The sequence below is a fragment of the Molossus molossus genome, unplaced genomic scaffold (genome assembly GCF_014108415.1).
Source record: "Molossus molossus isolate mMolMol1 unplaced genomic scaffold, mMolMol1.p scaffold_m16_p_1, whole genome shotgun sequence".
NCBI classification, from domain to species: domain Eukaryota; kingdom Metazoa; phylum Chordata; class Mammalia; order Chiroptera; family Molossidae; genus Molossus; species Molossus molossus.
Genome location: NW_023425344.1, coordinates 7,904,495 through 8,047,738, shown reverse-complemented (window position 1 = coordinate 8,047,738; position 143,244 = coordinate 7,904,495). Strand labels below are relative to the sequence as shown.

At 47.9% G+C, this 143,244-nt stretch overlaps 2 protein-coding genes across 3 annotated transcripts; both read left to right on the top strand.

The window, feature by feature from the left end:
* The first annotated feature begins 66,622 nt into the window (after positions 1 to 66,622).
* Positions 66,623 to 118,937, top strand: BOD1L1 (biorientation of chromosomes in cell division 1 like 1). 2 transcript variants are annotated; one of them, XM_036259482.1, is made up of 26 exons: positions 66,623 to 66,859; positions 72,571 to 72,695; positions 77,016 to 77,206; positions 77,652 to 78,266; positions 78,923 to 79,072; positions 80,976 to 81,142; positions 82,200 to 82,311; positions 83,020 to 83,158; positions 84,115 to 84,187; positions 86,205 to 92,181; positions 93,956 to 94,020; positions 95,129 to 95,213; positions 100,653 to 100,696; positions 101,882 to 101,942; positions 103,582 to 103,640; positions 104,461 to 104,533; positions 106,125 to 106,204; positions 107,848 to 107,932; positions 108,221 to 108,291; positions 109,158 to 109,233; positions 109,318 to 109,352; positions 110,201 to 110,246; positions 112,293 to 112,342; positions 112,443 to 112,527; positions 112,936 to 113,089; positions 117,769 to 118,937. In XM_036259482.1, the coding sequence occupies exons 1-26, from the start codon at positions 66,623 to 66,625 to the stop codon at positions 117,884 to 117,886; spliced, it is 8,973 nt and encodes a 2,990-aa protein (XP_036115375.1). In that variant the 3' UTR covers positions 117,887 to 118,937. The 2 variants fall into 2 exon arrangements, 1 of the variants encoding a protein (XP_036115375.1); XR_004959305.1 differs by lacking the exons at positions 104,461 to 104,533; positions 110,201 to 110,246; positions 112,293 to 112,342; ... (1 more) ...; positions 112,936 to 113,089; positions 117,769 to 118,937 and having other exon boundaries at positions 109,318 to 109,351.
* Positions 118,938 to 133,804: 14,867 nt separating this feature from the next.
* Positions 133,805 to 136,413, top strand: NKX3-2 (NK3 homeobox 2). Its single transcript, XM_036247387.1, has 2 exons — positions 133,805 to 134,339; positions 135,857 to 136,413. Exons 1-2 carry the CDS (start codon positions 133,874 to 133,876, stop codon positions 136,390 to 136,392), a joined length of 1,002 nt encoding a protein of 333 aa, XP_036103280.1. The 5' UTR covers positions 133,805 to 133,873; the 3' UTR covers positions 136,393 to 136,413.
* The last annotated feature ends 6,831 nt before the right edge of the window (positions 136,414 to 143,244 follow it).

Below are 143,244 nucleotides of genomic sequence, written 5' to 3'. Positions count from 1 at the left end.
ATTTTTCTGCATTTGTTTATGTCAAAGGCAGCGACCCATAGTTTCACATTCAGCTTGCTGTTAACCTCTAAACTGCCATTAACGTATAGTTCCCGACCCTGAAAATTGGACTTCCAAATAAATAGCTCTGCAATCATCTTTTATTTAAAATGTGACTGCACCCCATCACTCTGTGTCAAGGCCCGGCTTGTTTATGGACGTGCTTGATTACATAATTACATATTAGAAATCATTTGTAAGGAAAATTGAGTGGGGAACTTTACAGAAGGATTTCCTCAGAAATCACCCTGTCTCTGGCTGTAGGAGTGAAGCACCCCGTTAGAAATGACACAACAACTTTGGGAACCTGGCACCCTCTTGTTGATTTCTCATCACAGGAAGGAGCAATACTTACCCAAGGAGCAATGAGGGGCAGAACTGCTGGCTTTGAGTGACTGAGATCCACACACCGAATTGGAGGCAGTGGTAGGCAGTGCTGAAAAGAGGGTTCAATGGGGATGCGTGAGGCTCAGGTTCTAGTTGCAACCCCGCTGGTGACTTCCGCCACGCTGCTCAGCCTCCTCAAACCTCCACTCCCTCATCGGTGAGATGGGACTGCGACGGTGGCTTGCTCTATGAAGAGGTGGGCAGTGTCCACACAGATGCATGGGATGGAGCGGAATCTCGGGGCTCAGATCAGTGTCCCTCCAGACTGGAAGCTTGGTGGATGATGGGTGGCGGACTTGATGACCCTTCATGGATGGCAACAGGGACACTAAGACAGCACCCACTGAGCTTCCGTGTCCCCGCGGGGTTCCCAGAGTGAGGTTCTCCATTCCTCTCTCTCACGCCTTCCTGTCTGTAGAGTCCCATCTCCAGCCCGGGATCATTTTTTTTTTCATGATCCTTGCCCATAAGAAAATTGGTTCTGAAAAAAATGCATCCAAATGTTTGCAGCCTTTGTTCCTAGGTTTGCAAAAGATTTTTTTGTGTCTTGTTGTCTAATCTGGGGATGAGGAAAGCACACCAGTTCAAACCTCCAAATATGAGCAGTCCATGAAAATAAACGTAACAACAGCAATAGGAGTAATGATATCAGCCCTTCCAACAGGATTGGATTCTCCTGAGCAACAGTGGTCATAAAATGAGGATTGTCATAAGTATAGAAATGTTTTTCTGGTTTAAAGGCTTTTTTAAATTAACTTTCTCTTTGCCCTATTTTTCATTCCTGCAGTGACTCAGATTCACTGGGCGGAAAGCAGAGGACCAAAGCAGAAGGGGAGGTGAAGAATAAGAATACAGTCCAACCTCAGTTCTCACACCTCTCCCAGCTCAAACAATTCGGTTCTCAACCAAGTTGTTCATGAAAAAAATGTATCTGTTGTGGAACCACACTTTGGTTCTCCACCTGACAACCCTGTCATGCTGGTATATCAGCATGACCAAAACTGTCTCTCAGGCCACAAACAAAGGAGAGAATGCACTAGTATGAGTCACTGTACTGCCAAACCCATTAACATCTCAGGAAATTGTACTGTGAATATTTTTGTGGGTTTTTGTTTGTTTGTTCGCATTTGTTGCTGGCGAAATGGACAATTAGCACAATTTTAAACCATAGAGAGATGCCATCAAGACTGCTGATGTTGCTAAGGGTGTGAAGGAAACAATGATCACAGGCAGTTGAAGAGGGAGAAAAACTGGTGTTGATTTGGATAAAGAAAGAGCAGGTAGCTGATGACTGCATTTCAAAGGCAGGGATATGAGAATATGCAAAGCTGCTGCACGCTGACCTCCTGAAAAACACCCGTGGAATGAGTGCTGAAAGTGGTTCATTTAAGGCTAGTAGGAGGTGGCTCGATAAATTTAAGAAAAGAGGTATTTATAGATTAAAGAGTACGTTAGACATGTACTGTATATAAGAACATTTTAAACAAGGAATCATTTGGGGATCTGGAATAAATTCATTTCATTTATATTGCTCAGCAGGTGTGGCTCAGTGTTTGAGTGTTGACCTATGCACCAAGAGGTCACTGGTTCGATTCCCAGTCAGGACACATGCCCAGGGTGTGGGCCAAATCCCCAGTGTAGGGCGTGCCGGAGGCAGCCAATCAATGTTCTCTCTCATCGATGCTTCTATCTATCTCTCCCTCTCCCTTCCTCTCCCTCTAAAATCAATAAAGAAAAAAATATGTTTTAATTTTATTTATATTATTTTTAGTGGGAAAAAATAGTTTGGTTTTCGAACAAATCACTTCTCAAACAGCCTTTCGAAATAAATTAAGTTTGAGAACCAAGTTCCTACTGTATACGAAGGAGGGAAGGAGAAGAAGAACGGGAAAGAGTGAGGGAGAGGAAGAGAATACAGGAGGGGGTGGATGGGGAGGGGAGAAGCACTCGCAATTCCTTCATCCGAAGAGAACTTCTATTAACATTTTATGGCATCTTTTTAAATTTTTTGTGAATGTACAGTAGAAACTTACAAGAGTGGAATCACATTGTACACAGTATATTGTTACCTGCATTTTGTTTTTTGTTTGTTTTTAATTTTTTTTCTTTAAACTCATCTTTATTATTGAATGTATCACAGGTGTATCTCCCTTTATTCCCCATTGACCCCTCCTCCCCAATCCTGCCCCCTCCTGCCTTCCCCACACTATTGTCGGTGTCCATTGGTTATGCAAATATGCACAGGAGTTCTGTGGTTTATCCCATCCCACTCTCCCTCCCCCTGCCCTTTGAGGTTCATCAGTCTAACAACAAATTTGTACTTCTTAATTCCTTTGTCTTTTTCACCCATCCCCCCAGCCCCCACCCATCTGGCAAGCAACAATGTATCTATGAGTCTGTTTCTGTTCTGCTTGCTCATTTTGTTTGTGGATTCCATTGTTGATAGATATGTATTAATTGCCAATTTATTGTTCATATTTTTATTCTTCTTCTCCTTCAACATTTCATATAATACTGGTTTGGTGGTGATGAATTCCTTTAGCTTTTTTTTTTGTCTGGAAAACTCTTGATATGGCCATCGATTCCAAATGATAGTTTTGCAGGATACAGTAATCTTGGTTGTAGGTCATTGCTTTTCATGACCTTGAATATCTCTTGCCACTCCCTTCTGGCCTGCAAAGTTTCTTTTGAGAAATCAGCTGACAGCCTTATGGCAGCTCCTTTGTAGGTAATGGACTGCTTTTCTCTCACTGCTTTTAAGATTCTCTCTTTGTATTTAATATTTGGTATTTTGATGATGATGTATCTTGGTGTGGACCTCTTTGGGTTCAACTTGTTTGGGACTCTCTGTGCTTCCTGGACTTGTATGTCTGTTAGGAAAGTTTTCTGTCATTATTGTTTCAAACAGTTTTTCAATTTCCTGCTCTCTCTCTCCTCCTTCAGGCACCCCTATGATGCAAATATTGGCACGCTTGAAGTTGTTCCAGAGGCTCCTTACACTATCCTCATTTTTTTTGGATTCTTTTTTCTTTTTGCTGTTCTAGTTGGGTCTTTTCTGCTTCCTTATATTCCAAATCGATGGTTTGCTTCTTGGCTTTACCTACTCTACTATTGATTGCCTGTAAATTATTCTTTATTTCAGTTAGTGCCTCCTTAATTTCTGACCGGCCCTTTTTTATGTTGTTGATGTTCTTACTAAGTTCCTCAGAGGTCTCCTTAAGTTCCTTGAAGGTCTCACCGAGTTCCCTGGGCAACCTTATAACCTGTGTTCTGAACTCCGCATCTGTTAGATTGCTTATCTCCATTTTGTTTAGTTCTTTTCCTGGAGTTTTGTTCTTTTCTTTCATTTGGGACATGTTTATTTGTCTCCTTATTTTGGCTGCTTCCCTGTGATTATTTATATGTATTAGGCAGAGTTGCTATGTCTCCTAGGCTTCGTAGGGTGGGCTACTGTTGTAGGTGTCCTGTAGGATCCAGGTGCACAGTCTCCCTGATCACCCCAGCTGGGCCCTCATGGTGCACCACTAGATGAACTGTACACCCTTCCCTTGTAATTGAGTTTTGATTACTGTTGGCACATCAGTGGGAGGGGTTTACTCAGGCTGGTCAGCTACAGGACTGGCTATGCCCACTAGCCACTACCTTGGAGGATCAACTGTGTAGGGGCCACCACACAGAGCAAGACTTACTTCAGCAGGGCTCTGGTACCCACTGAGTCCACTCACTGATTGTGTCACTTGTGGAGGTGGTTGGGTGGTGGTGTTTTGATGTAGTCTGAAGCTGTCTACCAGGTGTGCTGGCTTTGGGGCAAGGTCAGCCACTGCATGTGTTCTACCCAGGGTCACGAGGCATAAGCTACCAAGTGATCTGCAGATGGCTGCTTCTTGTGCTGGGCTTGGAGGTGTCCAGGAAAAGCCAAGTTGTGAACCAAGGCTGGCTGCTTCTAGTGCCAGGCCACTTAACGAGAGGTATGGGCTCGCTGAGACTCGTTTCTCTCGAGACCCGACTCCGTACCGCTCTTGCAGGCTGCTGGGTCGCACAAGGCCCTATAGAGCCCTCGGTCCCACCACTGGTGGCTGGGGAGTGCTGCTGCCCATTGGGGCTCAGCTCCTGCTCAGCCTTTGCTGTAGGTTTTTTTTGGGGGGTGGAGATAGTTCTCTGATGCTGTTCTGTTGCCTGGGGATGGATGTCTGCTCCCCAGCCTCTGTTGCTGGGGGTATATCTCTACTCTGATCAGGCTGCTACTGCGGGGAATGGTGCTGAGCTCCGGTCATTTGCAGTCTCTGCAACCGGCACCTTGACAGCTCTACTACGGTGCACTGGTCTGTGTTGACCCAGGGTGTCCACTGGCCCCATGGTGCCAGGTGCACTGGTGGGCTCAGGTACCAGATGCTGCTTGTTTGAGAGATTTTAGGAAACTCTGAAGCAGAATCCAAGACAGGTCAATCCTATGGTAAAGCCTTTGGAAACAGCTTGGGTGGGCCCGAAAGTTGGGTGGGGCGGGGCCTCAGGGAATCACCAGGGCAGGGCAACCAGTGTGAGTCAGGTTGCTGGAGTCCCAGATACAGCTGTTGTCTGCCTGACCTGTAGGGGAAGGACTCACCAAAGGAAAAACAGCCTCCACCAGCACATCTGTCCAGAAGAAAGCTTCCCCTCCAGCCCTAGTCCGGAGGCCAAACAGCTCAGTTCTTCCCTGTTCTCTGATGCCCCTCAAGCTGCCTCCCCTTGGAGCTCAGAGGAGCAGGTCTGAGTAAATCCGTGTGTGGGCCCTTTAAGAGGAACTGCTGGGTCTTCCGCAACCACAGCCTCCCTCCGCCTCAGTTCCCGCTGGTTTTACAGCCAGGAGTTATGGGGACTTGTCTCCCTGGCACTGGGACCCTGAGCTGGGGGCCTGGTGTGGGACAGGGACCCCTCAGTCCTCAGGGAGGACCTTCCCAGCCGAGGTGTCCTCCTGATTTTTATCTGCCACACGTGGGTGTGGGACCAGTCCGTCCTCCTCCAGCCTCCTACCAGTCTCCATGTGGCTGCTGCTTTAATTCCGTAGTTGTAGGACTGCCATTCAGCTCGGTGTCAGGCAGTTCTGAAGGATGGTTGTGTTGTAGTTCTGTTGTAATTTTGATGTGGTTTTGGGAGGACATGATGTCGCGTTTACCTACCCAACATCCAGAACTCTCATTACCTGCAGTTTTCACTCAACTGTACACCACAAATAACTTTCCAGGTTCTATTTGCACCATCTTGAACAGTTATGCTGTGTCCCATTACATACATGCACCGTGATGCAAATACCTGCTGCAGACTCCTCTGACACCAGGTACTTGCTCATGTCCTTACTCATGACCACTCCCCCGGCATTGGTCAGGGAGTGTTGCTGCCATAATGAGGGCGAAACATGACAGCGTAACCAGGCCAAAGCCTGTCCTAGAAGCAGATACGTTGAACAAAGTTGCAAACGAGACCTTTCCTTGTCAACTCTCTTGTCTTTTCTACCAGGTTACAACCTGTTTCAAAGTGTTGCCTGCACTTGCTGTATCACACTGGGGAGCTTCCTGAGGGCAGCTGTGATGTTCCGCTCCCCTCCTTGACACCAGTGCCTGGGGTCCAGTGCGCGGTACACCTCAATAAACAACTGCTGAAATGAACTAAACGAATCCCTTCTGCGCTCATTCCTACTCATCCTGGAAGTTCCAACTCAAAAATCACCTTCTTTTTCTATGAATACATAGTTTATGTTTCCTTCCAAAGTAATTCGACTATATCTTATCCATATATTTCAGTATTTATCACCATATATAAGGTGTCCCCCCAAAAAATGTATACTTACTTTGAATAATTATAAATTCCAATGGGTTAAATCTGAAAAGAAAGAAACACCAATTGAGCTATCAGCTGTTAAGTGGGTATACATTTTGGGGGGACACCCTGTATTTTCTGTCTGTATACTCTTCTTCCTCCTCTATGTGTTCCTTTCCAGCACCCAGCAAAGTCTGGCATGAAATAAACTTAGTGAACAGTCTGAGATGGGGTTTTTTGCAGCTAACACAGAGCCGTGCACAGTGATGGAACTTAATGAATGTAATGAATTGAACTGAATTGGATTGAATTGAACTGAACTGAATTGGTGTTAAGGTTTTCACCAGCAGAAAAGAATAAAGAGCTACCTCCTCATCTCCAGTCTGAACGTTAATGATCTTCCCGAAGCCCAGTGATGGATGAGCAGTGCGTCAACGCTTCCCCTTTCTCACCTCTCAAAACTAAAAGTGCTGACACGTCTCGGGCCCTGTTGGTTCTTTTCTTGCAAAGGATAAGGTCAGACGTGGCTTACTTGCAGTGATTGTATCGATCTTAATTCTTGAGATGCAATTGGATCTTCCCCCTGGCAAGTGAATTGTCATTGACTTTTACTTGGAAGGCCGAGAGCGCTGATGGGAAATTCAGGCCTCAGCATTCCAATGTCACCAGCGGGGAGAGCTGAGCTCTCTGCCCCCGCAGAGCCAACCCTCGTCGCTCATTGGATGAGCTCTTCCAGATCACTTCCAAAAGACTTTTCTCCCAACATGGGTTTGAACGGTAAGCAAAGGAATGGTCAAGAAACCCATTTATCCCCAGTTCACAGAAAAGAAAACCAAGGCTCAGAAAAAAGAAATGAACTAAAAATGACAGAGCTGGTAAGAGACTGATGTCAAACCCTTGCTCTTTCTACTCTCTCTGGCTACTGTGTGATCTGCTTTTGTGAAATGAAGCTGTTCATAAACACTGTCCTCTGCAGAATCTCATCGGATGCTCGCGGTTCCCCAGCTGCTGGTGCAGTGGCCGCTGATGGTTCACAGGCAAGTTTTTCCCCATGACCTGCAGCACAAGTGAGCTGCCTCGCCCTGGGTGACACTCCTTTCTCAGGGACAGCCACATGCAAAGACTGGGAGGTGTGGGACACACACGCCAGCTGCCTTCTAAGTTTGGGAGAAAACTCCCCATGAAATCATCTGAGACCTCTATTGCAAAAGCACTAACATTTCCCTCTGACTTCACTAGTTATTGTTGATCCCCAAAATACTCCTCAATAAACCCGTTATCTATAAATCTTTATCTCAGAGTATTTCCCGGGGAAAACAACCTGAGATAATTAGTGCTAGGAGTGGTCTGAAGAACAGATTCTGAAATGGGGTTTTGAAGCTGGCTCCCTGGCCAGCTGGTTCTCAACGAAGACTCCATCACAAGTGCAGATGAAGTACAACAGCCATAGGCATGTTGTAGCTGCAGGTGTTACAGTTTTCACTGGGGGAGAACTAAGATGTAATATCGGTGGATGGGAATGAACGAGCAGGGGCAATATCTTGAGTGTTGCAGATGTTCAGGAAAAGCAATAATTACAAGGATTGTGGACAGGGTGGCTTCTGACAGGAGATGCGTAACAGAGATGCGTAAAAAGCTGAAGATGCTCAGTCACAGATTTAAGGCAAAGTGCAAACCGCAGAGGCCTCCTTGGCAGCACATAGGACAGAACACAGAGAAAAACTAAGAGTCAGACCCAGAATTTAAGTATAGAGACAGTGGGGACATAGGGATAAAAATTCGGAGAAGGCTGAATTCTCAATTCTGCCAAGTCTGCTCTGCCTTGATCAGAGTCCTGGTCTGATACGGGATGGTGTCGAAGTCTTCAGAAATCTTAAATATGTACATTCTTCCGAACTCTGTGGACCTGGAGAAGTGACCCATTCCCCCAGGAAAGTCTTGTTCCCCTCCACTTGCTTAAAAATGATGCAAAGGTCTCTGTCTTGCAAGACAGCATGAGCCCATGCCCCACCCCAGCTGTCTCCATCTCCCTGCCTGGCCAATGGACCAATTACTAGGGTCAAATCACAATATCAGCCAGCAGGGAAGTGCTTGGGCTGCTAGGGAAAAAAGTGACTATGCCCCAAAGGAGCTGCAAGACATGGTCAGCATGGACCAGCAGTTTTGGGGAGCATATGTACAGTATTGGGTCCCAAGGCTACTGGATCAAGGTGAGTGTGGGTGAAACATGTTGGATAAAGGAGATTTTGTTGATATAGAAACCTACTCTGTAACACAGGGTTTTTCCATTAGGACAAATCCCAGAGCCCAGGGTAAATTCTCAACTTCCTCGATGAGCATATGAGATGCCATATATCACTGGCGGGGGGGGGATGAAAGTGATTGCAGCTTTTCAAAGTGTTGATTTTATAGCAGAGATTTGGACTATAAAACAATGCTCTATGTGTCTACATACTAAGAGGGAGTCCAAACGACTATATGGTAGTAAGACCAAGGATAGACCAAGAAATCAACCAAGAGAAGACTTCACTCATTCCATGGACCAAGAGACATCAGAAATTTTAAAGAAGCAATCTGATCCTTACATTCTTATCAGTCAAGTTCAAGTTGGAGCAGATAATATCAATTCAGAAGCAGTAAAAATTCCAGGAGGAGTTTTAAAGATAAAAGAAAATTGTATTTACTGGGCATTTAAAATAAGTCCATTTAATGACCAGGAAACTTTAACTGTTTTGTTTTTTTTTAAACCTTCAACCAAATGTATATGCTTATCAATAAGTTAAGTAGTTAAAAAGCAATTAGTTAACTAGTTGATTAATTAACTATGCTATTGGACAGATATAGAAATAAAGTTTGCAAAATGAAGCAAGTTGAACAGATACTTTGACCCAGCGATTCCACTTCTGAAAATGTAACCTACAAATATTTTACAGCTGTCCATGCCCGTGTGTGCAAACACGCGTGCACAAGCATGTTCGCTGTAGCACTGTGTGCATTGGCTGGCGGGGGTAAAACAACATTCATCTATGGGGTTAATTAAATAAACTATGCCACAGTGATATGATAAAATATTAGTCAATCATCCCATTTAAAAGACTGAACTATTGAGTTATATCACTGATTGGACTAAAGGGCCAAGATATAGTTTTAACTGAAAAACGAAAGTGCGAAACCATGGAGCTTTCTGTTTCAGTTTTGTTTCAAGCCATATGTACGTGCATTTGCTTAAATTTACACAGAAAGTTTCCGGAATACAAAATACACTGATGCAGATGTTAATGGTGACCTCCTCTCCAGTGAAATGCAAACTGCACTTCTTGAATGAGAAGAAGGTTCATATTCTAACTTTTAGAATTTTGTACCATTAGCACTGTTTAAATGTTTTATCTTATTCCTTTATTAGGTTATTTTTAAGTAATGAAAAAAGAGTGTGTGCCCGGCTGGTGTGGCTCAGTGGTTGAGCATCAACCTATACACCATGAAGTCACCAGTTCAATTCCAGGTCAGGGAACATGCCCAGGTTGTGGGCCAGATTCCCAGTGGGAGGCATGCAGGAGGCGGCCAGTTGATGTTCTCTCTCATCGATGTTTCTCTCTCTCTCTCCCTCTCCCTTCCTCTCTCTAAAATCAATAAAGGAAAAAAAATTAAAGAGTATGTTTTAGAGGGGGAAAGGAGAACAAAGAAATCCCAACTCGTTGGAGATGGTGGAACACAATTCTGAAGAGCACGGGGAAGTAAAACTCGTAGTCAGGCAAGGAGAGCAAGGCCTAGCAAGAGGGCCCTGAAATGCAAACTCGTAACAAGGAAACAAGGAACCAAGTAACCGGCGGTCACTGACCTTCACAGGGAAGCATCGGTCCTGAACCTGATCACTGGGAACCACAGAATGAAACAAGAGAACTTCCGGGGCATGTCCCCATGACACGCAAGTGTCTCATGAAAACAAAAGCCCCCTGGGAGTGACCTAGTCACTCTCTGAACTCAGGACACACTGTCTCAGTCTCGAGGTGCACTATGATGTATCGAATTATTTTTTTAATTTCCATGTGGGCATCTAGAATGGGAAAATATAGTCTTTATCTTCAAAGAGAGAGATGGACATCGGCAAGTGATAAGAACGCCAGTAGGTGACAGTTAGGGGAGAATGACATCTTCAAATTCTCATTATAACAAAAAAGGAATTTGAAAAGGCTTACTATTCGCACAGCCAACTTGATTGACCCGTGCCCTGTTTAATGTTTAAGTCCCTACACAGGATCAGCGTAATGTAGCAGAAATGCCCACAAATTTGGGGTCAGAAGAGCTAGGTTCAAGCCTCCAGAATAATAATGTTTAGTTGAGTCACTTAAATTTTAGTCCTTGATTAGTTTTATCTACTAAAATAAAAGTGAAAGATGACCATAAAATTTCACAGGTAATTTAGGTGTTAATTAGAAAGCAAAGGAGCCCAATATTCATGCCCACATATATAGAAGGAGACAGGTCACAAACAGATATTCACAGGCACACGTGTGCGTGCACCTTTACACAAACACACACACACACACACTTTCAACTAAATGTTCAATGTTCTGCCCTGGCCAGTTTGGCTCAGTGGTTACAGCATTGGCCCATAGACCAGAGAGTCCCGGGTTTGGTTCCTGCTAGAGGCACATACCTCGGTTGCAGTTTGTCCCTGGCCCCAGTTGGGGTTGTGTGGGTGGCAACCAGTCAATGTGTCTCTTTCACATCAATGTTTCTCTCTCTCTCTCTTCCTCCCTCTCTCCCTCCCACTCTATCTCAAGATAAATGCAAAAAAAAAAAAAAAATGTCCTCGGGTGAGGATAAAAATACATAAATACATACATACATACATACATACATACATAAATGTTAAATGTTCTTAAACTCCATAAAACCTAGTCACACACTCTGGATGAGAATATTTAACATTATATTGTCTGTTCCTATATTGTCTGTTCCTTCTTGCAAAAGATATGGTATCAGTGTTGATTAGAACATATTCATCTCCAACCCCCTTATGTAGCAGAGACATATTTTATAAACTCACACTTCTTTCCACCAACGAGTCAAAAATCACCTCATTTTACATACCCACATAATAACTAGTGATAATGGCAACTTCTTTTTTAGGGCTACCCATACCTTTTCACAAATTGCCTTCCTTATACACATGGCTAATAAAGATAGAGCCGGGACTTGAACCCAGTATGTGCAGCTAAAAAGCCCATTTCTTTCCACTGCTTCACTTGGAGAGGTAGATGTCTGAAGGCTGATCAATTTCCCAGCACCTCCGAAATGTTTGCACACAGACTGCAAGACTCCTAACCACACGGTTGATAACATTTTAATATGTTGCTACTCTTCTGAATCAAATTGCTAAAGAGAGAAGATCCTAATGAAGCTGACTCGGGAATAAAAAAGAATGAGTGGTCTTGCCCTGGCCAGTTTGGCTCAGCAGTTAGAGTGTCAGCCTGTGGTCCAGAGAGACCCATTAAGGGTCTGGTTCGGTTCCCATTAAGAGCATGTACCTCGGTTGCAGTTTGTCCCCAGCCCTGGTTGGGTCATGTGAGTGGCAGCCACTCCATGTGTCCCTTTCACGTCGATTCTCTCTCTCTCTCTCTCTCTCTCTCTCTCTCTCTCTCTCTCTTTCTTCCTCTCTCTCCCTGCTGCTCTATCTGAACAAAAAATAGAAGAATGTCCTTGGGTGAAGATATTAAAAAAAAAAAAACGAATGAGTGCTCTTTTTCCATTCGGGGACTTCACTTAAATGTCTGTCTTATGGGACATTTATTCCTCTACCCATCTTTTACTCAGTATTCCTATCAGCCTCAGGGCAATTACTCATGAAGACATTCCTTTTTATTTTCTCTTGCATTTCTTTCTGATGAAATTAAATTTCACAGACGAATATCTCTTATGACATTCATATTGCCTTTTCACATGTCAAACATGATTTTTCCCCCTGAGTTTTACTAAGTGATATTTAGGACTAATTTCTATTTCAAAGAGAAAAATCATGATGCCTCTTCCAATCTTTAACATATCGTAGTGCCACACTTTTCTTCTTCCAGGTCTTTAGTGCCCTCTCTTCATGTCACCCCGCATATACTCTGCTGACTGTCAGGCTCCTGTCCAATTAAATGAGCCTCACTGAAAAATCCCATCAGGGCCTCTTTTTGGACCCCTCTATCTAAAACAAAAAATAGCTTCCCCTTTTTGTCATTGAGTGGAGAAAATTATTTTGACTCATTTTAAATGATCCTCTTGGGCAGGAAGAAGGAAACTATGGCACGTGAGCTCTTATCACAGTCCCCGGGCTACTGGTCTACCCAGGAATGTCAAGGATGAACTCCTGTTCTTTGGTCACAGAGGGCCATCCAGCCCTGGTATCCCCACCTTCACTACTCCTTCCATGAAGAAGGGGATGAAAGCTGTTCCACACACCCCATCTCTGTTTATTCTATCTATCAACAATAAGAGACTAAGGAGCAGTTTCTCTGGGAACCACATTTCCACACTTTAGCTCACCAGGAGAGACTCATACTTCTCTCATCTGTCTCTCCACCAGGAGGACAGCTGCTGCCTGAGCCCTGTTCCTCCCAGTTTGCCTTCTGCACGTGACAAAGGGGCAAGGTGCCTGCAAGGCTGATGGTCTGTCCAGGAGATCACCACATCGAAAAGCGATGAAGGAATACTCAACACGCAAAGCTTGGAAAGAGACTCACAGATACAGAGGACAGACTGACGGTTACCGAAGGGGAGGGGGGCTGGGAGACAGAGTGAAAAAGGTGAAGGGATTGAGAAGCACAGACTGGTAGTTACAGGACAGTCATGGAGATGTAAAAGTACAACATGGAAAACATAGTCACTAATATTGTAATAACTATGTATGGTGCCAGTTGGGTACTGAAAATACCAGGGGAAATACTTTGTGGAGTATATGATTGTCTAACCACTATACACCAGAAACTAATACAATATTTTGAATGTTTAAGAAAAAGTAAAAATAAAAAGCCCTCACAGCAAGGGACATTCACTTTTGGTTCGTTGCTGCTCACCCTGACGAAGCTGCACGTGGCCAGATAGGTCCATGTGGCCCCAGCTGCATACGATCACCTGGCCCTCACAGAGCCACACTTCCCGCCCAGCCTTAAAACTTGGCTGCAGAATCCCCTCTGCTCAGCAACCTTTCCTCAGACTCCCCACCCCCAGCTGGGTTTGGTGCGTTTTCAGGAACTGGCCCTTTAAGCTCCTTTTGTGTCCTCCTCACCCCATAATTACAATCACTGTCACATACATTGCAATCATCTCTGTTTCCCCCCCATGACTTAGCCTTGATCTGAATCCCAGGTAAGAGAAGGGACCCATTTCACTGGATCCTCACCGTGGGCCAGGCACCTGCAAAGCACTTTGTGTAGATCAGCTCATTGATTTCTCCCACCAAGCACACCACTGCCCCTCATTTTACAGATAAGAAAACCTAAGTTAAGAAAATTCCATAATTTGCGTAAGGACACAAAACTAGAGTAAGGGTCTGCGCCTAAGCAGCCTGATGCCCAACCTCTATCTTTAACGTCTGTGCTGTGTCCCCTCCCTTCAAGATGCACTTCTGAGAGACGAAGAGCAGAACCTGGGTGAGCAATGGAAGGTGGGCATTCTGGGCTTAATCACCTCCAGATACAAAGGCTCAGACGTACAAAATAAGATGGTGTCTAGGATAAGGAAGAGAACCGGGTGTGAACACAACCTTGAAAGACTAGTTTTGTCAAAACAAAGAGTTTAGAACTTGGACTTTATCTTGTGGCTAATGGGAGTCATTGCAGGGTTGAGGCAGAAACGGGACAAGCTTGTATTGATATTTTAGAGATTTCCAGTGATAGTGTGAATGACTTAAGGAACAGAATGAAAAAAGTTGAACTGGGCAATAAGACTGAATGACTGGTGTGTGTCAGGCATTGAACCACGTTCTGGAGTCGGAGGCACAAGGCAGGACAACGCAAGCATGAAGAATAGGGACCTGTAACCTCAAGGCATCTACAGAGTGGCTGTGGAAAGGCATATACAACATAGACAAACCCTGGCTCTGCGTTAAGTAAGAGCGCTAGTTAAAATATAAACAAGATCCCACGCACACACAGAGGGGAATGGTTCATCTATGTCACCCTTCCCTGAATTTCCTTCCAGTGTTCTGCCAATATCTCATAAGGGAGATGGTAAAGAGAGGCCTCTGCACCGTGACAGAAAGCTGAAGGATGGATAAGATAAGGGAAACATGTGGTCCCATTCCTCTACCCCTGCTCACAGAAGACAGCATAAATTAATCATGGCTAAACACCAATCAGAAAGAGTATCTATATACTCCTATGTTCATAGCAGCACTATTTACAGTTGCTAAGATGTTAAAGCAGCCCAAGTGTCCATCAATAGACAAGTGGATAAAAAGCTGTGGTACATGTACACAATAGAATACTATGCAGCTGTAAAAAAGAAAGATCTCTTATCCTTTGAGGAGACCTGGAGGGACCTGGAGAGTATTGTGCTAAGCAAAACAAGCCACTCAGTGAAAGAGAAATGTCACATGATCTCACTTATTTGTGGAATATAATGAACAAAGCAAACTGATGAACAAAATAGACCCAAAGACATGGAAGTAGGGTACAGACTGATAAACTTCAGAAGAGGGGGTCAGGGAGGGGAGGGAAGAGATAAACCACAGAACTTATATGCATGTGTGCATAACCCTGGACACAGACAACAATACTGAGGGGTGGGGGGTGGGACTGGGAGGAGGGTGTCTATGGGGGGGAAAGGAGAAACATCTGTAACAAAAATAAATTATTTTTAAAGTTTTTTAAATTAATTAATTGTGGCTCTCTCTGCAGAGTGCAGATGTGAGCTCAGTTACCTTCTCAATGAAGCACCACACGTGCCCACTACCAGCTGACCAGGCTGGTTTCTAAGTTAAAACATGCGCCTCCCCAGAGGCAGGAACGTCCAGCATGGGGTGAACGGGGGCTGCATTGAAGGGTGGCTGCACCAGAAGGAGAAAGAAGACGCGTTCCCCCTCTTCAGTGTATCCTGGTATTATTAGAGGTGACCATAAACTTGAAAGTGGCTGAGAAATACCCTTTCAATCAGGGGTTACAAAATGAACATCCTTTCCCTGTGCCAGGCAAGACAGCCAGGAAGATGCCTGTATACATCCTAGGACCACCGGAGTGGCCGGCCACTGTGAGCGGGGCCCGAGGCCTAGCAGTGGGGAAGGCTCAGCAGTCACGTGGGGATGAGTGTGCCTGAGGACAGACCGAGAGATGAGCTTGTGATGGAAGGGTGTTCAAGCTAAGCCACTTTCAAAGTCCTTTTTGCCCTCGTGTGACTTTGATGCAAGTAACACACAGCGAGCAGTGGGAACAGACTTCCCCCAGCTACGGCCTCCTTTGGGGACCCCCAGGAGAGTCCCTCCATCGCAACTGGCCAGAGAAGAGGAAGAAGCTCAAGTTCAGCACTTCCAGGGTGTACATGTGTAACTCGCAGTAACCTCGTGAAGTTGGCAGGAACGTCCCCATTTAACAGATGAGAGGAAGCAAGGGGTAGATTATTTGAGTGACTTCCCCAGAGATGTCCAGCTCTCTGGTAGACCAGGATGCGAACTTGGGTTTGTCCACCCTGAAACATGCTCCAACCACTGCACCTGGTTCCCCTTCACTGTCTACAGCCGAACTGTGCCGGGCTCAGTCAAGGACTCCTGTCTGGAACACTGCGCCCACTGACCTGTCACAGCCAGTGAAAATGAGGACAACAGAAAAACTTCCCACAGTTGATCACTTGGTGAAGAAAAACAGAGGGAAAATCCAGACCAAACATTTGGAGGCAAGCAGTTGGCAGCACCCCCGAGCAGAGAAGGCCAGGGTGTCTTTTATCAATTGCCCAGTTACCCTCCCCTCAAAAGACCTATGTTCTGGCCTGTTGTGTTTCAGGCCAGTTGAGTCTAATGTGGTTGTTTTACACTGTGGGCCTAAATGCACTTTGTGCCAGAACTAATGCTTCAGCCATTATTACCCTCCTTGGCTAATGCCCTTGTTTAGGTGGCCTGGCCAGGAAGGGCTGATGAGAAGCCTGCCAATGCAAGAGGCCGTCACAGCCTTTCATTCAGCAGAAATGAGATGAAATGTTTAAATGAGACATTTCCTTATGCACCTTGTCACCCCACCCCTGTCACAAAAACACACTTTGGTCCAGACAAAAAATGGCCTCAGTTGGGAAAACAAGAGAAAAAGCACTTCGTTCTGTGGTTTAGAGTTTCATGGGTCCGCGTCAAATAAAGCATAATTTAAGGAGTTTCTTCCCCATATTTTTCTCCCAGGAGTAACTTTATCATCTTCACCTTACATGTCAATTCTAGAATCTTTGCTTCCTCCCACTCTCCCCACTCCCACTGGGATGAGACTCCACCGTACCTAAGGAAAGGGGTGTAGAGCGGAGCAAGGACTGGAGAGCTCGGCAGAGGTAGATTCTGGACTTGTGATTGATGAGATGTTGGAGGGAAGGAGGAAGAATCTAGGCTGACGCCCAGATTTCTCCACTGAGTCCCTCATCCTCTCATCGCTCTGCTGAGCGAGAACAAACAGTAGATTCTGCACAGGACTCAGCCTCAAACATGTCATTTCCCCTTGCTGGTGCAGACAGTGAAACTGCAGGTGCTTCCACGTAATTCACTAGAAGAAGAGAAACATGACTAGGAACATAGGTTTGTAGCAGAAAATATATAGACACCGAGCCCTGATGGGCAGCAGGAGGTCTCCACAAAAGGCACAGGCCACTTAAACCCCAAGTCTTTCTTCATTAGAGAGGTTTGTGTAGATAAAGGTGAAGGTGTGGATCAGCACTTGGTTTAATGTCTTCTTGCCCTAATGTGCCCAATGTGTTTGCTCATTTAAGAATCATCAAGCATTCCTTACTCTGCAGCCTCCCCACCCCTCCTAAAAATACCCTCTTTCTATAAAAACAGGGGCCAAGGCACAGTCCAGAATTTGTGCAAGAAATGCATCACTGTTTTCTAAGTTTGGTTATCAGAGCAACATGGTTGATGTGCCTGCTATATAAAGGCATAGGCATGGTGTGTTTTATTTATATGTGTTTTATTTATATGTTTTATTATGAGATTATTGACCAGTCCTTCCTGGGCCTTTTCCGTCAATGCTTCTCAAACTTCCCAGCTGCAGAGGTACCTGAAACGGTATACTTCTGGGAAGCTCTAAAAATAGCCTAGAGCGAATACCACGAAAGGAAATCTTTAGAAATCTCATCTTTTAGATTATGCACTTTGTAAACTTTGCATTCTACTCCTGAACATATGTTCGCTTGGATACTTACAGTGGTAGATGTAGATGCACGACGCTTGTGCTGTGGTTTTGTGTAACGTTCCACGTGTCCAGATGTAGCCATATCTCGATGGAAGGAACGCTGACCTCAAGTTCATGTCCTAAAGACCAGAGCCCTGCCACACGCGTGGTCAGCACAGACCAGGGCTCTGCCCCTCTCACCTTGATGATAGCCTGTCCCCAGTTCTCCATTCTGACCCGCCTTCCCTCTGCTTGCCAACCGGGCCAAAATGTAATCAGTTTTTGGTCTATTTCCTTTCACCTTATACCAATCCTTGGCACTATTTTTCTGGCTTTGACCTTTCACTTGCCCCTTCATCCTCATTTTGGAAACTCTCTCTGGCTACATTGTTTTGATACAATGGTCTCTCCCAGAACTAGTCTCTACCTTTGCAGAGACCCTCAGTGTGATACATCCCCAGAAGATTCTCCCTGGACCCAGAGGTAAGTCCCACCAAAAATGTTAATATTTGTCTCACGATGTGGTAAGAAGACCCAGCCTGGCTCAACGTATTAGTTTCCTAGAGCGGTCATAACAAATAACCACAAATTCAGTGGCTTGTAACCACAGAAATGTATTCTCTCACAGCTCAGGAGATCAGAAATGTGAAATCGAGGTGTGGGCACATTCCCTCCAAAGACCCTAGCTGAGAATCCTGCCCTCCCTCCTCCTGCTTCTGGTGGTTGCCGGGCATCTGTGCAGTCCTTGGTCTACAGCAGGATGACTCTAGTCTCTGCCTCCATCTTCACACCTGTTCTCCCATGTGTGTGTCTGTGTCTCTGCTTTCTCTTCTTCCAAGGGTGCCGATCACTGGGTTCCAGCCCACTCTAATCCAATATGACCTCACGTTAATTTACTGCATCTTCCAAGACCCTATTTCAAAATAAGGCCATATTCCAAGTTTCCAGGTGGACTTCAGCTTTGAGGGGACACTATTAGTACCACTACCCTCACCGATTCCTTTCTTTTGTAATCTCAGGAAAGGGAGGGATGATGGGCTACATAGTTTCATGGTTTCAGAATCAGGTTTCTTTTAGTAGCTCAACAGTCTACAAAGTTCTTTAACCTTTTTGTCCTCTCTGAGACACCTTCTTCTCACTAGACAGTGGATATGCTTTGGGACACCAGAGGCAATCATCACAATTTGGGGTGTCCCAGGGGTGATTCTGCATCTCATCTTGGATTGGTTGTGAAAACATGGACTATGTCAGGCACACCCCAGAGTTCTGGATGAATCAATTTCCGCATACCCCTGATTACTTGGTTTGTCTTAACTAAATTCTAAGCACTCCATCTGATCAATGATCGATGTTTATATCCTCATAGCAACTGCTCACTAACTGCTTTTGAATCAAATGCATAAAATAATACCAATAACATTATTACACTTAGCATCCTCTGAGAGTTACTATGTTCTAGGCCAACACTGTCAATAGAAATACAATGTAAGTTACAAGTTACTTTTTAAGAAGTATTTTTAATTGATTTTTAGACAGAGCAAGGGGGACAGAGAGAGAGAGAAACATCGATCAGTTGCCTCCTGCACATGCCCCAACCAGAGATAAAACCTGCAACCAGGGTATGTTTCCTGACCAGGAATTGAACCCACCAACTTTTGGTGTATAGGACAATATTCCAACCACCTGAGCTACATCATCGAGGGCCATAAATATTATTTTTAAATGTTTCAGTAGCTACATTACAAAACATAAAAAGAAACAGGTAAAACCAATTTCAATAAGGTATTTAACCCAATATATGTAAAATAGTATCATTTCAACCAATATATACAATGCATTCTAATGTCAATATTTTAAAATTCTTCATGAGACATTTTATATTCTTTTTTTTTTTATTCTGAGCCTTCAAAATTTAGTGTGCATGTTCTATCTACAGCAGCTCTCGGTTCAGACTAGCCACATAGAAGTGGTCGGTAGCCAAATGTGGCTAGTGACCACCATATTCCACAGTGTAGTTCCAGGCACACTGCAAAATACTTTACAAATATAATTTATTTAAATGTCATGACAACCTGAAATGTGTCCCCGTTTTTCAGATGAAGAAACTGAGGCCAAGCCCAGCCCACATAGCTCAGTGGTCACTAGTTCAGTTCCTGGTCAGGGACATGCCCAGGTTTCGGGCTTGATCCCCAGCAGGGGGCATGCAAGAGGTGACCAATTGATGCTCTCTCTCATTGATGTTTCTCTCTCTCTCCCTCTACTTTCCTCTCCTCTGAAATCAATAAAAAACATATTTTTTTAAAAAAAGAAACTGAGGCCAAGAGAGTGTACATAATTTGCCCAAGAAAACAGATCTAATGAGTGGCACAGCTAACATTCAGATGTGTTTCTGATAGGGTTCCCTGCTCCTAGCTGTTGCACTTGCACAGTTACCAACCTGGATGGATGGATGGATGGATGGATGGATGGATGGATGGATGGATGGATGAATATACAGTTCTTTGAGATTATGCCTTGGATCTGGGTTATTTCCTTTTTCCCTGGTCTCTCCCCTACAACAAGAAAGTACACACACACATGCACACACACACACACACACACACACACTCATGTGCTACACCAATATTTTTCTACCATCCTCAAATTAGTTACCACCTGCTTCAGAATCACCTGGACTCCCCAGATTCCCAGGACCCACCCCTACATGTTTCATTTAGTAGGTTAAGGAGAGCTCATGAATCTATGCTAATAATTTCCCAGATTAGTGTTTGGGGCTCCCATTAAAGCAGTGTTCACAGCCTTGGCTAATAGTAGATTCACCGAGAGCCTTAACAACACCATGCTCGAGCTCCATCCACAGACATTCTGAAATAACCAGTCTGGGATAGGACCTGAGCGTCGGTCCGTTTAAAAGGATGGACAGCTGGAGCTGAAAATTCCACACTGAAGTTTGAGATCCCCTCTCATCATGCCTCTCAGCTCCTGGCCAGTCTGGGTAATTACGCAGGATCGTGTTCAGAGGAATCCGGAGAAATGAGTGGAATGCTTGGCGCTTCCAGGTGTCCAGGTGGTTAATTAGCACAACAAGCCAAACTGAAGTAGCATTCAAGCCTTTATTGATTCACTGCGACGAGGCAGGCAAGAGGCAGAAGAAGAGGGGCTGGCTCCATTTTTCTCTACAGAATGTCACCAGGCAAGGTCAGGCAGATGCAGCGCAGATGGGAGAGGCCCGGATGCAAGGCTCCTACCTCTGTACAAAGGTATGGGCCCGGGAATAGAGGGGAAGGCCGCAGGCAAACAAGTGCTCAGTCAGAGTGGAGAAAAGTGTCTCTGAATGGAGGTGCCTGCCTAGGAACTAATGCATGCACGGACGAGTACGCCTTGGCCCGGAGGGTCCTGGTCCTTGACTGAACCTCCAGCAAACAGCAATGCAAGTCTGGTGGAAGGAGAGCGGCTTTCCCCCATGAGGCCTGCCAGGTAAAGCCTCGTAATCGCCTGTGGTCTAGCTTGGAAGAGCTCACATGGGAATCTGGCCTGGGGCCGTGCTGCTCAAACATGGCTATTATTCCTATAGCTGTGCTGGAGATCATGAGTCAATCTGTGCACCCAGAATTCTCTGTGTAAGTTCGTTCTGAAAAGCCAGCCAGCTCCTGGACCATGTGAACTAGGCAAAGCGGGCCATCGGTGATCCGCCTTAACACCTTGACCACCTTCCACGGGGACCCCTTAGTGCCTCCTTAGAAACTCAGGACACATGGCTCCCCCAGCCACTCTAAGCACTCATCTGCATTTCTGTCCATGGAAAATGACGGGAAGCCAATGTGAACTAGCTTAAGCCTGCTTTGAGAAAGGTTCTAAGCAGGCAGACTGGAGGCAGGCTGACCTGAAGCATGCTGAGATATCGAGCTTCTGGTGTGCCGTGAGGAACTTTCTTTCTGGTGTTCCTTTGTGCTGGTTTCCGTCACGGGGGCGTCGTCCTCGGAAGGCTCTTTGTACGAAGCACTAAAGAAGCCACCAGCAGCTCCAGGCTCACCTGCTCACAGCCAGGGTCCTCAGGGAAGCACGCTGCTCCTTCTCCACCAGCCACCACAGTGAACTCAAGCAGAGACTATCATTGGCTCTTCTGAGGTCACGTGTCCATCCCTGGACCAATCATTGTGGCAAGGAAGTTAGAGCCACACAATTGTCAGCCCCACCAGAAACATAAGGAGAGAGGGAGGAGAGTTCCCAGAAGCAAGAAACACTCTCTGGCAGAGAATATAAAAAAGAAACAACTAAGCTACATGGTATCATAAAGCTGATGTGAGGAAATAACTTTGAAGACTTGTTCTAAAAAATGTTATGTTTGCGGATCCTGTTTTCTTATGGAACATAAACCACTTCAAAAAAAAATGTTTCTTATTCCAGAATATTTTAACAGGAATCAAGTCACTAACCCAGAAGAGACATAAGAGAAGCTTCTTGCCAGGGGCTGTCTGAAGAAGAGTCCCGGGCGCTGGACCTGACATTCGAGAGAGATCATCTTACTGAAGCCTCAGAGCCTCCATCAGGCCAGATGAGAAAACTGGGGTCCGACAATATAAGGCACTTGCCCAAGAACCCAGAATCATTGACAGAACAGCTCCTACACCCCAAGTTCATTGTGTTGTGAACTACGTTGTTTCCTTACTGTTTCCCGCTGGCTATATTTCCACAACACAATTACATACATCCTCTCATTTGATTGTCACAACCGCCAATGAGCAAAACAGGCAGGCATGTGTTGCCGCCATGTGAAATTCTTCTTTGAGGTCAGTCCCTAGAGGTGTACTTGTGGGCCCAGCCATTGGAAGAGGAGGACTTAAAGGCGTCCACAAGGAATTTCTGTACCTCTGAACAGCACAGCGACCATTCGGGAAAGGTACAGTGACATTCCTTGGTCCTCACATGTTCTAGTGGAATCTTCTGGGGACAAACAGCATGTCCTCTGGGACACCAGGAGACTGAACCCACCTGGGGGCTATTTTCATCACGGAGCACACTAGCCCATCACAGCTGAGAGTGCTCAAGCTGCCTATAAAGCCAAACTAATGGAGCTACTTTGGGTAATGGCACTTGGCATTTAAGTTCTGTTTCCGGTCACCAAGAGAGAAACATTTGGTAATGGAAAGAGTTTAGTCTTTGGAATCAAATAGATGGTAGTTTGAATCCTTTCTAATACAGTTTTCAGCACATAGTAGGTATAGATGCTAAGTTTTTTCCCTTCCCCATCTGGACAGTTCAATTCAAACGTGTTGAAAGAAAACTTGAACGAGAAGCCAGAGTATTTGTATTCCAGCCCTCCCTCTGCCTTTAACTTCCTTTGCGACCTTGTTAAGGTGATGGAGGTTCCACGTCCCCTGTCTTCCTCATTCTTCAAAAGAGAATAACGCCAGCCTTGCTCACTTCCTGACGGCAGCGGGGATTCATGAAATGAATGCTCATGCATTTATTGTGCAAAGTACGAAGAGCTACCCAAATATTAGGGATCACAGTGGGCCACGGCCCTCATCAATAATTCCTGGGACAGCGTGAGGGAGCAAAATTACAGGCTGAAAGAATGCAGAGTGGCTGTTTCCTTGGCAAGGTGGCTGTCGGGCTGGCGTCACCGACAAGCCCAAAGAACATGGAGGTCAGATACCAGGGAAAGCCTTCATGGAGCAGATCTTTGTCAGCAGGGCTGAGCAGGACGCCAGGTCCCAGACGGTACCCTGAAAGTATGGCTAACTTCCTGACCAACATCCTGAAGCCATTTAGAGAAGTGATCACTAACCCTAGACTCCTGGAAACCCAGACAGGGTGGATACTCTCCTAAGTCCTCAATGCAAATACTTCACTTTTCAGTCAAGGAAACTGAGGCCTGGAGCCTCAGCTAGTTCCAAATCCACATTTCTTTCTACTCCGCCAAATAGATTAGGAGTGAGAAAGTCCCCAAATCCCCAAACACCTCAATTTAGCTATAGTCCTTACTGCACAGAACCCTTCCACCTGGACCCCACCTCGGGTGGAACCTGCACAGAATTTGGAATTTGAGAAAAAAAACAGGGCAGCATATGGAAGCCCTGCAGACGAGATAATTTATAAAATTAGCAGGGCACTGAGACATTTCAGATGACAGTCACCACAGAAATGCCCAACTTTTCAACTCAAAGGGATAAAACACTCCACGTTTCATTACGTTCTGCAAGGTTTTCATTCAGTTTCGAAGTTGCCCTGTTTATGCAAGAGTTCGGCTTTTCTGAAATGAGTAATTCTCAAGTTTTAACATTTCTGTAGTAACTTCAATATGACTGCAAATTTTTCCTCCAGGCTGGAAACAAAGTTTTGTCACAGAAGAGGTGCTCGGGGAACGAGGGAGCCTCTGGCTTACGGATCTTGTGACTCGGTAAGGAGGGGGGGAACCCTCTTTTTCTTTCTTTGTTGGAATACTGGGATCTTGTTAGAATATTGAGAGTTGTGTTCACCCACACGAACCAATGGAGCTCACAGGGCGCATGCTCATAAGCACAAGTGTGCACACAGCTGGGTACGCTTGGCGCTCAGCCCTCCTCCCACCTGCAAAGCAAACACAACGCAGCTCTAACCAGTCTCAGAGCTGGTGCATAGCTAGAAATGATGCCCCAAACTTTTATAAATGAGGTACCCTAAGAGAGCTTCTGTTACAACTGTGTCCCTAAAAGGATTGGCTGAAATCCTAAACCCTAGTACCTTAGAATGTGACCTGATTTGGAAATGGGGCCTTTGAGGAAGACATTCATTAAGATGAGATTAAACTGCAGTAGCGCACGCCCGGCTCGTGTGGCTCAGTGGTTGAGCATCGACCCATGTGCCGAGAGGTTCCTGGTTTCATTCCCGGTCAGGGCACAGGTTGTGGGCTCGATCCCCAGTAGGGGGCGTGCAGGAGGCAGCTGATCAGTGTTCCTCATCGATATTTCTATCTTCCTCTCCCTTCTCTGTCTCTAAAATCAATAAAAACATATTTTAAAAATAATAAGTTAAAGTGCAGTCGGGTAGGTCCTTAGATATAAGAAGAAAAGAAAGACACAGACACAGAGACTCACACAGGAAACAGCCTGTGACAACAGTCAGAGACCGGAATGACACCACAGCAAACAAAGAATATCAAGCCTGGGAGCCACACCAGAAGCCAAGACGAAGGCGGGGAGACACTCTCCCCTCCCCCAGCCTTCAGAGGCAGCACCGCCTGCAGACACCTTGATCTTGGACCCCAGCCTGCCGAACAGAGAGGGAACAATGTCCACAGTTTTAAGCCACTCCGTGCGCGGCTCTTTGGTGTGGCAGCCCTAGAAAATGAATGCACCTTCAGACGCCAAGGACCAAAAGCCAGGACTGGGCAAGGACACGCAAAGAAAAGGGGGTACAGAGTAACACAGCCTGCATTCCGGGCCGCCCTCCCGGCAGGCTGGCACTCAGACTCAGCTTTGAAAACCAGTCCCCTGTCCCGGGGCGTGGAGGAAGAATGAAGCGGGAAGGCCACCTTTACTGCTGACCTAGTATCATAAAAATAGTCAGCAAATTGCCGCAAGGTGCTTCTGGAAGGTGACTCGGCGTCTGCCGTTCAGCCTGAGGGAACACCGCGGACTGGCCAGCACGGAGAGCCGGTCACCTTCGCCGAGAGGCTGTGACCGAGCAGACACCCCTCCGCACGGGCCTCCAGAGCACAGAGCATCCTCTCTGCAGCAGCTACGTGCAGGCCTGGCTCAGAGACAGCACCCCCGGGTGTGGAACGAAGGTCACGTCGGTCCAGTGTGACAGCCCCAGTCCTTTTCCAGAGCCATGGGGCAGCTGGAGGGCACAGCCTGGGACCGGGAAGCAGCTTCCCAGAAAGGGCCGCTGTCCCGGGAGTTTAGTGAGTGGGACGCAGGCCTGTGAGCATCTGCAGGAGGAAAGGTTAAGTGTCTTCCTTTTAATATGTGCAGTAACGCCCTGGCCAGTCTGGCTCAGCGGTTAGAGTGACGGTCTGTGGTGCGGAGAGACCCGGTTCGGTTCCCGCTAAGGGCACGTGCCTCGGTTGCAGTTTGTCCCCGGCCCTGGTTGAGTCATGTGGGTGGTGACCACTCGATGTGTCCCTTTCATATCGATGTTTCTCTCTTCCACTTTATCTGAACAAAAAAATGGAAAAATGTCCTCAGGTGAGGATAAAAAATAAAAATAAATATGTGCAGTAACATGCTTCATCGGGCTCCAATCATGGAAGGTTCTCATTCCTTAATTTAAAAATCCGAGTGTGCTTCATGTTACATGCATGTGAAAATAACTGTCTCAAAGGTATCATTTTAACGTTTGCCTTCTGTTATTCACTGAAGAGGTGAATGCCGACCTTGAATGTGGCACGACAGGCGGGCCGGGTAAATGACGCCCCGCCACCGATGCCCACTCCGGACTCCGCGCTGCGCCCTGCAGCTGCACTGTCTCCTGCCAGGGCCCACGCTCAGTCCTGAGTTACGGATCAGGAAACGGAGCCCCAGATGATTTACATGAATTATTTACCCGAAACCCCACAACAAGTTAGAGCAAAGGGAAAATTCCAGCAGAGGTCTGTTTGCCGTCAAGGGAAAGGAAAGAACACTTCGCAGTGAGGGAATGCGGGCAAAGCAGACGGGAACGCGGAAGGTTTTTGAGATGAATGATGGTTCAGGTCCCCACCTACCGTTCACCAGGCCCTGCGTTTAAAAGTCAGAACCGTGTGGAACGTGCATGATTCACAGATCTTCATCTGCTTCAATTATTAAACGTCTAAACATCCTGCCTAATGAGTTCACCACACCAGCCCACCGGGATGGACATTAACCTCCGCGCCGAAGCAGGGTGCCCGGAGGGATGCGATGACCCCAGACTGAGACCTGGAGCCAGCCCTGGGCTGGAAGTGAGTCACCCTTGAAATGAAGCAATTCTCGCCCACTTCACCTTTAACCTCGGGTTTATGTGGAAAACAAGTCCGTTAAAGACGGTACTGATTAACTCCACTCCACCAAAAAAGTCACAGGTCCTTTCTCTCCAGACCCCTGAGCACCCAGAGGGGGTGTTCTCTCCCAGGCTCCCTGGGGATCCTGCCATCCGCTCCTCTGTCCTTTCCTCTCTTCTGACCACTGGACTCCAGGCCCTGCACCACCTCTGTCTTCAAGGAAGGGAGAGGAGGTGGAGGGAGCCAGACTTTAGCAATCCATAGTTGGTATTCATGACTCAAACCCCACGGTAGCACACCGCCCACAAAACTCCTGGGCCACACCCCCAGCCAGACCACCCCCAGAACTGGCCCACATGCACTTGCTCTGTTCCCATTCTCTCCGGCTTCAGTCCCCTTTCCATGGGCCTGGTCTCCACTTCTGTCCACCTCCTTCAGACTAGCACTTTAGTCACACTCTCTATTTGGCTCTTTCAAGCTAGCGTCACCTCTGGAAACTTCTAGAAGAAACAGAGCTAGATTTCTAGATCCAATGTGCCTGAGCATCGCCTCCCCCCCACACACACACTGACACTGCTTTCCTGGTGGCCCTGAGAACCCAGCCCCCAGCCTCCTTCCTCCTTCTAAGAAGTAGAGCAAGAGTGGTTAGTAAGTACTTGGCGTGCGTACCTCCAATCCACCCTGCCACACCCCCCGCAGACACCCCAATCGGTGCTGATTCTCCTCTTCGGGCACAGGTAAGGTCTGGGATCCTCATTAGCCCAGGGCTCCATGAGTGATTCATGGACAAATAAGATGGAACCTGTTTGTTCTCTACACACTGGGCTCCAAGTGCACAGAGGCTGGTTTCACACAGTCTGTCTGCTGCTCACAGATGGCCCGGCCTCCCCCTGCATTCGGTGAGTGGGGCCCCCACCTCCAAGCGAGCGGTCTGGTTTGTGATGCTGAGGTCCCGACTGCCTGGGGTTCACTCTGCCCCACTGACCAGTTCATGGTAATTTGCCACCAGGACAGTGTCAGAATATTTTTTCTTTTTCTTTTCCAAAAGTATTTATCTTGTTTTTACTGATGTCCTGATCTCTCAGTAGAGCGCGCCCATCTTAAGTGTTCAGCGTGATGAGTTTTGCCAGGTGTACACCCCAATGTAACCGCCGCCCAAAACAAGGCACACACACTTTTCATCCCCTCTGAAGTTACCTTTCTGACGAAATATTGCTCATCATGGTGAAAAGCCAGCAAAGCCCTGGCCGGTTGCTCAGTGGTTAGTGCGTCGGCCATAAACCAGAGAGTTCCGGGTTCAGTTCCCGCTAGGGGCACGTACCTCGGTTGCAGTTTGTCCCCCTGCCCCAGTTGGGGTCGTGTGGGTGTCTCTCTCACATCGATGTCTCTCACTCTCTCTGTTCCCCTCTCTCTCCCTCCCACTCTATCTGAAGATAAATGCAAAAATGTCCTTGAGTGAGGATAAAAAATAAAAAAAAAGAAAAGCCAGCAAAAGTGTATCTGATCCCTTGTTGCAGATGGGGTCAGGTACCTCGCTGGCTTGTTAAAGCACACCCTTGCAAGAAACTATTTCAATTCCAGCTATAACCTCAAGCAGCACCTTGTAACTTTCTGTCTCAAACAAAGAAAACTCCATTTCGTTTCTTGTCCCTGAACGATTGACTTTTATCTCCCCAGGCTTCACTGACCTTCTGAGGTTTTTTATATGTTTCCTATATCCTGGTTCCTCCTCTTATTTATTGAAGTACCACTTTTTCAGAATAGACTGTATAATGCCTTTTATAGCACTGGGCAGCCATCTTCTACGCGAGAAATCTGGAGGGAGGGCTGCGAACCCTGGAGACGGCGGTAGGTACAGTGCGTGGGACCTGCTATGTTTTCTGTGTCCCTTATAATATCACACATTATTAGTCTACGACTGAAAACCCATCTGCTTCTCAGCCCGTGAGATACGACAGGCTCCCCATCAGCTTTCCATCCTATTCCAAATGTTCATCAAGTTCATCAGCCCCAGAGAAAGGAGAAATGTTTGTCAGAAACGCGACAAAGACTGAGTTCTCAGTCCCACTATTAATAAGGCAGAGGCATTTTGCCAAATGACGAAGGACACGCCAGGTTCTGTTGTTCTCGATATGTGTCCATCTGTGTGCCCAAGCGAATTGAAAAGAAAACATTCTTAGGTATTTTCATGTATTCGCCAGCAGGGACTGCGACAGCATGCACGTGAAAGACACCCCACCCGAGTCCTCTGGAGACAGGCTTCGCCATCACGCTGCGGTGGGTTTTTCAGGCCCTCATGATTCTTGCCTGGTCCCGTCACTGGTCTCAGCCATCTTTGTCCTGTCTGCCATTGGCAAGGTGCTCTATGGCCATCATTCTGTGATCAAAGGGCTTCCGGTGTAATTCTGCCATGGCTTCCCACAGCCCATGATGTCCACGCTCCAACGTGCTGGTCCCCATCTCCAGGTAGGTCACCTCTGCCCGCCCCTCTGTACACCCCTCCCTACACATCCAGTGTTCCCTCTGCCATCTGCAGGCCATGCCCAGGACGCCTCATGGTCACCATTCACCCAGACCCCCTCACCTTTGCAGCTGCTGCTTCCTCCTCTCTGGTTCACTCTGCATCATCATGAATTCGCTTAGATGTCATTTCCTCTGAAACTCTTCCCAAACGCTTCTGAATAGTTCACGCCTCCTCCTCTGCACCCTGTAACCCCTGTCATAGCCTCTTCAGTTCCTGCGTCCCCCAACTCCAGGGCACCATTCACACTGAACACAATAAGACGGGGACTCGAACATCATCCCATGAACTGAGAGGTCCCGGTTCGATTCCCAGTCAGGGCACTTGCTTAGGTTGCAGGCTCGATCCCCAGTAGGGGGCATGCGGGAGGCAGCTGATCGATATTTCTCTCTCACATTGATGTTTCTATCTCTCCCTTCCTCTCTCTCTCTAATAAAAACAAAAACAATAAAAACATTTAAAAAAACAACAACAACAGGGCGGGACTCGCTGGAGCTGTGCAACATGGTGACACTGAGCCTTTGCACCTTAGTCCTCCCTGACCTGTCTCCCACCCGAAGCCCCAAGCCCCCCACAGCAAGCCATGACCACAGTTCTTCTTCTCTTTTCTTTGGTATATTCCCCTCGCGGGAACCGAACCGGAACTCTCTGATCCGCAGGCCGACGCTCCAGCCGCTGAGCCAAACCGGCCAGGGCATGACCACAGTTCTTCATCACAACCTGCCTGTGAGTCCCCAGATTCTCTGCTGGATTCCCCCCATCCTTTTGAATCTATTCACTCCATCACACTAACCCCTCTGCAGACCCTGTGCTTGGGGAGTAGAAAGTGGTTGTTTTTCCAGCAGTTCTCAAGCTATGCTTTGCCTGGGTCCGTGTGGCTGATTTCCACTGGGGCCATATGTGACAAGGACAGGCAGCCCCAGTTCCCCACACTCCACTCAAGCCAGAGTCCCAGGCCTCGGTTCACTGACCAGAAGACTTGAGCCACATAATAGAAAGAGCTGAAGACCCCTTGGCGCTTTGTCTCAGCATCAGCTCCTTGCAGACAAGGCTCACACCTTCCGTTTCTTTCAAACCTTTCTGTCTCCACAAAATGGCTAAATCACACGGTGCACAAAGTAAAGAACTCATTTCATGTCTTCAGGGGAATGTATTTATAAATTAATGAAGAATTTGGAGCTAAGAAACATTATATACCTTTAGTTCAAAGGCATGCATTCTTAAAATAATAAACAAAAGTTAAACCCTAACCCTTTTGAAATAAAGAATCTGTGAGCTATTTTGTTGATTTTATTATTATACCTCTTTTGTAAACCTGAGAAGCCTTGTTAACAAAACACCTGCAACAATGAATTACATAAATGCCCGTGTGGGTACCTATAACCAGTAGACAGTCTTTCTAACACAGTGTCTCCTCCCCAGTGGGTCAGACTGTCATTTTTCTTAGGTTGAGTGTTGTAGGTTCTCAGTTTATTCCCCGAGACACAGAGAGAGTAAAGCCTCCCAGAATCATATGTGAAAAGCAGATGGACCCTGGGAGAGGGGACGATGGGAATGGTGGATAGAAGGAGGCTTAGGTCATATTTTCTGAATGTAGAAGAATGCCATTCTCTGCTCTTGACCTTGGTCCTGCAGCGACCTTGAGTCTGCAGCTTTCTGGGACAGCCCCTAACCCAAGAGCATTAATCTGCCTGATGGAGTTTTTCTTCACTTAAAAAAAAAAAAAGAAAAAATCAACTTTCTCTTTGGAAACCTCCGATAGCCGAGGGCAATAATCTGTCTCTCTCTCCTGGCCAGGTAATTCTAGGTGGCCGAGATGTCTGCCGTGCACCTTTGTTTGGTCGAGTTTCAGATCATATTCCGTTCTCAATCTTTCATCATAAATCAGTTCTTCTAGCCTTTTAATCACTCTTGTTGCATGTTCCAAGTGGGTTCCCGGGCCATAAATCAATTAGGAAATGTCTGTAAAGTGCTTCAAAAAATAAAAAGTGTGGGTAAGGGCAGCCCATTACGGAAACCGGGCGGGGCATCTGACAGCAAAGCTGCTGTTCTAGGTGTGACCTCTGCATGCATGGGAGCCGCTTCTAATAAATTCCCCAGGAGTCTCATTGAGGCGGGTTGATTTATTTGCCCCTTTGATATTTCTCTTATTTCTTTGAAGCAAAACCAAATCATATTTCTTTGAGGTATTTGTTTGGGTTGAAGGATAAGGACACCCTTGTTTTTCCAGCAGGGGATTCTATTTGGATACGAGAACTTTCTGAAGGCCAACGAAGAAAACAAAGAAATGATCCACAGGAGAAGACTGGGCTGATTTCGTCGATAGAGACCTGCAGGAAAACAAGCCAAGTGAAAGGAGAATACACTTGAATTTAGACCAAGGACAGCAAACAGGCTTCAAGGTAAATTAAATTCGGATCAATTCTGAACCATTGAAAGCAGCTGTCTGTAAAGATGGTTTTAAAAGAAAGTAGAGGTCGTCCAGCCGGTGTGGCTCAATGGTAAAGCGTCAACCCATGCACCAAGGGGTTGCCGGTTCAATTCCAGGTCGGGGCACATGCCCAGGTTGTGGGCCAAATCCCCAGTGGGGGGCATGCAGGAGGCGGCCAATCAAGATTCTCTCTCATGGATGTTTCTCTCTCTCTCTCCCTCTCCCTTTCTCTCTCTCTAAAACCAATAAAGAAAGGAAATTTTAATAAAGGAAAGTGGAGGTCATGTCCAATGGGGAAGCATCATGACCAATAAGCTATGTCTTCCCTGAGTGTGGAGGAGGCGGATTGAGGCACGCAGCCTACCTGTCTGCCGTTAGGCATTAGACGACCTGAAGGCAAGACTCACGGGTGATGATCTGACACAAGAGAGGCGCTCTTCTCTAAAAGATTCCAGATTTTGATTTAAATGCCCTCACAGTGTGAGCCACATTCCACAGGGGACATGTGGCTTACCTAGACATGAACTGCATGACTACAATATATAGCAATCTGTGATAAGCTCTTGGAGACGGTTATAAAATACATCACATTTGTCTCATGCCTTACATTTATAAACATTTACATCTATGCTTCCTTATTTTACACACATTTTCTTTTCAACAAGTATGTATTGTGCCTACTGGGGGCCAGGTAATATACTCTGAGCTAGATATACTTGGTAAATTAAAAATAATATATAGCCCCTGCCTCTTTAGAGTTTACATTCCCATGGAGAATAGGAAGGAAGAAGAGGTACGTATGAGCCCCAACTGGAAGATGAGAAGACTGATGCTCAAGCAGCATATATAATTTGTCCATGAAAAACAACAACAAAATGACATATGGAGGAAACAGGACATGAGCCAAATGTTGCTGGTATAACTTCTCTCTCTGTTTTGTCCTGGCCTCCTATTCCATCTCCATGTAAGCCCTGATCCCGGAGCTGGCTGCCTCTTGGTTTCACTGCTCCAAGGACGCTGAGGACCACTTGTCTCCTGGACAATGACGAGCTTCTGGAGTTCCATCTGATGCCATGAGGACTTCCCAGGTGATATCCTCAACCCCACAGGCCCCGATGGCTCCTTCCGAAGATGGTACCATGGGTCTGGCATGGAGAAGAGGGCTTCATAGTCAATGTGGAGTTCAGCCAGACTTCAGACAGAAGACACGGTCCAAGGTGGAGAGGACTTGGAAAGGCTTTGCAAGTGCAGTGGGTGAAAGAGTAAGAAGAAACAATGTCGTGAGCTACATGTGAAGCAAGAGAATCATAAAACAAATAAATGACTTCAGAGAACAATGAATAGATAGGTCTGGTTCAACCAAAGGAAAAAAACAAAAACAAAATAAGTATTTAGTGTCTGTGTGCCACAGGCACTGAAAAAGTATTCCATTTAATTCTCACAACAGCTACACAAGAAAGGAAGGCAGACTTCTTCCCTCACTATAGGTAGAACAAGTGATATTCATTGCTGTTAAGCAACTTGCCCAAGGTCATGGACTAGTAAGTAGCAGAGTCAGGATTCATACCAGGTAGTTTCATCTCCATATCCAGAGTTCCCTCTGTCCAAAGCATTCATGGTAAAGTCTGCAAGGTACTCAGTGCACTAGGGAGGGAGACTTGTGGGAACAATGAAAGCAGATACCAAAATTGGGCTGAAGAGGAAAAAGACATTGTCAGATTGACAATGTTGTTACCTCTTCTTGCCTGATATGTGATGCATTTGGAGAAAGATAGAAGACAACAAATGTCAACAAATTCAAGGATGTTGTCTTCCACAAAAGGAATCCCTGACTATTGTTACTTTGAGGAATACTAAAAACCTAGAAATGGATTCTTCATAAGTCGTCTGTTTTCTCCTGCTGGCTTTTCTCTATGACCATTTCTCTTCCTGCCCCTTAGCTTCTTGTTGATGATACAGCTAGTTGGCTTCTCAATATTGACCCCACTTCCTCATCCTTCCTACAGAACTTAACTTGACTCATTCACTTCCACCCTCCTTTATAAGACCACATGCATCAGAGGATGCAAGATGACCCCCAAACTCAGCAGGTGACTACTGCTTAATCTAAGCCAGTCAGGGTAGTTCCATTTCCCAGTTGGACTTAGGCATGAGCATGTGATACAACTGACCAATATGATGTGAGGATGAGTCCACTAGGAAGTTTCTGGAAGAGGGTGCTTCACTTTTAAGATGATACAAAGAAGAAATGGCCTCTACTTCCTCTGGATAACTTTCTATCTGTGATGCCTGGAACTGTGGCAGCCATGTTGCCAACATGAGGAGACCCGGCTAAGGACAGATCACCTTTACCAATTCAACTGTGTTGCTCTCATCTACTCTTGCCTGACAGGTGACGTGTTGAGAAGAAGATGGTTCACTGTGCCTGACAGAGGGTTTAACAAATAAGTGGTTCTGAAAATAAAGTATGGGCCATGGGCCATGGGGGAATAGGACAGAGGATCACTTTAGTCATTAAATGAATGCCATATAATATCCGTTGAGAGGGAAGAAAAAATAACAGAATTTAAAGTATTTTTTGATTGTTGAACTATGCTTTTTGAATACAACACCACTCAGAAACTAGACCACAATGGTCATAGCTTCATTGGCATGGAAACGAGCCTAGAGGAAATGACTCATGCTATGGCAGCAGCTGTTGTTTACATATTTGTTGATTTTGCCCAGAATCTTCACTGTTCAACAGGGGTCTGCACGCCACAGCCCCAGGGCAAAATCCAACCTGCTGCCTGGTTTGGTAAATAAAGTTTTGTTGGAACACAGCCAACCCCACTTGTTTACATATTGTCCGTGGCTGCCTTTTTGCTAAAATGTCAGAGCTGAGTAATTGCAGCAGAGACTTCACGGCTCACCAAGCTGAAATCTTTTCTGCCTGGCCCTTTGCAGAAAGCTGGCTGCACGGATTTAGAAGAAAGAGAGCCCAGCTGACAGACCGAGTACACAAATGAACACTGGCCGCTCCTTGGAGAGAAAGGCCTCACCGGAGCCCATTTGAATCCTGACCCACAATCTATAGCCACGGGCCTGTGTAACCAACCAATTCACTACCTGTAGACACCGCTCAGAAGCCAACCTGCTCCCTGTATGTCAGGCTTGTAAGAAGTGAGATCACTATCTAACAACAGGTCCAAGAACCCCGATGTTAACTCCGATAACAATCAGCCCAAGATAGGCAGGACTTGATTAATAACTGTGAGCTTCCCTAATTTTTTTTATTGATTTTAGAGAGAGGGGAAGAGAAAGAAAGAGAAAGACAAACATCGATTTGTTGTTCCACTTATGCATACATTCACTGGGTAGGTCTTGTATGTGCCATGACCAGGGATCAAACCCACCACCTTGGCGTATCAGGACAACACTCTAGCCAACTGAGCTACCAGGCCAGGGCTAGCTTTCCTAATTTGTGTCCCCATTTCCAAATCAGGACCACCAGAGTCAAACTGTCCTGCCCGTAGCTCCCGCATGCCAACAGCCTCCAATCAGGGCTCACCCGAAGCCGCCTCCTTTTCCACGGGGAAGCTTTCCACTCCTCTGCCTGTCGACGAGTCTCTGTCCAAACACAAGCAGCAGTGACTGACTCCTTTGCTACAGGAAGTTCAGAAAAAATAGCCTCTGCTTTTCTTGTTTGATTGATCTCCATTTATGTCCACAGAATTTGGAATCAAAGGATCTGAGTCTTAATCCTGAATCTGCCACTCAGTCCATAAGTGACATTAAATAACTCAACACACCTGTTTAAAAGAAAATTAAAGAGGCAGGGTTTCTACCCCTAGGAGCCCACCGGCAGCACCCACTTCAAGGCTAAGCACATGGTCCTACTAGAAGTATGTGCAAGGCACAGAGGCCACTCTGAGCAAGGAGCAACAGCTAGTACTCGCCTGGCATTGATTAATTGACCATCACTATTACCTTTGACCACTATTGGTATAGTCACGAGGAAAATACATTTCCCCTAAATTCACAAATCTCTTCTTTTCCCATCAAAACCGTAAGCCACTCATTTCAAAATACGGAGGAGTCCTTTGTTTGAAAATCCAATTTCACAAATGGCTCATTTGTTAATGTAATATTTTAATGGGTCTTGATTCAAACTTTCTTTCCTACAGTGTCCTTTAGAGGCATCATTTCAGTTTGTCCAAAGCACTGTCTAGTTTGCTTCATGGATGTTTAGCAATTTCCACAAATGATAGAGTTTTGAATGCTTTGAATCACTTTCACCTTTTGCGGTACACTTGCTTGATTTATGGTGTGCAAAACAAAACAGTAAGTGTGCAGAATTCTCACTGAGATCTCACCGAGCGCCTTAAGTAGTATCATCATAGCTTTATTGCCCATGAGCATTCTACAGATGTCTTTATGTAAGTCCTAAGCATGTTCTTTGTTAAAATGGCCTTTTAAAGTACAGTTCCCATGAATGAAAAAAGCAACACATGAATATTTGTTTGGATTATTTTAGCTTTAATCCAAATGTTATGGCACATATAAGCAAAGCCTGTATTGTAAAATCCGTGATGTTCCAGATTCTCCTGCTAAATGCCAGTTGAAAGGTACACTGGACAGTGTCAGGAGTCCTGGGTCCAGTCTGGCATCTGCCCCTCACTGTCTGAGTAAGCTCCAGGAAATAACCTCATGCCTTTGGATCCCTATTTTCCCTCTTATAGGCTCTCACTGAGGTCCATTTCAAGACTAAAAAGCTATCATCAGTGAGCTCCATGAATTTTAAGAAGTACTAGTGGAAAATGACATAGTCCAGATGCTCACCTGGATGGCTTCCATCCTGGAGGGAGCTTGAACTCGTGACACTTTGACAAGTTGCCCTGGAGGAGCACTGGAGTCCACGTGGAATCCAGGAAGACCCCATGCAGGCGGTGTGCTTCGCTAGCATTGTTTCACAGCCTGTGTGAGCAGCCTCAGCAAAGACTAGGGTGATTAAAAAGGTCTTGATTCAGCCACTCATAGAGCAAGGGCTGAGCTAAATTCTGTGGGCCTGGGGTAAGTAAGACACAGCCCTTCCAGATGTCCACAGCACATGAGGAGATAAACAGTTTGCAAGTGAGTACAGACCATGCACTTGACCTTGATCTCACTGCACGGCCCATTTGGAAAAGAAATGGTGTGTTCTTGTTATCAAAAGTAGCAAGGCAGTCACCAGCAATAAGTCTAGAACCACACCTTCTGGGTGCGAATCCCCACTCTACCACATACTAATTCTGTGATCTTCAACATTACCCCACTGCCCTGCGCCCCAAGGTTTTTCTTGTCTGCAAAGCAGGGATAATAGTAATACCTACCTCCTGGAGTTTTCTGCGGCTTCCTACGGTGCCTAGCAAATTTTAACAACTCTTTAACCATTGGCAGTTACTAGTGTCCATTTTATTGAGATTGTCTAGATCATATACATGCATGATGTCACTTAATCCTCACTGAAGTGGGTCCTATTATTCCCAATTTATAAAGAAAGTGAAGTTTAAACAGCTTTGATGAGATCATGATTCAAACTAGTCAGTCTGACCCCAGTGTTAGCTCTAAAACGTGTTCTGTTGAGGATGATGAAGATGATGTTTACCCCTATTTTAACCATAACAGGTTGCCATTTCACATTTGAATCCACAGTAACACACATCTTAAAATACAGTTATTAGAGAGCTCTAGTTTCAAAATACAACTGATGCAAATATTTTCATTTCCCACAAGAGGGCCAACAAAACATTGTAAGGTTCATCTAACAGGATACAACAATCTAAATTAATAATGATCAAACCAGACAAGCTGCCGTCTATGTTTGACAAGTATGAATAACAACATGTGACAAGCACAGCCCCGATGATACCAGCAGGCAGCCCCAATGATACCTAACAACTAATCATCCTGCCTGAATATGCTGGGAGCGCCGGCCGCGGGTCCCTCCGAAACACCAAATCCAGCCTTCTGCACGTCCCAGTCCTGGCTAATTTCAAATTCTAAAAGCTACAATTTAATATCCCTGAATCACTCCCCTCAAAGGTGAAAATACTGGCATTCAGTTGTGAAGAGGAAAAGAGGAAAGAAGGGAGAAAGGGAGGGAGGGAGGGAGGGTGGGAGGATGAGGAAACAGAAAAGAGGGAGGAAAAGCCTTTGAAAATTGCATTATCCACCAATAAGAAATAAAGAGAGAATATTCTCCAATTTTTTTAGTCTTTCCTCTCAGGGTCTAGGGTACAATGCTGACTATGTTTGTCTTATCTTCTCTCTGGAGCTTATAAATTCTCTGAGGCCATGGTCACCCCAAAAGGAGAAATCCCATCTGGCTTCATCTTAAGATTCCATCACTTCTGCTACACCAACCAATTAGTAATTTATCATTAAGTCCCCAGTGGAAATTCCTTAGTCACCGCCCGCTGTGACATGAAATTATCCACAAAGCAAGGCAGGAGCAGTCCAGCTGGCCCCCGTCAGCTAGACGAAGCTGGCAGCAAGTACCTGGAGAGGTGACATGAGCTCTCTGCAGCACCCTACCTCCGAGCTCACTTGTGACCTGGGCAAGAAGGACATTGGGCACTTTCTTCCGGGATTCACGTGGCTCTTCTTCCACCCTTCGGGACAGCACTGCCATGTGTGTGCATTTATGTCCTCGTCCTAGGCTCTGCCGACCTGTTTTCCCCTCTCAGACCCTCCGGTTTCCATAAGGAGCATGTCTGTCTTTTTCTCTAATGCAGTTTACTTCCACGTGAAACAGGTGTATCCCCCTCGTGTTAACATGTGCCATATTGAATTCCACCCCAAGGGTCGGTGATTCTAAAATATCCCGCCTACACCTTTGTCCTGAGGGGTTTTTTTTTTTATTTCTCATAATGTGCTCATTTGTATGGAGATTCTGAGACCATAATTCCCATCATTCTCTGCATGGTTCTTGCCTGTAAGTCCCCAGACACATTCCGCATCTCCATTCTTCCCGCTGAGTCACACTTATTATCTGTCATGCAGAGCAGCTATTTTCCTGAGTGTTTTGTCCTTCTTCCCTAGATTGTTTCCTGGGGCTGCCTTAACACGGTTCCACAGACTGGGTGCTTCACAGGACAGAACCGGAAGGCCTCACAGCCCTAGGAATGCAACGCCGTGATATGTGCAAGGGGTCCCCCCCCTCCAGGCTCTGCAGGACCACCTGCCGCGGGCCTCTCTCCAGCTGCTGGAGGCTGGAGGTTGCCAGCAATCCTCGGTGCTCCTGGGTTGCGGGGGCAGCGTGCCAACCTCTGCCTCCTCCTCACGCGGCCACCTTCTCTCCCTCTGTCCCTCCGTGTCTTCACATGGCCTCTTCCAAGGACACCAGTCATTGGATTTAGGGCTACCCCGCCAGCATTCATTGTCTTCTTTCTGATGATGGCCATTGTAACAAGTGCGAGGTGAGGCTGACCACCTTTTCATATACATGTCGGCCATTCGTATGTTTTCTTTAAAGAAATGTCCACTCAGACCCCTTGCTCCATTTTTTTTTTATTTTTTTTTCCTTCCTTCGTTTTCTAATCGGATTATTTGGGGGGTATTTTTTGCTATTGAGTTGTTTGAGTTTATTATATATTATGGATGTTAGCCCCTTATCAGATGTGCTTGACTCCCTCCCCCATCTACCAAAATCCACATGTACCTAAAAGCTTGGCTGAAACTGCCCCGTGGGCCAAAGCTTCCAGCGGGCGTCCGTCCTCCGCCACGACCCAGCCGCCTGGAGACAGCGTCCGGGTCCCCTTCACGTGTCCTCTCTGTGCGGCTGAGCACAGCGCCCCGGGGCCAGTTGTCGGAAGGAGGCAAGGTGAACACGAACCGGCCTGGCGTGGAGATGAGGGAGGGCCGAGACACTTCTACTTGCGCGTGAATATCGGGCAGAGCAGGACGCCCATACCGCTTGCATTGCAAATCCAGCCACACTGACGGGGACCAGACTCTACCAACCCCTCCAAGAGCCCCGGGGCCCTCGGGAGGAAGAGGAAAGAAAGGGTTCCAGAGGGAAGCAGAGAAGGGGCCACAGCCCCCATCATCTCTGCTGAAGACCCAAGGCTGAAATGGCTTTGAACGATAATTCAAACGGAAACCTGAAGAAACCCTAAGTGTTACAGAGACCAGTTGCAGTAAGCGTCAAGGTCGGTGCGCCCTGCCCCCACGCACCGAGGCCCCGCACCCAGCCCTGGGGCAGGCAGCATGCGTCAAGGAGAAGAGGCGGACCCCGGACGACATGGCCTGCATTTACATCTCTGCTCCGCTGCTCCCTAACCTTTCTGGGCCTCAGTTTCCCCTATCCAAACTCAGAGCATCTGAATGGACCCTGCCCGCAGTGTGCGGCAGGATTACATGGGCTCACGTACCGAAAGCGCGCGGGTCAGAATCTGGCACAGGGGGCGCATTTACAACCATCGATGGTGGTGGTTGCTACGAAAGACGTCATCCCAGTCGCCTGTGGTCCGATGACTCACAGATTTTTTATTTATCGGAAAGCTCGAGCGCCGGCTTTGTCCCCCACCAGCTGTGAGACCTTGGCTGAACTTCTGAAACCTCTCAGCCTTCACTTCTCTGAGCTTACAAACACGCCGTTAGCAATACTGTTGTAACAGCCTCTGTTCTCCGAGCTCGCCGGGAGACCTGCGAGGCACCTGGGTGAAAGGCTGTGAACCTCACTGCGCAGGGGTGTGGAAGAGATTGTTCTGATCGCTGCCCCCAACACTGGGTTCTTTTCTGACCCCATTCCCACAGCAGTGTTTACGGGGAGAGGAGAAATACCCCCGGGCACCCAGGGGTAAGTGCCTGGTGGCAAGCCGCTGTTCCCCACTGTGGAATCCCAGGGCCGGAGCCTTGTAAACGTCAGATTCAGAGGACACCAGCAAGTCACACACTAGAAAGGTCAATGGAGCAGTAAGTGGGCCCAATTCATTCAGCAGGCTGCCTGCCTCTTCCAGTCGTTGTCACACCATGCTGGCCACAAGGAGGGCCAGGCTAGCTACCAGGTAGTTGCAGTGACAATGAGAGACAGGGTAGATTTCTCCAAACAGTGGTGGGCAGGGGTGGGTGCGTAGAAAGGGAATCGTGGATTTTAGCGACAAAGAAATGCACACTCTGGACGCTGCTTAAATGTCACCTCCCACGAAATCTTTCTCCACCATGCTGTCTAAAATATTCCATCTCTCCTGGCCAGTGTGGCTCAGTGGATGGAGCATGATCCCATGAACTGAGAGGTTCTGGTTTGATTCCCGATCAGGGCACATGCCCAGGCTGCAGACTCGATCCCCAGTAGGGGGCGTGCAGGAAGCAGCCAGTTGATGTTTCTCTCTCACATCGATGTTTCTACCTCTCTCTTCTCTCCTCTCTCTCTAAAAAAAATTCAATAAAAACATATTTTTAAAAATAAAATATCCCATCACTTCCCACTAATATCTAGCTCTGAGCCTCAGTTTCCCATTATAAAATTAAATATAATGATGACACCTCTTTTAGGACAGTGGTGAGGATTGAATGCATCATCTGAGTTATTGTTTACTAGTGTGGTACACAGGAAATACTTCATAAGTGGGAGCTGTTAGCAATACTGTTGGCAATTACTATTGCTGTCTTTCTCTAATCACTATTTCACTCCAGCACGCATGATAGTCTGAAAGCATCATCTTGGTTCTCAACTTATTTACAAAACTGACGAAGTTGTTATCTTAACCTGTACAAGGATCGGCCTAAGCTGTCTCCCCCACTACATGCTTAATAAACACCGGCTGGGTGAATAAATGAATGATGTATGAATGGATGAGTGAATGAGTGAAAAGGCATCCACCACACTCATGGGGCTCATCTCGTGTATCCCAACAATGTATTAGCGGGACACAGTTTCTTATCTAACTATTAGGCATGAAGAAATAGTGGCCCTGAGAAAGGGGAGTGACTTGTCCGCCCGGCATGTAGTGAGCAGGGGCTGGCTCTATGCCGAGCACCACGCAAGGCCCACGGGTGGATGTACTCACCCTCTGGTTATTCATTCCACAAACGTGTGTTAAATTCCTGCTAGGGGCCATGCACCGGGTTCTCCAGCCCCATCCACAAGGGGGAGCAGTCTGTAACCCTGGCCTGCATCCCACTTCATAATGTCAGCGTGCCCTCGGAAAAGCAAGACTCAACCAGAGCTTAGCTCACAGTGAGGGGAAGACCACGGTCTCCCCCACCACCTCCCAGAGCAGATCTGGAGCACAGTTGAGTCATGGCACCTGATTTCCTCACAGATGACTGTCATAGCCAGAATTAAACTGTCCCCAAGACAAGGACATCTGGGTCCAGTTTCGCCAGCCTGCAAGCCCAGCTGCATGGCTTTGTTTATTTTGGCGGGGTGAGGGCGTTGATAAGCATCACCACAGTCAGGACTTGCCGCCCATGACTTACCTTCATGTCCTACTCAGCCATCACACTTTGTCCAAGCTCCGGCTGACCCATCGTGATGAACACCACGTCCCCGCAAGGAGCCACTGCTGCGCATCACGGGGGACCAGCCTGCTCCTGTCCCTGCGGCTGCAGCAAGCAAAACAGATTAGACTGTAAGGATTTTTTCCCTTTGTTATCTAGGAGTTTTCATTTTGTTCAAAAATTGTCTCCCTGCCTTTTCTCTCTTTTCCTTCATGGTTCCAACACAACTTGAATTACCTAACGTAGCTCTATATCCAACTCTATACCTGGGCTATTACCCTGCTCTGCCCACCCCACCCCAGCAGTACACACACTTACACACACACTCACACCAACACACGCACACCCACACTCACACACTCAAACTCACTCACACACACACACACAGATTATTAGCCAAGAGAACGTGTGTGACCTTGAGCTGGTCACATGCCTCTAAGCCTCCATTTCATCAACTATACAATGAGGAGGATGGTTTAGATTGACCCTTCTCGTGACCCTTCACGGTTCTAATCTCCCATGATTCTGGAGTGGAAGTCCTGCCTGAGATGGAAGACAACATCCATTCATTTGCAGCCACAGCTACGTACCCCACATGCCATTATCTACTCCACTATTTTTCTTTAAGTTGACTGTTTTACTCAAAGGAGCATCTCGTCACAACCATAAACAGAACATCATCATCATTTGCTACAGACAGAATTATAACGAAAGGAAAGTAAACCCACCTAAGAAAATGCCCGCTGGGTGCGACTGCCCGCCGAGGCCCACAGCCCGCTGCTGGCCCCTTTGTTGAAATTTGCCCAAGGCTGGTGCCGGAGGAGCCACTCTCCTGGCCCTACTTGGCAATGAAGGGCCACAGCTCTCTCCCAAGGGGCGTTGAGTCATTTAACACAGAGGCTGGACACCACCCAAATCACTCCCCAAAACTTCACTTGGGTAAAATGTCTTCATGGCTGTTCTTCGTTTACTGTTGCAGCTGGTCCACCCGAACCTCTAGATGGTTCATTTCTGGATCGTCACGGTCACCTTCACCTGCGGGCATTGCCAGAAAGCCGGGACAAGAAAGGCAGAAACACTCAGAGACACACACACCCACACCCCAAAGCCTCCCAAAGAATTCCGTCCACAGCTCAGTCCCTTCCCGATGCCTACCCAGGTCCACAGCCTGAGGAATCTTCTACCCTGGGCATGTTCCACATCACTGCCTGTCCTACCCCTGCCCAGGTGCAAGGCAGACCAGCTTCCACTGAATGCGTAAGGGGTTCTTTCCCTCCTTCCGGTGTGGGTAGGGACAGGTGGGGCACATGTGAGAGGGCAGACACGGAGACCGGAAAGACAGCGGAAGGAAGGCATGCCTTCGTAGATTTACTACGGCGGAGGGAAAATGTTGAAAGGTTTCGGCTTGGGATGCAGTCTGGCTTCCAGTTCCAAGTCTATCATTTTGCAGCAACATGTACTTGGGTGAGTTACTCATCCTGAGTTTTCATCCTTCACAAAATGCCTCTAATGACATGTACGTCTCCACGTTGCAACAATGTAACGGGTTACAGCAGGTGCAGTGCCAGCCAGACACGCAGAATAACACCCAGCACTAGTTCCTGCCCCCCCCCCCTTTTTAACTTTGGCACCACTCATAGAGGTCCAAAGTCCGCCCTCTCTTTATTTGTCTCTTTGATTGTTGGTATTGCCTTCGCAAACCTGATCTCCTCTGCAAAGTAAGAGAGGAGAGAGAGCGCTGTGAATTTTCATCATTTAAGGGTTTTTTTCTATGACTTGATTATGGAAAGCGATTCATAGGACTGAGTGGAATGACAAGAGGGAAGAAAGACTTCACACCATCACACCCAATGATCAGCCCCTTCTGAATAATCATTAAGCAGCCTGCTGAAAGCTTCAAGCTCCCCCCGCCCCAAATTTGGGGGATGAGAGAGAAACAACATGAACCTAGAAGATGCGGCTCATTCTGTGCATAGATTTGAATTCTTGGACGGTTTTGCATATGCAGCTGGGGAGGTGGGGGAAGACCCAAAGAAAAACAGAGAAACACTCCCCCCTGCTGCCTGGATGACGAATAGCAGCACAGATGTGAAAAAATACCCACGGTCAAAGAAACCCACTCCACCCTCTAAATGTCCGCCGAGGACCCACCATGCGAAAACGCTTTAATTTGGCGAAATGCATTTTCCAGATGAAGTTAACTCCACAGGTTGTAAAAATGATCAGAGAACAGAGGCTTGCTCACCAGTGGTTACTTTTCACTGGGCAGTTGTTTTCTTTATTTGAGCAGAAAATTCATGGACATGAGTTTAAAATCAAAATGGTATACAAATTGTAAGTTAAAAAAAAAATACCCCCCCTTGTTCCCGTTTCTGTCTTTCTTACCCAGACACTGTTATTCAATGTCCATGTAAATACAGTGACTATCGCGATATAATCTCTTTTTTATGTTCTCCTTTCTCATACAATAGTCAGCTACTCAACCCTGTTCCACATACTGCTTTTGTGACTTAACACCAGGCACCAGAGATCTTTCCGGTGCAGGACAGGGCGCGCTTTCTTGTTCTTTCTTCGTTGACCATTTTAGTTGTGGAAGGAACAGATCCCCGTTTGGGAAGCCGGTTAAATTGTTGCAAGGTGTGAATGACTTCACATCTGTAACGTAGAAATAACCTTCTTCGGCCGCGTGGCTCGCCAGCGCTGTCCCTGCCCGAGTGCAATCAATGTGTCCCTGCCTGTTCCGTCCTGGTGCTCCCGCTGATTACAAGGCCTCGTCCGGACACCCGCTGTGTTCTGTGCCAGAACGTGCTTTGTCATCACTGAACTTTAGAAGCGGCTTCTCGGAATTAAAAGGGCTTAATGCCACCGAGATTTCTATTAAAACACCCAGGGTGACGGAAAAAAGCCTTTTGCTTCAGCTGAAATGTTCTTTAAAGGGCAAAACGGAAAACACAAACTCGGCCGCCTCGCTCTGGTTGGGCGCCCCAGCCATCGGCAGCTCCTGAAGACCGCAGAGCCTCGGGTGGACGTCGGGTTTGGCTTGTGGCACGTCTGTGATCACACTGTGGGAAGTATTGCAGATGTTCCCCCCTTCCCCCCACTGACCCCCTCTTCCCTACTCCCATGACTCTCCTGCCTTCCCCACATTATTGTCTGTGTCCATTATTGTATTTTTTAAGCCTCACCAGAGGATATTTTTTTCAAATATGTCCTTATTGATTTTTTAGAGAGAGAGAAAGGGAGAGATAGAAACATCAACATGAGAGAGAAACACGAATCGGCTGCCTCCTGCACGCCCCCCACTGGGGATGGAGCTGACAACCCAGGCCTGTGCCCTGATCTGAATTCGAAAAGGAACCTCTCAGTGCATGGGACGACGTTCAATCTACTGAGCCACACCATCCGAGCTATGTTTATTTTTTTATTGATTTGAGACAGAGAGAAAGGGAGAGAGAAAGAGAGAGAGAGAGAGAGAGCAACATCAGGAATTGAACCCACAACCTGGGTATGTGCCCTGACCAGTATATGGACGATGCTCCAACCAACTGAGCCACACAGGCCAGGGCTGCCTTATTGTATTTAAAAGTTAAAAAAAAAAAAAAAAGGCATCTTCTAGTGCAGACAGCAAGACAGTAAGTCTGCCAAGGTCAAAGAAAAATCCAATTATCCATCGTAAACATTGACTATACAATTAAATTACACCAGTTAGGAAAACATTTGATCTGCAACTGACTTTTCCAGAAAATTCACCCTGGCGTTCAGCCTTTCATCAGCATCCAGCTGACCGACTTCCTTCTGTCGTCCGGCACCTGCAACATGTCTACAGCAAACACACCAGGGCCCACCTGCACCCCCATGGCCAGCCCTGGGCTCACCCTCAGTGTCAGTAACGTTGCCATGTGTGCTGGTATCTTACCATCAAGGACCTGCTTCTCTCCACCCGAGGGCTTCCTCTGGCCCCAGAGCATGCCCTGGACAGTTCAGGGCAAGACAAACGTGCCAAGAAGTTAAGGTCCCAAGAGCAACCTTTAACCAACGAGAGACGGGAACTGGTAGATAAATATCCAGTCCTCTTCCCTCTTGCTGGAGCAATGATGAAGTGTGTGGCACCCAGAATCTCAGAGGGACACCATTGCAACCAAGCCTCAGGTGCTCACAGAAGTGACCCACTCATTAACCCATTCCTTACTGGCTTTTCCCCTTCTGCACGCTTTTGGACATTTCCTAGGATTACCTCCTGTGACAGCCGAGGTCCATTCTGGAGACAGAAACCACACAGTAATGTAAACAAAAGTTTATTGCAAAGAATCATTAACTATGATGACGAGTAACTGTAAGATACAGGGAAATTCTATAACGCACCCTGTGGCTTAGGGTGAGGCCCCATGCCAGGACACACCTGGGACGGGTCCAGGTCTCTGGAGATGTGGTCTGCCTGCTGACTAGCAGAGAAGGCTGCCGCTCTGGCCAGGCTGGACCTGTCTGCAGGTCAAGGCTGCCGCTCTGGCCAGGTTGGAGCTGGTCTGCAGGTGTTGCAAGGACAAGAGGCCACCCTCCAGAGCGCCCGTGAGAGAGAGCAGCCAACCAACAGCTCGTCCTGGGGTGTAGAGTCCAGGGGCTGACGGGAGGAATCCTCTGGACAATGTGGACCACTACAAACTGCTTTCTGTGTTGAGGGGCTGTGCGAGCTTATCGCCGAGGCTGCGAAGTTGCAGAAGGACCCCATTTTAGCCCATGGCTGGGGCAGGCTGCACTAAATGTCCTCACACCCATGTTGAGACCCACCTGGCTCAGAAATGGCAGGAGACCTGCCTCCTCCTGCAATATCCCTCTAGCGTCCTCTACTGAGAAAGCTGAGCATCATGCGCACATTGAAGGAGACATACTTCGAGGAATTCCTTTATCACTGAGCACAGGAGGAAGGGTGCATCAGAGCAGAGGCAATCAACTGATAACAAATACTCCTCCCGTATGAAATACTTGCACCCAAATCCTGATCTCAGGGCTTGCTTTTACAGAACCCAAACCAGAATGCAGACTGGTGCAGCCACTGTGGAAAACAATATGGTGTTACCTCAAAAAATTAAAAATTGAACTGCCATTTGACCCAGTGATCCCACTTCTGGGAATATACTCTAAGAAGACTGAAACACCAACCAGAAAGAATATATGTCCCCCCATGTTCATAGCAGCACTATTTACAATAGCTAAGATCTGGAAACAGCCCAAGTGTCCATCAGTAGACAAGTGGATAAAAAGCTGTGGTACAGATACACAATGGAGTACTATGCAGCTGTAAGAAAGAAAGATCTCTTATCCTTCGAGACGACATGGAGGGACCTGGAAAGTATCATCCTAAGAGAAACAAGCCAAACAGAGAAAGACAAGTATCATATGATCTCACTTATTTGTGGAATATAATGAACATAACAGTCTGAGGAATGGGGTAGACCCAGAGACATGGAAGTGGGGTACAGACTGACAATCCCCAGAAGAGGGGGTGGTGGGGGAGAGATAAACCACAGAACTTATATGCATGAACAATGGACATGGACAACAAAGCCGGGGACAGGGCAGGGAGGGAGGGGGTGGGGGGAATCAGTGGGGGAAAAAAGAGAAATATCTGTAACAAAAATAAATAAATAAATTAATTAATTAATAAAGAACCCAAACCAAAAGAATGTCTATAAGACCTGATTTCAGTCTTGGCTCTGTGTGATCTCGAGAAGGGACCGTCACAGCACAGAGTCCTGGTTTTCTGATTTATCCCACAGAACATTCCTGTAGTCGAAACATCTACCTGAACCTAGACCCCATAAAAATAGATCATTCTTACACCGTTTTAATATACAATGAATTTTCCAGAGCCAATTGAGGGAAGATTGTACTTTTATTAGAAATTTTACCACCCTGGCCATTTTGGCTCAGCAGTTAGAGCATCGGCCCACGGACCAGAGAGACCCTGGTTCGGTTCCTGATAAGGGCACGTACCTCGGTTGCAGTTTGTCCCCCGCCCCGGTTGGGGTCGTGTGGGTGGCAACCAGTTGATGTGTCTCTCTCACATCAATGTTTCTCTCTCTCTCTCTTCCTCCCTCTCTCCTTCCCACTCTATCTGAAGATAAATGCAGCAACAACAACAACAAAAATGTCCTCAGGTGAAGATTAAAAAAAAAAGAAATTTTACCAGGAGTTGGTCGTCTTCTGGAAAATTCTATCACCAGCAACAACACAACTCATGATGGGAGTTAGAACATCACTCTCCAATCTGATTTGGACGGATCAGATGTATAGTTACACGTATCTGTGTATTCCGTTGCACTTTCTAACATTTGAAGAACTCGTTACCTTACTATACGTTACTTTTCTTCCTTTGAAGAATAGTTAGGATACCATGTTGATTAAAAAGAAAAATGCATCTGTAGACAGGTATTGTTTGTGAACTGCAAACTATTAAACAGGCATTATAAAGTACTTGTTTTCAAAGGGACACTGGGCATGGAAAGAGAGATTCTGTCCTCGCTGTTCACTGAACGATGACAGCCCCGACCCAAAGCCAACGACCAAGACGCAGGGTAAAAGTGACTCATTAGTACTGACTGGGAGCCCGGAACTGCGGAGGGTGGGGTGCACCAGGGGTCCAGGCGACCTGAGCCCCTGACTGAGTAGAGTTCTCACGGAAAAACAAAGGCCCTGGTCTACTGGAGCTAAATATTCGCCTAACCTTTGGCCCAGTAATTCCACGAATGGGTGTGTAGTCAACAGAACAAGGGGGTCAGTCCATATGTCCCCCCAAGGACATTACAGGGATGTTGATAGCAGCTTTATTCACAGTGGACAAAAACTGCCAGGAACCCAAAAGTCAGCAAAGAGGAGAGTAGAGGGATAAATTGTAGTGTATTCCCGCAATGGCTGAAGAAAAGGCAAACCACTAAAGCAACCACGTGGATGAACTGCACAGACATTGTGTTGAACAAAGAAGCAAGACGCAGAAGTGAAATACTATACAATGGCATTTGCATGAAGTTAAAAAACAAAGTTAATCAGTGATGACATATATCAGCATAGTCGTTGTCTGTTTGTGGAGAGGTTACTGACGGAAGGCACACGAGGGAGCCTTCTAGAAAGGTGAGAAAATTCTGTATCTTAATCTGGCTGGTGGACATACAGGTGTAATTAAAAATTCATGAAGCTGAACACGTAAGATTAGTGCACTTCGACAAACTTTAAAGTACTTAATTATATCCCAGTTGTTGTTGTTTTTAAATAAAAGGACTCTATTTGAACACCTTAGTTTACAAAATTAGGCATTGCCAACAAAAGACCTCTGAAATCAGGTAAATCTGGGCTCGAAACCCATTTCCACCACTTCCTACTTTGTAAAACCTGGAGAAATACGGAGCCCGTGCGGGCCTTCATGCCCTCGCTTATTTCCAAGGCAGGAAAACCGCCTCCACGCAGTTCTCCCTGAAGCTGCGCACTTTGTGAGAGCGGGCACGTGAGATCGAACCCGTGCGCCATCCCCGCCCGAGGCGTGTTCGTCTTTGCCTGGTCTGCAGCTTCTAGGACCAGGATCCGTCAAGCTGGTGAAAGTGATAAAAGAACTGATTATACTTAGCATCTTATACCCAACATACTCGTGCCAGTGTGTGTGTGTGTGTGTGTGTGTGTGTGTGTGTGACTGTGTGTGTGTGTGTGTGGTATCTCTTAAACCCCTACCCAAAAATCCTGTTAGAGAAGCATAGTTCTTTTTAGTAGTCAAAGAAAGTGATACCAAAGCATAAGTTAGGAACACCAGTCCACAGACCACAGGGAGCCAAGCCAGGTTCAAACCCAGACCTGTTTGCCCCAGCACCTAAGGTCTGTCCACCGTGACACGCCACGTGTCATCATTTGGGGCACCCAAGGCATGTCTCACACCAGGCACTAGATAACCGTGGATGAATTATCCGGAACCCAGAACGAGGAAAATAGGCATGCGTTATCCCACTAGGAGTGAGTTGAAAAGAGAACAAAGGACGTGTTTTTATGCCTACAGGTAAATAAAAAGAAGTGAGGTGTGGTGGTTAAAAAGGAGGAAGACAGAATCAGCAGTCTGCAGAATCGAAGGTCAGAGAGGACCCGGGGACACGGTCCCGGCATGTCAGGGCTGCTGTCTGAGCCTGCGAGGGGAGGTGTAATGCCCTCTCCCCGGGGGGCAGGGGCACCCGAGGGAAGACAGTGAGGCGGGAGGGGCGCCAATGTCAGCCTCAGAAGGGCCTGCCCTGCCCTTTGCCCAGTTTCCCAAATGCCAGTCACGTTTGCCGTGTGCCTGTGCCATCTGTGCTACCACTCACCCATTCTGGCTTTGATTTTAATCCTCACCCTCGGAGTTTTTTACATTTATCTTCAGATAGAGTGGGAGGAGAAGAGAGAGAGAGAAACAGCATGTGAGAGAGACACGTTGATTGGTTGCCTCCTGCATGACCCGGACTAGGGCCGGGGACCCAACCGCAACTGAGGTTCATGCCCTTGATCCCGAGAATCCTCCGTCCACGGGCCGATGCTCTAACTGCTGAGCCAAACCGGCCAGGACACCCATTCCGTTTTCATAGCCTCACCCCAAGCAATAAATCAATAAAATGATACGCTGACGGTGCTGGTTATGTTCTCCTATGTAGATAGTAAAACAAACATGGTTACTACAAAAATTAAAAATATTCATTCAAAACTGCAGTGACATAGCCACCTTGCACCTGTTCGAATGGCTTTTATCAAAAAGACACAAAAGAGCAAGTGCTGGCGAGGATGTGGGGGGAAAGGGAGCCTGTGCACATTGGTGGGGATGTAAATTGGTGCAGCCACTGTGGGAACAGTATGGAGGTTCCCCGCAAAATTAAACACAGAACTACCCTGTGATCCACCAATTTCAATTCTGGGTATTTATCCAAAGGGAACAAAAATACTAACTCAGAAAGGTAACTGCACCTCCATGTTCACTGGTCAAGACATGGAAACAACCCAAGTGTCTACCAATAAAGAAAATATTTTGTTTATATATATTTATATATATATATATTCATATATATATGTGTGTGTATATATAGATATTCCTCTAAAAATGTATACCCACCTTAAATAATTATAAAACCAGTGTTTATTAAAATACATTTCATTTTAAAAATGTAATAGAACCTTCAGACACCTCGTATACATTTTTGGGGACTATACATATATATATATGTATATGATGGAATAAATATAATTCAGCCATAAAAAAGAACAAAATCTTGCCATTTGCAGCAACAGTGAAGAACCTTCAGGGTGTCACGCTAAGTGAAACAGTCAGACAGAGAAGACAAATGCTCTCTGTGAGGGTGGTGGAAAGGTACAAACCTCCAGTCACAGAACAAGCGAGTCCCGGGAATGTGGTGTACAGCATGGTGAATAATCTTGTAGGGTGTCTCAGAAAGTTGCTAAGAGAGTAGATCTTCCATGTTCTCATTACAAGAAAAAAAGTAACTATGTGTGGTGATGGATGTCGGGGGGGATGGTGGTGAGACGACATAGGCGGATCCCCAAGAGGAGCCTCATCCAGAGGAAGTGTGTGGACATGGCCACAGCAGGTGCTGGTTCTGGGCAGTGGCAGACGATGCTGTACCTCGTGAGTCTGCTTGCTGGGTGCTGGGCTGCGCCTTAGGAAGCACAGTTGCTCTCGCACAAAGTCGAAGTGCTGGCGTGACGGGCCCTGGTCCTGGCGCCCCAGCCACCCAGAGAAGAGTATCCTCAACCAAGGGTAACCCAAGAGAAGGACCACCACCCGCTGTTCTGAGGAACCAGGGAGGGGTGCTTCTCCGGACCACAGCTTCAGCAGGGAGACAGGACTCCAGGAGTTCTGCTCACCTGCAGAGCACCAAAGGGAGTTCTTGGGCATCTCATGAGAGCCCCGGAGACAAGGGTGGGGTGGGGGCGACTGCGGGCTGACCTGAGCAGGTGGAGGGTTTCTGGCACAGAGTGGCTGTCAGCAGGGGCTCGTTTTGTATTTGTATGAGCTGTTAGGTCAAGACCTCCAGGTTATGAGCGTATGGGCCGCCGGAGGCTCAGAGAGGCTGAATAAGAGGCTCCCAGCAGCTCTTACCCTCACTGCACAGAGAATTACTGGGGAGCTTCTAAAACAGACAGATGCTGGGGCTGAAATTCAGTGCAACTGAGTCCATCTTTTTGAGTGGTGCTAAGGAATCAATTATTTTTTTAAATCCCCTGGGTGAGTCTAATGTGTAGCCAGGTTGTGAAGTACCACTAACCCAAGACAGATAAATTAGGTTAGATAGACAGATGCCCCCATGTTATGGGTTAGGAAGATGAGGGTTAGAAATTCAAGTGACTAGCTCAAGGTCATTCAGCGGATAAGTAGCAGAATCATGTCAAATCTAGCTCTGATTGCAGATTTCCGATTAATTTCATTTTACCTGTTGCCTTGAGGACTCTGGAGAATGGCGAAAAAGAAACCAAGACAGAAAAACCCCTAAAGACTTTAGCTTCCTGTTAAAAAAACATTTAAAGTGAATAAAAGGGAGATTTTGCAGGGAGACCCCAAATACTCTCCTTGCATGTTAATGAAAAGCCATCCAGGCCAAATCAACATATCTTAAGACAGACCCCCCCCCCCTTTCTAACTGAACTGTTGTCAAGCTCCGCGCACGTGGGGTACCCCGGGAGGCAGGCACTGAAGGGAAGGGAGAAAGCTGGGAATCCGCCTGTGCAGGACTCCCCGCCCCTGGAGCACAGGTAGAGAGACAGCGCCATCTCGTGGCGGAGATGGTGCAAGTCCAGCTGATTCCCGGGTTTCCGACATCACCACAGAGATGAGGCACCACAGAACGGACACCATACAAGTGACTCCAGAGCAGGAGCCCTCTGAGGGTCTGCGAATACCTAGCAAATAGTATAATTTCAATGGAAGTTTTCATTTACTGGAAGTTTACAGAGCACTGAGTCCTAAGCAAAGCCTTTCAAGGGCACCCCCCTAACCCCCCACCCCCCACCCCCACCCACTGTGAGGCTGGCAACATTCCCCTCATTGCAGGGATGAGGGTACAGGACCAGGGTCTTGGATAATTTACCAGCCCAAGCCACAGAGCAAGTAGTGATGGAGTTGGGGGGTCAACCCTAGGGGGAGATTAGAGTGATCCTCATTTGCTACTAGGAATGGAGTCTGACTGCAGAATTCCTGGTGGAGTAGGTGACAATGCAGGCAGGGAACTGAATGCCAGCTGAACCCCTGTCCTAGCAACCGTCCCCCTGTCTCTCCTGGTGCTCGGGTTGTCCTGTAGCTCGGCAGAGAAGAAGGTGAGCCACGGGGCACCGGCAGTGGTGTGAGCCCCATGTTTCCAGCTGGCTCCATGGGGGAGAGGAAGCCCTGATCGGAGGCAGTGCCAGTTCCTGCGGTGCACGTGCTCCCATTGTGGCCCATGTCAAGCTACCAACTTGGCATCAACTACTTCATAAATTTCCTGACAATTTAACCTGAGCATGTGTGACTCCAGCATACTTACGGAATCGCTTCTGTTCTAAGGAAATAAAGCCTGCTAGTTAGAAGTGGGGACTCCCTCCATTCTCCAGCCCCAAATAGTCCGGGGTGCTTTAGCATCCCTCAAGACTCTCATTCAGGCCTTTTCTCACAAGGGTAATTGACCTCTGCTCGGCAGACACACACAGGCTGGTTGTGTCATTTAATTACAGCTCTGGACTTGAAACACTGAAGACTCTTCAGGTGAATGACATCCTAGGCCAGAAGGGTTGATTGCATGGCTGTTGACAAACTAGAGAAAAGCTCCGTCCTATTGGGTTCAATTAGTGATGAATAAATTAGAACTCTTAGAAATCAAAAAGCAGAATGAGAGTGAAGATGAGCCACACAGGCTGGGGTGGGCAAAAGCAAGTTCACGGTTGTGAGTGACATTCTTTTGAGTTAATTGCAATAATCATAACACGTCTTTTTCCATAGGAACAACTGTAAGCCTACTTTTGCCCACCTGTATATATCTTAAGGGTAGGTCACAATGAATTACAGAATGACAGTCTTTAAACAGCAATACAGCCCTGTCTGGTTTTGGTCAGCAGTTCGAGCTCTGGCCTGTGGATCAGAGAGACCCGGGATCGGTTCCCACTAAGGGCATGTACCTCGGTTGCAGTTTTTCCCCGGCCCCGTTTGGGGTCATGTGGGTGGCAGCCCCTCAATGTATCTCTTTCACATCAATGTTTCTCTCTCTCTCTTCCTCTCTCTCTCCCTCCCGCTCTATCTGAAGATAAATGCAAAAATGTCCTTGGGTGAGGATAACAACAACAACAACAAAAACCAGCAATATAAAATAAAACAAATAATAATGGAATTGCAATAGAAGGAAGAGAAATGTGATGACTGAGACCTAGGCTTCCGTCCGGTTTAGATTTCCTTTGCTCCTTCCTAGAACACTGGGTTAGGTCGAGCAGGTCTTCCTGGGGGAAGTACAGAGGAGTGTTTAAATGCATAGGCTTTGGGTGGGAATCTGTGGAAATGCTCAAGTTACTTAACATTTCTAAGCCCCGGTTTCCCTGGCTGTAGAAGATGATTCTAATGATGTTGTCAAAGTAGTTGCTGAGATGAATTGAGTGTGAACATGTACCCACATTTTATTTTATTTTTTCATTTATTTGTATCCATGTTTTAATTCAAGCTTGTTGACAAGGAAAAAGACTTCCAAAAATATTAATTTAAGCCCTGGCGGGTTTGACTCAGCGATAGAATGTTGGTCCGTGGACCAATGAGTCACAGGTTCAATTCCAGTCAAGGGCACGTACCTCAGTTGTGATTCATCCCCGGCCCTGGTCGGGGTGGTGCGGGAGGCAACCAGTCGATATGTCCATCTCACCTCGATGTTTCTCTTTCTCTCCCTTTCTCTATCTCCCTCCCACTCTATCTGCAGATAAATAAAAAAATATCTTCAGGTGAGGATTAAAAAAAAAACTAATTTAAATATGTTCTTTAGGGAGGAAAACAAATGCGACTTAATAAATACTACTGAGCCAGAGTTTTAAAAGAGGAATGCCTGGTTTAAAAGTTCTTAGGAAGCCCTGGCCAGTTTGGCTCATCGGTTAGAGCGTCGGCCTGCGGTCCGGAGAGACCCGGGTTCGGTTCCCGCTAAGGGCGCGTACCTCGGTTGCAGTTTGTCCCCGGCCCTGGTCGGTTGTGCGGGTGGCAGCCACTCGATGTATTCCTTTCACATTGATGTTTCTCTCTCTCTCTGTTCCTCTCTCTCCCTCCCACTCTACCTGAACAAAAAATGGAAAAATGTCCTCGGGTGAGGATAAAAAAAAAAAAAAAAGTTCTTAGGAAAACGTCAGGCACACAGGGTGTCTGCCACGCCTTTGCTATCTAGTTAAAGGTTATTGGGCGCATCAGTGAACTGGAGCCAGCAGCATGGAGTCCACCTGACTTCCCAGAAGGACCCTCAGTTGCATGAAAGTCCACCAGGAAAACACACCAGTGCTTTATCAAGAATGCTAGATCCTTCCCGCATGGGCTGGAAATCTCATCAGCCCCCAAAGCTCTGCCCCCGATTCGGTTTGGAATGATTCCCTTGGACAGTGGCCACCACCTTGGGCTGCTGGGCAGGCTCGATGAAATGATAACGGCAGTGAACGTGTACTGAGTGTTTATCCTGGTCCAGAATCAGTGGCGAGCACTTCACGTCCACTATGAAATCATGTCATCCACCAGTTTCAAATTCTCTAGGAGTGTTTTGTTGCCTTTGAGACAAAACACATTCCCTGTCCTTGCTGTCAGAGCCCTACATGACCTGATTCCATCTGCTACCACTCACTCCTTGCCCAGTATTCTTCAGCTGCAATGACCTGATATCTGCTCCTCAAACACGTCGAGCTGATTTCTGCCCCAGGACATTAGCACTAGCTGTTCTCCCTGCCAGGGCAGCTCCTCTTCATGTCCCATAGCTGGCTTCCCCGGGACACTCAGATCTGAGAAAGACTTCCCTTGACATCCAAGTTGCCAGCCAGTCGCCCTCCATCATACCTTCCTACTTACCTTTCTGCAGAGCACTTATCTCTGCCTTACACTTTATTCCTGCATTTGTCTGTTGACCAGCTAACTCCGCTAGAATGAAGGCCCTGGGAGAGCAAGGGTTTGCCTGCCTTGCTCCCCTGTTTTCTCTCCCACCTGTTGTGGGTGGCTATTAGGAGCCTAAAATATATTTGTGAAATGAATACATAATCTCAATCAATCCTCCCCCAAACCCTATAGGGTAGGCCTCTTATTCTGCCTATTTCACAAATGAGAAAACAAGGCGCAGAGAGGTTGTGGGTGTGCCCGTGGGCATGGAGCTGGAGAACAGCAAAGCTGAAATGCAGACCCAGCTGCGGCTGCCCCCACCGTCTTTACAAAAGCATCTTCACGCACCCTTCGCCTTTTACGTCTCACACACTTAGTCTGGGAAATGAAAATAGATCTGCCCTTGCTTTAGACTTAAATTTAAAATTAGTTCCTCTGACACCTATTACTCAAAGGGCTATCTACCGTTTTATGTAAATCAAAATTAAGAAAAATGCCCACTTCAGGAGTGACTGTGCCTGTAATTGTGAGCATCTATCTTTTCTATGACTGACCTTGAATCTTAAGCTGCTGAGCCACTTGCTCATGCCTTCCCTTCCCTCTGCCCACCCGGCATCCAGCATCTCTTTCAAACCCAGGTTCGAGGCCACCTTCCTGCAGAGCGCTCCTCTGACTGAGTCAGCCCCTTCCAGCCTCATTCCACGCATGTCCACATCCACTTCCTTCCACTCTGCCCCCGTCTACATTACCCAACTTCTCTTGCTTTCTCTTATACGCACTGTGTGCTTAAGAAGCATGTTTGTCTTTCCAAGGGGCACGTTGGCTCCGGAGACGGGGCCCATGCCCACCGGGCTTCCTTTCCTAGGCAAACCTGCACAGGACCAGCAAGACGGTACAGACACCGCACGGGTGCCTAAGAGCAGAAAATGGGAATGTAGAAATAAAAGCGCATTTTCTTCCCTCTTCACTCCCTGTTTAAAGTTCTGAATTTGGGGGGGAAAACACAGATGCTCTCTTTATTGTGAGACACCCTGTTTAACCACCATTGCGAGTTGTTCAGCGTCTTTACCACTTCCAAGTATGTATTTATAATGACCTAAAATAGTAGAAATTCAAATGTATATTGACTCAAAAACATCTTGGCCATTCCTCAGCCTGCTGTTATTTTGTTTTCATGGTTCCCTGAATCCCACCTCGTGGTCGTGGTCTGTCGTTCCTGTCCCAGAAAGAAAGGGGTGTGAAACGTCCGGCACCCCACCTCCTCTGAGCTCCAGAAGGGCGCCGTCCTCACTCCGGCGGGTGCTGGCCATGCTGGCTGCCGACGAGCATTTCGATGCAGCTTCCTTTCAAGAGGTGAGCTATTTCTGTTTCCAACTCACTCTGATGTCTCAGGCACCTATGGTTCAACTCCGTGGAAATCACTCACATCTGATCTGTCTAGCAAGAAAGTTTTTGCTTTGAAAGAGTTGCCCCCACTCAATCTGCAGCCTCCTGGAGAGACAGAGACACTCACAGGATAAAAGCGACCCATCTGACCGGACGCGTGTTGGGTTTGCATTGACCGTTGGCGTGTGTCAGCGTTGACGGGCAGGAAGTGTCAGGCCGAGGCTCTGATTGTTTACAAAGGGGCAAACACTCATGACCGATATTCCTTAGACTCCCGTGCACACGTGTTCTCGATCCCTTCCCTTGTCAGTACCCTCCCATCACCATATCCAGGCCAGTTCCATATTGAACAAGAGGGCTTTTCTTAGGATGCGTTTATGGAGTTTGTTTTGCATAATCAAATGATGGGTAAGGAAAGTACACGTGGGTCTCAGAAGATGTGGAGCATACAGGGCCTTTCTGTCCCATCTCTCTCTGTGCTTCACTCTGGATTGGCAGAGTTTTTTTTTTCTTCCACAGACTGACTCTGTCTACAGAGCAATGGGTCTGGTGGTTGACTACTTCCTCCGACATCTGTTTAGAGGGTTGTCACCATATAGGAACTCAGTTATCTTCAAAACTCACCATGATGGCCCTAATGGGCGCAACCTGGAGCAGGGGCTTCTCTCCAGACCAGTCTCTGTTGTCAATGGACTTCTGTATTTTCCTAGTTCTCCACAAGGAAGTTAGTTACCAGTGTAATTATTGCCATTTGAATTTAAAATAATGCAATTTAAACCAATAAAGTTAGATGTTACCTGCGATAGGCCAGCTGGCCACCCAGACTGGTCCCCACGGCTATACTTCAGTTGTTCACTTTACTGAACAGCCTTTAGTCTTGCCAAGTCCGAAGGTGAATATCAGTACAAGGAGAATGAATCTGAACCCCAGGTGGTTTCCAATCAACCAAGCTCTTCGAGCCTTGTGGGTAAAAACCCTTCATGGAGAGAGCTATCACCACCAAGAGGAGTGCTCCCTGTATTTGCTGAATAGCCCATTTTCTTCCTATAGGCAAATGCAGATGTGACCCAAAGGTTGCCTAATAACCAGAGTCTGAAGAGGAATGAGCTAGATGATCTCAGTGGCTGGCGCCTCCCAGCAAATGCATGCTCTCCCCAGAGACGATGCCAATTTTGGACACTTTGGGTGCCTCCCTTTCAGAGCCGCTGTGCCAGTCACCTCCCCTCCAAAAACATTCCTTTTTCCAAGGTACAGTACTCTAATTCTTTAGGTATACAATTTCCTGGCTATAATCACTGTTTTCTCATCCCTCTCAAAATTCCTACCCAGATGACCTGGACTGGATTTGGGGTATTCTGATAATCACATCATTTCCTCAGATCTTGCTTTCATTTCTACTTTGCCTAATTCCATTCTGGGAGGGATGACTTTCAGTTTTTAGGGTACATGTACCATCTAGAATATTCAGGAAACATACACACATTAAGTCTAGTTTTGTGTGTGTGTGTGTGTGTGTTTTCAATAAAAGCAATGTTCTTAAAGGCTAACTCTTCTCAGCTAAAGCTGCTCTCCACCTTTAGAAGCCTATAAGGGAATATCTTTTATTGCAAGCCATCTGCCTTATTGCCATCCCAATCACCAAAACAGCCAGCTACTCAGTCATATGAATAGCTGCCAGCTACTTAACTTCATACGTATCTTTCTTTTGTTAATCCGATTGTGATCACTACCAAAGACTAAATCTCAACAGCAAAGAAATATTAAAAAAGGAATGTTATCTGCATAAAAGAAGTATCCTCTTCTGAAAAAAAAAAAATGTTCAAACTAGAAAGCATGCAACAAAAATATGACTAAAAAGCAATCAATCACTTAACGGAACCATAAATGGTCATCAGAGTTCCCTAAACACTAGTAAGAAAATTCATACTTTAGAATTCTATCTCAGCATACCCAGTGCTTCTCCCAAAGCCAAGAGCAATTACTTCACAATGCAGCCAATCTGCATGAGTGTTAATGGACAGCTTAATATGAATTGATGAGCTGCATCACAGAATACTTCTAACAGACTGAGCTCATCATTTTTTGAACTAAACGAGCATTTATTAAACACATCACGTGCCCCTAGTACCATACTAGAGGCCTGGTTTTCAGCCTTGATTCTATTCTCATTCGGGGCATGTACAGAGACTGTAACAAAAGCAAAAATCTGACCTTGAACTTTTTCTTTAATCTTCTCTTTCCTCAACATGCAGGGCTTCTCCCCTCTCGTTGCCCAAACTTCACCCATTCTTAATAATTCATTTCATCTGCACACATGCGATAAACCATTGTCATTTCTATGACCTGGCTTCCTCCTGACAACTGTACGAACCAGGCATTAGCTCCCCTGTTCAGAGAAACAACTGTGATCTACTGAATGGTAGAAGTTCCCCACTCCAAAGTCTCACACCACACCTCTGCTGCTCCTTTTTAGTCCAGGGTTGGCAAATGTTTTCTGTGAAGGGCCACACGGTAAATACTTTCAGCTTTGCAAACCATACAGTCTGTCTCAACTCTGGCTCTGCAGCAAAAGCAGCCATAGACTGGAAACTAAACCCAGTGGACTTGACTATGACAGGGGAAGGGCATGGCACGTCCTAGGAATAGAACCACAGTTGTTCAATGATTATTCATCTTCCTAACTATAGATAAGAGGTTTTCTTACAGACCCTGAGAAACGAGGATGTGTTGCAAGAGGAAAAAGATAAGACTCCTCAGAGCCCAGATGGGTCCATCACTCAGAAAACAAAATACATTTTGATAGCCGACCAAGGACAGGACACACTTTGACTTGGTCGCGGTGCCTGAACTCTGACCTCCTCTGGGAGTTTGCCTCAGAAATGCGGACCATTCTCTGGTCCCAGAAATGCTCTGAGCTGTTTTTAACATCATAGAAAATTAACTGTCTTGTTACTGGAGTTCAAGTCCATGGAAGGAGACACATGGGCTGTGGACCCTGCAGCCCTCACCTTGTCCCCCACCCCACGTGCCCGCAGCCCCTTTCTTACTTATGTCTACATAAGCAGCCGACCAATAGGAGATGTTAGAGCAGAATTTTCAGGATGACCTGCTGCTGTCTCCACATGCCAGCTTTATTGGAATACATGCTCATATATGATTCAATCCTGTCTCTTCTTCATTTGGCTCAAGTAGTGTCAGGCAGCCTCAGATCCATTTAGTGTCTGGTATCAAAACTGGCAACTCCGCTGAGTACTGCAAGTGGGATTTTTCCCCCCAGGTAAGGACAGGAGATCCCACTGGCTGCCTGGATTCGGGGGATCCCAGGGCTGAAATCGAGACTCTTTTTCTTACTTGTAGCACTGCCAAGAATTTCCATAATGAGTTCCCCTTTCGGCCCCAGCAACCCGTCATTTCATTTAGGTTGAACTGAGTGATTCTTTGTATGGCTACAGGAAGCATCTGCTGCCTCCCGCCTCGGTTGAGACTGATTAGCTCTGGGTTGCAAGAGCCCCCCGCTCCATGCTCTTTGCCTAGTCTCTTGACCAGCTCCAGGTCAAGACATTGCTCTACTTCCGTGGCTTCCTGGCGCAGGGCATTCTGTTGGTTTCTGTGGTTATACAGACAGGAGGAACAGTAAGCTGTAGAACTCGTCTGTCTGTATACCAGTGTCTCTGATGATTGTTGTTTTGTGTCTCTGTTACTTGGTTTAATTTGTTTGAAGATGGGAGCATATCCTGCTTAGCTGGGGGCCCCAGCTGCTTGTGGCGGCTGAACACACGGCAGGGATTGCAGGAACATCCCAGCAGCTGCTGAGAGGTCTTTATATCAGTGACCCTCCCTGCTTTCTCTCTCAAGGTATCAGCTGCCCAAAATGCTTAGTCAGTGAAGGGCAACAGGCCTCTGGGGAGTCAACGGACTCCAAGTCTGACTGGGTAAGTCAAACCAGTGTGCACCCCAGGAGTTCTCTGTCACTACTGTCTGGGCTTTTTATCCATCTGGGACTCGGCAATGAGTCACCTGCAGTACTGTTTTGGCAGGGGATGAAACTCTGTGGCTTCAATTCCAGTTCTTCCGCGGAAGGAAGTCCGTTTCAGTTCGAGAGCTCTCGTTTGTCTGTTGTGTTGTGTTCTGTCTAAGAACTCTCTGAGAGCTCTTGTCTGTTTGAAATGAAACTTAGGTTACAGATGTTCTTTGCTTGTTTTCTTATCTTTTGGGGACTTGATTTGTTCTTTGCTGTCTTATAAACACAAGCAATTCTCTGTCTCCACCGTTTAGGCTTTGTGCCAGTTAGACCTTGTGAAGGTCATTAGCTGTACCAGTTGGTATGAGATAAGAGTCTAGGACTAGTGTCCCAATCCCTCCTTTGGAAAGATCTCATTTGTTTGCTTTAAATGTTGTTTTGTTTCTGTTTTGAAATGGGATAAGATCTCTTACGTACAAGCTTTCATGTTGTTACATCATAGGAACTTTACTCCGAAAGAAAAATATGGGAAGATAAATTTTTTAAACGCTCTTTGTCCTACTCCTAGAGAGCTGGAGCTGCAGAGGTGCCCTTACACAGGTTGCAAAACCAGTGCGGGTGGGGGCTGGCCAGTCCCCCCTTGTAAAGAAAAAAATGGTACTTTTACACTAAAGTCACTGGAGGCCCAGGAGATGTTGAGGTCCTAGGAATGAGCTGTGAGACCTGACCTCTCCCTTCCCTCCTGCCTTTTCTCAAGGCTCCTAAGAGTTGTCAAGGTCATGTTATCTCTGTTATGCCTCTTAAAATGTAAATGTATTTTCTAATGGAAGGGGCCTATTTCTGAAAGTTATGAAATGTGTTAATAAATTTGCTAAACAAAAAAATGCTAATTGCTTGCTTTTAGTTGTCACTAAAAATTACGATTTCTAAAAATTGAAAAAGTAAAAAAGGTGAAAAGAAATCCTAAGAAGGGAACAGAAAAGGGAAAAAAAGTTTTGCCTGTATCTGTCTAGAAAGCAAAGGTTCTATACATTATTAAAATAGTTGTTATGTTATGTTAATCAGGTACTTGATTACTTAAATACCCATCTTCTTAGTCCTAGGAATTGAAGTGTTGCTAACCTATGCTTGTGTTTAATATCTTTTGTTGTCACTTTGGATGAATCAATAATTTAATATTATTTCATAATGATATATGATCTTTTGATCAAATATGTTTGCCAACCTTCCCAGGGTTTGAATTTCAAGAGACTTTTTTTTACCTAGAATTGTCTTTAGGTCATTCCAATAGGCCCCTGGAATATCTCAAGGATTTGTTCTCTCTCCTTATGAAGAAAAGATTTTAAACTAATTAGGCCTATTTAATATGCTTAAAATACACAGAAAGTCTTGTCAAACAAGGAAATAATAACTATATTCTACTTGTATACACATATTATCAAAATAAATGTTCTAGAGATTATTTAAAAATCTCCAGAAGTCTACAAATTCTGATATACTTTCATCCATAACTCTAATTGTTATTCTGCAATGTTGTGTTTTGCACAAAGGACAGGATTCTGTATCAATTGCATTGTAATCAAATCTACAACTCTGTCATCTTAAATTTCTTTTTGTCACTTAGAGACAGTCACTGTTTTGTTAAAATACATTTGCAAAAATGTTACATCTTCTGAGAGATCCATGGAAAGGACTCTGGCTTATTTTAAATTACACATCTCAGAATGATTTTTCAGATCATCCTCTTTAACTGGTTAAAAATTACTAGAACTCTGTAGAGTATCTGGATCTACAGAAATACTGGCAAGAAAAATCAGGAGAAACAAAAATTGATTATGAGACTAAATGAACTAAATATAACTATAATTGTTATGACTTTATTCAGCTATTTTATTCTGCAATAGAAATAGAGAAATAGCTAGACCACGGAGTTTGCTTCGCCAAGGCAAATAATACATCTTTTCCTCTCCCCACTCCTCTTACAAAAACTGTGAATGGCTTGAACCCCACCTAAGAATGTGTTCTGTTGTTATGGAAAAAGTGAACTGGGCTTTGAGTTGGTAAAGAGTCATTTAGGAAATAATGCACCTCAGTCTTTTGCTGATGCGGTGTTTGGAGTGGGGATGCCCTAGGGATATAAGAAAAAGGAAATAAATAACAGCCTAATATGAAGACCGGTTCCCTGGGGTTAGATCATCATAGTGTAAACCAGTGTTTGACTTTCACTGGAGTGGCCCCAGGAAACAGGGTTTGGATTGGATAGAGGTGGGGCAGGCTGGACTATAGAAGAGAAGAAATCACGGGAGTTAGATATTTGGCTGGAAGGAGTCGGTGCCCAGGGATACATATGGATACCACAGTGACTGCCATAATAATGGAACCCACCACTGTTCCATGATTCCCTGAGTGTTTGCAAAGTTTGGTTAACTGTCACCTGGCGCAGCAGACTTAGGAAATGAAATAAGAGCTTAATCGTGTTCAGGAAGAGTATATTGGATCCTTGTCAAGATGATCTGAATTCAGATATACATGTAGTAGGGCAGGGGAGGAATGGCATTTGTTTTTGAAGACTTTGCCTCTTTTATATCATCATTATTGTCAAATATCATATTACTTGTTCTATAGAAACAGTCAGAGAAGAGAACAAGCAAAGATGTCACTGGTAGGAAATGATGACTGTTTGAACTACTTTTTAAAAAACGATGTAAATGTGTATTGTTTTCCTCCAGGTATTCACAACACTCATCCCCAGGACCTGTATTCAAGTGGAAAGGAAAGCATCTTTGAACAGTCAAAGCAGTACAGATCAGTGACCCTGATTCTTTTCAATGTAACTAGAATGTTTTCTAAGGCTACAAAATTGTTCACGTTACACTATATCCAGTGTGTGTGTGTGTGTCCAGTGCAACTTGAACTCATGAATACAGGTATTATGTCATTTAATCTACTCAGTGTGTTATTTGATAAGGTAGTTAACATACATTTTATCAAATCAATTGGGAATTATGTATTTAAGTTATAACCAATTCTTACCTTATTAAAATTTTAAAATACTTAAGATTTTCTATATGCTGTTCACAAACATAAAATTATTTTGCAGTCATGGAACGAATTCATTTTTAGCAGCAAATACCTTGTTGTTCATTATTTTTTTTAAGTTTCATCATTATGCCCAATCAAATTTGTGGAGTTTTACTGTTTATGGGTGATTCTTAGTTATTCCAAAAAATCCAAATAAATCTGATACATGTATATACATGGGAAAAAATACCATGCCTTTTATTATACTACATACTTAAAAAATAACATATACATTTAGCATATTATCCTGCATTGTTAGTAATTAGGTATAGGGGAAAATATGTCATATTCCCATCTTGTTTTCATAACTAATTTTGAAAATTGATAATTATATTTTATACCATTTTAATCTTGACTGCTTTTAGTAATAAATCTTTTAAAATTCATCTCATGACAGTCTCTCTGCAGTCTTCATTATACTCCTCAAAATGCATGACACTTAACTGGAATTGAAGCAATTAAGTCAAACTGTTTCTGAGGGAAAGTAAATCCAATTTGGCTAGTTTGATGTTAATTAGGTTATATGACAAACATTCTTCATACTTGACAGTTTCACCTTGAATGGGCTGTATCATTAGCTGCCAAGTTTTGGCAAAAACAAAACTGAACCACTTAACAATAACAACAAAAAGCAGTTTATACAAAACTTTAGGTTCCTCCCCCAAATTTGAGTATATCGGTTTAAATATGGTACATCCCATTAGGGAAAAGAAAAAAAAGGGGGGGGGTCTGCTTCAAAGTCATGTGATGTCTTGGTAACATCTATTTGGCATATTTCCCAAATACTGGGGCGGGACCATGAAAGAATAAAGGCAAGGTAAACAAATCCTTTGGCAAGTCAGAGGGTTTTCAATTCTTTGCTTTCAACAAAATTGGAGGGCCTAATTGAATAGTCAGCTCTCTGATCATCAAATATAATTTTTTGAGATGAAGAATTCAGTGACATTGCTACAATGAAACTCTGTTCCCGGGTACAGTACTTGTTTATATAAACGGGGTTTCTGAGGGCATACGGCCATATAAACTAGAAATAGGAATAAATTGATGTGCAACTCTTCTCGTTCTCCCAATGATATATTCATCCACAGACGTAAGGACTCTAAAACAATACTAGCCATTTCACCAAGATGCATTTTCCAATAAATTGTACATTCTACTTAATAGTTATGAAAATCGGTCATCTTTATTTTGCTTGGATCATGTGCTAATATTTTTAAGATAACAGTCCAGAATCACGCCAGTTGCTTTCTCTGGAACCTTCGGCCCACTTAGTTAATCGCCCTGGGCTTCTGTTCCCTGCTTTGTGAATTTGAGGGTAGTGGTAGGACCTAGCAGTGTTGCAAAGATTGAGCGAGATAATGCACGTAAAAGCTCTCGACGCCAACCCTGGCACACAATGCATGCTATGCAAGCATGAATTGCTATGATCATAATCATCAAAAGCAAAACCCTTGAAACTAACAGCCTGTGGGTTCGTCTTCACGGGCAGGAAGACGGTGGAGGGATCGTTCTAGCTGGATGGCACACTGGAATAAGGGATGGGCCCGAGGAAAAAGGGGATGTGTGGGGGCGAAACAGGAGGCCCCTGGAGCTACCTGCTTGCAGGAAAACTGGCCTGGATCAGGAGAACGAGGTTTGGGGAAAGTTAGAACAGGCAGTTGCACGTACGGTTCGCGTTATAAATGTGTATGGATCGCGACTGCGCGGAGAAACAGGAGCCCAACCGTCAGGCCTAAATGCCCCGAGGCGCCGGGCCAGCGTCTCGCTCCCCCGCGCGGGCCGGCTCGGAGCAGGCGCGCCGTCGGCCCGGGGCCCGGGGGTCGCGCGGGCCGAGCGCGCGCCCGCTGCAGACTCCAACCCCCGCCCCCCGCCTGGCCCCCGCGGCCCACTCCGCCTTCCCGCCGCCGCTTCGGTCGCAGCCCAGCCCCGCGAGCGCGCCTGCGCGGGTGGCGGGCGGAACTGGCCGCTCGCGGCTTCCGTCGCCGCACTTTCGTTGCTATTGTCACCGCCTATTCCTGCCTTCCCCGGGTTCCCTTTCACTTCCGGGGTTACTCTGGATCCGCTGGTTCCGTAACAACATCCCGTTGGCCTCCCTCAGGCGGCGGGACCGGTGCAGCCGCCGCCTCTCAGGAGCGCAGCCCGCCCGCCCGCCCGGGCCCGCGCCCGCGCCCTCCCGGCCCGGCCGCCATGGCCACCAACCCGCAGCCGCAGCCGCCGCCTCCCGCGCCGCCGCCTCCCCCGCCGCAGCCGCAGCCGCCGCCGCCGCCGCCGGGCCCCGGGACTGGCCCGGGCGCGGGCGGGACGGGCGGCGCGGGGGCCGGCGCGGGGGACCCGCAGCTCGTGGCCATGATCGTGAACCATCTCAAGAGCCAGGGGCTCTTCGACCAGTTCCGCCGGGACTGCCTGGCCGACGTGGACACGAAGGTTCGGGGCGCGCGGAGTGCGGGGCAAGGGGAGGGTCCCCAGGGCCGCCTGCCCGGGCGGTGTCCCGCGTTCGTGGACCGGCTGCGCCTCTGCTCCCCCAGCCGGGGCCCCTCTCGGCGCGCTGCCCGAGTTCCTGGCGGCCGCTTCCCCTCCCGCTGCCGCGCTGGCCGGGCACCGAGCGCCGCGCCGGGCGTCCATTCATTCGCCCGCCGGTGCCGCGGTTCAGCCGGCGGGGGCCAAGCCCCTACTGCGCTGCACAGGCTCTGGGAGCATCCCGGGGAGCAAGACTCTGTCACTGTTCTCCCGGAGACACGTATGCAGACGCGTTTGGAGACGCTAACCAGCGCTTTCATATCTGGTTCATTTTTTTTCGCGGTTTGCTTTGTATCCATGCTCCTCTGTGGAAGGATTCTGGGCGGGAAGGGTCATGTCTTTGTCCTTTGGAGAAGTTAAGTGATGATCGTATTAAATTATTTGTAGTGTGTATTGCTGGATGGGATGGGGTGGGGTGCAAAGGTGAGGAGGTAGAGCGGGACAGCGACAAGGTGGGTTGGGGAGCTCGGGACTTGAGTGTCTACCAGTGACTGACTGATTTGGGTAACTTAGGCTCAGTCACTTCTCCAAAGTGAGAAGGGGGTTGGGGGTGGAGAGGCGGGCGGGGGCAGGGAGAGCCGAGCCATTCGGTGGGGAAGTGATGGAAGAGAGGTGCCAGCAGGTAATGAAGTGGCAGAATGGCAGGAAAGAAGAGTTCGGGAGAGTGAGGAGGAGGGGAAAGGTCTGCAGAGCGGGTCCCTGTACAAAAAGAGTTGTGGACCTCAAAGGGTGAGGGACTTAGTACCCAGTGTCAGAGCGGGGGGAGGGGGGGGCAGGAACCAGGTGATCGCACCTGGTTGGGCAGAGAATGAGCAGAGAACACCAAGAAGGAGCGATCTTGGTGAGATGGATGGAGAACCATCTGGAATTCTGGAAGCACGTGAAGCAGTAGGCTCCAGTTGGGAACATTTGGAAAATTGTTGCTTTTTTTGTTTTTTTGAGCTTTTTGTTTTTTTGGGTTTTTTTTGTTTGTTTGTTTGTGTTGGGGGCAAGGGGTGGTTGGTGGGTTGGTTGGTTTTGGCTTAGATCTGGTTGGGTCCATCAGATAGTTTTAATGGAATGAGGGTTTTTTCATAGCATGTTCAGCTGTTGTGAGGGGCCCCATATTTTGAGAAAGGGGTGTTTGCAGTGTCCACAAATTAATTCTTCCCTGCACCGTCATGTTCACCAGCTTTTTCGGTGAACTGTAGACAGTCCTCTGGGAAAACCTTGGTTAAGCCTTAGGGACATCTTTTCTAATCGGGTCCAGATAACGTAAAGCAGAGTACAATGTGCCTTCTCAGGCACTGGAGCTTTTGCACCTCAGGGAATTCAGTTTACTTGGGATGTGTATCTCTGCGGGAAGTGTATAGTTTTCTCACTTTGTTTTAGGGACTGTGCACAGCCACCTTTTTGAAAGTCATGCATATTGCCTTTTTATTGTTGTTGTTTAATGGGAGATTAGATAGACATAGCCAGGTACATGTTACTCAGATAAAGCTGGTTGTTTGTATCCTGCAAGTAGAGATCTCACTTTGCAGTTCTCAGAAACTTACAGATCTGTTATTGTGCATGCAGATTGAAAATTTAAATATACTGATGGGTACCACATATAAGGCTCAGCTTTTTCTTTACCTTATCCCCACTAAATCTTATTGCTCATTGTAGTATTTCTGCCAGATTCTCCCAAAGTGAATCCTTAAAACCTTTCTTGGGGGGAAGGAGGGAAGCACAGTTTCTTAGATAGTCTAATGAAAGGTAGGACCTTCTCCCAAGAAAAATGCACACATACAGATTAAAATGCTGTTTTTACCATTGAGAAATGTTTGACTGTTGGCAATTTCATGTGGCTCAACCTAATACGTAGTTTCAGGGAGTATTCAGGGACCACAGAATAATGTCCCCTGTTTTCATGTTTGATGCTAGAAAAGAGTGGAACTGAAATGATACCCCCCTTCCAATAGAGTACAGTCTTGTGTTCTCCCTCTCCCTCAAAAAGAGTAAGTTTGAAAGTCTCAAAAAACATAAAAAAAACCAAAATTTTCTTTTATATGAGCTTAACATTTCTATTCGTGTGGCAAGTGGGCCAAAGTAGAAATAAGATTCCCTACTCATGCAATGGAGCATCACTTTTATGGGATCCTTGGGTCTCATCTGTTAAGAACACCTTAGAGTTTAGACCACTTTTGGTCTGGTGCTTTTGATAATTGAACCCCAGAGACTGACTTTGCCGAGCTCCGACCTGGGTATGGAGCAGGTAGGTTTGCTAGCAGTACCTGGATTGTCAGTCACATGCATAGTCAAGATCAAGATGTTTGACACCTTCCAGGTGCTCTCCAAGAGCACCGCTATCATCCGGCCCATTGTGTTTAAAGCAAGGTGAGAAGTTCCAGAGTCTGCGGCCACTCCAGAAGACCCTAGAACCCCTCAAACTGGCCTGGGTCACAGATGGTCCAACCAGGAGAGAGAGATCTGAGGACAGCAGACCAAATCAGCCTTCCCACCCGAAGAATTAGGACCTTGGGCAGCTCGAGGAACCGCTAATGCTGAGGCTCCTCTGCTGCAGACCCCCAGATCCCTGGAACAAGCTAGCGGGTTACAGAGCCGTTCTGATGCCTGTGCACTGATTAGCGACTGAAGAGTGTGAGGAGGGCAAGTCAGTGTCCATCGTTCAGTCCCAGGCAGGGAGCTCCCAAGCAGCAAATATAGCACCTCCCTCCCCAGGTAATAAAGGCGGATTTGTGGATACTTTCTCAGGTGTAAATGACTCCTGGTCACTGTGATTATCCTCTAACTTTTTTCCTCAGATTTGAAAGGAATATCAAAGACCGAAGTATAGAAATGTATTCACCCAACAGATATTCACGGTGTACCAGGCACAGTTTTAGATGCCAGGGATACAGCCGTGAACAAAAGTCCCTGCTGTTATGGAGCTTATTACTCCGAACAGAGAAGAACAGACAGTAAATAAATAGTGTGTGATAGGGTCTATGGAAGAAATAGAGCAGGACGAGGCTGGAAAGGACTGATTTGTTTTGAGGATCTGCAGGGGAGATTTCTAGTAGCCATCTGACCCAGAAGGAGCTGGAGGGTCGCACAGCTATCTGGGGCTGGGTGTTCCGGTAGAGGCTCAGCATGTGCAGAAAGCCGCAGGCAGAAACTGCTGGGGAGAAGGGACCAGAGGTGAGGGAGCAGTGCTCCGGCTGGCCTGGGCGGCCGCTGGAAGGGTTTGCCTTTCACCTGAGCTGAGAAGCCACCGGCAGGTGAGGTGCAGAAGAAGGACATCCTGTCACTTCCATTTTAGGTGGGTTGGCCATGTGTAATTGTTAACAGTGTCTTCTTCATGTTTAGCCATGATCTAATTTAGACAATAAATTATACAGTTGCCCTCATTTTAAAACATTTGTATTAGCCGCTCTATGGAAAATAGACTTAAGGTGGGCAAGAGCAGACACAGGAAGTTAAGTTACTGTAATCCAGACAGAAGATGAGAATGCATGGGACCACACCCACATGGTAGCAGGAAAGGGGTAGGAAATGGTCGGATTCTGGGTGTATTGTGATGCTCATGCCCAAAGAATTTGCTGCTGGTTAGATTTGTGGTGGAAGAGAGGGGGAGGAGTCAAGGATGACCCCAAGGCTTTTGACCAGAGCCCTCTGGAAAGGGGAGAAGAGGCAGAGGAAGATTCCCCGAAGAATCATAGAATCCTTCTGTCTCCAGTCACCAGGCTTTATACTGGAAGGGGAACTAGAAACAAGGAGAATTATCTGTTGTTCAAATTTGAGCTTGTTATGGAGCAACTAGAGGGCTAAATGCTTTGTGATGTTTTTAGCGTAATATTTCTGAGATTTGGGAATACTGGCAAGATGAATTATGTTTCACAGTTTTGCCGAAAATGATCGAGAGAAAGGATTAGTTTTTTAGTTCACATTGATTTTGGATGAATGGAGAGGAACATGAGAAATAATTATGAGACTGTTTCTTGTAGGACTGAAAATAGGACTTAGCAAAAGTCTGGAAACTGGAAGGGATACAAGGGCATCACCAGGGGATGAAACCTTCATCATCCCTGTTGGGGATGGTTACCCAGTCATCTCATCTAACAGCTACGTTTAATTGCTCATCTGCCAAGCAGTGCGATACGTTTTCTGAAAACAAAGATTAAGGGAGTGGAAGGAACAGGCTTTTATCTCAGTGGGCAGGTAAATATTTCCCCCTTCCCCAAGTACAAGGCCATTCCAGAACTGCTGGGATGGTGGTATGTGCAGGAGACCGGAGGAAGCCGGAAACGGCCCATGGGAGCCTGCCCTTGGGCTGGATGACTGCACAGATTAGCGTGAGCTCTGAAGGTGAGAAGTTTGCCAAATGGACAAGTAGAGGGAATGGTAGGTGCAGATCAAAGGCAGGAGAACTAGCTGCTGGAGTTTGAGCTTTGAAGGGTAAGGGAGCAGATGGCAGCGCAGTTTTATTTAAAATCATTTGGAGACACGCAAATCTATCTGCATTAAAGCCACTTAAAAGAAAGATAGGAAGAATGTGAGTGGTGGGGACATCTAGGAACGGAGTGTGTAGTCCTGCTTGAGTGGCCAGACATTCCTTCTAGGCAGGAGCCTTTTAAGTAGAGATGACATAAAATGTGTCCTCTCTCCTGCTCCCCTTATACCAGGGGTTGTGGGCCTCAGCAGTGTTGACATTGGGGCTGGATGGTTCTTTGTTGTGAGGGGTTCCCCTGTGCATTGTAGCATGTTCGACAGTATCCCTGCCCAGGAGATGCCAGTAGTGGCACCCCCATTTTTCTCCAGACATTACCAAATGTCTCCTAGGGTGGGGGTGGAAGGTAATCACTCCCAGTTGAGAGCTACTGCCTAACATCAAATGTAATGCCTAGTTCCAGTAGTTGTCCCTCCATAATTTCTCTTGGATCCGTACCTTTCAGCCCATTTCCACCACCCAGTACAGACCTTCATCACTCTGTTGCATACTTGCCTAGGTATATTTTGTCTGTGTACTCTTTCACTGTAGGAAGATTGATCATCAGAAAGCTCACGCAGTTCATATCACTCTGCTCATATGTGCAGTGGCTTACCATCCCCTACCCTGTAATTCCAAACTTCTTACACCACAGGTACCCAAATCCTTCCAGCCCCTGGCTCCAAGCTGTCTCCAACCTCGCTTCTCTGCTTCTTTGTATTCCCTTCTCCAACCAGATTGGATTTAACAATTGGGGTGGGGGGCCAAATGCTCTCAGCGTGGCATTTTCTTATCCATTTGCTCTTTGCTGATATTGTTGGCTGTGCCTACAGGGTGGCCTTCGAATTCCCATTGTGTATCTTGAAGGTTCAGCTCAAATGCCACATTCTCAGCAAAGGCTTACTTCTTCTCTTCTCTTCTCTGCTCCAAAGCATCACTGTAACACTTATTGGTGTCTTATTTTCTTGTCCCTTGTCTACAAATGAGAAGTCTGTCTTTGTATTCCTTATACCTCCAAAGTAAGCTGTAAAACTTTGTTGCCATGTTGCTAGTCTAATCTAAGAAATGTGGGCACTGTTAAAGATACTCTAATCCTGAAACTGTCAATATTGTTATTGTATAACATTGGAGATTTTCAACATTTGTGTCTTTTTTTTTTCCTTTCTAGCCTGCTTATCAGAATCTGAGACAGCGAGTTGACAACTTTGTTGCAAACCACTTAGCAACTCACACATGGAGTCCCCACCTCAATAAGAACCAGCTGAGAAACAATATTAGACAACAAGTACTCAAGTAAGTCTCAGGATTACGGAGTCCCTAGGCGGCTCGGGTGCCACCGCCTCCTTTGCCTGGGAGCAGAGGTGTCGTGCAGAAGTGTGTTCACCTTGTGGAATTTGGTGCACTGTGGTGCCTTCATGACGCAGTACGATTTGACAAAGGCTCTGTCACCTCGCATCTCCCCACCGGTTTTAACCGTCGATTTCTCGGTAGCTTTTTGGAAATGCTGAAGGAAGAGAGTGACAGTGTGGCTTACAGAAAAGTCCTAGATGTAATATTAGTGGGTTGTAGATTCTGGAATATTCTCTACAGTTCACATTCACAACCATTTTCTTGGCCCTAAAAAGAGTAGGCTTTGTTATTCTTTTATAAATAAAGATCACTGAAATTAAAATATTTTTCCCTGATTTTCGAGGTTGTGTCTTCTATCTCCTGATACAGCCTACGCGCCCCCCCCCGCCCCCCCCCGTCTCTCATATTTTGTGATTTTTAGTGACAGTGTTGCCACAAAAAGAAAAGTGCATTTGATTTGGACCTGTCAGGGCCATTTTTGGTTGAACATAATGAGAATGAGAAGAATCGAATATTTAGAAGGACCAAAAAATCATAATTATTCCCCCAAAAGCAGATTTACAGTATTATCCTGTTCTTCAATATAAACATCTGCCAAGACAAGATTCGGACGTTCTGTCCCGGTCTCACCCCCCGAAAGGTGACGGAGTTGTCTAAGGAGCGCCTGTTCTTCTGCCTCCGCAAATGTTTGCGCTCACGTGCGCCTGGAGAGTGAAGCGCAGCTTTACAACAGCTAGATGGATGGTGTGCCTGTGCCCTCTGAGTTCCCTCTTGTCCGTGGCACCCTTGCAAGCCCACCCAGTGTGTACTCCACTGACAGCTGTGACCCACAGGAAGCCCCGCAAACACGGCCCACACTCTGATCAAAGACCCACTTCGCCACGGGTAATTCTAGAACCCAGGAGCCCGGCTCTTGGCTCCTGCTGAGGAAGGCGAGAGGAAAATGGAACAATAAGTGCACTGTCTGCGTTTTAAAGAGTGTGTGAGGACCCTGTAAAGGGTCCAGGTGGGATCAAAAGATGCCATTAGAGGCTGCATCCTGATACCTGCAGGGGAAGTCAAGGCCTTTCCTGGAAGGGGATGGCAGGCCTGGAAGTGGACTCATTTCCAGGCCTGTAGGAGCACAATACCAAAACAGGAGGGGACACGGTGGGGAGAGAGGCAGGCTTACCTGCTGTGTCGTCCGCCTCCCCCAGCCCCCCTCAGCCCCCCCACACCCACACGTACAGCCTTGCTGATTGATTACTGAGTGCCTTCCCATAGCTGCTTCCCTTTCACAAATGATGGCATTGCTTTCAAAGCATAGTTCTTTTCTTTCTTTTGCTTCAGGTTGAGAGGCTCCATGGAAGGCCAATTTCCTGGAATTGCATTTACTCCTTAGCATACAAAACCTGTAAAGTAGGGAAGCAGCCATTTATCCTGTTCTTTTACGGGAACTAAACTCAGTCTGGCCCTGTGAGACCAGGCACTTAGAGCTCTTGTACCAACGTGAGGCACTGTTTTCAGAGGCGGGGCTTGGTGAGGGGTCGGTGTGCGTCAGGGAGGGGCGCCGGGGACTGAGGGTAGTGCTGGGACACTGCCTGGGGACGAGGGGGAGCAGCTGTTTCTGGGTACGTGAGTCAGTGCTCCTCCAGGCACCTAAGTAAATTTTCTTGTAGCTGTGTTTATTTTTAATGAACTGTTCTCTTATTTAAATTCTATGAATGAAGGTTAATGTTACTGCTAGCATTTTAACGCTTCCTTAAAGAGACGGTTCAGTTGTGTTTAACTACGGTATAGGGATGTGTTGGCCCCATAAATACGATTTCAAACTGTTTTCCATATATGGGTGTTCCCAAAAAATGTATACAGGATGTCTGTAGATTCTATTACACTTTGAAAATGAAGTGTATTTAAAAAAACACTGGCTTTGTCATTACGCTTTTTTTGTCGGTACATTTTTGGGGACACCCTACACTTCAAGAAGCACTCAGCTGCCTGTTCATGGGACCTTCCACAGGTGCCATTTTTGGAGGACAGCAGCAGTCTGATATCAGCAGTCTCAGTGGTTCAGCTTCATAACTAACCTGCAGGTTCAGTACAAGGGAAATCGTGTTTTATCTATGTGTTCATTGGTATAGCAAAATCTAAAAATGCTGGATGGCTCAGAAAGAATCATCTTAACTGAACAGGATTTGGAAGGAAGACAAGGAAATAGCTTTAACCAGGACAGTGCCAACTGCTAGCACTTGGGCTTTGGCTTTGACCCTAGAGTGTGGCTTCTCTGCGATGAGGCAGCTCTCTGTGGCCGTGCCCCCACCAGAGTGAGCCCACTGAGAGCGTGGGGTCATTCGCACTCGCCTCCAGGTTTACCATTCGAGCTGACCACCGTGGGAGTGGGCTACAGTTGACGACGGGCCAGAATATAGGCAAACACAGACTGAAGCAGTGATTTGGGGTGCATGGCCTTCTTTTTATGCCTTTATACTTGTGCCTTAAATCAAAACATTTTTTTAAAGATTTTTTTATTGATTTTTGAAGAGAGGAAGGGAGAGGGAGAGAGGACACATCAATGTGAGAGCACAGCTGTGTCCTGCATGCCCCCCACTGGGGATCTGACCCCCAACCCGGACACGCGCCCTGACTGAGAATCAAACCAGCAACCTTTTGGTGCATGGATGACACCCAACCAACTAAGCCATACCGGCCAGGGCTCAAAACATTTTTAAGATTGCTTGTCCTTGTTTCTTTCCCACCTGCTACATTTCAAAGACACCTCTAAGATATAGCAGTGTTTGCAGGATTTGCATTTTTTTTATCTTAGAACTTTAAAAAGCAGGTTACCTACTTTGTGCAGGGTTGACTCATTTTTCTCTGTGGCCCACATAAGTAGCATGGTATCACAAGGCTGCAAGGTGCCTCAGGAAATGGAAATCAAATTCATTCTCCACTCCAGACAGAGCTGCACTCAAAAACTGCATTTGAATTTCAAGGATAGACTCCATGCATTCTGCAGAGAGAGCCTAAGGGCTAGAGGCTGGGAAGGACTAGTGCCCACCCACTCGTCTAACACTATCAAGGAACTTCTCAGGCTCTTTTTTCAGGAAGAAACAAGGTTTAAGTGTGTTTCTTAAAATTAATTCACATCCTCTAATTTTGCTCACACACCCTTGTGACTTTCAGCGCACTCAGGACTCAGTGGCCCTGTTTGCTCATCTGCTGCTTGTCTGTGATATTATTTTTCTTTATTGATTTTAGAGAGAGAGGAAAGGAGAGGGAGAGAGAGATAGAAACATCGATGAGAGAGAACATCGACTGGCCACCTCCTGCATTCCCCCCACTTGGGATGGGCCCGCAACCTGGGCATGTGCCCTGACCGGGAATCAAAAGCGACCTCTTGGTGCCTGGGTCGATGCTCAACCACTGAGCCACCCCAGCCGGGCTGTGATGTTTTTTTAAGTTTTCTTCTCTTCTAAGGAAATCAAGACTCAGCTCAAATGTCTTCTCCTGTGTGAGGCGTCCCCAGTTATCTCAGATCTATCTGATGATTCCATGCCCACCCTTTCCCTGCCATGTGTGTATCCTGGCACCTGTCCTCCTGCATCGCACATGCCTGCGTCTGTCTCTTCACTGGAACAGGGACCAGGGCTGGTTGGCAGCAGTCAGTGGGCAGCATGGTGCCCGTTAGTGCAGAAGACGCTCATAACATACTTGTTGAATGAATAAATCATCCAGTTTTTCATAGCAAGAAGATAATAAAAGAAAGCCAGAAATCTTTTTTATTTTTGTTCTAAAATGGGTTGTTTTTTTTAAAAAAGTTTGATAAAATTACACTTTGTGCGTATTCTTCAGTTTTCCTGGAGGCCTAAAACTTATAAAAGGCTTACATTTTTCTGTTTAAAGATAAAGCTGCAGAGTCCGTTGATTTATTTTATACTCAGAACGCAGCTTTAGTAATTATTTATTCCTCTATTCCATGGGCAGGATTAGAGTACGATAAGCATCATCTGTAAGCCTGGGCTCTCGATAGTGGGCTGTGTCTAGTTCTCCGAGTGTTGTCTTTGGTTTTGGTTTGGTCTGCTATAGTAGTTCTGGTGACGCAGCGGTGACAGATGCCACTGTTGTGGGAAACGTATCATCACCTGTTCTTTCTCTACCCAGATGAATGGATTGGGGAAATTTAAGGTTGGAGAGAGACAGTCTTACCTAACAGTAATTAATGCAATTATTATGACATCTATATATATTCTTTTTTTAACCACTCTAAATTATCCTGTGTTTCAGATCAGGAATGTTGGAGTCTGGTATCGACCGAATTATTTCTCAGGTTGTGGATCCAAAGATCAACCACACGTTCAGACCTCAGGTGGAGAAAGCTGTGCATGAGTTTTTGGCCACGCTGAATCACCGGGAGGAAGCAGGGGGCAGCGCCGCGCCCGAGGAGGAGAGGCCGGACTCCGCCGTCGGCACACAAGGTGCCTTGCGTTTCCTCTTGGACTGAGTGTCGGGTCAGGGATATTTGGGCTTTAAACCATTTCTCTACTCGGCCACACTAGTGAAATTGTGTTATTTCCAGTATCACCCAAAGTCCTCACCTGGCATAGCATTTTTTTACCTTAATACAAAATAATAGGCATTTTAATGACACATTGGTGTGTGTATGTTTCAACAGAGAATAATTTAAATAGAGAAGACGTAGTTTTTCCGAGACGAGACTGTTGTCTGGTTTGCGTGGTACCTTTCTGACCTGCTGTGGCAGAGAAGTCGTGTGCTTGGCACCCGCACAGTGCCTGGGAGTCTGAAGGCGTGTGGCTCTACACGGCACACGCATCACGTGTAGGTGACAGTGGTGTGTGGCCTTGATTCAGTCGGGCATGACCTTCTTCGTAAATTTACCCTGAAACTTGTGTCTCCCTCAAGGTGCCCCTGCTGCTGGGCCCAGTGCCAGTGTGGCCAACGATGCCATGTCCATCTTGGAAACCATCACTTCTCTTAACCAAGGAGCTACCGCCGCCAGGGCTTCCACAGAGGCGTCGAACGCCAAGACCAGCGAGCGAGGGTGCAGAAAGCTCCCGGCCCAGCCGAGTGCTGACGCGAGCGCTGAGAAGGACAGGCCCTCAGACGACACCACCGAGAAAGACAAGGCTGTGCCGGACTCCGGGGGCGGCGGACAGGAAGCGGCCCCCAGGTCTGAGGAATGGACAGAGCTCCCTTGTCCGGTTGAAGAAGTTAAAAATCACACAAAAGAGAGTGGTAGTTCAGTTCTGCTCGGTAAAGATGCTCCACAGAAAAGCAGCGACCAAAAAAATAAATCAGCAGACAAAGGGGAAAAGAAACCAGACAGCAACGAAAAAGGAGAAAGAAAGAAGGAAAAGAAGGAAAAGACTGAAAAGAAATTTGATCACTCAAAACGGAGTGAAGATATACAAAAGGTCAAAGATGAAAAACAAGCAAAGGATAAAGAAACAGAGTGTACAAAAGTTCCTTCAGAAAAGAACAGTAATAAAGCTAAAGCCATGGAAGGGACAAAAGAAGGTACAAACTTGCAAAAATCTACAGCCGTTTAAAGCACGCAGAGTGTCCACTAGGGGATAGCAGATTTGTCTTCAAAGTTTAATAAGTTTGATTATTATTTTTTTTTAAACCATATCTTTTATTTTTAGAGGGAGTGAGGTAGGGAGACACCAATAAGAGAAACATCAATCGGCTGTCTCCTGCACGCCCCCTGCTGGGGATCGAGCCCATAACTCGGGCATGTACCCTGCCCAGGAACGGAACCGGCAACCTCCCGGTGCATGGCATAACACTCAACCAGCTGAGCCATACTGGCCAGGGAAATAAAGCCTCCGATTCTTATCTTTCAAAAACCTGGGTACATATATCCCCTTTGCTAAAAAAAGAGCTATAAACATTCTTTTCTGTACTAGCATTCAAATTAACAAGGTAAATGAACAGAGAGTCTTTAAACCTTGTAATTTAACTCATAATTTATTGTCATACATTATTTCAAGCAATTTAGTTTGTAGTGTATATCCTAATCTTTAAAATATTACATAATAGATATATTAGTTACAAGTTGAAGTTCTTTGAAACGTATTTAAGGCAAAAAAATTTTTGATTTAGGAATTGGGTGCTGAGTATGTTTCTATAATGAGATGATTTATGTTCTGTGTTTTATTGTCTCCCTAAAGATAACTCTGTGATAGAATCTGATGTGGATGGACTTACAGACATTACAGTTAGCTCTGTTCATACCAGTGACCTCTCATCTTTTGAAGAAGACACTGAGGAGGAGGTTGTAATGTCTGATAGCATGGAAGAAGGAGAGATTACGTCAGATGGTAAAGCATTTTACTTAATAATGCCTCTGTGAAGCTTCTCGCCGAGCATTGTTTGTGTATTCAGATGGCTATATCGTGAAAGACAGTGTGGTATAGTGGCCAGAGCATGGGGCTTTGTAGTTGGAAGATTGGTTTCTGAGTCCCAGCTTCGAGGTTTTCTATCTGAGCAAGCTTGGTAAGTTACTAAACTTCAACAAGCCTTGGTTCTCCACCTCTTATCTCCATTCCCTAGGATTGTTACACGATTGAGATGAGATCATGTATGTGAAGACGCTGTGTGCGTGTGTGTGTGTGTGTGACATCTGAGGGAGTACTACTGTCCGCAAGATTCCCCTCACGTCTGGCATCATTTGCGAGTTCGGAGTTTCCGGGACCGCCCCTAGGTTTGATAATTTGTTAAAAGGGCTCCAGTACTCACTGAAATCTGTTGAACTGATGGTTGCAGTTTATTACAGCGAAGGGACACCGATTAAGAATCAGCCAAGGGAAGAGACTCACAGGCCAGAGTCCAGGAAAGTCCCAGACTTGCGGGAGAGCTCTGGACAGCACACCTTTCCCAGCTTGTGTCTGACAGCATGCACGGGTGATGGTCAGCCGGGAAGCACACCCAAGTCTTGCTGTCCTGGTTTTGATTGGGGCTCCATCACAGAGTCACATTTGACCACCCACATGTCTGGTCTCTCTCTAGCCCCTCTCAAAGTCAGGCTGGTACTCCATGACCCAAAGGCCCCACCCTAAATCACAGTCATAGATGGTTTGGCCTGACTCGAGACCCCTAGGTGAACAGAAGCCCTCCTGTCATGCCTGGTCTTCCAGAGGCTTTGAGATGACTGCCCAGAAGCCAAGGGCAAAGCCTGGACCTCTGTTTACTATCCAGGTGGTTTTTCAGTTCACCCTTATTAAGTACTTAGTGTGTTCTGGGCCCTGTGCTAAGTGATTGCTCTGTTCTGTGTAATAATTCCTGTAGCCCTCACAACCTGGGAAGGAGGTCCAGGTGAAGAAACAGTCACCGAGGGGAGATGTCCAGGGTCATGCAGCTAGTGAGCCCCGTGCCTGAGTCTGACCTGAGTCTGGGCTTCCGTCCAGCGCCGTACACTGCTTTGTACACGATTTAATTCTGTGTCTGGCTTTTCTAAAAGTCAAAAATAGTGAATATTATTTGCAACTGCCTGTACATAGCAACTTGTGAATTTGATCCTGGCCTTTGGATAGAAGACCTGGAGAGGAAAAAGTAGAAGCTTTTAGTAGTACAGATCTATTTTTAGCTTAACTAAAATTGTAATTCTAGATGCCTTTTCAGGTCTTTTCAAGCTTTTGCTGGACAGAGCTAGATTTCATATTTTTGGAATTCAAAAGGTAAACACACAGCTATTCTGAGAGCACCAAGTGGCAGGAAAGGAAAACCTCGTTTCAGAGTCTCCTTCTGGCTGTGTCACAGAAGCCTGTCAGCCTCCGAGGTGCAGGGCTTCGGTGCCTGCTTGGTGTGGACCACCACTGACTGCCGCGTCCTCCAGAGGCGGGCGACACAGGCAGTCGCTGATCCCAGGCTGCTCCAGGGTGCGGCCCGAGTGCCTTTGCGAGGTGGCGAAGCGGTCCTGATGCGGCGAGTCCGCAGAGTCCGCCTTTGTCCCGAAGACATCGATACCCACGAGCTTTCCTTTTTCCTGACCGTCTTCCTGTGTGTGTAAGAAGCTGCTTGTTAAGGAATAAGTTAGGGTATGGATTCCAGCCTTTAAAAAGTTCTAAATTTCTGAATTTTCACATGCTGATATTTCCCCTGTTGGATCTACAAATACACTTGAGCTACATTGGTAGCTGCTTTGCTGCTTGGTTGGATCAAGCGTAATGTTGATTCTGTTGCTGATAAACAGGGCTATGCCTCTTTCTGTTGACTTTTTTCCAGATGAAGAGAAGAACAAACAGAATAAAACAAAAACTCAAACCTGTGACCCCAGTGAAGGAAGAGCTAAAAGTGTGCGGCATGCTTACATTCACAAGCCGTACCTTTACTCAAAGTACTACAGTGACTCTGACGACGAACTCACTGTTGAACAGCGGCGACAGTCGATTGTAAGTCAGATTTGATCTGTCACTACTTTCACATGCTAAGTCAGGGTGACACCCTTGACTAATCTGAGCACAGGACGCTGGCAAGCATCCAAAACAGCAACATACAGGTTCTGGCTTCAGGGACCTCGTTATTGAACTACTCAGAATAGACAAACACATGACAGGCGTCCATGTCCTTGCGCTTAATAGTGAAAAACTGGTGGCGGCCTGGAGGCTTCCCGGTGTGGAAAGGCTGGATGGTGCACAGCTGTGGACATCGTACTGCAAGGGAAGCGCAGTCCGCATGTTTCCTGGATGTCAACATGCTGCTAGTTATAAGTCGTGTCATTGAATTAGCAACAGCTTAAGAAAAGAACCACTACCTTGTGGCAAATGTGCATCAGTTTTAAGGTGACTTAAAATTTCAGAAACATTAAAATACGAAAAATTACACATCTTAGAATGAGGAAATATTGTTACATAGAAGGATGATTTGAAGGCTGTACACTCAATGCTACTAGTGGCTTAACTCTTGACAAGTTTGTTTGATCAGCGGTTCCAGCCGTGGCGCTTTGAGACAGTGCGTTCTGGCCAGGACAGGGCGGTGGGAGTAGCACAGCGACTGGATGCTCTCTGGCTTTACGATTCAGCAGCAGAAAGTTCCATGTCCAAAACCTGGGTCCGGAGAGTAGAGCCAACAAGTCGCATTTGCTGGGGGACTAGCCTGTCACTTGTCTGCATTTTAACTGCCTCCTTTAGTGGCCATCCAGAAATCATGGGGACCTGCTGAGCCCACTGCTGCTGAGGCACCCCCACAGTGTCCTTGTAACTGGGGCGGCCAGTGTATCACACCACCACGTCTCAGTGGTGCCTCTCCCTTCCCTAAACATGACGTTCTGAAAGAGTGAAGGCAGATTGCACACCTGTCTCCTTTGGGGGCTTGCAAATCGCGCGGCATGTGTGCGTTTCCGCAGAGCCCGTTAGTTCGTAAGAACATTTGAAGGGAAAACGTTGTTTTTTCATGGTGTTGTGTTTTTGCCTGATAATCAGAGTAATTGTGAGTATTTTGTGGTTTTAGGCTAAAGAAAAAGAAGAGAGACTTTTAAGAAGGCAAATTAATAGAGAAAAACTTGAAGAAAAACGAAAACAGAAAGCAGAAAAGACAAAGTCTTCGAAAGCTAAAAGTCAAGGTACAGGAGATGTTAACTTTAATATTTTAAACGCTCTTATGTACTGTATTAGTTTCTAGAAACTTGTATTACTTATGAGATATGATTATAAAATAAAGTGATCTGAATTATCTCAGTAGAGTGTTATATTTTCAGATGTGGAAGATTTTCTTACTTTTTAGTCTGATGTGTTTAGTAACTCTTTAAAGTTATATTGCTGTATCTAAATTAAACATTCTATCAGGTCCCAGCTTACATGACTCACATGTGAGCAGTTTATTCTGTGGGGTGAAGTATCGCTGCAGAATGGATTGTTAACAAGTGAGATCAAGTTGTGCTGGCAGAGTTCATCTGTGCTTTGTGTTAACTAAGATACTTGTCTGCAGTATTTCACTGAAAAAACGGAACTTCCTCTGGACACTGATCCTGTGTCATACAGAAATACACACATATCCAGGGGGGAGCAAAAGTAGGTTTACAGTCGTGAGTACACGGAACAGTTTATTCTTGTGCTATTATTGATTATTGTGTTATTTATTCGTATTGTTATTCCTCACCTACTTTTGCCCACCCCTGAATAAGCCTTTGAAATAAAAGACAAGTCTTCTCCATCTAAAATATTTGTGTTCTAGCACAAGTTTATGTTAAAGCCAGTTGCGAAATAATCAAAATGATTATTTCTCCATTTAGAACTGTTGTGAAATCGTTTATTGATTCTTCCCTTCCTAGGCAAAAACAGTATGGAACTGGAAGAATCATCAACAAAGAATTTGGAACCGAAAGCCCCCAGAATTAAAGAAGTCCTTAAAGAGCGGAAAGTTTTAGAGAAAAAAGTAGCCTTAAGCAAAAAAAGAAAAAAAGACTCGAGGTGCGTATTTCACTTGGCACTGTCCATTGTCGCATGCTCCCAGCCTGCTTCAGGGCCAGCCATCGAAGGTGGCAGTGGAGAGCCAGGCCTGAGCATGTGTTGTCGCGTGCGTGGTAGAGACCTCAGAACTTGGTTTTCAGTATCAGTTCATTGGACTAATATCTACAATATGTTCATTTTAATACTTAATTTCTGGGGGAGGAGGGTCCCAGACCTTTTTGACAATCTGATGGAAGCTTTCAACTTTCTCCCCAGAAAAATACACATGAATAAACAAATAGTTGTCCCTGGAGTTTCAGAGAGATTATGGACCCTCTAGATGGATTCAGGAAGTAAGCACTTCCAGTGATTGTGTTTATTTTGCCCTCTTCTCAGGCAGTATCCCGTGCTGCTCCCCTAAACCACATCCGGCAGAAAATTCTTTTCATATTGCATTACTGTAGTCAATTCCATAATAATTAGAAAGCCAAAGAGAGAGTGACTCTGAAGTCATGTGAGCCATAGGCTGCAATTTGCATACCATTGAGATGCAATTATGTAAATGTATGACTTCAAGACACCTAAATCAATAATTTGCCAAAATCTGTGAGAGAAATCAACTATCAATGTTCTCATTCCTCATTCCTACTGATCTGAATTAATAAGACTACCCTGTTTACTTGAAAAACAGCAAGACCTTCAAAATGTAATTATAGCCCATAAAATACTCCATTTCAAGCAACGGTTCAGGAATTTTTGTTTTCATTATACTTTCCTGTAGCACCAAGAGTAGTCTATGTCATATTTGGGATTGTGTTCCCTGTTGACTAAGACTAGGATTTCAAGGGAAAACATAACCAGTCTCTATGGATCAAGTGTTTATACAAAAGGGAAGCCAGGCTTGTCTTTTCCTTTAACTTTCCTGAAGATTTCTTACCTTTCATTCACAGTTCATGTTTGACTTTTCCCCCACGTAGGAATGTTGACGAGAATTCTAAAAAGAAACAGCAAGCTGAAGAGGATTCCAAAGAAACCCCCAAAACAAGTGAGGTAAGTCTTAGGTAATAAATCCATTTTAAAGGCTCTTGGTGTAGATATAGGCCATTTGGTCCTTTGGGATAACCCTGAGAAATGCAATTTGATCTTTACCAAGTTAAAGAAAAAATCCCTCACATTCTATTATGGTCTGAACTTCTCATTTTGGCAACTTGTTTCATGTGATCATTTATCAAAATAGTAGCTACTTTTCTGCTCCCCCTCCCCCATCCACCCTAGTTCTTACACCGGCAATAACAACATTGCCAATGACAGTAAAGTAGAAGAAAAGGAGGAGACTAAGTGCCTCCGCCCATAACAGGTCACCTCTTCCATTCTCTTTCGTTACGTACATGATGTTGTGGTGTGGATACATTCTTGCAAAATGTCTTTAACATCCAATCTTACTTATTTCATGTTACCTTATAAACTTCCTAAGTATTGTGTTTAATGATTGCATGATGTGTATTGACTATAATATAAGCATTTCCTTATAGTTGAGCACTTAGATTGTTTCCAAGATTTGATCATTTTAAATAGTAAAATAAGGGCAATGAATACATTTCTTTCTCTTTTGGATTACTTTTTTGAGATAAACTTTTTGTTTTCATTGGTTTTTAAATCTTATTTATAATGCCAATTTTTTTTTCTATAGCTGAATTGTCTTAACACTTCCAAGGGGGAAACTAATAATTTAGTGATTATTTATTCATAGCCAGTAAATATTTTTTACTTCTTTATTCAAAAATTAGAAACATATTTAAGTATATCCTGATACTTTATTGTCATTTTTAAAAATATTTAACTTTATTTGTTGATACATTTCTTTTTTTTTTTGTTTTTGTTTTTGTTTTTTTTTAATCCTCACCCGAGGACATTTTTCCATTTTTCACTCAGAGCGGGAAGGAGAGAGAGGAAGAGAGAGAAACATTGATGTGAAAGGGACACATCGAGTGGCCGCCACCCACACGACGCAACCAGGGCCTGGGACAAACTGCAACCGAGGTACATGCCCTTAGCGGGAACCGAATCCGGGTCTCTGTGGACCGCAGGCTGACGCTCTAACTGCTGAGCCAAACCGGCCAGGGCTGTTGATACATTTCTTTGACAAATGATCTCAGAATTTTATTCACATTAATTTGTTAGAACTTGCGGTAAAAATAGGTTGATGAAATCCCTTTTAGTTTTTTCTTTGAGGAATTTAATAGTAAAGTACTTTTAAAGATCTTGCCCTATCCTGGTCCTGTAGTAGAGGCACATCAGTCCTCGTGTTACATTGTAAGGAAATGCCATGGTAAGTTGACAGAGTCACCGAGGTCCTCCTGAAAACTTTCAGCCCATTGAATAAGAATAATTATTGTTAGTAGTCAGTGAGTCTTCATGAAAGTGTCTTTTGTCAGCAACCAGTTATTAACACTAATAACCTGTGCTGTGCAGCACTGTGGGGTAGAGGGGAATGGTTAGATGCTGTATCTCTGAGTATCTCCCCTATATGTATAAACATAACACGTACATTGTATGTGGTGTGGTTGCTGTTACTGTGAGTTACTGTGTGCATTTGAAACTTCCTAAGTAGAACATCCAACAAGCAGCCTAAATTCATGAGGTTTTCCTAAACACTTCTGGTGTTTAAATTAAAATATTGGAAAACTTTATTTCAGTATAAAATTTTAAATTGTCTTCATCCTGGTTTTGGACTGAAAAGAGCACTGACTTGTCATTTATAATTTTATATTTATTAATGACTACTGGGCATTTGTGGGCTGTAGCGATCGAGAGTTCAGAAGGACAGCTCTCTGAAGAAATTACTAGTCTCTGCGAAGATGCCTGCACGCATAGCCTGGGCATCAGTGTAGTGTGTCTCGCTGGGCTTCAGTGTCCTGGCGCAGCGAGTGAGGGTAAGGTCCCAGCCTCGGGCTGCTGGCAGACTGGGTAGGGTACAGGCACGTGACCGCACCCAGTGCAGGGAATGTGCCCAGGTGTTGAATTCGACTTTAATGGTTCTCATATTTTAACCTTCCTTTTCTTACAGCATTGTGAAAAGGAAAAGGTGTCTTCTTCCAAGGATTTGAAGCATGTCCATACGAAAAGTGAAGGAGGCAAACCTACCCGCAGACTCTCGGAGTGTTTGCATTCAGCTGATGAAAACAAAAGTGAATCCCGACTAGAAAGAGAACATAAAAGGCGGACGTCTGCCCCTGTCTTGGTGGAAGGGGCACAGGAACAGACTGACGCACGAGATGGGAAAAGGCCAGTGGAACGCTCAGAAATGGGTGCAGAAGAACCCCAGAAACAGAAAAACACACTCAAGACTGAAAAGCATCTAAAGAAAGATGATTCTGAAACACCGCATGTGAAAAACCTCCCTAAGAAAGAGATGAAGTCCTCTAAGGAGAAGCCCGAAAAAGAGAGAAGTCTGTCCGAAGACAAGTTGTCTACGAAGCACAAATACAAAGGGGACAGTGTGCATAAAACAGGCGACGAGACCGAGCTTCACTCCTCCGAGAAGGGCCTAAAAGTAGAGGAGAGTGTTCAAAAGCAAAGCCAACAAACCAAGCCTTCTTTGGATGATAAAGCTGAACGAAAAAGTAAACACAGGAATGAAAGGAAATTATCCATTTTAGGCAAAGATGGAAAGCCAGTTTCTGAATATATCATAAAATCAGATGAGAATGCTCGTAAAGAAAACAACAAAAAAGAGCGACACCTGTCGACCGATAAGACTAAAGTGGAGCACAGATCGAGGCGATCGGGTGACTCTAAAATTCAGAAAGATGCACTGGGTTCCAAGCAACACGGACTCACATTGCAGAGAAGAAGTGAAAGCTACTCGGAGGAGAGGTGTGACACGGACTCGGCTAGTGCAGATAGCAGTTCAAAGCCAGAAGAGGCCGTTCACAAGGAGAGGCGAAGAACAAAAAGCGTGTTAGACGAGAGACTTATGTTCAGGTCTAAATCAAAAAGTCAAGGCAAGCCGTTGAAAGTCCTTGAAATGGAATTGCAAGAAGGTATCACCAAACAGGCAACCACTTCGAAACCAGATAAGGAAAAGAACACAGAAGAAAATGACCCAGATAAACAACGGAAGTGTAAAGCCGAGGACAGATCTGAGGAAGCTGGTGTTGAGCCTGCATTAGAGAGTGCGGCTTCTGCAGCCCACAGTGCCCAGAAGGACTCCAGTCACAGAGCTAAGCTGCTCTTGGCCAAGGACAAACACAAGGTTGAGAAAGAGCCAGGGTCCTCCAGACTGGAGAGAAAGTTATCCGACGGGCACAAAAGCAGAAGCTTAAAGCACAGTAGTAAGGATGTGAAAAAGAAGGAAGAAAACAAGGCTGATGACAAGGACAGTAAAGAAGTTGACAGTAATCATGAGAAGGCCAGAGGGAATAGCTCAGGCGTGGAGAAGAAGTTAAGCCGGAGGTTGTGTGAAAATCGAAGAGGGAGCTCGTCCCAAGAAACAACCAGAGGAGAAGAGAGATCAGCCAGCGCCCTGGGCACTCCCGGTGCTGCCTCCCTCCAGAGACCAAAGAGAGGCGGCGGCGATGCCACCCTGATCCCTGAGCAGGAGCCCATGGAGACTGACGCAGAGCCTGCTGTTGACAGTGTCCCTGCAGTATCGAAACCCCCCGAGAGCAGCAGTCACGGCGCTCAGCAAGACATCAGCTCTGACAATGTGACGAAACAGAAAGCGTCGGCCGCAGTTCCGAAGGACGAGCTAAGAACTTCCACAGTAGATGCAAAAGCCGCTGCTCTGGCCTGTAAATCGGGTCGTGGGAACGGGGTCGCTAGTCATTCGGAAAAGCACGCCGACCATAAGAGCACTGTGACCAAGAAGGCGCACGTCCAGAGCGCTGCGCCCAGACCGCACCCCGGCGAGAGGGAGCCCCCCCAGCAGGGACCCCATGAAACGAGCGCAGGCTCCGAAGCCGGTCACAGGATGTTGCCTCGTGCCCAGTCAGAAAATGACAGGGCACAAAAGAACGCAAAGCACACAAGACCTGCTGAGGTGCGTGGTGTTCAAGGAGACGCTGTTCTCGAACATTCCACAAGTTCAGACCCCTCGCCGTCCTTCAGTTCCGTGGCTGCTGTACCTCAGAGACAGTCTCGTGACGTCGATGTAACTCCGAGAGCTGCCAGAAGAGCGGTTTCAGAAGGCGGCCCCTCCCAGGGGGACCACCCTGACCTCTCGCACCAAAACGTGACTCTCAGGGAGTCAGAAGTCCCGAGAACGAGTCACAGCCAAGAGGGCAGAGCGCTTGCCCCAGCAGACACACCAGCAAAAGCAAGCCTAGAGAGCAGAAGACACATTCCAGAAGCTTCCCAGGCCGCCGTGCTGCACAGTAAACAAGGGAAGGGCAGTGTGCCTCTGGGCAGCAAGTCCACCGACACGATTCTGGAGAATGAGAACGTTAACAAAGACGGCGGCTTGATGGTCACGGCCGGGAGAGAACGTGACTTCAGCACCGAGCCCCCCTCCAAGCCGGCAGGTAGAGCTGCAGACGGTGGCAGAAGGGACAGCCTCGCTGCCGACCGCGTCGTAAGCATGAGTGCCAGAAAAGATGCCAGAGCTGCTGAGCTTAGGCACAGTAGAGGCCCGGGCGAAGCAGAGCACCTGTCGGTCGATGTTGAAAGAAGGAAAGAACACAGTGAGGTCGACACCAGCGTGGGAGGTCCCGCTGCCGCCTCCGGGTCACACCAAAGGGCTCGGAAGACGGAGGATGTGGTGGCCGGCTCTGGCAGTGCAGAGAAGACTTCTCTCGCCACCAGCTCCGAAGGGGACAAAGACGTTACCTCGAACCCCGTGAAAGCTGGGGTTGCCACAACCACGTCTGCAGAGTCACGAGACGGGGAGGTGGTGCTGCCTTGCACGAGGATCGAGGCGGACGAAGGCCTGACCGGGCGCCCCGGGAACGGTCCCCTGCGCGCCGGGGTGGACGGCGGCCGGTGCACCGTGTTCGCCGCGGCAGAGGAAGGGGCTGTGGTCACAGAGGGCCTGGCGGGGAGCGAGACTGCGCTCACGAGCACCAAGGAGGGCGAGAGCGCGGACTGTGCTCTGGCGGGGTCCGAGGGGCCCGCCGCAGGCCCGGTGGCCGCTCAGGCAGCCGCAGTGGACGCCAAGGTCAACAGCGCTGCGGCGGAAGAGAAGGATGACGCTGTGACCAGCGCCGGCTCTGAAGGAAAGTGTGAAGGGTCTTCCAGGGGAGACTCGGCAAGAGTCGGGGGGACTGTTACTTTCACCGGGGAAGGCGAAAGCGACGGAGCTGTAACAAGTGCTGGGACAGAAATGCGAGAGGGATCCTTAAGCAGTGAAGAGGTCGACGGGTTCCAGAGAAATGTGATGAGGATGGGCCCCAAAAAAGAAACCGCGGGGACTGTGACATGCACAGGAGCCGCCAGGGGCAGTGAAAGCTGCCCGGTCACGGGAGCAGGGCCACAGGAGGCGCGTGTGGCCACAGGTGCCGCTGTGGCCCTGGTGGGCCGGGACACGCCTCCGGCAACGAGCGCCACCCAAGAGGGGGACGGGTCTGCGAACGACGGCGCGGAGGCGGAGGGGGAGAGCGCCGTCACCAGCACCGGGATCACGGAGGACGCCGAGGGGCCGGCCAGCTGCGCGGGGTCGGAGGAGAGCAGCGAGGGCTTTGCTCTGAGCTCTGGCTCAGAAGAGAACGGACAGAGTGCGATGGACAGCACAGCAGCCAAGGAGGCCACTGACGCCCCAGCGGTCGCTGCCGGTCCCTGTGACGACGAAGGCATTGTCACCAGCACGGGCGCCAAGGAGGAGGACGACGAGGGGGAGGGCGTGGTGACGAGCACCGGCAGGGGGAACGAAGTCGGGCGCTCCTCGGCCTGCACAGGGCTGGAAGAAGGGGAAGGGGCGCCCCTCTGTGAGAGTGCGGAAGAAGGGGACGGTCAGATCGGGACTGCCACGGGGCGTGGGGCGGCCGAGGCCGGAGCCACCGCCGGCAGCGCCCACGAAAGCAGCGTCGACAGCGTGAGTGGTGCAGACCAGGAGACGAAAGACACGGAGATCGGCTCCAGTGCCAAGGGGGTCGTGGAGAGCAGCGTGACCAGCGCGGCTGCGGGGAAGGGCAAGGGGGTTCCAGGGCTCGAAGGTCGTGAGGGTCCCATCACGACTGCAGCTTCAGGTCAAAGCGACAGTCAGCTCGCCAGGAAAGACAAAGTTGAAGACACCACTATTTCCACCGGCCTGGTGGGGGGCAGTTACGAGGGACTGGTGTCCGGTGCAGCCCCAGAGTATGAAGCTCGCCACACGTCACCGGGCGGGAAAGAAGACGAAGGTGTCATCACCTCTGTGGAGCACGAGGAGTGTGACGGCCTTGTGGCTGCCACAGCCAGTGACAACGTGACCGACCAGACTTGCTTCGCTGGCGGCCAGAGTCAAGGCGCGGGCTTGGTGATTTCCACCAGTACGACACACAATTACGTGGTGCAGCTGAGCACCAGCGTGGACGCGGAAGGCCACCCGAGTGCTCCGAGAGCCGAAGGCGATGTGGACGGCACCGGGGCGAACACGGAGGAATTCGAGGCCCCCATGCCCAGTGCCGTGTCAGGAGATGAGAGCCAGCTCAGTGCTGCGCGACACGAGGACAAAGACGAGTGTGCCATGATCTCCACCAGCTTAGGCGAAGACTTCGAGGTGCCCGTGTCCAGCGCAACCACCATCCTGTGTGCCGGCGGCCAGCAGCCAGTCGCCACCGTCGAAGGAGGAGCCCAAGGCCCCGTGCTGGTCGGCGCCGACGACTTCGAGGTGCCGATGCCCAGCGCGCCCACGGACGTCGAGAGGCCCCTCGCCTCCACCAGCAAGGAGGAGAAGGACGAATGCGCGCTCATCTCCACCAGCATAGCGGAAGAAGGCGAGGCCTCCGTGTCGGGGGCTGTCGCGGAAAGTGGCCACGAGCCGTCTGTCACGGTCGTGGAGGAAAAGGACGGCAGTGCCGTCATCTCGACGAGCTCCGTGGAAGACTGTGAGGGCCCGGTGTCCAGCGCTGTCCCTCTGGGGGACGTCCACCCCTCGGCCACACCAGCAGAGGAGGTCAGCGACACCACGGTGATTTCCACAAGTACCTCTGAAGGACGGGAAGCAGTCATGAGGGGTGCTGTCCCGCAGGACGAAGACCGGCCTGCTGTTGCAAGAGTGGAGGACTTGGGTGATGCTGCCCTCATCTCCACCAGCACGGCCGAGTGTGCGCTGGTTGTCACTGGCCCGGAGAGGCACGAAGACATTCAGCTGACTGCAAGCAACCCAGAAGGAAGAGGTGACCTGTCCGCTGCAAAGGGGAGCAAGTGTGAGGTTCCTATGCCCAGCCTCTTTGCTGAGAACAACTGTCAGTGTCCCGGGACCCTCCCAGGAGGGAAAGAAGTGAGCACCAGGGAAGGATGCGACAGGGCTCCCGTCAGCGAGCTCTCTGCAGAGGGAGGCCAGCTGGAAGAGAAGCCTGTACCCTCCATCTCCGTTCAGAGCCGGGATACCAGCCCTGAGGCGGGGACAGCAGGGCACAGCACCTCAGCCAGTCACTCAGCAGGGAGGGACTTGGAGAGCAGAGCCGGCTCATCTGTTCATCTGAGACCAGAGCAAACGCCTGGGCAGAAGGCTGAGGATCCTTCCATCAGCGCTCCCTCTTTGACAGCAGTCGATTCCGGTGCTAAAACAGCTGGTGACATGCCAAGTGTCAGAGACCCTGCGGCCCAGCAGCCCTCTCTTCCTCCCGCCCAGCGGGAGCCTGGGGGCCACTTGGAAACCACCCCTGATGGTATTCATGGCCACGGATCAGAAATTGCTCCTTCCTGTTCAGTCCTTCCGGCTGCCTGCAGTGTAGCTCTGCCAGCAGCCAAGTGTGAGCAGGACGTGACCATGAAGAGTGCCCACGATGGCAAGTGGGCCGTGCAGGTGTCAGCCGAGAAAGCAGGAGCTGGCGTGGGGACATCCCTCCGGAAGGAAGGAGACCTCGCGGCCACTGTTTCTTCTGAAGAAAGTTTGGGCGACACAGGTGAGAACCTCTGATTGCACTCTTCAGCAGGTTACGGAGATGGTTGTGTGTAGAGTGCATTGACAGCTACCTTCCAGAACACGGTTTTGGTTCCAGAAGATCACGGAGTAACTTATTAAGCTTGAAGGCTAAGCTTCTCCCAGTCAAACTTGTGTTCAAGATCTAAAAGCCTCAGACCCATTTCTGATGAGGAGGCAGAGGCCGGAGGCGGAGGATCGGGGAGTCATGTGCCATCGGCATGATGGCCACAGGTTAGGGAACCTCCCGACCTGCAGGTTTATGTCCTTCCAAATGAGTACCTTACAACAGCCCTGTGAAGTTAGTGTTTTTTTTTTATCACCTTCATTTTAGAAATAAGCAGATAGGGTCACAGAATTTAAGTAACTTTCATGATACTTGGGTGCCTTTTAAAAAATATTGCCTCTGAACCTCAGTTATCTGTTGTATAAAAGGGATAATCACAAAAACAAGCATCATTCACCTGTCGTAGGCTTATCGATTTGCAGTGTGGATCAGTTCAATCCAACTGGCTATTTTAATCAGGAACACATTTTTTCTAAACTGAGGTTTATTGTTCAGGTAAAATGAGTTAGTTTCTGGTTTAGAATTTGTTGACAGGAAATGAAATGTGTTCTCTCCTGACAGATTTCAGAGAGTGCTGGTCTTACTAGAAATGTTGATAACTTTCCAGGTGTAAGCTTTGAGTTGAGTCATTCTATATACCATCCTACTCCGGACACTTACACCAACTCCTACTGTGTAGGCTCTGGGGATGCAGAGGTAACAGTCAGGAGGGGAAGGCAGCTGTGCTGTAAGTAGGCAGCGACACTGGAACGGGACAGGTGCTGAGGGCCGGGTTAAGCACAGATGTGGGCTGGACACAAGAAGGTCAGGGACGTCGACTGCTTTCCCACCAGGGCTGTATAATTTGTAGGGTCCTCAGGTCAGACTCAAACAGACCTGAGTGTCCTCCCGTGCCGCCTCAGGAAGCTGAGACCAGTAGGTTAGTCCTGTTCACTGTAGGGACTTGATCAGGAGACATTAAGAAATATTCCAAGGGTTCAAATAAGTACCTTTAAAAATTTCCATTCAATTTAGCCTGAGGCAAATTGAATGCTCTGCAAATTTTATAACTTAATCACTGCTACAGTCTGTTACTCCTTCCTCCCCATCCCCCTTAGCAAAAATAGAAGGAGCAAGGAAAAGCCTGCAGCCTCTTGGAGAAGGAAGGGTTTTCCTTGGAGGTGGATGTGTGGGCAGGAGAGAGAAGTTGGAAGCCACAAGTCACAGAAGCATAGGGGAGAAAGAAAGAAATGCCCAAGACAGGCATAGGCGGGAGTCTCCACCAGAGAAAATTCCATTTTCTTTCGTCCACCTCGTGGTTTCTTATCTTTATGTTCAGTTTTACTGTGTCAGTGAGTGACGTAGACTCACCTTTTTTCCAAGATTATTCCTCTGGCCCAGAACATTTCCTTTTAGGGGCAGGAGATACAGATCACTATAGAAAAACACTTGGAGATAGATGTCTCCAAGGTAACACTGTCATTTTTGTGGGCGGCCCTCAACAGCAAGAACCAGTTTCACCCTCTGCTGAGGTAAATGACCTGTGCATTTCCTTAGGTCATTTTCCTTTTCTTCTTGTTTTCTACTGACTGCAGAATAAAACAGCAGAGGGGCGTGGCATGCTAGAGGAGAGCATTTGGTTCCCTTTTGGTTCAGGATGTATTTTGCAAGAACATTCTTATTGGTTTAATGTGGTTTTGAATTTCATTAGGCAATGAAGAGTCTCCATCAAATGTTTTGGGAAGAGTGGACTCCAAAGCCAACTTGAAAACTGAGGTATGGCTGATAATCAGCTGAGCTGAGCTGTAAATGGTGTGCGTACCATTTCACTTTATGCATACATAGACACAGAAGCAGTGTGTAGCTCTCTAGTTTTCACTGTCCTTAAAACAATTCAAATATTGTTATTGTTACACTCTGTGGTGGGGGCAGGGAGGTGGGACAGAGAACCTCAATCATCCCTGTTAAGTGGAAACATCAATTCCATTTGCTCCAACCAGAAACCTAAGAGTCACCCCACATTTAATTCACTGCCAATTCCTACAGGTTCCGTTTCCAAAGTATGACTAAGTCCATCTGTTTGTTTCTGCAGTCACTGTCCTAGTCTAAGCCCCTACTTCAGTGGTGTCCCTGTTGAACTTTCTTTCCCTCCAGCCCCTCCCCCAGCCTGTGATTAACACAGCCCTGAGAGCTGTCTGGAAAAACATAGATTAGGTCATGTCATCACTCTGCTTAAAACTTCCAGTGGCTTCCCATCGTACTTAGAAAAAAATCTAGTTGATCATGGCCCGTGTGATTTACAGAATTTAGTCTTCGGATCCCTTTCCGGCCTGCCTCGTGGCACCCTCCAGGGACACATGATGAGAAAGCAGCAAGCGTGGGGGCTGAACAGTGTGGGGGAGCTCAGCTCACCCCACGGGAGCAGTGGTTAGGCAGACAGGAGGGCTCCAGGGAGGACGTCTGAGTTTGCATTTGAATTTTGTAAGTAGAGTAGGAGTTTACCAGGAGAGAAAGAACAGAATGCCTTCCAGTCACAGAAGCATGTTCGGGACACGAGGGAAGGGCCCGCTGGTGAGTCCGGGCTGTGGTGGTTTCAAGGCCCTGGAGGGAATGGGAAGGGCCTTCTGTGCTGTACTAAGTAGGAGTTTTAATTTAAAGCAGCAGGAGAGCCGTTGATGGAGGAAATGTGAAATTAGATTAATTTTTCATTTTTTGTTTTTAAAAGCTGACATATATTCGTTTTGAGATTTTGGACAGACTTGAAAGTAGACTTTTATATTGTTACAAGATGCTGGGTGGTGTTTTTATTAATTGAGGTTAGTCTTGCCTTCTTGTTATAAAAACCACAGTTAACTTATTTTTTATGGTTCTTTGGACTTTTTAGACATTTGTACCAACAGAGGAAGAGAAAAATCATGAAAGTCCAGCACCATCAGAAAGTCCACGTGGGAGAAAGCCGACCGGAATAAGTAAGCTCCTTTCAGCAGGTGTTCACATCTTTTCCCTTTGCCTGTGCTTGTACCTTTGATTGCAGCTTAAAATCAATAGCCAACTCACAATAATATGCTGACAGGCTATGTGAAATTGCCTCCCACTTTTTTTTTTTAAATCTTTATTGTTGAGAGTATTACAGATGTTCCTCCTTTTCTCACCCCTTGACCCCTCCTCCCCACTCTCATCCCCTCCTGCCTTCCCCACACTGTCGTCTGTGTCCATTAGTTATGATACATACATATAGGTTCTTTGGTTTATCTCTTCCAATCCCCACCCCTCCCCCTTCCCTCTGAGGTTTGTCAGTCTGTTCCCTACTTCTGTGTTTCTGGATCTATTTTGATAGTCAGCTTATTTTGTGCATTATATGTGATAAATAAGTGAGATCATGTGATACTTGTCTCTCTGGCTGGCTTATTTCCCTTAGCATAATACTCTCCAGGTCCCTCCATGTCTCTCAAAGGGTAGGAGATCTTTTTTATAGCTGCATAGTACTCCATTGTGTCAATGTGCCACTGCTTTTTTATCCACTCATCTACTGATGGACACTTGGGTTGTTTCCAGCTTTTAGTGATTTATATAGTGCTGCTATGAACATGGGGGTCCATATATTCTTTCTGACTGGTGTTTTAGGTTTGGGATATTCTAAAAGGTGGGATCACTGGGTCAAATGGCAGTTCCATTTTTTAGGTTTTTTGAGGAAACACCATATTGTTTTCCATAGTGGCTGCACCAGTCTGCATTCCCACCAGCAGTGTACTAGAGTCCCCTTTTCTCCACACCCTCGCCAGCACTCGTTTGAAGATTTGTTGATGTTGGTCATTCTGGCTGGTATGAAGTGATAGCTGATTGTTGTTTTAATTTGTATCTCTCTGATTAGTGATGTTGAGCATTTTTTCATAAATCTCCAGGCCATATGTATGTCCTGTTTGGAAAAGTGTCTATTCAGCTTTTCTACCCCTTTTTTAATTGGATTGTTTATCTTCCCTTTTTTGAGCTGTATGAGTAATTTATATATTTTGGATATTAACCCTTTATCCAATATATCTTTGGCAAATATGTTCTCCCAAAGGTAGGTTCCCTTCTCATTTTGATGCTGGTTTTTTTGCCACTCAGAAGCTTTTTAGTTTGATATAGTTCCATTTATTAATTTTTTTTCTTTGTTTCTCTTACCCTGGGCAATGTATTGATAAAAATTCTGCTATATATGATATCTGAGATGTTGCTGCCTATCTTTTCATTTAGGGTTTTCATGGTTTTATGACTTATATTTAAGTCTCTTATCCATTTTGAGTTTATTCTTGTGTATGGTGTAAGTTGGCGGTCTAGTTTAATTTTTTTGCATATACCTGTTCAGTTCTTCGAACACCATTTATTGAAGAGATTGTCTTTACTCCATTGTATGCTCTTGCCCTTTTTTGCCAAATATTAATTAAGCACCATGTCCTATATTGATTTCTGGGATCTCTGTTCTGGTCCATTTATCTATATGCCTGTTCTTGTGCCAGTACCAGGTTGTTTTGATTGTGATCGCTTTGTAGTATAACCTGATATCCAGTATTGTGATCCCTCTAACTTTGTTCTTCTTTTTCAAGATTGCTGTGTCTCTTTGGGGTTTTTCTTGGTTCCATAGGAACTTTTGTAGTATTTGTTCTAGATCTGTGAAATATGCCATTGGTACTTTAATAGGGATTGCATTGAATCTATGTATTGCTTTGTGTAGTATGGACATTTAAATGATGTTAATTCTTCCATTCCATAAACACGGTATATGCTTCCACTTTTTTATATCTTCTTCTATTTCTTTTTTCAATGTCCTGTAGTTTTCTGAGAACAGGTCTTTTACCTCCTTGGTTGGTTGAGTTTATTCCCGGGCACCTTAATTTTTTTTTTTTTTGCAATGGTAAATGGGATTGTTTTTTTAGTTTCCCTTTCAGAGTGTTCATTATTGGTTTATTGCCTCTCACTTTTAAACTAAGTCAGAGGGAACTCTCTGACGTAATGTTTAATACACGCCTTTTCTTAGGAAGTGTCGATCAGTTTTATGTGAGGTAATTGTTTAAGTGGGACAGCTCCCAACCATGTAGCACAAGGAAAGTGGCTTTGAGCAGACCCTTGATCTGTTCCTAAAATGTGTCTCTGTGCCTTGCTGCCTGTCTAGGTGCTGTTATCACAGCTCATTTCCAAAAGGCAAGTCTGCGTGCAGCCCATGTGCCCACCGCTTCAGCCCCCTCTCAGCCTGGGCTCTGGCCACAGTGCTGGTGACTCCGCCCAAGCTACTCCCAGCCTGCAGAGCCTCCCCCGGTCTCTGCGCCACAGTCGTCACTGGCCACTGCCGTCCTTTTAGGGGAGTGAGTGCCCACTGTCCGGAAGGATTAGGGCAGCAACTCAAACTCTTTGGTCCAGGACCCCTTTACACTCTTAGAATTCATTGAGGACCCCAAAGAGCTTTTCTTGTATGGATTATACCTGTTGACATTTACCACATAAGAAACTAAAACTGAGAAAGTCATAAAATATGCATTAATTCAGTATAAACTCCCTATAAGTTAACATAAATAACCTGGTTTTCATGAAAAATAGCTAGATTTTCCAAAACAAAATTTAGTAAGAAAGGTGACATTGTTTTATATTTTTTTAAATCTCTTCTAAATCTAGGTCAGTGGAAAATAGCTGGTTCTCATGTCTGTTTCTGTATTCAGTCTGTTGCTGTCTGTTGTCTTGGTTGAAGAATATGAGGGAAATCCAGCATCACACATGTACGATTGGATTGTCATAATAGTCTTTTCAGATCATTGTGGGTACGTCATGTGACCTCTGGAAAACTCATTGTACACTCCTGAGTTTAAAAGGCAGAGAGCATCTGAGTATTATGACTGTACCTGGGGCCTTGTGGGCCCCTCACTGGAAGGTCTCAGGAACTGCCAGGCTCCCTCGACCACACTGTGGGGACCACAAGGCTGGAGGAACGGAGATGAGAAGAGTTGTGACAGTGGAGATTGTGTCTGGTTCATACTCCAGTCATTATTTTACGTTTTCTTTTGATTTACACATCAACTAGGAAAAAAGTAGTAGGAACTTTAGAGTACGTGACCAAATTTAAGCTAGTTTTTGTGGTGTCTTTTTGTTTTATAGCGTTGAAATGTCTGTGCAAGTTTGTTGGAACAGTCAGGGTGATTTTTGTTTCAGGTAACAGAAAACCCTGCAATTAGTTGCTTAAATGAAACTTATTCGCTCATTTTTTTCATTCAGTCTGCTAGAATTCTGTGGATCAAGTGGCTTAAATAACAAATACTTATTTCTCACGGTGTAGCAGTGGGGAAATCTGAGTTCCTGGTGCCAGCCTGGTCGGCTTCTGGTGGGCCCCTTCCTGGCTGTGTGCTCACAGGGCCTCCCCGTGTGCGTGGGAGGAGAGAGTCTGTCTCTTTGTAAGGACACTGATTCCATCGTGGGAACCCTACGGCCTCGTCTAAACCTTCCCGGACTCACCTCCAAATACTGTCGCATCGGGGGTTAGATTTTCCATGTGTGAATTTCAGGGGACACAAGCATTCAATTAATAGCATTCACAAAACTGAACAGTAAAGGCAAGGCATGATCCAAGAGTGTAATGGTACCCCCAAAGACACCCCGTCTTCTCCCTGTCCCCAGCAGAGGTCACTGCTTTCTCATCTGTGGTCTCCGAAAAATATCTTTGTGCTATCATTCTTGGCCCAAATCCTAAGACTTACTGTGATTCCGCTCAGGTAGCTGTGCACCCTAAATTACTGTGACCAGATGAATGTAACTTGGTGTTGACTTAACTCAAGGACTCTATTCCTGGGGCAAGAGTGGAGTTGGCATCTCTGGGCCTCAGGCTGGGCTGGGGCAGGTGCTAGGAGAGCGGCCAGAATCTCCTGTAGGGGTGGGATCTAACTTTTCATTCGATGGCCTGTGTCCATTGGGATGATGAGCATTGAGCAGGGAAAGTACTAGGGACATGGGGCGGGGAACGTAGTCTCAGCCCTCAGGGTTTGCCCAGTGGACGTGCAGATGGGGAAGGTGCTGACTGTCATAAATGTGGATTCGTACCTTTTGGGATCAGCTCTGCTGGGTAGGGCCTCGGGGAAGCCCTGGATTTAAGCCGACCCAACCTCTCTCTGCCACCTCCCACCCCTTTAATTGTAGAAAGTAAGATATATAGAAATGTATAATAAAGGTCCCACTCATGAGAACCCACCTTCAACACAATATGTATTTAAACACAGTGACGTGATGATGCTGGCACTGTGCGGTCATTTCCTGTTTGTGCCCAGACTTGTGTTGTGGGTGCCGCTCATTGTCAGCATGCACAGATCGACCTCATCTCTTACCTCAATGGTAAACTAACACCTTTCCCCATGTGTTAGCTGTTTCAGCAGTCTCCAGTTTTTGTCGTTTTTACTGTTAAGAATAAGCTCCAGGGAGCTTCCATATGCAGGTAACTATGTGTTCCCACAAGTAGTTCCATAGAAGTGAATTGGGTGGTCCAAGAATATGTAAGTTTTGAATTTTGATGAGCATTTGTCTCTTCCCCTCTTGGAGCCAAATACTGAAGGACGATTTGATGTGCATTAGGTGGGAAGGACAAAGAGAAAGGCGGCCTGTGAGGACTGTGTATGAGCCCCCCAGGCACGCGTGGTCAGGGTGGGACCGTCCCGGCAGCCTTCAAAGTCTGTGACCTCGGGAGCCTCACAGGCAGAAGCATCTGTCAGGCAGGCCTGGGAGACCACGCACCAAAGTCCCAACAATGACTAATGCGTCCAAAACTCAGACAGGAGCATTCGTTAAAATTTGTATGTACATGTTATAGTACAAATAATGACCGTCCACGTGTTAATTGTCAGAAAGGTGCCGTCTTGGAGGTTCTGCAGGCCTTTGTTCCCCGCGTTGACGTTTCAGACCGCGGTGTTTAGGTGTATTTCCATGAGAGCTGCTTACGCAAAAGGAAGCTGTTTAAAGTGAGCTCTCACTGCTGAGGAGAAACAGTGAGCCTTCTACTCCAAGTTTCCAGGGAATGTAAATAGACCTTTGCTGTTTAGGGGGTGGGATCTAACTTTTCATTCCATGGCGTTATTATCAGATGAAGCGGTGTTACCTGTGGTAACAGTCAGGAAAGGCCCCACCTTTCTCCGGAGCGGCAGCCCCAGCACGGAAAGCACGGGGTGACCCGGGGACCTGCCCTCGCAGGACAAGGCGGCCGCACTCATTCTCTGGCTCTTCTGGTAGTGAGGCAGGATGTGGGTTGGAGAAAGTAATCGATCAGAATTTTATAATTCACAGAGGCAGCCGGCCTGCTCAGCATCATAGTCCTACCCAACTGCCCGAAACATCTCTAAGTTCTCTGTGGTTCTGAAACAATTTTCAATTTCTTTATTTCTCATTTTTGTTTTGAACAGCTGAACTACAGAGGGAGCCTTTGTCAGTGAATGAGTCACTGAAGGTGAGTCCCTGTGACAGCTGAGTTTTGTGTCATTGTTGGGGTAGTGTTGGGTTAGTGTTTGAGGGCGATGGGGCAGGGCACCTGGGGGAGGGGTTGTCTGCATTACTTTAGCATGCTCTCCACTCCAGTTCCACATACTGCCCAGAATTGTTACTTGTCCTTTTCCACGTTCAACTGTATCCACTGATGTCATGAAATATAGTTTTTTACACCCCCCCCCCCCCCAAAAGTCACTCTGAATTCAGCAGCCCTGAATCTAGGCCAATGTCATGAATTAAAACGAAGGAAGCAGAAGGCCCAGGTTGCTCAGACCAGGAAACTCACCTGGTGCATAAATGCTAAGGGAATGCGTCCAAGAATATGAACTCTGTTGTTATGACCAGAGGGCATTGGAAATCAGACGGCAACGTTCTCTGGCGGTGGTGTGGGCGCGACAGATTCCACTTTGAGAGCTACAGTTGACTTGATGTTTGGGGAAAGCTCTTCTGAAGATAGAAAACCATGATGGCCATCTATATATTTCACAAGCAGCTCTCATAATCTCTTTTGTGTTTGAAAGAAAAATTTTTTAAACTTCTGACGGCACTTGTAGGGGACCTGTTGTCACACCAGGAGTGAACATTTTGTAAAATGTTCGCAAACTGCAGGCGGCCACTCCCTGTCCCAAGGCCCTCGGGCCGAGTTCGGGCCCTGTCGTCCGAGGCCTGCCAGGCCCTGCGGACACACCCGCGGGCAGCGGGGGGCTTGCACAGTCGGCTGGATTGTGAACGTTGTAGGATCTTCTGAACTTCCCTCAGTAAAAAAAGAAACAAAATGTACAATTGACAGGGCTTTCCAAAGGGAAATCTTAGGACAGAATGACAGAATCTTTTCGTATTTTTAAGTAAAGAAAATCTTGAGGGATCGTTGGATGGGAAGATAATTCACAGAATTCAGGAATGTTTTCTCTCATTTCTTACTCTTCTGCCATAACCATTTCAAAGACAAGCCACATACACACGGTAGGATGATCATCTGTCAAACAGGCGCTTCTTCAGAAGGGGCTGCTCTGTGCTCTTGAAGTTCTGGGTGAAACTGAAGAGCTTGTACCGGCTCCTCGCGGCCAGGTCAGGGTCACCTCTGTGCTTCTGTCTGCCTTCAAGGCTCCTCAGGTCGTCTGTAAACAACATTTCTGTCGCACGTTAGGTCAGACATGCAGGCTCGAGAACGGATGAGGACGCCCACAGCAAATCTCGTAACAAAGAAGGTGAGTTAACGAATCCCCCGAAGTAATTTTAACAGTAGTTATAATTGCCGCTTGTTAACTGCCTTCTGTGTGCCAGGCCCTGTGTTCACCACTTCCTAGATTTCCTCTCACTTCACTAAGGGACCCGGTGAGGTGAGTGTTGGCGGCATCACGTGCGGAGGTGACGAAAGTGAGGCGTGGGAAGCCCAGTGGTGGCCGCTGGTAAGCGGGGCCTTTGCCCGACCTACCAGAACCGGCCAGCAGCCGCGCCGTGGGCCAGGCCCGTGCACTCCCCAGTGGACGGCCCCTGTGGTTTGTACGGGGCAGAGGTCCGTGTGGAGTGCCGACTGGGTCCACTCTGACTGCAGTCTCAGTTGGGCACGGGTCAGGGATGTCACCTGATGTCTGTGTCCTCCCAGGGGTCAGGCCTCCCGTCCCGACACCGGAAGGCTGCCAACTCCAGAGGGATAAATCTCTTCTCGGAACATAGGCTTGTTCGTTCCTGCTGGTTTTGTAATTCTCTATTCCAAGAGTGAGGAAAGAGGTCTTAACCTCTGATACAATTATTTTTACTTATTTTTTTAATATGTTTATATTGACTTTTTTTAGAGAGAGAAGAAGGGAAAAAGAGATAGAAACATTGATGTGAGAGACATTGATCAGCTGCCTCCTGCACGCCCCCTACCGGGGATGGAGCCCACAGCCCGGGCATGTGCCCTCACCGGGAATTGAACCGGGACCTCTCAGTCCATGGGATGTCGCTCAGTCCACGGAGCCACACTGACCGGGCCAGGCTGATACAGTTATTTTTATGACGTGTTATACCATATGTCAAACCAAAGTCAAGCAGCTATAATTACAAATCCACATGCTCATCACCCAGTTTTAGCATTTCTTAAGATTTACTACATTTGCTTCAGATGCTTTTTAAATTGTCATAGGTACAGTTGAATCCACACTGTGCCCTCTGATCCCAGTCTCCTATCTGCTCTGCAGGGACCCACCCCTCTGCACTTGCCATACGTGTTCCCACACCCAACACGGAGCACGTTGGTGCGTGCTGGTGGAACAGACGTCTCACAGTAGACTTTCTGCGCCACATTTGTCCATTCAGCTGTGTTCAGAAATACTGTCATGATGTGGGTAACTCGTCGCTCTTTAGTGTTCCCTGTGCTCCCCGTTACAGAGTGCTCCCACGCAACCCTACCCATTTCCTCGTCCGTGTGCAGTGAGGCCCCTGGCACTCCGGGTGCAGAATGACTGGGCTGGGAGGTGCCTGCGCCACCTCACTGAGTGTGCCACATTGTCCCTGGTGGCTTTTCAGTTGTTGCCCACGCCTTCTCCCACATTTGCTGCTGTCGTGTGGTTTGAGGTGCTCGCTGACCTGGTGACCAAAGGATGTCCACTCATTTTCCCGTACACGTCTTCACGTTGTGCTGCTGCCCGAGCTGGGTGGAGGTGGCCATGAAGTGTGCGTGGAGAGCCCCGGGGTCCTCTTCCCTGCACACCCCTTACTGCACCCAGAGGTGGACTCCTGGGTTTTCCTGCAGTCTGTGGAGTCGTCTTCCCTATTTCCTTTCCCCTGCCACACACACCCCTGAAATAGGTTCGGGATGAATAATCATGTAAGGTTTTTTTGTTTTTTGTTATTTATATTCAGAGCTGTCCAGTGGTAGAAAAGACAGCACAGAAGCCGGAAGAGGTCACAATGTTGAAGAGGTGGGTTTTTGTAAGAAACTCAAGGTTCATGTTTTATTTTATTTTATTTTTTAATTTGTTTCTTTATTGATTTTAGAGAGAGAGGAAGGGAGAGTGAGAAACATCGATGAGAGAGAACATTGGCCACCTCCTGCATGCCCCTCACTGAGGATCAGGCCCACAACCTGGGCATGTGCCCTGACTGGGAATGGAACCGGCGACCTCTTGGTGCAGGGGTCAACGCTCAACCACTGAGCCACCCCGGCCGGGCAAGGTTCATGTTTTAAACGTAGTGTTTCCACCTGCGCATAAAGGCTTCTCTTCTTTGTATGTATTAAAAGTAAACAGAATGTCATGAGTTCTCCATATCACTTTAATCTGTGTACACTCGTGTGACGTCTAGGTAATCTGACAGATCCCAGGGTGACTTGGACATGTCCATGCCATGTACTCAAGCCTCCTCCCTCACTGACTGCCTCCCATCCACCCTTGGATGGGCCCCTGAGAGGAGGAACCACACCGGCTAACTCATGGCATGCTCTTGACTGTGAGACAGTCGGAGAGGGTGAAATGAGAAATACTTTTTAAATGTATTTTAGATCTGTCAAAGTATAGCACGTAACCAGAAACACATTTGAATATTTTTCATGGATTTACATTCAAATTAAAAAAAACAAAAAACTCCTCAATCTTCATCTAATCCAAATCTAGATGCCAAAAGTGCTATTCTAGACTTTTAAAATTTATATAAAAATGTATTCCAAAGGCTAGAGTCTAATGCCCCCATTTCAGTAGACAGGATGCAAATTCCAGTGCCTTTACCAGCCGTTCCTCGTTCCAGGCGGAAGAGAGAGAGAGGCATGCGTCCAGAAGGAAGAGGAAGAAGCCGTGCCCCTCTTCAGAGGACGAACTGGGTATTTAGAAATACACATGTCTTTGTTTCAGACGTCTCTGAAATTCTATTAGTTTCACATGCAAAATAGTGGGCTAATGACAGAACATTCTAGAGGGTAGTAAAGTCAGCCTTGAACAGCGTGAGGGGAGGGGCCCAGACTGCCTGCACAATGACACTCAGTTGAAAGCTGAGTGTAAGTTGGGTCAGCCTTCTGCATACACAGATCCCACATTGGAAATACAGTTGCCCCTTAAAGAACGTGGGTTTGAACCACATTGGTCCCTAAACACAGTTTAAAACCATGTTGTTCCAGGGTGAATTGTAGTTGTTTACTTCCCAGCGCTTGAGTCCATTTTGTTTCCAGACTAGCTTGACCAAACCTCCAAGGTCTTTTCTGGACTTGATCTAGAAAGTAGATTGTTTCCTGGAACTCACAAACCCAGACCGCCCCTGTAACCTGGGCCTGGGACCCGCCAGGCAGCGCCAAGCTCCTTACTGGAGAGCGTGAACAAATGCCCACGGAGCTAGTGAAGCAGTACGGTGAAGGCATCCAGTGGCCTTCTGTGCCTCGTGCTGTCGACGTTCTCCTGGTCTGTGACCTGCTGTCCAGTAGGACTCATTGCAGTGAAGGGAAATGTCTTGTATTTGTTTTGTCCAGTACAGTAGCTACTAACCATGTGTGACTGTTGACCGCTTGAATGTGGTCAGTGTAAATGAAAGACTGAGTTTTTTATTGTGTCTATTTTAATCCATTTAAATGTCAATAGCCCCATGTGGCTAGTGGCTGCCATATTGGACAGTGCAGAGCCTCTTTTTTTTATTCTCACTTGAGGACATTTTTGCATTTAATTTCAGATAGAGAGGGAGGAAGAGAGAGAGAAACATTGACTGGTTGTCACCCACACGACTCAACCCGGGCTGGGGATGAACTGCAACCTTTAGCGGGAATCGAACCTGGGACTCTCTGGTCCACTGGTCGATGCTCTAACCACTGAGCCAAACTGACCAGGGCAGTGCAGAGACTTTTATACTTTAATACCTGGACACAAAGTACAAATTCAGTAAGCACTTATTAAATAAAATGTGAGAAAGAATGGATAGTTAAGTACTTTTCTTTTATGTTGAGGAATGTAACTACTTTATGATTACTGAGTTCGTACTCTAGCTAGGTATTATCCATGGTACTTGATACACATTTACAATAACTATGTGTTAGGTGTTATCACCAGTTAATAAATAAAACAAGATCCTGAGAGTCTCAGCCCAGCCCATGACCTTAACCACTAACCTGTACCTCTTAGGTAACTTCTTTAGAAAGTTAACGTGTCCCTGGGACTCCAAATGCCCTAAGCCCTTTCCACAGAACTGCTGGTGTTTGGTGTTATTTGAGCATTTGTGGGTTTTATATTGTTACTTATTTTTTTGTCTTTGCCAAGGCCAAGGCCAGTGCTCGGCGCTCAGATCACTGCCATTGCACACACGTTTAGAATAACTAGCTTCACTGCATCACAGGCCTAAGAAAGCAGTCGCAGACTGGCCTAGAATAGAGCTGTGCATTTCATTCTCATGTAGCTCCTATTCCTTTGTGATTCTGTCCGAACGATTCACAGATGATAACGCAGATGTCCTGGATCCCAGAGTGGAAGCGGCACAGAGGCAGTGTACCGCCACGGAGCCCCCGGGTGCCAAGGTATTTCTTCCGTGGTTCAGCCTTGGGCAGCAACCTAATTACATCACTGCGGATCTTTATACATTCTTTTCATTCTCATATCCCTATTATTTTATATGTCTTTAATAGTAATCACCATATTATAAAAGATGTACATTCTGAGGCTCATAAAAGAAACAAATGCCGCACTTTATTTTTTTTACAGAAAAAAATCACATTTATTATATTTGCTATAAGATAGACACTTTTTAAAAATTTATTGGGGTGAGATTGGTTAATGAGAATGTAGATTTCAAGTGTGAATTTCTGTATAAGTTTATACTGTACGATTGTATTTTATCACCGTTTTAATGTAATCCTCGCTTAGGTTTTGTTCAGTCATATTTTAACGTCCTTAGGTTCTTAGGTGCTTTCGTGCACAGCGCAGTATGCCTTGTTCCAGACACACCTACACCAAACCTGTGAGACACAGTGATGCTGTTACTCTTAGCTTTAATGTCCTGCCTCCTTTCCACCTTCGCTCCTGCCCCTAAAATGTATGTCGTGCAAGGATGGGCCATATCCACTGCCTTTTCCTGTGGATAATTTCCATCTTATGACCCAGGGGAGTGACATACACGTTTTTGTTTCTGCCTGCCTTCTCTTGTTCTGGGCCTGGCTTTTTCCTTTTGCTGGGAGACCCCTCTTCTTGGGTGTCTTTCCATTTCTGAGACTCCACACGTCTCAGTGTCTGTTCCAAACTGGCCCCATCTCCTCATTCTCTTCCTTCCCTAATTATGTTTCCACCTTGTCCCAGAAGTGTTTAAATCAGCTTATAAAAATATATGCAGCTGACTTCTAGTCACTAAGGCCAGTTCAAAGTCCCTTTTCTCTCAATAACAGATGAACTAAATAAAAAGTAGTAAAAAAATTTTAGCAACTAAAGAGAGAAAGTCACACATTGCCATGAATTTCAGTTAGCTGTAGCCAAGAAACAGGCTCTCCACAGAACAAGAGTCCGGAGATAATACTCAGTTTGGAGAGAAGCTGATGGAAGAGCACCTTTTTATTTTCCCATCATTTTCGGTAAAAAACAAAACAAAACTCATATATAGGTAATATTTTGAATATTATAAAACAATACTCTGAGATTAAGTTTAATTTACATATTTTTATTTACAGAATTATGAGTAGAGCATAAACATTTTGGTGTTTCATGCTTAAAACTTTTTTGCAACCAAAGTGAATAATTTAACTGTGGAGAGATCATGGCTGTCCATCAGCCCCACCAGATGCCCAGAAGTTTTCTGTGCGCCTTCCACCTTATCCCTTCCCTGTAGGGCAAGAAAAAAGCTGTTGCACGTTCCCAGCCTCCTCTGGAGTTTCTCTTGAAAACACAGCCCAATGTGAGGGAGAAAAGTGATTTCCATTTTGCCGGGGGGTGGGGGTGGGGGGGTGGGATAGCAGCCTTGATTAAGTTGAACCTTATCTCATGTTCTTCTGCCTTCAAGAAAGTATCTTTTTTATAGTTTCACTAGCAGCAACAATGGTTACTTTTTTAAAAAACAGTTTGCAACAAACTATTCTAAAAACCCCCTGGGAAATTGTGTTTTGACATAGAAAGGAAAACTCTGGGAGGATCAGTTTAAAAAAGACACTTCTTGTCTTGTTCAACTTCTCTGCAGGAAGAGAGCCCTGGAGATTTGGAAGAATCATCTAAAACAAGTCCCAGCAGCAGCAGGGCTGCCTCGCGGGCCTTGGAAGAGAGAGGTGAGCCCTCAGGCAGCCAGCGTCCCTGGCCAGGCTCCCCGACAATCCCGCCGCACGCCTGCTCGACGTCCATAGGGCGTGGCGGCGTTTCTGCTTTGGGTCCTGTTCTACCCGGAGTGCGCCGCTTACCAGTTCACCAGACTCGAGTGTTAACTTGGTGGCCTAGGCCTGCGAGTGGAGTGCGTGTGCGTGTGCCAAGGGGACTTCGCGGGTCGCCGTGGTGGTGTCCCGGCAGTGGGCTGACCGTGGTCCCCCGCTGAGACTGAGTTCTGCCTGCCGTTTCTGCAGATGAATCTAGCAGTGAAGCTGCTGGCGAAAGGACGGAGCAGAATGATGATGACAACGTGAAGTCTCAGGAGGTAAGGAAGGCTTTCATCCTTATCTGTTCACATTTACATAAGGATGAGAAACAAATCAAATGCAATAATGCTGTTGCTTCAAGTTTTCTTTAGTACTTTTGAAGGAGTTGCAAGAGCTCTTTTTTGTAAGTACAGTGGGGCACCATCTCATACAGTACATTTTATCATTGTCACTGATTAATTTGGTTCTCTTCATCTCCACTTCACCCGTACATTTGTATGAGACCTACTTCTGTCACAGCCACTTAGGATCAGGGTGCTGCTGCCCCTGGAGTCTGCACAGGGCGGAGAGGGAGCAGCGGCAGGAGCCAGGAGGCCTGCGCGAGTCCCAAGTGGGACCCAGGCTCCCGAGGCAGAGCGAGGCTCCTGGGGGCCGCTTGCTCCTGGCCCAGTGGGTCTACAGAGCCCGGGGGCGCCCAGAATCACAGTGACCTGGGACAGGCCCGTAAATCAAGGGAAACAGCATGTGACCCAGCCAGACCTTCTAGGTAATCACTGCCACGTTTGCCAGTCTTTTTAACACTTCTTTCTGTTTCCTCATACTTCTGTATGAGAAGTTCACTGGCCTCCTGTATTCTTCGTAAGGGTGACGTGTGGTCACAAGTGACGGACTGGGCCCGAATTTAAGTGGGTGTGCGTCTCTGTTCCAGAAACGAAGCTGACACAAAGCATTTCCTTGCATTCCCTCATCTTCTCGGACCTCAGGACTCGGGCCGGAGGGGGGGAGACCGGAGCCCAAGGCCACGTGTTTAGTGATGGAGCCGGGCTGGAGGCCTCTCAGGAAGGAGCTCCGAAGTCCATTTTGAGAAAATGAGATATTATGTGTGTCATAGAGGATAAAGAAATGTTTTCCCTTTCTCTCTTAGGAAGACCAGCCGGTAATTATTAAACGGAAAAGAGGAAGACCTCGTAAACACCCCGTGGAAATAGCATTAAAAACAAGTGGGTATTTGGTGTGTTTTTAGTTCACACTAGAAATTTTCAGTCTGGTTTTCTAAGTGAAGTATCTTTTTCTTGCACTTTTAGAGGAGGACTGCAAGTCAGACACCGGCACTGCCACTGTAAGTAACTGCAAAGTCGAGAACTCTTCACTTACCTGCTCTCGACCGAGAAAGGGCACACTGCTGTCTGATGTTCTGAACAACTTTATGTTTTTAAAGTATTCTAAAAGCTTTAAAAGACTTGCTTACATAGAACGCTAACTAGCCTCCCAGACTGTCTCATTACTGATGCCCGAATGTAGGCATTGCTAGTTCTGCCATCCACGTCCTCACTTGTGAGTGTGGTATGTGAAAATGTCCTGGCGACTTGGCCTCCCGTTCACCCTTAATTAAAATAAAGAGAGTTGCTGTGTTATGTGGTAGTTAGCTTGGGGCTGCTTTACGGGATCTGCTGATGTGTCTCACCACGCTCCTGTTTTCTGTGGGATCTCTTCTGTAATAAGTTGTGCCGATGTCAGTGCAGTGAGATCCTCAGCGACACTTGATCTGCTTAAACACTCTTTGTCTTTGACCCTGACGTGTGTGCCCTATGGCATCCGTGGAACAGACATGCCCCTGACCTAACAAAAGCCCGTGGGATCCAGGCCCGTGGCACTGCCACTCGCTCCCTCACGACCCTGTGACGCCATGTCCTTGGACATCTTAGAGTTATCCTGAGGCAACAGACCCGAAGGGACCCTGGGAATGCCCCTCCCAGCGCGTAGCTGGCTCCCCGGGCTGTGCTGCGTGTCCTCCAGTGCTGGGGGCAGGAGTGGCCTGGGAGGAGGCCGTGGCGTCCCTGTCACTTGGTGTTCTTCATCCTCTGTGGAAAGTAGGACCCACATGTTCTCCTGCATAATAAATGGAGGCCATAGACCTCTCTGTGATGACAAACTGCTGACTTTGGTGTTTTATCTCTTTAAATTTAGGTAGAACAGTCTCCACCTGGCGGCAAACTGAGAGTAATGCAAGCAGGTCTGTACCCACAGCGTTGCTGTGTGTGATGTGAGGAGGGCCGGGAGCCTGCTGTCCGAGTGGCTTTTACTAACAAGTGTCATTGTTTCTCCTGAAGTGGGTGGCCTCCTTGGTAGGAACAGGGGTCCTTAGAGCCACGAGAGACTGTGCCTATTGGCTTTTCCCGTGATCTGAGCCGTTCTTGGTTTTAGAAGCCTGGGAAGCCTTCAGAGAGGGGAGTGAAGGCACTTCGCCATGTGCAAACTGTGATTCACTGGACATGCATCAGGGAGAAAGACCAGCCCGGGGACCAGGCACAGTTATCGGGAAAACACAAATTCAGCTCAAGAGCCTATTGTTCTCAGAAAGAGAAGAATTTTGAAAGCAGCCTCTGCAGCTTACAAAGCCAGGGCACGAGAGAGAAAATTGTTTCAAGTATTTTTTTCCTCATTCCAAATATTGATAATGATTAGCTCTGGATGGTGGGGTGATGGGAACATTCCATGTTATTTGTTACTGTTGCCTGCATTTTCCAGAACTTTTTACAATGTGTATATATTCATTTCGTGATTTAATAATTTTTACTTAAGAGCATGAAGAGCCATTAGTGAGTTTTAAAGGGCCAACATAGGCAAAAGGCTGAGTGTGACAGCTATTTGGGATCACATGAATAGCATGGTCAGATCAGGAGGGGATGTGTTCTGGTCCCCAAGGTCAAGCAAATGACAGTTTTTCCACATTTAACGTGTAATCTATACTTTCGTTTTTTTTTATCTCTTGGAATACTATGGTTTGTTTGTTTTAAAAAGGTGATTCTGCTTATGCTTGGCTTTTAACCAATTTTTATTTATAATATAAGATTTTAAATCCATATAACAAGAATTTTTACCACTTGAGTGCCCTGTAGGGACTCCAGTTTATGCTGTGATTATGTTTGGGGTTGTTCAGTAGTAGTTTCGAATCTGGGTTAAGATGACTGTGTAAGTAAGACAGGGTTCTTCTTTGTTGGCCTGTTTTGCATTGGGCTCTTGCATGTGCGTTCGGATGTTGGACTCGCCGAAGAGGACAGCTGCTGCAGGGCGGTCTGCGGGAAGTCTGCTGGCTGCGTGGCTTGCGAGGGTCCTGTGGCTTAGCTATTTGGGGATAGTTATTGAACGGAGCGTCATTTTTCTGACTATGGTACAGTCCCAAAAAATTGTAACACCTGCAGAAAGCAAATACATAAAGAATAGGCGTATACAACCTAACAGAGTCTTAGTTTTTTTAGTTACCATAATGTAAGTATTTAGAGTCAGAGAATTCCATTTATCACCCACTTCTCAGTTTTGTGACTGAACAAATTGCTCCAATCAAGTTGCTGGAGCCTCGGTTTTCCTAACTATAAAATGGGATTGTAATATTTACAGAGCTGCCCTGGCCGGTTTGGCTCAGCGGTTAGAGCATCGGCCTGCGGTCCGGAGAGACCCGGGTTCGGTTCCCGCTAAGGGCATGTACCTCGGTTGCAGTTTGTCCCCGGCTCTGGTTGGTCGTGCGGGTGGCAGCCACTCGATGTGTCCCTTTCACGTCGATGTTTCTCTCTCTCTCTTCCTCTCTCTCCCTCCCACTCTATCTGTGCAAAAAATGGAAAAATGTCCTCGGGTGAGGATAAAAAAAAAAAAAAAATATTTACAGAGCTACATTGAGATGTTAGTGGAGTCTGTAATCTTGACCACAGTTCCTGGTGTATTTGGGGGATCCCTTGATGTCCCCTTTCTCCTCACTTTCTGGGTTCAGAGCATTTGAGCAACAAGGGGCCAAAAAGGTGGCCTAACCCAACTCCCTCCCCTACCGATGAAACGCTGAGGCCCAGGGAGTTGGGGGATTTGCTCATGTCACGTAGCTCATTGATGGCAAACCGTCCCCGTGCGCCAGCTCTTCCGACTCCGACTCCGCGTGGCTAATAAACACGAGGAATTGTATGCGGTGCGTCCGTTAGCTAGCACTGGTGTGTTCACAGCACAAGCCAGACTGTTGGCATTTATTTCACACTGATGAAGCGGTAATGCAGAGATTTCCCTTTTCTTAAAGATGAGTCCAGCAAAGAAACAGGTGCCCTGCAGGAGAGAAGCGGAAGCAATGTAAGTGTTGGTTTTCTTACCAAGACAACATCTCCTTTAGAAGTAAACTCGGCAAATGCTCAGCGGGTCGCCCTCCCAACTTCACTGTGGTTGCTTCTAGGACGACGGTGAAGAAAGAGCGGCAGCAAACGTGCGACGGCGGGGCAGGAAGCCCAAGCGCTCGCTCACTTCCTCCGACGATGCCGGTACGTTCCCAGCAGGCGCCTGACGATGGAGCCTTCTCCTCTCAAAACCGCCGTCTTAAGAGTTTTTCTTTGGACAGGGAAAAACCCCAGTGGGATACAGCTAGTATTAATATTACATAAATACGTGTGAAATGGCCCTAATCTCGTGTCAGAAGTGGTACATCCCAGACGCTTTTCTGAGTACATGTGAAGTTTGCGTGAATGCTCAGTGAACTGCTAAGTAAACTCTCCCCAGTGTGTTTGAGACTAAGTTAAACAGTTGTGAATGCAAGTGCTGAAACAAAAAGGAAATGGAAAAGCACTTCTGCCTCAAGTCCCTAATACCCTGCGTCTGAACTCCATGACTCTGGCCTTTGGAAGTACCTTTGGGAATTATACAGTCCAGGTGTTACTCTTCTGTTTGAACAGAATCCTCAGAACCAGAAAGAAAACGCCAGAAATCCGTTTCTGAAGCGGCCGAGGACAAGAAAGACCCGGAGTCGGAGGAGGAGGAGGAGGAAGAGGAGGAGGACGAGCCGGCGGGAGCCACCACCAGGTCCGCCACGAGGTCCGAGGCTCAGAGGTAACGGGCAGCTTCCACATAGTCTTTGGCAGAGAAGCACGTGCTGTCAGCTTCCGACATGTCGGTTCCTCTTGGAGAACCGGTTTCCATCCTAGACCATTACTGAGGATCACAGAGTCTTCCCAGGATTTAGACACCTGTTTGGGGGGAGCCGTGCAATTCCGTTACAGTGTTTACGAGCAGGAGTAGATGTGTCTGATATGCTGATCCCCGGGGTGAGAGCACAGATCCGTGCAGCACAGCCCTACAGTCTGCAGGCTTCATTGCGGGGAGTGGGGCCAGCCGGCCCGGCTGGACGGTGCCCCAGCCAGTGCTGTGCAAGAGGCGGTCCTGTGAGCCTGCCCACGCGTGACCATTTTAACTTACATGACTGGTCAGTTCATGTTCCCCAGTAGTACCACGGTCACATGAGTGCACAGTCCCTTCCAAGTCACAGAGTGCATGAAAATATTAAGGGCTTGGCATGGTCCTATAGGAGAGAACCCTTTAGCTTCATCTAAGCAAACATTTGCCAGTTATACTCCCCACCCCCACCGGTGTCATTATACCTGCTAACATCAGAGTTCGTCTCTCCCCGCTGAACTAGTACATCACTTTATAGTTTAATAACATTGTCTAACGTGAGAATATTTTCCATTTTTATTGTGACTCACAAGTTGTTAATCTTGTTGTCATCATCTGTAATTTCCTTAACCAAGATGAAAAAGTTCAGGAACATTTATTTCAAGAATATCACTTAACACCTGTCACGGTAGTATCTTATGTTCACCTAGGGACTTAAAATCAACTGTTTCTAATTCCTCCAGCCTGCACATCACTAACCATTCATGACTAGGTGCTCCCGTGACCGGAAGGAAGGTCTCATACTTGTTTGTCAGGTGAGGCAGCTCAGACAAATGGAAGCGAAGTCCCTGAGTCAAGATCCCTGCTGATCGGAGAGGGTGGGGTGCTGGGCCCAGTACTCCGCACTCAGGTACAGAACTCCCTGCAGCACCGCCTCCCTCAGTAGTCATGGGAGGGTCAGCCAGCACAGGAGGCCCACCTCAGAGGAAGTTCCGTGGCCTCCTCGGCATCTTTGAGGGAGGGTCTGAAAGAGGCTGTCATATCTGCCTTTTAAAATCATCCTTCAAAAGGCAACATGGCACTTACAGTTCTGCAGTCACTGAGTTATCAGTGCTCTTCCCTATGTGCTTTCAAGCTTGTGATTTGCAAAAGGATTCCTTCCTCTTTGGGTCAGGTTCCTTGGCATGGCTTGATGGACGGGGCTCTGACGTCTTCATGATCCCTGATTCTCAGGGTGGGATGGGGTCTCGGCAGGTCAGGACCGCTGACCGATCCGTGTCTTCATCACTGTGCCAGCACGTGCCGCAGTGGCCAGGAAATCCACCTCCCCCTGGCTGCCTTCCTGGTGTTCAGTGGGAGCTCGCCTCCCTGCGGCTCTGCCCCTGGGCCTCCGTCCGCTTCCCCTTAAACATCTGAGGGCAGCTGCTACGGCTTCTCGTTTGCACCATCATCATCCCTGCCCTCGGTGTATCTGTCTCCTGTTTAAGAAGGTGTTCTCCCCCCGCTGCGCTGATGAACACGCAGGAGGACTGTCCACCTCGTTTCACCTGACCGCCCGACCTGACCTGCACACTTGCTCAGCAGGTCCTTTTCATGCCATTTTTACTGGTGACTCAGATCTTCCTTCCCCTGCTACCTGTGCTGTTGACCACACGGACCCAGTCACTGGGCCTTAGCCTTCAGCTTCAGGATTGTACCTTCACTAACCTTGACCCCTTACTCTACTCTAGTGAGCACTTTGGGGACCTTTATCTTGTCAGCCAGTGTAGTTTGTGTCGCAGATTTATCTTTTCTAAATCACTGTAACTGTGTCACACAGTAAAAGCAGAGCAGAGTTAGTCTCAGATGACATGAGATCTACTTATTAGCAACGTTCTTTCCTTCAGTCCAATCGTTCTCCCACCTTTAGTCCCCTTTCTGGAGTCCCAGGGTTTCCGTACCCTAGTTCAGAAAGCACCACAGCGAGCTGTCTGCTGGAGCCCCATCCAAACGGGGCAGCCCAGCCCCAGCTGCTGAATCTCCCCATGAGGAGAGGGAGTCCTTTCTTACACCTCAAGTCATTTTAACCCCCTGAGACTACTTTTGATGCAGTAATGCTTTCTTCCTAAGCCCCTTGCAGACTTTTGTCTTGCCAGATAATTCTTTGGGGACCACTGGTTTTCCAAATGGAAACGTACTCCAAAAGCAATAGGAAGGGTACAGGAGTCTCGGGGCCCTGCCAGTTGGGCCTCCCCCCACTGCCCCCCTGCACAGGCTTGCCCTCGATGCCTGTGAGCCTTCCATGCCAGCGCCTGTCCACCAGGGCTGGAGGCAAGGTGTGATTTTTTTTCCTGAGTGGTCACAGAGCTGAATGCCTGGCTAAATCAGCCCGCATGGTGGAGCAGGTGCCCACACAGAACCGTCTCTGCCTGAGCGTCGCAGAGCGTTGGAGCGGCCGTGAGGTCCAGCCGAGCTCCCCGTCCAGGCACCTTCCATCACGGCCTGACCCTCTGCCGCCTCCCCCAGGCTGTGCTGCGCCCTGCGCCCTTGCCTTGGCTCGTGCTGATGCTCTCTTGAGCGCCCTTGCCACCAGTCCCGTAAGCCAGGCCTGCCCCGCCCGCTTCAGCCCATCCCCATCTCTCCTTCCGGCGGCACTCTGGTCGGGCTGTGCAGGTGACAGTGGTGGATGGTGTCGCTCTAGGCATATCAGCCTCGTTTCCCCTCTGAGGCAGAAGCTTCTTCCTTGAGATCAGGGACTTGTCTTAATCTCTGGACATTGCAGCATCAGAAAACGCCACATTCTGCACAGTGTAGCGAAACCATTGTAACGTGTCACACTGACCTTCACAGCTGCTCGTCGTGTATGGGAGCGTCGTCATCCCTGTGTACAGAAGGGAAGGAAACAGGTGCAGGTGCCTTGCACACAGATTCTCCCTGGGATCCTCATCGTGTAAAATGTCGTGTTTGTCCTTATTTTATATGTGAGTTGACTCTCAGAAAGATCTGTTCTGATTTCTTAGAATGTGCAGCCCAGTCACAGAGGACCTTGCAAGGAGGTAGACTCTAGGTCTGGGGGTCTGGGCGAGGCCTGAGAGTCTGCATTTGTAACAAGCTGGTCAGACCACACTGGGTGGAGAGGGGGCTGGTGGGGCTCCAGGCTCCCACAGGGAGGAGAGCACCCCCACTCCATGCTCCTGTTCTCTGCTGAGCACGCCCAGCGCCATGCAGGACACACATCCGGCCAGCGAGGAGGTTCCCTGGTGACCGATGGCTCTCCTGCACACGTTCTGAGCCCAGCAGAGGGCTGTGGCGCCGTGACCTCATCGTGTATGACCACAGTTTACTCAGTGTGAGCTTGTGTACTTTTGCTGTCAGAGGAACAAAAAAAGTCTTCATGTGGGTCGAGTCCCATTTCCCCATCTCCAGCAGTTTTAGTTTTCCTGGTGCGGCTTGTACCCGGCCTTGTACCAGGCACTGGGATGAGAGTGTGTGAAACTCAGCAGCTGCCCTGGCGGAGCCTCCTGTCTCATGGGGACATGTGTGCCCATGACTTTCAATCCTCTTTGACAGCAGCCCACAGTAAGAACATACTCTGCAGTGCTGCTGCGACTGTGAGCACACCTCTGTGAGCCAGACGTGGTGATGTGACCCCGGGTGTTTCCTGCCGGGCCCTGTCAGTACTTTGCTTTTAGCGGGAACCGAACCCGGGTCTCTCTGTACCGCAGGCCGACGCTCCAACCACTGAGCCAAACCGGCCAGGGCAGTACTTTGCTTTTAAATAGTGCCTTAGCCTGCACTTTAAAACCCAGTGGCCAAATGACAACGGGAGGTGCTGAGGGACTTGCAGAGGGTGGCTTCCCAGAGCAGGTGCTTCCGAACTGGCCGTGAAATAAATGAGGTTTGCCACATGGGAGGTGCGGGGGGACACACACAAAAAAAGTCGCATGAAAACGGAAAAGCACATCATGTGTTTGAGATGGGAATACTTTGGCAGGGCTGTAGGCCAGGATGGTGCAGAAGTCAGGGGTAGGTGACGGAGGACTTTGTGAGTTCCCCGGATGACTATCCTAACAGACCCGAGAGCCAGAGAGAGAGACGTGCACACAGATCTAGGCAGCAGGACGATGGCAGGATCAGTGGAGCTCCCCACGGATCATTCCAGTGGCAGGTGGAGAGCAGGCCCCGGCCGTCGGCAGGGAGGGGCAGGGAGGGGATGAGAGCGCTTCCAAGGTCCGCCCCGCCGTTGTGCGCAGGCGGCTCTGAGAACCTCTGAGAACGGCTGTGCGCTTCCGCCGGCCGCCTGCCATCCTGCGGCCTTCTGGCCTGTTGCTGCCGCTTGGGGCAGTGTGCGTGGGGGCAGCTGTGGGTTATTTCGTGGGCAGAGGAGCTGGGGCCCAGAGAGGCAGATCTGTTTGACCAAGGTCAACACCTGGAGTGTGGCAGGGCAGGACCCAGAGCACAGGCGTCTGACCGCACTAGGTGGGAGGCCGCCCGCAGCCAACCAGGCCGCCGCCTTTGCTTTGTGAACCTGACCCGGAGTCTCTCTTCTCGGCGCTCAAGTTCAAAAACCTTTCGTTTTTTAAGGAACTCACAGCTCCTCTTAACTTTCACCACTGCCTGACTTTTGTCCACTACAGGTCAAAGGCGCAGCTGTCCCCTTCCACCAAGCGCAAGAGGGAGGGCAGCCCGCCCGGGGCGCGCACGCGGGGCCAGCAAAGAGTGGAGGAGGCCCCGGGGAAGAAGGCGAAGCGGTAACCGCACTGCTGCGGCTCCTGAGCGGACTTGGAGAGGAGGGAAGAAGCCCGAGCCTCCGGCCAGAGGCTGTTTTTTTTAAACCAGGGAAAGGACACGCATGTGCTAAGTTCCTAGGTGCCGGCTTTTCCTTAGGTTTTAAACAGCTTTATAAACTATTGTTCATAGAAGATATTATGTACATTTATTTCAGATAAAGGAAAATAAGTTTACTTTGTATCTGAAGTCAAAACAACGTAGCTGTATATTTTAACATTGGAAATTGGGATTTCCCGCTGGGGCACATCACGAATGCAAACCCTTCCAGCCATCAGACACCAGGCTGCCTGCTGGTCCTCTGTGTACAGTATATAAACATGTAAAAATAGGTTGTATTTTACTCTGTGTATGATGCTAATCAATGAACACTTATTTATTTTACAAAGAAAACTTATCTGTGAACTTTACTATATATCTGTTTATTTTATTTTATTATTTTTTTAATTAAAAAAAAAAAAAGGTTTTAAATGCTATGCAGTCATCAGTAGAAGTGTTTTAGGAACGCCTGCCCTGTGCCTGAATATGACCTGGCAGGGATACAGGGCCTTCTCCGTGTGCTCAAGTGAAGTAGTTTAGCTCAAGGCCCCATCGCTCTTCTATTCGCAGCTGTGACTGTTTTTAAGAATGTAACTTGTTTTAGATTATACTCCATCGGTGACTTGACCACCGCCCCACTGGCGAGCGAGCGGGACCTGGTTCAGGGAAAGGGCCGCCCTGCCCGCTGCAGCAGAAGCCCCTCCTCCCGTGGCCCCGCCCCCGCGGCTCGGCCCTGTTCTTCCCCTACCATCCTCAGTGGAGAGAACGCTTTGAAGGTGAGGTCACTCCTATCATGAGTCAGGACTTTATGTTGTTTCCTACATGATTATTGCAGGATGGGAACTGGCTTTATGCCAGATCCTTTTTTAAACACCTTGAAACTCCCATATGAGCAAACTGTCCAACTTATGTTTTTCATAAGATTAAACTTTTCTTACGATCAAATTTGTCTCTAGCAATGATGTGATGAGTTGCCAAATAATTGAGATTATTTTAAAATGTTTTATTCATATTCTTGTTTTGTAATTAAAATTTACATTCAGTGTGTGTGTATTTTTTTTTTTTTTGACTCAATGTAAAGTGGATATTTCTGTCATTTTACATGGTTTCTTACTGAGATTTTATATATAAATTATAAAATGTTTCCCAAAACTTCAGTGGTTAAGATTTATTTTTTTCTGAACTTTGCAATTTCTCCCCATGCAAACCATTTCTTCTCTTTAAATGATTGGTCTTGGATGTATTGTTCCGTTTTCACATTTAGATGTGAGGCAGTAAGGCGCCCTCTCGGGAGAAGGAGGGTTAGCTGGCGGCGGGGGCATCGCTCTTCCACAGCATCTCGCCGAGAATTGGCCAAGTTGAGACTGAATTGCCTTAAGGCCCCAGGCCCGCGTTCCGGGTGCTCCGCAGCGGGGAGCACCCGGCTCCCCCGCCGCTCGCTGCCCGCGGGACCGAACACGGTGGTTTTGCCCCACGCCTCGGCCGCGGATGAAACCTGTTTGGGCAGGGTGGGGAATAACGAACTCAAAGGAGTGCTGAAACATCCTGCTTCCTTATCTGTTTCACTTTGATTGTCATGTGTTTTATTTCTCGTTCATCCTACATGCGACAGTAACTTACATCTCCTAAAACTGCTGCCCAGCCTCTTTGTGGTTAAATCAAGAACAGGAGTTTTCACAACACACGACAAGGATGCTTGTCTCTGGGGAGGACAGCAGTCGTGCAGCCAGCGTTCTCCACCGAACCTTCTGAGGAAACATCTGTCGGGCTCCTGCTCCGCGCCCAACACCAGGGACGCGAGGGTGAACCCGAGTCTTGGGTCACAGCACATGAAGCAGACAGCTTGTGGCGCACAAACAGGTGACCAGTCCCAGGACACGGCAGGGGGCGCAGTTACCTTCCTCGCGGAAGACCCACGAAGGACTCCTGGCAGAAAGAAGGGAGAGTTTATTTTATTTTAGTATAAGATGGGGTTTCAAGCAAGGTTAGACCCTTGAGCAGAGCATCCTGGAAGCTGAAGGCGCGGGAAGGGCTGCAGGCGGCGCCGGGGGCTCACCAAGTCCACCCTCCAGACGCATCCTGCAGGAGAGCCGTGCAGGGAGTAACTGACACCGCATCCCGCGCGGCACCAGCCCCGAGAGATGCTTCCTCCCCCAAAGATAGACACACGTGCGCGCACACGGATAGGTAGCAAATTATCAGCCATGGGAATTGATGCTGCACAAGACTTCAACAACACTGCACTCGGTTTCCTAACGCCCTGTGGGGACCCCACTGCACGGCTGGGGGAACGGAAGCTCAGAGTGGTTACATACCTGGCCGAAGAACCCACGTGTTCGCGTTACTAGGCCTGGAACACAGTCCCGTGGGTCTCCTTGAGGGTTTTCTGCACTTGGACTTGCTTTGACAGCGGCGGCGGGATCCATGTGACCTTGGATGAAAGTGGGCTCATTTCCCTCCACTTTCTCTTAGCAATATGCTTGATTTTTTTTTTTTAACAAATGTTATAAAATCTGAATGTTTTCTAAGTAATGATATTTTTGTTCTACAAGTACTGTCTTGGTTGTAGAAAAATTGAAGGTAACAGTAACCAATGGGGGAGAATCAACTGTAATCTCACAAGTCAGATATTTATCTCTTTGATTTGTAATTCCTTAGCACTTTCTTCTATTTGCATATATGCAGAATTCATTCTACATTTCATCAAATCTAAGATGCTACTGGCTATAAAAATGCACTATTATTTCTTTATATAGTAGTAAGAAAGAAAAAATAAAACTGACAGAAATTAATGAATCCATCATCTGTTTGTTGCTTTGAAATGTCTTTCCTCAGTTTCCCTAGCTGGCTGACTGGGCGTGGATTAGACCCTTCTTCGCACGTATCTCAGGAACAACACAGCACCACCCACTCGTGGATATCTTCCTTTCTTAGGTCCCAGAGCACTCGGTTGTTGCTTTGCAAGAAAAGATCAAATGGCTGAGTTTCTCTCCAACCCTGACTATGTCTCATCCTCCGCGATGCAAAGCATCCTTCCTGCTCCCAAGCTTCTGAACTTTCTGAGAACACAGCAGCTCTGTTCTGACATCGAATCACAAAGCAGTCTTCAAGGAGATTCTACATGGTGTTGAGAGACAAGAATATGAATGGTTATGAGCAACTTTATGCATGACAATGACAACTATAGCCTACCTGCCACTGGGTCTGCAGCAATTTTAAGATGCTTCCTAACTTCAGAAATGTGTGAAGGGGGAGTGTGCCTTTGAATTCATGAAATATGTAGATACATTTTTTTGTAGAAATGAGGTTTCATATACTACCTTCTTATACCCTTTTAAAAAATATAACTTTGTAGAATAATTCTTATAAAAAATAGAGCTATTATATGTATGTATATGTACATATATAGTGTATATACAGAATTATGATATAAAGAATTTTTCTTTAAAAATCCCATTTACCCACAATGCCTTGGAAGCTTCCCACAAGTCCCCAAGGCTGCCACCTTTCTAGTTGAAGGTGTACCATTTTACTGCATAATTAATGTATCTCTAAACAGTATTTTGAGCTTTGAATGTTTCTGCACTTGATATAAATAGAATCCTATTTTAAAGATCATTTGACCTGCTTTATTCTTGTACACTGTTCTGAAACTCATCTATGGTTAGTGTATGTAGTTCCAGTTTGTTCCTTTTTGGTGCTATATAGTATTCCACTTAAAGGCTATATCACAATTCTAAGGTATTGATTTGTGTGTTACTGGTGTTTGGGTTGATTCCAGGTTAAACAATACTTCTATGAATATTCTACAAATATTCTGTGGGCAGACCTTTCCAAACTTATTTACATCATTGTACACACAGAAAATTACATTAGTTGGCACATCAAGATAAGTAGGAGTACAAGGCTGGTAGCTGCCTGAGGAGACCATCAGCCTGTGAACCACAGGACCAGGCCACCCAGCCACTTTGAAGGCTAGGGCTTCAATATAGCCCCATCCCCCACACCAACACACGCCACCTTTCTGCTCCAGGGTACAACTGCTAATTGCTAGGGTAGGCAAATTTTCAGCTTTGCAAGATAATGCCAAATTGTTTCCCAGATGCTGTTACCACATTGTAGTCCTACCAGCAGTGTACTTCTCTTCCTTGACATTTGGTAGTATGGGACTGCTTCAGTTTTACTTATGTAGTGGGTGGAAAAGATCTCACCATGGACTTTATTTGCATTAGTTACAAGGAAGTTGAACATCTTTTCATGTGTTTATTTCCAGCCTTGTTTTCTCTTCTGCGAAATGCCTGTTTGTGTCTCCTGTCCATTTTGTTCTTTGTGGGTTTTTTTTTTTTTTTTCCTTTATTGATTTTGCAGAGAGAGGCGGGGAGGAGAGAAAGTTAGAAACATCGATAAGAAAGAACATCAATTGGCCACCTCCTGCATGCCCCACACTGGGGATTTGGCCCACAACCTGGGAATGTGTCCTGACCAGGAATCGAACTGGTGACCCCTTGGTACATGTGTCAATGCTCAACCACTGAGCCACACCAGCCGGACTTTTTTTTTTTTTTTGCTAACTTGTAGGAGTTCTTTATATATTCTTATATAAACTTATAAATATATATCTTTATATATTCAGCATAATATACCTTTGTGTGTATGTGTTGCGAATACCCCCCCCCAACACACACACACACACACACATACACACATATACACAATGTGTAGTTTATTTTTCACTTTCATTACAGTACTTTTTGGTGAACAGTTTCTCATTTTAATGTAATTGAATATTCATTTCATGATGTAGTTAGTTCTTGTCTTGGCTTTAAATCATATAGATATTCTCAAAGTTTTGACGTTGTGCCTCCTGTGTTTGTGGCATGGAGAAGAGAGTGAGAGGGATATTAGCTATGACCCAAGAAGCCAAGGCCAAATGCTCCCGGGCACCACCAGGTTGTAACAGATGACCTGAGGCCAGAAGGCATGTTGCTGAAACAGCTTGTTGAGTCAGACTGCTCCAGTCAGGACTGGCTGCCGTAGGACCCTGGGGTCTGTCTCCTCGATTACCCTTCACGTCTCGTCTCTCCTTTTGGATCCCTTCAGACCTGTAACCCACATTGTCCCCTGGCTTGCTTCCTCCCATATTTCAATAAAGCACCGACAGCATTCTGAGAAATGGCCTCTGCAACAGCTAGGAATCATGAATGAGAGATCGCAGCCAGCATCAAGCTTCACTACTGACTCCAAGGCTGTAAGTAGTCGCTGGCCCAAGTGCGGCATAGAGTTCCGAGCAGCGACCTGCTTCCCTGGGTCTTTCTCACCCACACACACATGCTCAGACTGCCTCACGAAGCCGCTGAAGAATACCCACAGCTCCATACACAGACGGAAGCCTGACAAGGGTGGGCCATTTCTGCTCAGGTGGTTACACAGCCTGTGTGATGTTTCCGGGGAGCTGTGCCCCATACATCGTAGCCACGCCTCATACATCAATAGACTCCGAGGGCTTTTCTCTGTGTCTTGTGTTGTTGCGATAAGTAGTTCTGGAGAGACCAGGCACCTCCTGCTAAAGGCCAAACTTTACAGTGAACAAGAATTTCTAGCCCAGGTCACTTTCTGCCTCCGCCGGGCACCCCTCACTGCTGGACGGCAGGCCTGTGGCCAACCATCTTCTTCCTACTCTGTCACACGAAGCCACTGTGACCTTGTCTCAGCCATGGTGCTCTCAGCTGCTGGAAAACACATCAATTATTTTAACACATGATTTAATATTGGGAATGGGCCCCAGCTGCTGTTAAAGGGTGAGATGAACCGAAGATCTTCCATGCATATACGCACAGCCAAGCGACACGAACACTGGGCTGGGAAGAGTGGAGAGGTGGGAGCAAGAAGGAGGGACTCAACGAGGAAGAAAGAGGGACATCTGTAATACTTCCAACAATTAAAAAATAATAAACAATAAAATAAAATAAAGGGCAATGTGATGTGACACACAGTGACCTCAGCAAGCAACCGTCACCTGGGCTTGGGGAACACACCGGAAGCCTGAGGTAGGGAGGCGATGGGAGGAGACACTGCGCAGAGCGGGGACCCAGGCCCGGGCAGGGTGCTGCGGGTCTGCAGCCTGGACGGGACACTGTGGCTTGTTCTGGAGGGCTGGGGAGCTGGAGCCCCAGCAGCTGCAGGCAGCGGGCACCGCGGGGGCAGAGCCGTGCTGGGGATGCCAACGGGAGGAAGGGTGGACAAGCAAAGGAAGCAAGTCCCTTCTGAAACTCAAGCCTCTGGTCGTTTGCAGTGTGCCCACCTGCCTAAGCTGAGAGCCAGCCGCTCAGGAGAACTGGGGTTGGCAGGGTCCCATGAGCACCACCAAGCAGAGCAGAGGTGTCTGGGCTGGAGTGGAGAGATCACAGTTTAATAATGGGCACAACCCACGAGCCTGCCCACCCGCACCCATCCATCCCACCCTCCTCTGCACACATAGATTTCCGTACAAGAACCACTGTGATTGCGGATTTCCCGTCTTCCCTCCTCAGCTCAGCGTGTGCTCTGAGTGTGCAGTTTGAGTGTGTAACGCCCAGCATGTGCATGATGCCAGGCTTTCTAAAACGGCAAGTCCACAGGCATTTTTCAAACCCTCTGTGGAAATAGCATGTCTTCATTCACTCCGTTTATATCTCCTGAAGGATCCGTCTCTCCGTTAGCGTCTGAAAAATGCCTTCCCTGGGACCACTTGCAGAATCTGGTCCATGCTCTTTTTAAAATGTCATCTTTTCGAAATGAGTTTACCATCAAAGCTCCGAGTTGTTTTTATCTGCGGAAACCAATTTGTCAGTTTTCAGTGATTCTCACTCGAAATAGTAAAACTCACTTTTTTTTTTTTCATCCAAAAGGAACTGTTCAACAAGAACTTTTCCTATTTTTGGCTTGTGGTCTCTGTTTACCCTCAAACGTTGTTGTTAATTTCATCCCTGTCATTCTGGGGTCTGCTGGTCCTTCAAAAAGATTCTTTCCCCAGTAAACATCCTTGGAGCTTAAAAGGATATAATTGGTCATCTTGGATTCTTAAAATTAAAAAGCAAAGCTAGCCTTTAGGTGAAATCCATGTTTCAATAATACCCTTAACCCCCAGACCTCTACTTCCTTCTGACCTAAACACAGATTGATCTAGAAAAATGACTTGGTTTCACTGGGCACCCTCTCTGAGTCTAGAGGAGCACGTGTCCCAGCCCCAGCTCACCTGCGTCTGGGTCGGGATTTCACCGAAGACCCCTCAGGCTTCTTGCCTTGACAGTTCCCAGGACAGTCGGTCCCATCTGTTCACTTGACATTCCATTAAGCCCATGAGCTACTACAGTATCCTGTGCCCCCCCCTTCCGGTTCCGAGCCACACTTCCTCAGGCAGAATGACAGGTCGCTGTAATTCCTGGACATAAATCTCTCCAGTATGCTTCCCCCCAGCCCACCCCCCAGTCCCTTTCTCTGAAAGCACAGCTTTCTGGCCCTTTCCAAGCCCAGTCCAAAACATCCCATGACGGAAATAAACATCTCCAAGTTAGGCCTTGCAGAATGATTTAACAGCAACAAAAGAAACTGAAATATGTTATTTGTGCTAAAAGGCGAAGGGAATCATGGTGTACCTGAAGGTGAGGGGGGGCCAGCGTGGTCCACAGGACAAGCTGTTAGACAGGCATCCTGGTGTCGTGGCTGTGCTCTGGTGACCTTGAATAACTCACTGGCCTCTCTATGTCTCAGGTCCCTCATCTGTAGATAGAAAGTCCCCGTACCTGTGCCACTGACCTCAGAGGGTGGTGTGAGGATAAAACGAGACCATCCATTCAATAAGATTTGCTGAGAGCGTACCATGCGCCAGGCTCATTCTAGGCAAATATGCGCAGCTGCGGACACCCAGTGAGTCACTTAAACTACATCGTTTATGAGATCCATCCAGATGGCTGCATGTAGCTATCTGGCCTTTCATTCTCATCGCTGTGTAGCATCCTAGTCTGTGAGTAGATCACGCCTGACTTACCCATTCTACTCGGAATGAGCATTGGAACAGGTTCCAGGTTTTGGAAAAGAGAACATACACACAGCTTTGAGCATTCCGGCATGTCTTTCGGTGAACTGTATGTATGCACATTTCTGCTGGGCCCGCGCCTTTCTGGTCTTACAGGGTATGTCAGAAAGTCTCAGGTCAGTGCTGCATGCTGTACTCTGTCTAGCCCTTGTCCATCTGTCCTTAGAACAGAGCAACTTCAGGCCCCAGCCTTTGGTATCCCACTGCCTCTAGCTAGTTTACTAACACTGTTTTATCAGCACTATATATATTTTGTTTTTAAATGTAAGCAATTTTTTTTTATCCTCACCTGAGGACATTTTTCCATTTTTTGTTCAGATAGAGTGGGGGAGGGGGAGAGAGAGATCAACGTGAAAGGAACACATCGAGTGGTTGCCACCCACACAACCAAACAGGGCCGGGGACAAACTGCAACCGAGGTAACCGAGGTACGTGCCCTTAGCGGGAACCGAACCCAGGTCTCTCTGGACCGCAGGCCGACGCTCTAACCGCTGAGCCAAACTGGTCAGAGCAGCACTACATATATGTTTAAGGTCATATGTGGTAAGATTATCTGTGGTGCTCCATTTGTTTATACATTCATATGTAAATGCACGTATGTTATTCTTATGTGCTTTATAGGAAGGTCTTTTTTTTTTTTTTGCATTTATCTTCAGATAGAGTGGGAGGGAGAGAGAAGAGAGAAAATCATGGATGTGAGAGAGACACCCTGAGTAGTTGCCGTCCACACGACCCCAACCAGGGCTGGGGACAAAACTGCATCCGAGGTACGTGCCCTTAGCTGGGACTCTCTGGTCCGCAGGCCGACGCTCTAACCGCTGAGCCAAACCGGCCAGGGCCAAAGGTTCTTTTGAAAATATGGTTCTTTAAGTGCAAACAATAATCATTTACATAAAGATGTTAAGTGAACAGTGATCTAGGTGGACACACAAAGATGGAAGACTGTGTGCAAAGAGGTCTACCAATGGCTGTAATTTAGGAACCGCTACGCTAAGAAAGCCACGCTTTGGAATCATCTTTGTTTATCATCAGCAGGTGGCAACTTGCCCAGGGGAATTGGTTTAATTAAGAACAAAGATTTCCCCTTGATCTTCCTGGATTCCGGGAGAAAAGTTCACAGCAGGTAGGAGGAGAGAGTCCCAGAAGGACTCAGAACTACAGGAACGCGTGAGCTGAGCCTGGCCATGGAGAAAAATATCTTTTAAAAATAGTACATGTTCCCAGCTGCTGTGGCTCAGTGGTTGAGCATCGACCCTGCACCCAGAGGTCGCTGGTTTGATTCCCGGTCCGGGCACATGCCCAGGTTGTGGGCCTGATCCCCAATGGGGGACATGCAGGAGGCGGCCAATTGATGTTCTCTCTCATCGATGTTTCTCTCTCTTTCTCCCTCTCCTTCCCTTTCACTCTAAAATCAATAAAGAAAAATTAAAAAAGAAAATAGTACAGATTCTTGTTTCTGTGTCCTTTGTGAGAACGCGTGGGATCTCCACAGTCAAGAACAGTGCGGACGGCAGGTAGGTGGAGAAACGGAGGCCAAGGGTTTGGGGGCAGGTGTTCACAGGAACACCATAAATGCACTTTTCTGTGTTATGAATTGGGGAGACTAGGGCAGAAGAGCACCTCCAGTAATCAGCACCTCCACCATCACCATCACCCTTGACCTGGGTGTCCCTGATAACCTGAGCACCTCTGAAGTCTTGACTGAGTTCCCAAACCTATGACCACTCCTCTTTCCAGCCAATGTCCCTCACACTCATGCTCACACTCCAGCAAGCGCAGTTGTGCTTTCGTGGGTTCAGATCAATGACTTTCAGTTTTGGGGAAAAAAGTTCTGGAGAGGGATGGTTGTGATGGTTGCACAACAAGGTGAATGTACTTGACGCCACTGAGCGGCATACTCAACGTGGTTAAAGGAGTACATTTTATGGTATGTATATTTTACCACAATGTAAAATACCACCAGAATCAATGCCACACCTGGCCATTCCCTCCATCCCCAGCACCACCCAATAGAAGCTGCCGTCACCTCTGGCTCGGACTCGGTAGCTCCCAACAGATTTCCATGATTCCCCTTTTGCCTTCGCCACCAGCTTCCTGTTGCACAACAGCCAGGGGGATCCTTTTCAGATGTAAATCCTATTCAGTCAATTCTTTGCTTAAAAACATCCTGTGACTTCTCATAAAGCTTAGAATGAAGTCCATGCTCCTTACTGTGGCTTATGGAACCCTGCACAGTCTGGCCTCCACTTGCCTCCTGGACCCCAACTCCTGCCACTCTGCCCTCCCCCACCATGTTCCAGTCCCAGGAGCATCCTGTTGGGTCCCAGATGGCACTACAATCGTTCCTACTCTGTGCCCTTTGCACCAGTTCTTCGCTCTGTCTGAAAAGCTCTTCCTCTATATTCCGTCAGCTTTAAATCTCACTCCATCAAAATAGCCCAAATCTCCTCTGCCAGCCACTCTGCTTTAATTTTTTGTAGCACCTCCATTGCCTGATGTTTTGTCCATTCCACCACTGCAATGTTAGTTATGGAGAGTAGTGCCTTAGGGAGCCCTGAACCCCAGAGCTTAGAACAGCACCTGAGACAGAGTAGGCACCCAGGGAAAAAAAATGGTTGAAGATAAAATGAGTGAAAGGGAGAGACTAGAGGAAGGGAATTTAGTTGGGAAAATTTGCAAGGAGACCTTAGCATAACACCTTGACTGCCCCCTCAATAGTTACTTAGACTCAGAAAGGTAACATCCAGAAGACTTGCTTTGAATTTTACAAGCATCTCAAACTCAACAAGAGCTACTGCACATAACATCTTTCTGTGTATCCACTGAAACCTTCTCCTCCTCCTAACTTCCTCCCACAAAAGCAAAGAAAAAAAGAAATAGCACCATCATCCACCCACAGACAACCCAAATGAGCTAAAACCTGAGGGACCAGACAGGCTTGCTTGTGATGCCTGAACTTTCTGATGTTTAGGGTGAAATATCCCAATTAGTCTAATGAAGAGCTGAAAAACTTCCCTATAACTCCAATAAAGCATACAGCCTGCTTGTGCCCTAAATTAGCATCCAGCCGGCTCCTGAGTGGATCACTCACAAAGGCAGCCAAGGAGCCAGCACAGAGAAATCAAAGACGTGTTAGGCCAAGAGGAGGACCCGCCACTGCAGCCACCTGGGTTCTAGAACTGATCCCTACCTGTCCCTGCCCAGCCCCATCTTGAGTTTTCAGTGGGAGTCCCGACTGTGTCTGCATGAGTCTTTTCAAAGGAACACCTTCGCTACTAGATCTCATAACGTAAGACTGTGGAGACATAAAACTAACAACAAAAACTTTCTGTTTTGTGAAACCAACATTGTTTTTGGTGCTTCCCTTGATCAGCGTGCCACACCTCCCACAAAGCTGCCCGCTAGGTGGCGCTCGTCCCCCACTGTACGCAGGCGGGTTCGCGAGACCGTACTTCACTCTATAAACCTGAGAAGTGATCTTCAGCTCTGGCTTTTCACAGGTGAGAAAACTGGGGTTCGGAAAAGGAGACGTCTTCTGTGAGTCATATCCCTGCATCCCAGGGCCTCGAGCAAACCCAGGTTCCCAGACTTCTGAACCCAACGAACTTCCATCACCTGGCTGCCTCCCTCTATGCACGGTTTAGTTTATTGATTATAATAATGGTCTTTCTTTCCTTCCCTATAACAAGCTTTAGGTTCAGATCCTTCAGTTCTGGGCTCCTTTTCTGATGAATGAGTCCACTGAAATGGGTCAGGAAGACAAGGAGAAACATTTGATAAGAATAAGCCTGAAGGTTTAAGAGAAAACCCGATTGGAGTAGAAAACCCAACAGGACTGACATTAGACAGATTTGAATCCTGATTTAGCCACTTCCTGACGGTCAAGTCATTGAAACCATGTGATTGACTCTGTTTCCTCATCTGTACAGTGAGGATAATAAAGTTTTGCACTCACCACAACCTCCAGGTTGTGGAGATTAAATAAAACAGTAGGCTGTGGCTCGTGGACCGCTGCTGGGAGCAGCATTTGTTTGAATGTAAAACAACTTCGGCCTATAGTAATGCTTCTCTGCGCAGTCTGACTGACAGACGCGGACCACGTGTGTGACAAACCCTGGCGTCTGGAAACGGGTGACCTGGGAACTCAGGAGCTGGTTGGTGCCTGCTGGCGGGAAAGTGGCAAGTCCTTTGGCGCTTGGGATGCTCGGAGCGCCCTCGGAGCCTGCCGATGGGAACAGATGGTCCGTCCTCCGTGCGGCCTCTGCCCGGACCTGGCTCCCGAGAGCCTGCACCGTAGTCTCCTCCCCGCCCACCAGCTCGCGCTGTTCAGCAGCGGTCTGGGAGGGCACCAGGTACAAGCCTTCGTTTTAAAGGACTGGAAACTGTGGCCCAGAAAAGGCAGTGTCTTCAGTCAAGGTCATCAGTGCCTGAGACAAGACCAGCGTCGCCTCCCACTGTGCAGCAGCCCCTGGCGCGCGCCCTCGGGCCCTCTGGAGCACAGATGGCAGCTCCTCCCTGGAAGACGAAGGACCTCCGAAGGCGCAGGTGGAGGGCGGCAGGGGCGCAGCGCGCGGTGACAACTGTCGGCGCGCGCCCCGAGAGCCGATGTTTCTCCCGGTGCGTCCCCTCGGCCCTCCCACTCGGACCCACGCTCCAGCCGCGGCCGGGAAAAGCCTCACCGCCCAGCGCCTCGGACCCCGCCCCGGGTGGTTCTGGGGGCACGTAAGGGGCGCGCAGGAGGAAGAAAAGGAGACCGCGAGCTGGACGGAAGAGAGGACGGGAAAAGACTAGGAAAGAGCCTGGCGAGGGTCGGAGGAGGAAGGCACCGCGCGGAGCGAACTGGTTGCCTACTCGGAGCCTGGCGGGTCGTCCGGGCCCCCTGGCTCCGCCGACTCGCGGGGCCCGTGCAGCCGAAGCACTGCGCCGACCGATCTCCAGGCGCCGTCCGGCAGCCGCGGGTTCCAGGAGCTCGCGGCCACCGCGGAGCCAATCGCCCTCAGTGAGCTGGAGGCCGGGTCCCCGCGCCCTTGCGGATGCGTCCCTGTCACCGTCGATCCTCCGACCTGCGTTCCGCGCTGACCTGCTGAGCCCTGCCCGCACACCTCCCACTCGCCGACCTTGAATCTGCACGTACCGGGGGAAATCTCGGTGCATCCGCACACCTTTGCTCCCCGGCCCCCAAATCCTTTCCATCCCCACCCAACCCCCTCTTAGGAGGAGCTTCCAGACCCTGGTGTTCACGCTCGGCCAGCACCCAATTCCCGGCCCTGCCCGCAGCCGTTCAGCAGACCCCAAGATCGCCCGGCTGCGGCCGCTGCCCGCGAGGGCACGAGCCTCCCGGGCTGCGCGCCTCCTGGACTCGGAATGCCGCCCTCTGTTGCACCCCGTGCCCGCAAAATCTCCGAACCAGAACTTTCCATGCTTTGAACACCTCTGCCCGAGCCTATGTCAAGGGCTATATCCTAGTTTGATTTGGGGTTCTTTAAAAAAAACGGGGGGTAACTTAGCAAGTCTTTGGATAACCCCCAAACTTACTCCAATACTCGGTTATTCAACCCCAAAACAACTCTGCCTGTCAGCGGTGTCCTGATTCACTCTATTATTTGTCCACCCAAAGTCCAAACCCCACAAAGGGATAGCTGTCTGCGACGCAGTGCACACCTGCCCATCTCTCACCATCTGGGCGACCTGGATCAACCTCCTCCTCGACTTGACCCCAGAGAGTAACAACAAATTGCTTAGGGTGGGGGGGAGGGGTGATTTAGAGAATAAATGAAGGTCAGAGAGGAAGGAAAGGACAGGCTTTCTTTTGAAACCTAGTAAACATTCTGTTCTGTTCTCCTGCCTGAAGAGCGTCTGGTTCTTACACTTGCCTGATACTGACACCAAATTCAAACACCTTTTTCTCAAAAACTGATGTCATTGTAAAGAGCTATAAAGGGCAATGACCTCTTCAAGTGAATCCCTTCCCCCCAAACACAGTACAGGATCTGCGCTGTTGTGTATTTGGGGTGCAAAAAAGCGTCGTGGGGCTGACGTGCTGGAAGCCCGAGGGGTTGCAAAGCCGCACTGAGCCTGCAAACTGTGAATAGTGGGTGTGCTCCATCGTGGGGTGCAGAACAAGAACCGCCAGAAAGGAAGGAACAGGGGAAATATTATTTTAGTGACACCAAAAACAACAGTCCCCGCAATTTACTAAATTAAAGTCACAGTTCTTTAAACTTATTTAATGGCTCAAGTTGTGTATTTGGTGTTAAGTTAAACCTCTGGCAAAATTTATGGAAAACAATAAAGCATGTTACTGGAGAAAAAAAATTATTTAAAAATAAACAACATAAATAAGTAACAAATGTTTTGATATACCCACAAGATTTGTGTTTCTTAGCTTGGTTCCTCTCTTACAGAAAACAATGTGTTACTTTTTTTTAGGAGCATTTAATGTCACTTCAGGATCATTACTATGGTAATTCCTAGAAATTCTTTTAAACAACTACATATCTTCAAATCTTATTCAACTCACAAGTAACAGAATATTTAAAGAACAAATTGAAAGAGGTGCTTTTTTTTTCTTTTCTTTTTTCTTTTCTTTTCTTCCTGGTGCAAAATTTATCTCCAATTAAATTCAGTATTGACAGTCCAGGGAATAATCTCGCAATTTCCAGAAATTCTCCTAAAGATGCCTTCCCATTTCTCGCCTGAGTTTAGTTCTAAGTTGAACATATTTTTTCTTTTCAATTCCTGTGCAGAAATCAAATCAAATAAAACACGGAGAGAAAAGAAAAATAATCGTGATTTTAATTGATTATTTTAGAGAAAAGAATTAGCAGTGAAGAGCCGCTAAATTCTAAAGGGACGAAAGAAGCATTTTCTTTGTATTTATGAACCTTTCTAGACAGCAGAAGCTACGAGCGCGATTTATGAAACTGCGTTATCTTGGATTTTCCCAGAAGCGCGGTAATAGGTGGATACATCCACAAAGGTCAGAACCGTGGTCTTTCTCGGGCAGCGTGTCTGGGGCCTCCTTGCTGCTGGACTTGGGAGGAAAGGGGTTAAGTCAGACCCTGACTTTCTCCGCGCAACGAGTTCAGTTTTGTCTGTTAAAGTGAACGTCTCAGAGCAGAAGCCAGCCAATGGGCTGCCGGGATCGCCCGGGACAGCCCAGCGAAGGGGCGTGGCCTGCGGCTGTCACTCAGCAGTGAGGAATGACACCCGAGCGGGAGGGGGGGTACGGTGGAACGCTGGGGAAGGAAAGAGAGAAGAAACAGATAAAACCAAGGCAGGGGGTAAAAAAGGTGCCCCGCGTCTCTCGGAATCCAACGGCCGCCGCCGCCGCCGCCGCCGGGGGTGGGCTCCGGAAGAGCGGGCCCAGCAGGGAAGGGAGAGGACCAGGCAGGAGCTAAATCCTGCAGGCGAGGAAGAGACGGAGGCGCAAAGAAAAAGTGACTCGGGTCTTGCGCTCCGGAGGCGCTAAGGAGGGGACTGCAGCCGCGGAGGGGCCCCCGCGGATCCTCCCCCAACGTCCTCCCAGGGGCCGACCCCGGCCCGCCCCTCAGAGCGCTAGGCGATGAGATAATTCAGCGGAGCTGCGAAAGGAGGGCGTCTGGCGCTGGGTTGGGAGGGAGGGGGTCTCCGAGCGGGGTGAGCCTCGGAAGTAGGGGTGAGGGTCGGCGCTGATCCCGGGCCAGAGCGGGGCGGGGGCTACTGGACCGCGCAGGAGTGGGCTTCAGGGGCCTCGCGCGCGGGGCTCACTCGCGCTGCGGCGGCCCGCGCGTTCCGTCCAGCTCGGAGCTGCCCGGCGCCCCAGCCGCCCGGCTGGCCGGCCGCTCCTGCCCGCGGCGCAGATGGCTGTGCGCGGCGCCAACACCTTGACGCCCTTCTCCATCCAGGCGATCCTCAACAAGAAAGAGGAGCGAGGCGTACTGCCCGTGCCGGAGGGGCGCCCGGTACCCGGGGGCACACCGGTAGCAGTGGCTGGGGCGCCCGCGGTCTGCTGCTGGCGGCTCTTTGGGGAGACAGACGCGGGCGCGCTGGTCGGCGCCGAGGACTCTCTGCTGGCGTCGCCTGCTGGGACTAGAACCGCTGCGGGGCGGACCGCGGAGAGCCCGGGCGGCTGGGACTCCGACTCCGCGCTGAGCGAGGAGAACGAGGGCGGACGGCGCTGCGCGGACGCGCCGAGGGCCAGTCGGACCAGCCGTGCGGGAGGGACCCTGGGCCTCATCCAGCCGGTCTGCGAGCTGCCCGCCGCCAAGGACCTGGACGAGGAAGCCGCGGGCCAGAGCGACAGCGAGATGTCCGCCAGCGTCTCAGGTTCGCTGAGGCTTCCCGGGGAAGGGGGCCGGGCTGAGGGGCTGGGCAAGGAGGTCAACTTGGTGGAGAGGGGTGGGCCTGTCGAGAGCACCCTGCCCCTGGGGCCCAGGGACTAACCCTGAGCCGAAGCTCTGCGCTCTGGCGCGGGCTGCTCTAACCCTCCAGTAACTGAGCCTGAAAGACCGTGAGAGAGTCCTCCGAGCCTTGCGTCCTGGGGCGAGGCCTGAGACGACCTCCAGACGGGGCTGGGAGGGAAACACTGCAGCCTGGATTTGAGTTCATCGCCAGTGTCTTCGGCCGTCTGTCTCCAAATCCCCAAAATCAGTTAAGGGGGGGAAGCGAGGGGCCCAGAGACTTGGGGTACCCAGTGCCCTGGCACTCGCCTAGAGAGCAGAGGTGCTCAGGTCTGGAGGTCCCAGGGCAGGCCCGCAGCTCAAGGACAGGTAATGAGGGTCATCTCCCAGTGGCCCGGAGGCCGAGGATCTGCTGAGCCTGGACTTTGAGAAGAGGGTTTGTTTAGCTTTCCCAGACCCCAGGGCCTGGAAAACTGCTCTGGGCTGAGGACCCACGAGCTGGAGGCAAACCCAGCAGCAGCTAAGGGGGGGAAGGGGGGGCTGTGATTTAGGCCATCCCAGACTTAGCAGGGAGAGCGACCTCCTCAGCCAAAGGCTAGCAAGTCATTTGGTCAGAAAGAACCCCAGGTCTGTCCTGGTCGGGTGGACGCCGCTGTAGGCCTCACTCAGGCCCCAAGAAATGGTGTCTGCCAGCGGCCAGAGCCCTGGACCTCTATGCTAGGGCGCTGTGGCCAGAGCACGGAAGAGGCCGAGGAGTTGGCGTCAGATTTGGATCCAAGGACTCAAGGCAGAGACACCCTGCCCTTGTCGCCCCCAACACCCAGCCTTTGTCTAATTTCCTTTCGAAGAGAGAGGAAGAAGTCTACCCAAGGCCTTGGAGCAGCCCTTTGCACATCTCTCGCAGAAATTCTGGGTGGTTGGAGGCGGAAGACCTCCCCCCAATACCTCTGTCTCCAGTATCTGTCCTTCCACGTTTCCTTTACGTGCAGCTTACGCATGTGTGCTGCGAGAACATGTATGTGTAAGTGCGAGAGTGGGGAGGCTGGTGAACCCAAAAAGGCAAACAGAAACGCAATCTAGAACCCCAGGGCTCAGCTACGAGAGCTGAGAAGGCTTTCGAGGATGATCGGGTTAGGTAGTTACGGACGGGAGCCTGAGGCCCAGACAGGTCAGAGAGCTGGACCTGGGCCGCACAGCGTCGGTACAGCGGCTGAGCCGGTTGGCCTCACCCGACAGGCCTAGATGAGGGAAAGTGAGTGGAAGAGGGCTCCGAGGCTTTGTCCAAAAACCGGGGCTTCTAGGCACTCCCCACCACTCTGGTGGGACCCAAGGACATTTCCGTTCCCCACCCCCCTCACAACCCCCACTTACGCAGTTGAGGCCGGATCACACTCCTCTGCGGCGCTGACCATCTCTTCTTTCTGTTTCCTCTGGGATCCGAAGGCGACCGCAGCCCGAGGGCAGAGGACGACAGTGTCGGACCCGAAGGCGCACGCGTGCCAGCGCTGTGTAGCGGGGCGGGCGGCGGCAGCAGTGGCGTTGGGCCGGCGGGCGGCGCGGAGGAGGAGGAGCCCGTGGCGCCTAAGCCACGCAAGAAGCGCTCGCGGGCCGCCTTCTCCCACGCGCAGGTCTTCGAGCTGGAGCGCCGCTTCAACCACCAGCGCTACCTGTCGGGGCCAGAGCGCGCCGACCTGGCAGCGTCGCTGAAGCTCACCGAGACGCAGGTGAAGATCTGGTTCCAGAACCGTCGATACAAGACCAAGCGCCGGCAGATGGCTGCCGACCTGCTGGCCTCCGCGCCCGCGGCCAAGAAGGTGGCGGTGAAGGTGCTGGTGCGCGACGACCAGAGACAGTACCTGCCCGGCGAGGTGCTGCGGCCACCCTCACTGCTGCCACTGCAGCCCTCCTACTATTACCCTTACTACTGCCTCCCCGGCTGGGCACTCTCCACGTGTGCGGCTGCCGCGGGCACCCAGTGAGCCGGCCTGGGGCGAGGCAGCATGATCCCAGCTCCCAGTTCCAGAAGGCCGCTGATGGCTGTGCAGGTCGTGCTTTGTACAGGGCGCCCAGCCGAGGGGGCGAGTGGAGGATGAAATCCAGTCCTGGTTCTGCAATCCAGGTCGTGCGCCCTGGCGACGGGACCGAGTTTGCCCGGAGGGGGCGCCTTTTTCCAATTTGAACAGAGGCACCCTGTGGCCTAGGGGCCCTGCCCTCCCCGCCACTTGCCTGGAAGCCCTTAGACTTTATTTATTATCACGACAGCGTTGATTTGGATTGTATCTTCTTGGGGATGAAGTTTCCCCGGAGTGGAGAGAACTCCTGGAGACCACATAGCCTGAATCCCCTGAATTTCAGGCCTGCCAGGAGCTTCGTGCGCTAGGCCACACTAGTTCATGGTATCCATGCTACCAATCTATGTGTATCTACATATCTATTATTTTTGGAAATTGCATTTGTAATAAAGGGCTGCGAAACCCTGGCAGCCCCTAGAAACCCCAGGCCAGGGGTTGGTTTGACCCGTGAAGGGTTTGGTTTCCTGACCCTCCTCCCATCCCTCCCCGGTGTCAGACCTCGGGTGAGGGCGCCCTATTGGGTGCTGAATGTAAGGAAAGAAGCCTCTGAGCACAGGGCAGCTCCGCTGATCTTTCCTCTTCGAAGTCCAGGGCCTCAACAAGGAGACGCTCCTGGGAGTCCCTGGACAGGGAGAGAGCAAACCCGGCAGTCAGCAGACAGTTTTCTTTATTTCTCTCTTTTTTTTTTTTTTTAAGGAGGTTAAAACTTGTAGCACTTTTCAGTTGTTTGTATTCAAATGACGGTTATTTTCGTGTTCAATGTGAATACCCGTGTCCTGCCTTTCGAGGATGTCCTCCGCAGTTCGGCCGCCGGGCCCTTGTCTCTCCTGTCCACTCTCCGCCACTGCTGCGTCCTGACCCAGGACTCTCCCATCCCTGACCTCGCCCCTAAGGCAGGTGATCCTGTCAACCTCGTGTCAACCTCGCCGCTTTTCGCCTCCTTAAGGGCACTGTGCACTCAACTCAACTATTAACTTTTTAAAGATTTGTGAAGTTTGGAAGCTCTTTTGGCTGTATTTTTTCCCCTTTAATTTATAAACTTTTAGTTTAACATGCCCTTCTGGACGCCTTGTTTTCTCTGAGCCCCTCTCCACCCGGCTTTGGGGTAACCAGTAACATGGAAATATTTGGGGTTCAATTTCCCAACCTCTTCCCAACCCCGGACCCAGCACGCCTTCCCCTCGCGGAAGCGGCCCTGCTGCCCACCTGCAGGAGGCGTGTAAACCTGCGCCGCTCAGGGAGGCGCGATTCCCGGGACTTGGCAGGAGCCAAAGATGAATCCCACCAAATCGGGAGTGGATCCCTAGGACTCCCCCTTTTCTCGTGGGCATTGGTTTCAGGGTCCAGGAAGAGTCCACAACTGAACCTGCAACAATTTCCATGCCTCACCCTAACTTGCTGACCCCTCCACCTGCCCACACCCTCTCCGCTGTCCATTTCCCGAGTGTTTGTCTAAGGGATTCTGGTTTTATTGTGTTTGGAGAACGGGCCAGCTAACACTCTCGCTGAGATTCTGGAATGATTGGGGGCGAACAAGGCGATAAGAAGGTGTCTCCCGGGAGGGTCACCTGCGCTTTGACCTCTGCCGGGTGCAAATGACGCTTCCACTCAAGGGCCCGGCGTCATTTGACCCTCATAGAAGCACAAAGGGGGAGCAGAGGATGGCAGGGCGAAGGTTAGTTGTTAGCCTGCGTCCCAAGAGTCTTCAGAGTGCCACGGATCCACCAGAGCAAAATGCCCTCCGTTACCCTCCTCTCACTTTGGCCGGGCGAACGAGGAAGGGTTAACGCCACACGGCAGGCGCCAAGGCCCCCGGTGCACTGCCCGGGCCGGGAAACGCCGAGACCAGGCCCGGGCTACTTTCAATTTCACCCGGAGCGGAAGGGCCGAGCCGCCTTCCTCCTCTGCCCCAGACCTCACCCCGCCTCGCGACCCCCGGGCCTTGGTACCCCAAAGGCCTCGGCCTGGCGTCTGCAGCCTCTCGGCGGAGCGGAGAGTCCCCATGAGCCTTTAAAAAACGGTTCCCGCCTCTGGAAACAGGAACGCGAAGGCAAGACACAGGCCCTCGGGACGTGCACATCCGCGTCCCCAAGTCCAACTACCTTCCAAATGGCTCCTGCAATCATTTTGTTTCTTTCTGACGTGCTTAAGAATCCCATTTGAATTTCTTATTCATGAATGCTTTTTTTTTTTTTTTAGAAAACATTTCCGATAATGCTAGAATCTCCTCCCTTCCTCTCTCCAGAGGTCGCCACTGCTGATTTGGGGGGGGGGGGGGGTCGGTGTTTTTCCCCTTCTGAAACTGGCGGTTGGTTGTGGCTGCGTCCTAGGAGGGCAGTTTATGCTCCATCCTTGCGGATGTGGAGTCAAAAGAACTGAGGAATTTCTTCCGAGGAGGCCGGGCGGCGCCCTCTTGCTCCCTGCCCAGGCCAATTCTGCTGGGCAGGCTAGAGAAGCCGGGGAGAATGACTCAAACGAATTCAATTTGACCCGGATTCTTGCAGTTTCGCTCCGAACCGCCCCGTGGCTGGCGTTGGCGCGAGCGCCCTGAGATCCGAGTTTGGGCGCCCGAGGTGGCTCCTGCCTCCAGCCTGGATTCCGAGGGTTTCCCACCTCATTTCGCCACCCAAGACGGGTGTCTCTACTGGGCCCCGCGCCGCAAACGGGCTCCTGTTGGAAATTTGCAGTGTAACTATTTTCATTTCCTTTCCCTTCTGCACTTACATCCGCGCCCTTTTTGTAAAAGATGAGAAACAGTTGGTCCTGCTCCCCGCCCCAGGGGATCCCTTCTCCCGGGTTCTGTGCGGAGCCCTGCCGGCCTCCTCCGGGCCTGGTTCCGCAGAGCAGCTGCCGCCTGAGTCCTTTGCACTTCTGAACGCTTCATCTTTCTCAGTCCCTTTCGGCCCTTAGCGAATCTCAGAGCTGGCTTTGGGGACCACTGGGGACCCACACACTGAGAAGGGTAAACTAAGGCAGAAGGAATGACCGGGAAAGAGAGAGGAACTCGCTGTGACTCACAATGAAATCGATCCCAATGGGCTGCAGATTTGGGACCCATGGACTGCCATAGATCCCTGGTGTGCGTGTGTTTGTGTGTGTTTGTGTGTGTGTAAGTACCTCAACCTTCCCTTCCCACCCCACAGCCTCTCAGTTTTTGCCTTGGCCATACCGAGCTGAATCTCACTCCCAGCAAGTGCGGGGTTTGAGGGGCTCTAGACCCACAGAGTATCTTGGAAAAGTTGGACCAAGCAAGGAGAGTACAGGATGGGTTCCGTTCTGAAAATAAATGCCTTCCAGGCCGATCTAGCAAATGAGGAGAGAGGCGGTGAATCTGATTTCTTTGGAGAAGGTCCAAGGAGGGCTAAAATGCAGGTCCCCATGCCTCTGACAGGCTGGCGAGAGGTGGCATCGGGGAGAATGGGCACTGGTAGGGATGATAATGCCACAGCTAGCATCCCACCAATGCAGGCCCTCATTCAAGGCCTGCAGACGTCCCAAGGGGTGGGGATGCTGTGACTCTAACTCCCAAACCAGCCACCAGAGCTCAGTCCCAGCCAGGCCAACGCCTCACCCACATTCTGTTGGTTTGCCAGGAAAAGGTAGAACTGGGTCTCCTGTGAGTCCACAGAGTTCACCTGGTTTTACAGAACAACCCCTGCCTGGAGGAAGCCATCGCCAACAGAGCCTGAGCAGCGGGGAGGATTAGACAGTTCCCCAAAAACTAGAGGAGCTCCCGAGCCCAAGGGAGTGAGGCCAAAAGGCACCATGGCCCAGGCCATGTCCAGGCACCACGGGGCTTTAATCTGACAGGTCACCAACCTCCCCCTGCTAACAATCTTAGCTGGGAACCACACTGAGCTGCATGGGGACTGCAAGACACTCAGCTCCTTGAAAGCGACTTGTAGGTAGGAAAGTGCTGAGGGCCTGTAGGGGTGGGTTGTTGCACTGGTTGGTGGTGCGTGGCTACTGCAGAGGCCTCAGCCGCGGTGAAGGAAGCAGGAACACAGGCTCCTAATCCAAGGAGGGCCTGGAGGAGCAGCCAAAGAATACAGAACAACAGTAACAGCAAGGATAACTCCATTGATTTGGGGCATTACATGTGAAAAAGCGCTTCCTGAGTCTGTCCCATACCAGTTCCTGCGGTGGCCTGAGTCGGTGGACTAGACCTCCATTTCAAAGATGGGGAAACTGAAGCTCAAAGAAGGCATGTGACTTGCCCAAAAGTCACAGGCCATGGAGATGAGTCAAGGTCACTCAAAGCTCAGACACCTAGGAGTTGAGGTGAAAGGGTGGACTGCCTGTCAGAGCTGGCCTCCCCCAGGTTTGGTTCTGGGGTGGTTGGATCACAAGTGTGGTTTGAAAACCATTTGACAGTGTACAGCCCGTATGAACTTGCTATTGTTGCTGTGCTGCTGATGATGATGATGATAATGAACTTCTGGGCAGTGCTGAGTCAGCTGAGATGAACCCATCTTCCTTAAACTCCTGCCTCTGGCAGAGGTTTCCAGGTGCCCTGGCCTGTACTCAATGAGTCCTCAGGTGTAGAGAAGCTGGGCCTCCACCAGTTTTCAATTTTCTTGATAAATATGTTTTTAAAATGAAGAAATGCCAAAGCAGGGTTGCAAAAAAAAAAGTGTGTTATATTGTAAATTGTTACATCATGTAATAAATTAAAGTTTTTTTCTGTAGTTACACATAGAAGTTATTCAACAGAAACTGCGTTGTTCAAATCATTAAAGCATTTATAAAAGAAGATTGATTCCCAGGGCCCTGAAGCAGGGGTGGTCCGGTGGGGTTCCAGGCTATTCTGAACTGTGAACTTCTTTCAAACCTACTGGGTGTATATGAGGCTGTACCTCCCATGAAGGAAACAAGGAAAGTCCAATGGGGGGGCGGCAATTCCCGAATGTGAGAACTGGGCAAGGGGCCCTGCACCCCGTCTGGGGTGCTATTACTATTGCAGCTTTTTGCACCAGGGCGCGGGGAAAGGCATGAGCTGGCCTCTCTGGCAGACCCAGAGTTGAACCGAGTGCACCAGGCCACGGATAGCAGCCTCTGTTCCTGTTGGGGTGTCATGTTCAGAGGGAATACTCAAGAGCTGCGGGAGCTGGGGCATCACCTTCCCTGGAGCCTCCTGCGAGGTAAGCTCGCTCGCAGGCTCAAGCGTCTCCTCCAGCTTTCCTGAATGTGCGGGAGTGATACGCTGTCCCAGCCTCAGGCCCTCGCTCTCATCCACTCTTCATCCCACAAGCATCTTGGTTTTCTCCTTCGGTGCCCCCACCCACAGTCCCTGTTAGGGTACTGGAGCCTCGCGGAGTCCAGAGCGCTTGGTACCCGCACAGGCCACACGGTCTCCAGTGAGCGCCCGCATAACTCCACCGTTTCTGCAACTGCAACTTAAGTTTCCGGCGTGAGGATGCAGCGCGGAGGCCGTGCAGGCCTGGGAGCCTCGCCGAGAGTCCTTTCTGTCCCTGGCCAGGCCTCCTCCCGTCGCCACACTTGGGCCTCCGGGCTGAGCAGCGCTGCCTACGACTTGGTCCTGAGCCCCAGCGCTTACCCCAGGGTGGGAAGTGGTTCAATCGGGTTCAACCGCCTTATAGATCCGTGGCAGGAGGCAGCGCTGCCGCTGACTTGCTGAATCTTACGCAATTAACTTCTCTTCTCCGTATCTCTGTTTAAAACACACACAAAAACGTTGTGAGCAGCTTTTAAGGCTCCTGGGTAGTGTTTGGAGTCCACACCACCAATGGCTTGGAGTGGCGGTAAAGGACAAAACCTTTTTCTGCTTTAAATAATGTGCCATATCCTTTGTGAGCAGGTTTGGGGGGCGGTTTTGTTGTGCTTTGTTTTTATAAAGAATTCGGGTCCCCTAAGTTGCCACCTCCCCAGGCCTCCTCCAGGTTATCCCTGGGCTCTGTTTGTCTCCCTTGGGTGGTCAGCTGTTTGGGAAAGTCCAGCTTTTTCCTCCGCGACATCTTCTCCTCACCCGCCGCGCTTGGGAAAGAGGAGGCTTGAAGCTAACCCGCCTCTGTGGCCCATTGAGCTTCGGAGGGTCCCTTGTTTTTGGATGAAAACGTGTGGAGGAGGAGGAGGAGGAGGAGGAGGAGGAGGAAAAGAAGAAGGTGAAGAAATACTAATGCCACAGCGCGTTCTCTCCCGTGGTCCACCAGAAAGCGAGGGTGGGCAGCACGCAGTAAAACAAGAGCTAGTAAAGCCGCTTATTTTAATAAGCTTATTAACATTTTTGAATGGCTCCCCTTGTGCGCGCCAAGGCCTCCCTCGGTGCACTGCCCAGCTGTGCCGGCGGGGGTTTTTACGCACCTACAAGCACAGACGCGCGAGGGAGCTACCGCCCTCTGCACCCGGGGCCTGGAGGGGCGGGGGTGGCCGGGCAGCGCCCACGGTGCCAAATCAGGACCACCGCGTCCCGCCGTCCACACCTTGCTGCCCGGGGTCCTCGAGACTGCAACCACGGAGGATACAAGGCTGCTTGGGGTCAGAGGTCGCCCAGGAGCTCCAGCCACCTCGGGTGTAGCCCCAAAGTGTCCCCCACAGCGTCAAAGGACTCTCAGGTCTGAGGGTTAGTCCAGCTTTACCACGAGTTAGCAAAGGCGTCAATGGAATTGGCATTCGCCCCTCGCAGGTGTCACACGTATTCCTCTGGCGTCCGCCGGCGTCCCGCTTGCACCGCGCAGGTGCTGGACTCAGGTGACCTGCGGAATTCTCTGATTTCCAAGGGTCCCTGATCCCCAAGGAGAC

Coding starts and splice junctions, on each gene's coding strand:
- BOD1L1 (XM_036259482.1), top strand. CDS start 66,623: ATGGCCACCAACCCGCAGCCGCAGCCGCCGCCTCCCGCGCCGCCGCCT. Junction 84,188..86,204: donor AAACCCCCAAAACAAGTGAG/GTAAGTCTTAGG, acceptor CTTTTCTTACAG/CATTGTGAAAAGGAAAAGGT. Junction 95,214..100,652: donor GAGAAAGCCGACCGGAATAA/GTAAGCTCCTTT, acceptor TGTTTTGAACAG/CTGAACTACAGAGGGAGCCT.
- NKX3-2 (XM_036247387.1), top strand. CDS start 133,874: ATGGCTGTGCGCGGCGCCAACACCTTGACGCCCTTCTCCATCCAGGCG. Junction 134,340..135,856: donor GATGTCCGCCAGCGTCTCAG/GTTCGCTGAGGC, acceptor TGGGATCCGAAG/GCGACCGCAGCCCGAGGGCA.